Source organism: Callionymus lyra, chromosome 12, assembly GCF_982586985.1.
Source record: "Callionymus lyra chromosome 12, fCalLyr1.hap1.1, whole genome shotgun sequence".
Lineage (NCBI taxonomy): Eukaryota > Metazoa > Chordata > Actinopteri > Syngnathiformes > Callionymidae > Callionymus > Callionymus lyra.
In genome coordinates, this window is record NC_141829.1 from 9,353,669 (window position 1) to 9,472,126 (window position 118,458).

Below are 118,458 nucleotides of genomic sequence, written 5' to 3' on the forward strand. Positions count from 1 at the left end.
TAAAAGGTAAACAGAATTTAATTGATTAGAATGTTAAAAACAAAATGGTTGATCTCTACTAAAGAAGATTAAAAACAAATCAAAGATTGGACTGATCACTTCAGAGTCCTCCTGGAGGATCACCTTGTGGCTCTGGTCCAGGGATCAAATCCAGCTGGAGTGGAAACACTCTGACGCATTTGCTGGCTCATGACATGTAAGTCCTCCTTCCTGCAGGCACCTGAGAAACAGCAAAGCATCGGAAGAGAAATCTACGTGAGAAATATTTAGTGAGATATTTTGTAGTTTGCTGCAGGTTTTAGGAAAGACTTGATCTCAGACCAGGCTTGAACCCTGTTGGTCCAGAGTCCAGTATGAGAATGTTTTGCCAGTGAAAATTACATTTTATTCAGACTAATTATTTTCTTCTATTTCTACTGTTTATATTCTGACTTTTATTGTCACAGAGCAAGTAGACAATGAAGAGTAAAAAAAAATAGTGACTGAAAAGTAAAGAGGAACAAAGATAGAACCTTGAGGGACACCAGTTTTAAGTTTACTGATCAGTGCAAATCCCATAAAAAAATGTTGTTTTTTTTTTCAATTGATACTTTGACATCTCAATTGTGTTTTTATTGTCGCGGAGCAAGTAGAACACGAAGAGGAAAAATTATAGAAGAACTGAAAAGTGAAGAGGCACAAAGATAGAACCCTGAGGGACACCAGTTGCAAGTGTACTGATCAGTTCAAATCCTATAAAAAAAATAAAAAAAAACTTTTGGTTTCCACTGGATACTTTTTGACATCTCAATCGTGGTTGTCACTGTCGCAGAGCAAGTACAACACAAAGAGGAAAAAAATAGTAGAACTGAAAAGTGAAGCACAAAGATAGAACCCTGAGGAACACCAGTTGTTAGTGGACTGATCAGTTCCAGTCCCATTTTTTTGTTACCACTGGATTCTTTTTGACATCTTAATCATAACATTTAAAAATACCTGAATATATATATATATATATTCAGGTATTTTTAAATATATATACATATATATATATATATGTATATATATATATATATATATATATATAAAATGTTGATTTGAAGTATATAAAATGTTGATTTGAAGTAATCTTGCACACAAAAGATGCAGAAGACTCTGGTTCTTCAGGACATCTTTATTTAAACTTCACTAAACTGATTTAGACTTTTAGAGTGGTTGTTCTACACACACACACACACACTTACACACACACACACACACACTTACACACACACACACACACACTTACACACACACACACACACTTACACACACACACACACACTTACACACACACACACACACTTACACACACACAGACACTTACACACACACACACACACTTACACACACACACACAAACGCACACACACTAACACACACACACACTAACACACTCACACACACTTACACACGCACAAACGCGCGCGCACACACACACACACACACACACACACACTCACTCCTCTCTGGGGCTGGAAATAACTCTCTGTGGCGTAAATGGCTTCAGGAATAGCTGCGAGTTGAAGAGGGGTCGACATTGATACCCTGAGAGATTGTTCTGTCTCGAGTGTCATCTCGTTTCCGACGCTTTTGTTTGCGTCACACGACGTGCAGATTCACCGACGACTCCCGCCACGTTGTCCAAAATATGGACCAACGTTTTTTCATCCCTAATGTATTGTCCAGAACTTTTAGTTTCGGATCTACGTGACAAACCCACTTTCCATCAAAGCTGCACTCTAGAACGTCCACCTCATTTTAACCTTTTCTCCCCTGAGAGGTTTATTTTTAAAAAGTACTTCATGAAAAATAGCAGCATTCAAGCTTTATTTTTGTGCAAAAAGAGATGACGATAAACTCTCTTTTTTTTAAATTGTGCTTGCATGTAAAAAATACATAAAACATCAGCTCATAATTATTAGTGCTGGTCTGATGAAGCTTCATGAAGCAGTGTCATTATTTTCAGAGTCCACTAGATGGCGTCTCTGCACTATTTCACTTTGTTTTGAACAACTGTTCTAATGAAATCATTTTTAAACTGATGGCGCCACCTACTGACCTCTGAACAACATGACACTGTTTCATGAAGCTTCATCAGACATATAATAACATGTTAATAAGGTTTGTGACTGTTGAGAGGCTCCATGAAGCAAAAAAGAAAGAAATGGGGGGAAAAAAAGCTGAAATATGGGGAAAATTCGAAGGTAAATGTGAGTAAAAAATGGAAAAAAAGAGATAAAATAGTGTAACTCAGGTGAAAATCAAGCAATAGAATTTTGAAAAAAATATTAAGTATATTTTAATTTGTAAACTATTTATGTACATTCTATCGCATGTGGCCCCCATTTTTTCCACATCTGGCATAAACTGTTTTTCGTTGTTACAAATGTCAAACATCTATTGTCCACTAGGTGTCCCACCAGATTTTGTTTTTGTCCAATCAGACGAGGAGGATCAAAGAGTCGATCTTCAATCCTTCAATATGTGAGCAGGGACTGGCGTGCTAAACAAAAACATTTGCTGTGGTCTTTTAGCTGGAATGTGTCTCATACTTCTTTTTTTTTGTGGCATCTGGGTCCAAATGCAGAGCAGCTGTTGGTCCGAGTTAAACGTATGTCACAGGCGGAGATGAAGAAATGTTTTTTCTGTTTAGAGGGAAGATTATCTTCTAATATTAGAGGAATTAAGAGCTAGTGATGGTCTGATGAAGCTTCATGAAACAGTGTCATTATGTTCAGACTCCACTAGATGGCGTCGCTGCTCCATTTTTCTTTGTTTTGAACAGCTGTTCAACATAATTTTTTAACTGATGGCGCCACCTACTGACCTTTAAACAACATGAAACCGTTTCATGAAGCTTTGTCAACACATCACTACCATTCGATCTTGACGTTTTTCTCATGAAAACTGGTACTAAACTGAGAAATGGTGCCGAGAGACATCAAGAGTTGACATAAAATGATGTTTCGCAGTTTTTTTAGGAAACTCCAAATACTGTACAAACACGAAAGCGAGAGGAAAAGATGTCAGTGAAACACAAACCAGTATGGAATATCTTAAACAGACAGAAGAAAAAGAAACGAGAATCGCAAAAAAGTAGTGATGTGTTGATGAAGCTTTATGAAGCAGTGTCATGTTGTTTAGAGGTCAGTAGGTGGCGCCATCAGTTCAAAAATGATGTTTCATTAGAACAGTTGTTCAAAACTAAAGGAAAATAGTGCAGAGACGCCATCTAGTGGACTCTGAAAATAATGCGATGCTTCATGAAGCTTCATCAAACCATCACTACTAAATAGTAAAGAATACTATGGAGTAAAGAAGACTAAGAATACTCAAAGACATAAAAAGTAAAAAATCTAACTTGGCTAGTTGAGCTTAAACTTAACCAGCACAACCATTAAATCAATGGACGCAGTAGCCACCTGACACCACGGACTGGAACCACGATACTTGTAGACAAGATATATGTTGTGTATTTCTATGAGTGCTTATATATTTGTGTATTTTTAAGGTTATCTGTGTAGAAATGTGGAAATTTGCTACAAACTGAAGAATAATTTTAAAGCATTTTGACTTCTTCCGACTATTTTTCGAACTACAGTGTTTTCTTGTGTTTTCTTTTTCTGTATTTTTGATTGTATTTCTTCCATTTTATATGTACATATTTTTACATATTTAGTACACGTTTGTAACATATGTATATACATAAAGACAGAGATATATGTTGTGTATTGCTAGGGCCATCGGACACCACGGACTGGAACCCGGATACGTATAAAGCCAGCAGCTTGTGCGCTGGTTCTAATTGGTTCCTGCATGTTGTCATTACTATATCAAGAGAACGTCAACAAGAAGAGAAACAAAAAAATACAAGCACATACAAAACTAACCTCAACAGTTTTAACCTCCTATATATACATTTTCGTAATTCGAGCTTCTTCAGGTTTTTTTTTGTTCGAAATATTGCTTCATGGTGAAAATTCTCCGGCTCAAGAGCTCGTGGACTGGAGCGAACATGGTTGATTTACATGTTTGCGTCATGAAAGTCAAACAGAGACCAAACATTTGTGTGTGTGTGTGTGTGTGTGTGTGTGTGCTTGTTATTTTTTTGGTGCTTGTCTGCAGCAGCAGGTTGTTTGGTTGTTGCCGCAGCATCATCAGGTTCTTTCAAGCCGCCCGACAACCGGGCCTCAGCTGTGTCAACAAGAGGAGTCTGGATTAATATGTTTGACTTGTTATGTTTGCTCTCCCCCACCTGCACCGGCGCAGATAAGGCTGGAGGGTTTCTAGGATGAAGAACATCTGCTGCAAGTGAGAGAGAGAAGAAAATATGTTTATTGTGATTGTTTTTGCCTCCGGAAAAAGGCACAAGACTCCTTCATGGGTGCGCTCTGGTTTCCTCCCGTCATGTCAACATATTGACATAGCTTGTGTATTTCTATGTACTTATATATTGTGTATTTTTAAGGTTATCTGTGTAAAAGTATCTGGAAATTTGCAACACACTGAAGAATAATCAAAAGGTATTTTTACTTTTTCCTATTACCTTTTATTACTACAGTGTTTTGTTGTGTTTTCTTTTAATTTGGCTTTATTTTTAACTTGTACATATAGTTAACGTGTTTTATTTTAAATGGAATTTTTTAAACTTGTTTGTACTATATGTGTACACATACAGATATATGTTGTCTATTGCTAGGTCCATCTGACACCACGGACTGGAACCAGGATATTTATAAAGAAAGCAGCTGATGGTTATTTTTGATTGGTTCCTGCATGTTGTCATTAATCTGTCAAGAAAAATATTTAGTATTTTTAAAGATATGTGTAGAAATTGTAGACATTTACAAAAAAAATGAAGAATAATTTAAAAGTTTTTTCACTTTTTGTTAAGTTTTCCTTTGATTTTACACTTTTCATGTAGAATTAATTACATATATTATACATGTTCATAACATATCAAATGTATAAACATATAAACGAGACATACTGTATGTTGTGTATTTTTGTGAGTACTTTTTTTTATATAGTTTTTTTGTTTAAGCTTTCTTTTTCTTTATTTTATCATTTTTTCTTTCACTTTTCATGTAGAATTAATTACATATATTATACATGTTCATAACATATCAAATGTATAAACATATAAACGAGACATACTGTATGTTGTGTATTTTTGTGAGTACTTTTTTATATAGTTTTTTTGTTTAAGCTTTCTTTTTCTTTATTTTATCATTTTTTCTTTCACTTTTTATGTAGAATTAATTACATATTTATGCTCTTTAAATAAAAGTAATTGATTCACTTTTCCTTTTTATTTATTGTTGTTGATATATTCAAAATGACATGTTTTATTTACATTATTATTTTTGTTCTACATTATTATTGTATTTAAAAAATATATATATATATATAAACTTTACTTATTGTTATTGTAATGATTCAATATCATTTCAACATCTACACTGAGAAGCCAACGAGCAAAACTCCGGAGGGAACGTTTTTCCAAAGTCACTCCTGATTATTTCCAGAGCCATACATTTGATTGACATATTCAAACCAACATTCCCATCCTATTTTATCCTGACAGTAAATCAGTGAGGATTTGGATGAACTTCCTTCAAACTTCTCTCCCACGACGACCAGAGTTCAGTGAGTTTTTGGCCGAGTTGACCGAGAGGTTTTCTCCCCCGCAGGAGGTTTTCTTCCTCCAAACATTATCACTATTTAGAAAAACTTCTGCACTATTTCCACGGACAAAGAAATGTTGGATACTTGAGAAGTAGTGATGAAGCTTCATGAAACAGTGTCATGTTGTTTAGAGGTCAGTAGGTGGCGCCATTACTTTAAAAATGATGTGATGTTTCATTAGAACAGTTGTTCAAAACAATGGAAAATAGTGCAGAGACGCCATCTAGTGGACTCTGAAAATAATGACACTGTTTCATGAAGCTTCATCAGACCATCACTAGTAAGAAGCGTTTAAGTAAAAACTATATTTAAAAAGTTCAATTGCAATTAAGGCTTAAATCAATTTATTTATTGATCAAAAAATTAGGAAATTTATCTCTAGAAACAGATTTAAAATTTCTGATTTTAAACTCTAGCTAAAACATAAAAAAACGATTTTTCTGATTACATTTTTTACATTTTATTTTTATCTTAAAAAAAAAACAGATTTATTTTTATTACATTAAATTATAAATGTTATATGTATATCCAAGATCTGTCGTTATAAACTTCAATTGTTCACATAAAGAAAAGAAAAATATTTTTACTAGTTCATTTTCAAGTGTATTTCCTTTATTTTTATTATTACTTTCTTTAAATGAGTACATATTTAAGTTTTTCCCTTTTCTATTATTATGTAATTATATAAAATATTTATTCTAATTTTCTTTTAGTATATATATTTTTAATTATATATATTTTTTCTCATCTTTATACTGTCATCATTCTTTATTGCATATTTTCTTTGAAATTAAAAAATAAATTTCTATTTAGTTTAGCTTGTTGAATTAAATGATTTTTAACCCAATTCTATATTTTAATTATGTTGTATTTTAATGTCATGTATTCCCAAAGTGTTCAGGTTACAAATAGTGATACATTATTAGTTTTAAATAATATAAACTCACATGATGCCAAAATAAAAAGATTAAAAATCAAGTTTGTTGATTTGAAGACTGATTTGACCGGTTTGTAAGAGGGAAAAAAAAGTAGTTTTAAATGAAAACGCAGCAGTAAAAATGTCAAAATGTAATAACCGTTTATTTATTCACCTAGAAAAGTACAAACAGTGGATCTACATCTACAACTTCCAGCTAAATCTCCTGCAACGCTGACTCCGTTATCTCCAGACAGCAGTCGAGGCTGCAGGCGAAGACAGAAAAGAAAATGTAATCAGAGCGAGAGCAAAGCTCAAGTTGTGCGATTTTACTTCCCTTTGGCTCTTTTTTTGTTGTTGCATCCCTGCCGACCCTGATCTTCCTCCAGGAACATCTGTCGGTGTGGATTTGTGGAGAAGCTGCTCGTGAACATCTCTTTTATCTTAAAACCTGTGGCAGGAGAAGCAGAACGATAACCTTGACCGACAAAACACTTGTTCTATCCATCTTTAAATTATGATGCGGTAAGTCAGGGGTCCGGTGTCAGCAGAGAGAACTTCTAGACCACAGGACTGAACCTTTTATGTTGGTTAATGCTTCTTATCCGCTTGTTTATCGACGGACTATACGATTGTCCTGCTTGATCGCTTGAGACCGGACGTTTTTTCTATCTCTGTGTTGCATCTGATATTGATGAGTCTGCAGGGTCGTTGTGTTGCATCTGAGCTTGTGTTTCATGTCAATGATCTGCTTTTATCAGTTTATAAGTGGATTATATCACCGTGAGGCTTTAAAACCAGGGCTGAAGAGGTTTGTTTGGATCAAGGTTCTTTCAGGGTTTTTTTTTTCATTTATATCTTATATTTTACCCCAATTCCAGTATTTTTAACTGTCATTTAACAATATTCAACCGTAATCCAACAATTTTCAACTATAATCAAACAATTTTCAACTATAATCAAACCATTTTCAACTGTAATCAAACCATTTTCAACTGTAATCAAACCATTTTCAACTGTAATCAAACCATTTTCAACTGTAATCAAACCATTTTCAACTATAATCAAACCATTTTCAACTATAATCAAACCATTTTCAACTATAATCAAACAATTTTCAACTATAATCAAACAATTTTCAACTGTAATCAAACCATTTTCAACTATAATCAAACCATTTTCAACTATAATCAAACCATTTTCAACTGTAATCAAACCATTTTCAACTATAATCAAACCATTTTCAACTATAATCAAACCAATTTTCAACTATAATCAAACCATTTTCAACTATAATCAAACAATTTTTAACTATAATCAAACCATTTTCAACTAGAATAAACCATTTTCAACTATAATCAAACAATTTTTAACTATAATCAAACCATTTTCAACTAGAATAAACCATTTTCAACTATAATCAAACCAATTTTCAACTATAATCAAACCATTTTCAACTATAATCAAACAATTTTCAACTATAATCAAACAATTTTCAACTATAATCAAACCATTTTCAACTATAATCAAACAATTTTCAACTGTAATCAAACCATTTTCAAATATAATCAAACAATTTTCAACTATAATCAAACAATTTTCAACTATAATCAAACCATTTTCAACTATAATCAAACCATTTTCAACTATAATAAAACAATTTTCAACTATAATAAAACAATTTTCAACTATAATCAAACAATTTTCAACTATAATCTGTAACACTCTGCGTGGGGGGGAAGGGAGGTTTGGGGCACAGGTGCGGACCCAGGGGTCTCTTAAAGTTATCCCCGGAGGGATAACCACAAAATCGCACAAGCGACTACAGGGGAGGGGGAGAAAACAAAAAGCACAAGGCTACCTTTTAATAACCAAACTTAAAGTGAGAACCAAACCACTGCTGCCAAGCAGCTGAACGAAAGACAAGAAACTTGAACAATTATTTTTTCTAACTCAGAGGGCACTCAGAGTGAACCTCTTACCATCGCATGGAGCAAACAATGAGCAGCACAGAGCACTGGGGTCTCAGGGCAGATATAGCCTCTCACACCTGGGCTCAATCAGCCAATCAGTGCACACACCTGATTGCAGAGAGTGAATCAGTCACCATTCTCACGGAGGCGAAACACTCATCAATAATCAAACCATTTTCAACTGTAATCAAACAATTTCAAAGGTGGATGATCAGAGAAAGGCAGACACACTTTGGCCTATTTCAGTTCAAGGTCATGCGTTTTGGCCGAGGCAATGCCGGAGCCACCTTCCGGCAATTGTTGGAGACCGTATTAGCCGAGCTCAAAGGGAAAATATGCTTTGTTTACATTGATGATATTATAGTTTTCTCCAAGACCAAGGAAGACCACGTGCGCCACTCGGAGGCAGTGTTTGAAAAGCTTCACCAAGTTAACTTTGAATGTTAAGAAGTCCCAGCTCTCCTTTCTAGGTCATGTGGTTTCCAGCCGAGGGGTAGAGGTAGATCCCTCCAAGATATAAGGCCTCTACGAACTTAACATTGCAGAGGTTTCTGGGGTTAGTGGAGTGGTATCTTAAATGATTCCCCAAGTTGGCCGACATAGTGGTCCCTCCGAATAACTTGAAGAAGAAGGACATCTCCTGGGACCAGACGCCGCAATGCCAGGCGGCATTTGAGCTCATTAAGGCCCGCTTGCAAACACCCCATGTTCTAGGTCAGCACCATCCCCACCTAGACTTATAGGTCCACTGTGACGCTAGCCTCGGTTGGCCTTGGGGCATTTGCTAATACAGATCATTTTAAGGGTAGGAGAAAGTGAAAGTGTTCGCATCAAGAGCACTCGAAGGGGCAGATCTAAGGTAAAAAGTGTGCTTGGCAGTTGTGTGGGCCATAGAAAAGTGGCGCCGTTTCCTGGAAGGGGAAAACTTTGACGTCTACACCGATCACAGCGCCTTGGCCTGGGCTTTTAAATGTCCCAAAGCTTCCTCCTGGCTAACTCGATAGACACTGCGGTTGCATGAATTTTCCTTCCGGGTCCATTATCAAAAGGCTTGCAGCAACATGGTGCCTGATTCACTGTACCGAGAGCCGTCCCCTCTCGAAGGCCATGTTGGAGTAACTGTTTCCAGGTCCCACTGGGCCCATATTCCCTCATCCCTGGAGGAGATTGAGAAATGCACACTTCTCACCCAAGTCTCAGACCCTACGCCTGACCGCATTCACTTTATAAGTCAACAAGGAGTCCTGTACAGAGAGGTCCCCTCCAAATATGACAGTTTTAACTACCAGCTAGTGGTTCCTGAGGCGCTCAGGGAGGATGTCCTGAAGTACTGCCACAACAGCCCTTTTGGAGGTCATTTTAAAGACCATTCTTAAACTAATTGACACAGCCTGGTGGCCGGACATTCGGAAGGATGTGTGGTCACGTGTACGAGTCTGCCAAAGCTACTAGGGATCGAACGAGAAGCCAGTCTGACTTTCTTCAACAGACTGAGGTCTCTGCTCCGGGAGAGATGATGGGAGTGGACTTTATGGGCCCCTTCCCTCTCAGCAAGTCGAGAAACCCGGTCCTTATCGTTGTAGTCCAAAATGACATCTTCTCCTGCATTCATGGTGTCTGACCGAGGGCCCCAATTCATCAGCCGGCTGATGTCAAATTTGTGCCAAGCCTGGGGTGTGGGCCAGAAATTGATGACCCCTTACCACCCCAAGACCTGACTGAGAGAGTGAACAGGGCGCTAAAGATTGCCTCGTACGCTGGGGACCATCATCAAGATTGGGATCGATGGCTCCCTGATTTCTGCTTGGCCATTCACACTGCCGTACACGAGGCGACTGGCGTGACCCCTGCTGCTCTGCCTCTGGGCCGAAATCTTAAAGGTCCTCTTGAACGTCTTTTGCACAAAGCTCCTGTTCCCGGCACATCCGCTTATCACACGGTGCAGGCCCACACGCACTTTATGAATGAGGTCAACCGGCATGTGGGTAAGGCCCATGCCAGACGAAACGGCGCAAGGATGTACACTTTGTAGTTGGAGACCTGGGCTGGGCCTGTGAAGGTAGAGAAGAAGCTTCTTATTAATTACCATGTTGGGTGGGTAGCAAACGATAAAAAAGGTGGATAACGTGAATGTTGTTGACATGAAGCCCTTTTATGATCCCTGTAAGACGCTGGCTGGGGTATCCAGTATCTGGTGTTCTGACTCGGCTATTGTGGAATATATTCCTGTGGACACTGAAATTTTCTCAATCGGCTGATCAATCCGCATTCCGTTTCCCTCCCGCAGTCATTCAAACAGATCAATCACGTAGATCTTCAATCATCAATTCCTATATCAGATGGTTGTAGCATTCCAGCATAAGTAGGCTTACAAAATCAATTTTCAACTAGAATCAAACCATTTTCAACTATAATCAAACCATTTTCAACTAGAATCAAACAATTTTCAACTGTAATCAAACCATTTTCAACTGTAATCAAACCATTTTCAACTATAATCAAACAATTTTCAACTATAATCAAACCATTTCCAACTAGAATCAAAGAATTTTCAACTGTAATCAAACAATTTTCAACTATAATCAAACCATTTTCAACTATAATCAAACCATTTTCAACTATAATCAAACCATTTTCAACTATAATCAAACAATTTTCAACTAGAATCAAACCATTTTCAACTAGAATCAAACCATTTTCAACTATAATCAAACAATTTTCAACTAGAATCAAACCATTTTCAACTAGAATCAAACCATTTTCAACTAGAATCAAACCATTTTCAACTAGAATCAAACCATTTTCAACTAGAATCAAACCATTTTCAACTGTAATCAAACAATTTTCAACTGTAATCAAACCATTTTCAACTAGAATCAAACAATTTTCAACTATAATCAAACAATTTTCAACTATAATCAAACCATTTTCAACTAGAATCAAACCATTTTCAACTAGAATCAAACCATTTTCAACTAGAATCAAACAATTTTCAACTAGAATCAAACCATTTTCAACTAGAATCAAACAATTTTCAACTAGAATCAAACCATTTTCAACTATAATCAAACCAATTTTCTACTATAATAAAACAAATGTTAACTGTAATCAAATTAAAAAAAAAACTGTAATCAAACAATTTTCAAATGTTTTAGAGTTCGAATAAAAGAGTCAAAAGTAGCAGGAGGTCCTGGACCAAGTGGAGGTACAGGTCTCTCAGAGGTAATTCTCGGACAAAGTTAAGACAGGATGGAAATGACAAAATAAGTCTGACGGGAAGAGTCTACTCATGGTTAAAGAATTCTATTTTTCCCTTGTGCATTGTCTCATACGTGGAATTCATATTCCAGAGATCGGGAAATGCTGCCGATGATGAATCAACCTTGAATGGAAATAAAGATTCCACTTTAAGCAGCTTCCAGCTCAGCATGAAATAATCAACTCTTACGGTGTAATCGCATCAGTCCATCCTTGGCTCCTGGTCCTGGATCGATAGAATAAGTAGCTGCACTTCCTTCCTCTCCTTGACATCATCATCATCATCTTCTCTCTTCTTCTGTTTACACTTTTTCAGCCTCTTGAAAAAACATGACTATTTTAAAACCTTCCAAAAATTGACAGTAAAGCATCATCGTTGACGTCAAAGATCTACTTTCACCTGCACTTTCTAGTTCTATTGTCGCCGCGCCTCATTTATAATGTAAGCTGCTGTTGCTTCAGGAACTTTTCTTCAGGAAGCATTTTTGTTTAAAGATTCATCAGTTTTTTCTTTTTTTAGTCTTGTGAATGTTGCTTCAATCTTTAATACAGAGTGAGATTAATTAATGTGGTCTGGATTGAAACACAACAAAAATGTTGTCTTCAAAGTTTTTTTTTTTAAATAAGGAAAAGGCAGAAGGAATTAGATCAAACGATTTTAAATTATAAACAATTTCCAACTAAAATCCAACCATTTTCAACTGTAAACAAACAATTTTCAACTAGAATCAAACGATTTTTCAACTAAATTTAAACAATTTCCAAATTAAATCAAACTATTTTCAACTTAAATAAAAACTTTATTCAATTTTCAACTATAAACAATTTTCAACTGTAATCCAACAATTTTCAACCGGAATCAAACTATTTTAGACTAAAATTAAACAATTTTAAACTAAAATTAAACAATTTTCAACTAGAATCAAACTATTTTAGACTAAAATTAAACATTTTTAAACTAAAATTAAACAATTTTCAACTATAATCAAACAATTTTCAACTATAATCAAACGATTTTTCAACTAAAATTAAACAATTTCCAAATGAAATCAAACAATTTTTCTACTGAAATCAAATATTTTCCACTAAAATTAAACAATTTTCAACTAAAATCAAACAATTTTTCTACTGAAATCAAATATTTTCAACTAAAATGAAACAATGTTCAACTATAAACAATTTTAAACTATAATCAAACGATTTTTCAACTAAATTTAAACAATTTCCAAATTAAATCAAACAATTTTCAACTTAAATCAAACAATATTCAATTTTCAACTATAAACAATTTTCAACTGGAATCAAACTATTTTAGACTAAAATTAAACAATTTTAAACTAAAATTAAACAATTTTCAACTATAATCAAACAATTTTCAACTAAAATCAAACAATTTTCAACTAAAATCAAACAATTTTTCTACTGAAATCAAATATTTTCAACTAAAATTAAACAATTTTCAACTAAGATCAAATATTTTCAACTAAAATTGAACAATTTAACTGAAATCAAACATTTCCAACGATATGTTTGGAATTCAATTAAATGTTTTGAAAAATTCCCTTTTAATAAATAGACAAAAACTGAAGCTCCTGATGAAGGACTTTCATTTAGACCCAAATTCTTAGACTCAACACTGTTTAATTCATGATTCCTCTCGTCCTTCGCTCACGATGGTTAAACCTCCCGCGACAGACATGTTGCGTAACAAGCCGTCGGGTCACTCCAGACCCAGTCCTGCTCTGGGCTCAGTCTGACCTCTGCAGAACCACTTCTTCAATTCTGTCGCCGTCCCCCGGGAGCGATGTCTGCTTGGTTTCCTCTCCAGAGGACACGTACACATCCGGATTCTGAGGAGGCGCTCGCGGGTCTGGACCCGTGTCAGGGACTGGAGAGAAAAGACACGTCGTGGTCGTTCTCGAGGTTTTTCATCTTGAATTTCACATGAATTTCCACAGTGTTTGTGAGTCACAGGTGATTGAAACCGTATAGTATTGTAGGACTGTAACTCTGAATATGGTCAGTTTGTAACTATGATTAAACACATTTCAAATGGAATACAACTATTTTCAATTATAATCAAACAATATTTAACCATAAATCAATTCTCAACTGAAATCAAACCATTTTCAACTATAATTAAACAATTTCAACTGAAATCAAACAATTTAACTATAATCAACAATTTCAACTATATCATCCATTTTTCAACTGAAAACAAATCATTTTCAACTAAAATCCAACCATTTTTAACTATAATCAAACAATTTAACTGGAATCCAACATAATAAAAACAATATTCAACTATAATCAAACAATTTTCAATTATAATCAAAGTATTTTCAAATGAAATCAAAACATGTTCAACTATAATTAAGCAATTTTCAACTGTAATCCAACAATTTTCAACTGTAATTCAACAATTTAACTATAATCAAACAATTTTCAACTGTAATCCAACAATTTTCAACTATAATCAAACAATTTTCAACTATAATCCAAAATTTTTCAACTGTAATCCAACAATTTTCAACTGTAATCCAACAAATTAACTATAATCCAACAATTTTCAACTGTAATCCAACAATTTTCAACTGTAATCAAACAATTTAACTATAATCCAACAATTTTAAACTGTAATCCAACCATTTTCAACTATAATCCAACAATTTAACTATAATCCAACAATTTTAAACTGTAATCAAACAATTTAACTATAATCCAACAATTTTAAACTGTAATCCAACCATTTTCAACTATAATCCAACAATTTAACTATAATCCAACAATTTTCAACTACAATCAAACAATTTTCAACTATAATCAAACAATTTCAACTATATCATCCATTTTTCAACTGAAATCAAATAATTTTCAACTAAAATCAAACAATTTTCAACTTCAAGCAAACAATTTTCAACTAAAATCCAACCATTTTTAACTATAATCAAACAATTTAACTGGAATCCAACATAATAAAAACAATATTCAACTATAATCAAACAATTTTCAATTATAATCAAAGTATTTTCAAATGAAATCAAAACATGTTCAACTATAATTAAGCAATTTTCAACTGTAATCCAACAATTTTCAACTGTAATTCAACAATTTAACTATAATCAAACAATTTTCAACTGTAATCCAACAATTTTCAACTATAATCAAACAATTTTCAACTATAATCCAACAATTTTCAACTGTAATCCAACAATTTTCAACTGTAATCCAACAAATTAACTATAATCCAACAATTTTAAACTGTAATCCAACCATTTTCAACTATAATCCAACAATTTAACTATAATCCAACAATTTAACTATAATCCAACCATTTTAAACTGTAATCAAACAATTTAACTATAATCCAACAATTTTAAACTGTAATCCAACCATTTTCAACTATAATCCAACAATTTAACTATAATCCAACAATTTTCAACTACAATCAAACAATTTTCAACTACAATCAAACAATTATCAACTATAATCAAACAATTTATAACTGAAATCAAACGATTTTCAACTATAATCCAACAATTTAACTATAATCCAACAATTTTCAACTATAATCCAACAATTTAACTATAATCCAACAATTTTCAACTTTAATCAAACAATTTTCAACTATAATCAAACAATTTATAACTGAAATCAAACGATTTTCAACTATAATCCAACAATTTAACTATAATCCAACAATTATCAACTATAATCAAACAATTTTCAACTACAATCAAACAATTTATAACTGAAATCAAACCATTTTCAACTATAATCCAACAATTTAACTATAATCCAACAATTTTCAACTACAATCAAACAATTTTCAACTGTAATCCAACAATTTTCAACTATAATCAAACAATTTTCAACTATAATCCAACAATTTTCAACTGTAATCCAACAATTTTCAACTGTAATCCAACAAATTAACTATAATCCAACAATTTTCAACTGTAATCCAACAATTTTCAACTGTAATCAAACAATGTAACTATAATCCAACAATTTTAAACTGTAATCCAACCATTTTCAACTATAATCCAACAATTTAACTATAATCCAACAATTTTAAACTGTAATCAAACAAATTAACTATAATCCAACAATTCTCAACTACAATCAAACAATTTTCAACTACAATCAAACAATTTATAACTGAAATCAAACGATTTTCAACTATAATCCAACAATTTAACTATAATCCAACAATTTTCAACTATAATCAAACAATTTTTAACTACAATCAAACAATTTATAACTGAAATTAAACCATTTTCAACTATAATCCAACAATTTAACTATAATCCAACAATTTTCAACTACAATCAAACAATTTTCAACTACAATCAAACAATTTATAACTGAAATCAAACGATTTTCAACCATAATTAAACAATTTTCAACTGAAACCCAACCATTAACTATAATCAAACAATTTAACTGTAATCCAACATTTTACCCATAATAAAAACAATATTCAAACATAATCAAAACAATATTCAAACATAATCAAAACAATATTCAAACATAATCAAAACAATATTCAATTATAATCAAACTATTTTCAATTATAATCAAACTATTCAACTTTAATCAAACAATTCTCCACTATTATCAAACAATTTTCAACCGAAATCCATCATTAAAAATGGTGGACAGTTGTCGACGGTGGAAGCTTTTCCAGGAAGTTTCCATGGAACCATCACAGGTGCTGCGATGCTAATTCATTCTAACGCCTCCATCGACTCCCATTTCCTTTCAACAGTTGCTCCGAGTTTGTTTTATGAAGCCACTTGGTTTTTCCGTCTCGTGTTTCTCGCTGCACTCCAGCGGCTCTCGATGCAGATAAGCTGCGAGGTCGACGTCTCTTATAGGACGAGACTTGTTTAAAAGGCACATCGGAAATATTCCTGTGTCCTCTCGAGTGTGTATCGCTTCCTCTTCCATGGTTTTATGGGATAAAAAACACGGTGTTAATCTGATTAAACGAAAATATGTCGTGAATCCGACTCATAACTGAGACATTAATACGACTCTTTAAATACAAATATTTGCAGCAATACATGTAAAAACACAAGAATCAAAACATTTTCCTGGAACTGGAGGTAAAACTGTTGGAAAAATGTATTTAGATTCACTATTGAACCAAAAACTAAAAGTAGGAAACTGTCTTAAAAATCATGTGTTTGAAATAGAATCGCTGACTCAAAAAATGAGGAGACAAGAAAAAAGAAAAATGCAATTACAAAAGGAAAAAAATTAGTTGTTTTTAAGGATCCTATTGTAAGTGTATCTGTGTATTAATACCTTATTTTATTTTTAATTTATTATAAATATTTTTGTTTTGTCTGTGTTTTCATTGATATGATTGTATTGTTTGCTCTTTTTTGATAAATAAATAAAAACTTTCTTAAAAGCTTATATTTTGTTTTAGGGATTTACAGATGTTTTTTTTAAATAGATTTGATTTTTTGTGCAAATATTTAAGTGAATTGAAAATTCAAAATGTCCTTTTATATCCTGGTTTCTTTGAGATTATTTATATATATGAGAAATAATTTCTTTTATGTTTTATTTGAATTTAGGAATAGATGTTTGTTGTTTCTGAGTTATTTTGTTGATATTTGCTGTAGTAATTTACAAAAAAAAGGAAAAAAAAAACAATTTTCAACTGTAATCAAACAATTTTCAACTGATAAACAATTTTTATTTGTAATTTGTAAAGTGTTTTGTTTCAATTAAATGTATTATTATTATTATTATTATTTTTGGATGACATTGAGCAAGAATAACAAAACAAAAAGCTCTTTGTTTAATGTCATTATCAGTATTTTGCACTCAGACACTCAGAGAAGTATTAACTTCCTGGTCCATTATTAAAGTGGATCGATGGACGAAAAGATCCATTTGTAACAAAGTAACTGCAGATAAAACTAGTCAACAGTTCTCGCAGTAAAACCACTTATAAACCTCAGAGCTTTAAAGCTTGTTCGCTTGAAGAGGAAGGAACAGCTTCAGTGTTTAACAGCTAAAGAGGTCAAAACTAACCTTCGCTGACCTTTGCAAAATGTCAGGAGAGGGTTTTAATCCGGGGCAGCCACGGGAATTTCCTCAGGGGCCACATGCTATACAGGGGCTGTTTTGAGGGGCCGTCAAGCAAATATACAGGAAGGAAAAATTTAGAAATTAATTGGGAAAATAATTAATCTTATAAAATCAAGATCAACATTTTATTTAATCTGATTTTAATAAAACAATATTTTTCAATTATATATGTTTTTATTTACTTAAATCCTTTTGATGGTCAATGAACAAAGATTCTTAAACAAATATAAATATAGTATTAATAAATAAACAGTCTAATAATTAGTGTGCAACAAGTAATGAAAAAAATGAAAATAAACAAAATAAAATGCCGAGTTTCCACATGATCTTTGACCTCAAAAGGGCCACTGAAACAAAATTTCCAATGGAGTCACTACTGCGTTGACTTAATCCTTGTATAATATCAGGGTCAAAGTGACTCGGAGGCCCGACAACAAATGTGTTTGTGGTATCCCTTGTGTCGTCTCTGGGTCAAGGTGAACGATCTCCGCCACTAGTCAAATAAGTCAAACATTTTGTAATTCATTGGAGTCTCTGGGTTCAAAAAGGGTCTTGAGTTAAGAGGCTTAGAATCTCCTTGTTTGCAGATGATGTGATGCTGTTGATCCAAAAGCCTTCCTGGAAAAATTAACAACCCGGAATCTTACAGGACTTGCGTAGCAACAAAACAGATCACGGACACAAACTGCCATCATTCGTTTCCCCTTGATTGGCCCCTATAGCACATTAGTTGTAACTATGATGATCGGATGAAGCTTCATGAAACAGTGTCATTATTTTCAGAGTCCACTAGATGGCGTCTCTGCACTATTTTCCTTTGTTTTGAACAACTGTTCTAATGAAACATCAATTTTAAACTGATGGAGCCACCTGCTGACCTCTGAACAACATGACACTGTTTCATGAAGCTTCATCAACACATCGCTACTTGTAATAGTGTAAAAAAAACTAGGAAAAAACTCCCAGTAAAAAACAGGATTAAAAACCCCCGATTGTTGTTTTTTGTTTTACACAAATAGTGTCCAGTAGAGTACTGACTTCTTACCTGACGTTGAGCAACAACAAAGGCATTTAATTCTTACTTTCCCTCATCACTTTCATGTTTTAAATCAATTTAAAAATAAATAAATATTTATTTATATGGTCAGTGTTGTGAACATACAAAAAACAATTAAAAATACATTTAAATAAATTGTAAATTAAGACAATATTCTTATAATAATAAATTATTATAATAGAATATTAAAATTATTACACTTTTTTTACTCTAGAATTCCCTGATGTCAAGTACTTTTCTTTTACTTCTGTCAAGTAAAGTAAAAAAAAAAACCCTATTGTTGATTAAGAAATATATATCAGTAACATTTGTGGTCATTCTTGGTCATTAATATTTGATTTACTGCTCCTTTACTAGTATTTTTATTTTTGTATTGTCTTTGATGCGTGTAGAAAAACATGTGTAAACATGTACTTTTTGTTGTTTGCCACATGCTTGTATTAGATATAAGGTACGAAGCTACAGAGCCAAACATATCCTGTTTGAAGATGTGCTTCGATTCAAGAATCTGTGCACAGGAAGTGTGGGAAGGTTCCAACGCAAACTTCACCCAAAAAACACCCAGCGATGTCCATTGACTTGCACATGGGCACTCGGGGGCGGCGGCAGCTCTCCGAGTGGAAGGTGGGCAGTGACGCTTTTGTTTTTGTTTTAAGCATAAAGCAACGGTTGAGATTCTATTTTGCGTAAGTTGACAGTCACCTGAAGTGGGCTCGCAGGTCGTGTTAGTCATCGCTGTTGGTGAGTCACCGGCAGAACAGGAGCTCCAGCGTCACAACGTTTATTTCCAGCCATTCTTTTCCAACTAGACCGTCTGTTGAATCTCCTGCTTGAAATTGAAAAAAAAGGTGGACTAAAGAAATACTTATACACTCAGTTTAAGACTCAAATACAGAAGCACAACTTGCTATTGCTAACTTCTTCTTCAAAAGGACTTCGGATTGTTGGGGTTTAGTTCCGATGAACCGACCCTTCCCCAGTCTCGATACGTGGTGGTTGTAAAGAAGGACAGACACAGGAATGAGTTAAAGAGAAAAGAAGTGAAATATGCAAAAGTCAGAGACGGAACTTACACAATTATGTAATTCATTCAAAGCAGAGTTCTATTGCAAAGACGTGTTAGAGTGCCAACCGCAAAGTTCTAACGATATGGAGGCTCTTTTATAGCAGGGGTGTCAAACTGGTCTAGAAAAGGGCCAGGGTGGTGAAGGTTTTTGTTCCAACCCGTCAAGCACACACGAGTTAACCAATCAGGTGACGGCTTCAACAAGTAACACCTGACCAACAAAAACCTACACCATCCTGGCCCTTTTCTGGACCAGTTTGACACCCCTGTTTTATAGTAGGAATATTCAAGTAAACGCCTCTAGTCATTTGTGCATGTATTATTGGTCAGATACTCTAAACAATTGTAAGTTACCGCAGTTTGATGTCGTCGGGAGATAATCTGTTTTATTAGTCGACTTACGCAGATGTCTGTCCTTGTCCTTGTTGGAACCAGACTCGCTGGCATCATCCATACATTGTTTTGTATCTCTCAGTGCGAGTGTCGACTTGACCGGTCGAATAGCTGAGCAAGCGGATTATAAAGAGAGGCGATGATTATTTAATATGAATGATTATCAGTTAATCAAGTGATTATTTGAAATGTGTGTTAAATCTAGATGATCGATTACAGTAAAGTTGTCGTATCATTACAAGATACAACTCAAAATGTGACATAAGGAGAAATAAGTCGTTAAAGTTTACTTCTTTACTTAGATTAGTTTCAAAATCTATTGAAAGTACCTTTTTTTGCACATTTAGGATGTCCAATGGGAAATTCGTACTTCATTTTGAAGGTACTATCCCAGGTTTCCATGAGGTATATTATTCCGGCCGCACGGAGAGAGAAATCATTTATATAAAATTTTGATTAATACTGTCTGAAAGTTTCTTTTTTAATTCGAAAAATAATTGATTACCCCCACAATTGCAATAGCCTGTGACTCTTAACACATCAAGGTGTTTGTTTAAGTGACATTTAATCAAAAAACATTTTGGTAAACTTGAAATTATTATTATTTTTTTTTTACTCTGGAATTTCCTGATGTCAAGTAATTTTTCCAAGAAAAAAATTCTCGAAGTACTCCCCATTGTTGATTAAGAAGTAAATATCAGTAACGTTTGAGTATTCTTGGCCATTTATATTTGATTTACTGCTCATTTACTAGTATTTTATTTTTGTATTGTCTTTGATTTGTGTGTAGAAAAACACATGTAGTGTTTGTCTTTTCAGATAATGTCGCGAGGTTAAAAAGTATGTTGGTTGTTCGCCCCTGGAATGTGTTGTTTTCAACCTCCGGGGATGAAAAGCTCGAGATCACATTAAAAGAGGTGATTTGTGACAATCGCAGGAAGATTGTTGAGTGCTCCGTGGCTTCCTTGCATAAAGAATTCTGTCTCATTAGCAGACGCGTCTGGCTCCATAAGCACGACGTCGGCCTTCAGTATCTGTACCTAAGTGACTCCCGGGAATGTTGTTCAACATTCCGTGACTCGCGGTGTTGAAAGATTTTTTTTATTCATGGCTTTTTTCCTCAGAGGCTCCGTGTGAAAGGAGCTCGGATACATTATCATGGCAGCTTGTGTTACATTCTTGGGTTTGATTGACATCTCAAGTTATGAGTTTAATAGAAAATACCATGATTTGAAATGGAAGGATCAGGGTCAAGGTGAATCCAAGTCCCGAAAATAAATGTGTTTGCGATATGTTGTCTCTAGGTCACCTTGACAGCAGGGTGGACATCAGTTAGGACATGAGTGAGGACATCAGTGAGTACTTACTTACATCAGTGAGGACATGAGTACGTCAGTGAGGACATCAGTGAGGACATCAGTGAGGACACGGGTGAGGACGTCAGTAAGGACATGGGTGAGGACGTCAGTAAGGACACGGGTGAGGACGTCAGTAAGGACACGGGTGAGGACGTCAGTAAGGACACGGGTGAGGACGTCAGTAAGGACACGGGTGAGGATGTCAGTAAGGACACGGGTGAGGACGTCAGTAAGGACACGGGTGAGGACGTCAGTAAGGACACGGGTGAGGACGTCAGTAAGGACACGAGTGAGGACGTCAGTAAGGACACGAGTGAGGACGTCAGTAAGGACACGGGTGAGGACCTCAGTAAGGACACGGGTGAGGACGTCAGTAAGGACACAAGTGAGGACGTCAGAGAGGACACCAGTGAGGACGTCAGTGAGGACACGAGTGAGGACGTCAGTAAGGACACGAGTGAGGACATCAGTAAGGACACGGGTGAGGATGTCAGTAAGGACACGGGTGAGGACGTCAGTAAGGACACGGGTGAGGACGTCAGTAAGGACACGGGTGAGGATGTCAGTAAGGACACGGGTGAGGACGTCAGTAAGGACACAGGTGAGGACGTCAGTAAGGACACGGGTGAGGACATCAGTAAGGACACGGGTGAGGACGTCAGTAAGGACACGGGTGAGGACGTCAGTAAGGACACGAGTGAGGACGTCAGTAAGGACACGAGTAAGGACGTCAGTAAGGACACGAGTTTGGACATCAGTAAGGACACGAGTGAGGACATCAGTTAGGACACGAGTGATGACATGAGTGAGTACTTACTTACATCAGTGAGGACATGAGTACGTCAGTGAGGACATCAGTGAGGACACGAGTTTGGACGTCAGTAAGGACACGGGTGAGGACGTCAGTAAGGACACGGGTGAGGACATCAGTAAGGACACGGGTGAGGACGTCAGTAAGGACACGAGTGAGGACGTCAGTAAGGACACGGGTGAGGACGTCAGTAAGGACACGAGTAAGGACGTCAGTAAGGACACGAGTGAGGACGTCAGTAAGGACACGGGTGAGGACGTCAGTAAGGACACAGGTGAGGACGTCAGTAAGGAGACGGGTGAGGACGTCAGTAAGGACACAAGTGAGGACGTCAGAGAGGACACCAGTGAGGACGTCAGTGAGGACACGAGTGAGGATGTCAGTAAGGACACGGGTGAGGACGCCAGTAAGGACACGGGTGAGGACGTCAGTAAGGACACGAGTAAGGACGTCAGTAAGGACACGAGTGAGGACGTCAGTAAGGACACGAGTGAGGAGGTCAGAGAGGACACGGGTGAGGACGTCAGTGAGGACACGAGTGAGGACGTCAGTGAGGACATGAGTGAGGACGTCAGTAAGGACACGGGTGAGGACGTCAGTAAGGACACGGGTGAGGACGTCAGTAAGGACACGAGTGAGGACGTCAGTAAGGACACGGGTGAGGACGTCAGTAAGGAGACGGGTGAGGATGTCAGTAAGGACACGGGTAAGGACGTCAGTAAGAACACGAGTTAGGACGTCAGTAAGGACACTGGTAAGGACGTCATTAAGGACACGAGTGAGGACGTCAGTAAGGACACGGGTGAGGACGTCAGTAAGGAGACGGGTGAGGACGTCAGTAAGGACACGAGTGAGGACGTCAGTAAGGACACGGGTGAGGACGTCAGTAAGGACACGAGTGAGGACGTCAGTAAGGACACGAGTGAGGACATGAGTAAAGACAGGTACAGACATCCGAGAGTGGAGCTGTTGCTTGTCTTTCAGGACGCATGCGGGGGTTTGGTGTTTGCTACGATGCTCATTCCTGAGTAAACTCTCGTGGGTGTTTTCAGTTTCCTCTCCAGTTTTTGTACGTTTCATCTTTTCAAGCTTTTCACGACTTGTTTTTGATTCCACACTGAAGAGAGCGACGTTTGCTAAAGCGCCAGAAAACACTACTGATGAATTGTGGTAGATTGTTGAGGTCGTATACATCAAGATGAGTTCACAGAGGCATTTGTATACAAAACGAAAATGTAATGTTTAATAAAAATTTCAATGTAAAAATGATATTTTCAAGGTAGAAAATTCATATTCAAAAGCACAGATTCACTCTTATAGTAATTGTTTTTTAACGTTTCAGCAGCTCCCTTGTCAGAACTACAACATTTTAGTTGAATCAAAAAATATATAATTCAATCTTCTTTTTCCCCCCAATCTCATTATCAATCGACATCAGTTTACATGTAAATGAGATTAATATTTATTTGTAGACAATTTTTAAATGAAATACTGAAATACTTTACTGTACAAATGTGTACTCACTGAACTGAATTTTAGAATTAGCTCATGTTCCTGTTAGGTTTCTTCTTTTATGGTTTTCGTTTTCCTCTGTATTGTTTTTCATGTTGGTGTCAATGTTTTTAGTATTATTTTGTATTATTACAGTCAGTAAGGTTTCCAATCAATAACACACAAAACAAATCAATAAAGTTTTTGAAAATAATAAATATTTTATAGAATATAGTATATAAAAAAGTACATTTAATTCTTTATCAAACTCACCCTTCCTTAAACATGTTATGATAATAAAAATAATAAAAATAAACATACAGCACATATTCTTCTATTGGTCTGTTATATGAATGATTTATTTATGAAATATTGAAAAATTGTTGCCATGTTTGAACAATTCTTGTGACTAAAGGGACTCCTGTTTTTGTCTTATGTGACCTTTTATAGTATATATTTTAATTGTATATTGTTTTTATTAAAGCGCTTTGTGACCCTGGTCTAGAAAGACTCTTTACAAATAACCATTACTTACTTAATAACTTACTTAAATCCACATGGATTCCAAAGATCTCAATTAAAAAAAAAAAAAAAGATCCGTGTTACTCTCTAATCCTGTCGCCTGATGATTAAAGTGTTTGTTTTGCAAAGCAAAAGAGCACATTTGTATTCCAGCGGTCGACGTTCATTTGCGAGCGATGACATTCAATTACCCACTTCCACACACAGCGATCCATCTTCCTTTTCGCTCCCGACTTCCAAACCTCAACAAGCTCATGAATATTCCGCTCTGAAGACTTCCCGTAGTGACCGCTCGCTATATATGTGTGCGGAGCTAATTCCGGCCTCGGGAGCTTCCAGGGGGGCGGAGGGGGGAGCGGCGACAGGTGGTCGCTGGGACTCGGGCGAGGGGTAGAAGTGTAACGTGAAATCGGAAGCGATCCTGGAAGGATCGCCGAACACGTGGAGGGGGTAACGTTTGCTCTATTGTCAAGTGGGTAAATGTTACGGGAATCGTGGGTCCATGGCAACAAAACTTCCTGCGCCCTTGGATTTGACACTAGAGGTTTAGGGATTTGGTCCTCGTCTAATTCTGGACTCCCAGAACTCAAGAGGAGATCACTGGGTGACCCGACACCATTAGCACCTACGTAGGCCGGGGTTTATAGCTTAATCTGTACTTAGTCTACACATCAAGTTTCTTTTCCAAGTTTGGATGGTGTTCCCCTATTCCCGCGGGTCTCCTCCGGGCACTAGGGTTTCCATCAACAGTCCTGGTTGAGTGGTGGTCTGTAGGTTTGTGCCCAGTGATGTATCGGGGTCTTGTACAGACCTCGCCTTTCATGATCGTACTTCACTACTTAAGGATCATATTCTTGGGTCCTCTCCACAGTCCGGTCTAAGGCCATAATAGTCGTCTTGAAGCAAAACAGGCCGCAACTATTTTTGGCTCCTTTAAAGACAACTATCGAGGTTGTGGTCTTCCTCTCTATCTGGTCTGGCTTGGTCTCAACTCTCCCAAGTCTTGGTCCCACCTTGGTAAGGATGGCTTATGGTCTTGGTCTTGGTCTTGCCTAGTCTTGCGTTCTCTCCTTTTCCCCCGGGGTCTTGGCCTATAATAGTTGTCTTGAGAAGGAGTGTGGAGACCAATACAAGACCAAGACGGACCAGATGGAGACCAAGCCCGAGACAGAAACAAAAAACAACAACGTATATTTTAGGCGATTTGACGACCCATGAATGCAAAGCACAGAATGTCAAAATCAACTTGAGATGGTTAAGCTTTGGTCTCGTCTTGGTCTTCTCATCTATGGTCTTCATCTCATTCTGGACTTGACTTGGCATTGACACTTTCCAACCTTGGTCCAGTCTCGATCTCGTTGGCCTATGGTCTTGGTCTTGGTCTTGTCTCAGGCCTTAATAGTCGTGAAGCATAATAGGCCGAGACTATTTTTTGCTCCTTTAAAGAAAACCATTGAAAAGAAAACAGCACATAATTTCATAGAGGTCAGGGTCTTGGTCTCTATCTGGTCTGGCTTGGTCTCAACACTCTTAAGTCTTAGTGTGACCTTGGTATGGATGGCTCATTGTCTTGGTCTTGCCTAGTCTTGCATTCTCTCCTTTCCCCCCGGAAAGGCCTATAATAGTCCTCTTGATTGTGAGTGTGGAGACAAATACACGACCAAGACAGACCGGACAAAAACCCATTATATTTTAGTTGATTTTACGATCCATGATACTAACATCATTTGACAGCACACAATGTCGTCAAAATCAACATCTGATGGTTAATTTCTGGTCTGGACACTCTCCAGTCTTGTCCTGGTCTCAAGGGTCTATGGTCTCAATCTGGACTTGTCTTGGCATTGACACTTTCCAATCTGGGTCCAGTCTTGGTCTTGTTGGCCTATGGTCTTGGTCAAAAGTGGCTTCGACCTGAGAGTGTAGACACTACAGATATCAATTGGTCGGTCTTAGATCTGTTTTTTTCTTGGTCCTGGTCTTCTGTTTCCGCTTGTCCTGCGCAATCTTTAACTGTTTTACTGTTCTTACAGAATCAGATATTTATCCGCCCCTTTATTGACACGCATGTCACATGTGTTGCTATTTTTATTTATTTGTCTCGTCTTGATCTGTTTTGGTCCAAACATTCCACGGTCTTGGTTTCAGTCGAGGTGGTCTCGACTACTACTGGGGATTAAAGACTTGGGGATTTATGCGTCTGAGAAACAAATCAAAAAGATGAACTCTCCACCAACCTGCTGGAAATACCAGATCTATTAGTAGATCCTGTTCTGAGCCAAGAAATACTGCAGTACACGTAAGAAGTAGGATGAAACCCTTTGGAATCGAACAAGGTTGTGGGAAACAGAATCTACGATGGCCCAGTTTTTAAGAGATGATTAAGACCACATGGAATATCACATTAATGGCAGATAAGTCAAGAGAACCTCCCATAAAATGTAGCAACATTTTGAGAAAAAACATCTGTTTTTCGCTGTTGTTTTTCTTCACAAGTAAGTTGTGTAAGCTACGGAAAATAGGAAAAAGAAACATCTTTCAATTAAGGAAGAATAAGTACGTTTCTGGAGGTTGAAAAACAATCTAAACTTAACCAAAAAAAGGAGATGCTATTGACTGACACCACGGACTGGAACCAGGAATCTTTAGCAATGGCATTGATTGCCATTTGGTTCCAGCAGGAAGTCACTGACTTAAGACTCAGAGGGATTAAAAAACGGGGTAAAAACAAACAAAAAAACCACATGTAAAAACAAAACCTAAACCCTCTTCAGATTCTTTCTGAACATTTGATTCACATGAGTTTAATTTTAACTTTCTGCTCCTGCTTTCCAGTTTCCCCTTCGTAAAACACAAGCATGTTTTTAAAGAGCCACTTAACTGAAACAAAACAATCATAGTCAAAAATCCAGATGAATAAGACACTCCTTGCACTCTAACTCTCCACAAACAAACCGATCCCGGTTGTTTTTCCCGAGGACTCTTCCTGGCAAACACATTTATGAGTACATGTCGGAGTAATTGCTTTCATTCGGCTAACGACCTCCCGTCATCTCCACTTCCTCCGCTGTCATGAAGGGTCGAGGATATGGATGATTTGATGGCAACGGGCGCAAACATCGGCGCCTCCTCATCCTGTCGAGAGGCTTTTTTTTTTCTTTCACATGTAGCATCGATGCTTACAAATGCTTTTTTTTTTTTTTTTTTGGAGTGATTGCAAGTCGTCGAACTGTCGGAATCAGTGTGTCGCGGCCCAATACTGTGGATGCAGTGAGGAATGCAATACATCCTGTGGTCGCGATTGTTATCTCCTGCTCGTCCGGAGTGAAATTCTTTCTGACTTCCTGACGCAAACCAGAAAATCAGTTTTTTTCCCCCCGTCGTAGACTTATTGACGATATAGTCAGGAAGTTGACAATCAGTCCTTCGTGAAGTCTGAAGAGAAATGAGGCTCAAACACACAAACATATTACTTCACTTATTGTCTACCGGACCAAGGGAACAAATAACTTGAGTTAAAAAAAATATGGCTTTTTTTCTGTTTTAATGTAAAAATCCTCATATAACCTCAGAAGTAAGTATTGAAAGTCATCAGAGAATGTGACCAAATGTTCTCTCGACGCAGATATAACCATAGATATCACAGGGATGATCGATTATTCAAATGATCAATCTTATAAATGAATCTTAAAATTAAAACTATAATAAAACTGGACCAAGATAAGCCTCAAAACCAACAAACTATCGTTATTAAACAGTATCTTCAGTAACATGAATTTTTAACACTGCGTTTTTGCATGAAAATTGGACTTTTATTTTTTAAATCCATCCCATTTCAAGCACTGTTATTTGTTTTACTGTCTATTTACTTTTAAATGCATGATTACATTAAGTGTAAAGTAAATGTAAAAGAAAATTTAATTTAAAAAAACATAAGGGAAAAAATTCTATGTAAAATTAAATTCAGCCTAAATGAAATTCAGTGTTAAGATACGGGAAACCAGGGAGAAGCAATGGATCCCTGACGTTTCACTGATAAAGGTCACGGGAAGAATGAGTGAAGAATGTGATGTTGCTTCAATGTTTCCGTTTACTTTATACTGTTCGTAATACTGAATATAAGGTATTTCTCGACACAATGCGACATTTTAACATTGAATTTTTACCTTTCAATTTGTGACATTTAATTTTTTTTAAACATTAAATATTAGACAGTATAATTTCATGTGTTGAAAAAGTAAAATAAGGGTTTTTAAATTGAAAGTCAGACTTTTTTGCTGTAAAAATTCTTATGGCACACATTTAATTTCATAATGTCAGCAATGGTTGAAAAGTCGATCACCAGGGTAGTGAAAAAAAAACAAAAAACTGTGATTCATCTTCACTACAAATCAATCTATGGGAACTAAACTGAGATAAAAGTGACACCAAACTATGGCGAGTACTCACGAATGAAAAACGAAGGGAAAACCTGAAAAGAAACATATCAGAATGAAGAATTAAAAATAAGACAGTGGTCAGAACTTGTTTACTGGACTAAAGAGAACAATGAAGGAAGAATAATTAAACGTGTGGAGGTTAAAAAACAATCTAAACATTACCCGAAAAAGGGGATTTGCGATTGACTGACACCTCGGACTGGAACCAGGAATCTTTAGCAATAGCATTGATTGTCAATTATCTGTTAAGTGACAACAAAAAGAGGGTCAGAAATGGAAATGGATTTATTTTTTCCCCTATCGACAACACTTGTTGTTCGTAGCAGCACATCCAGTAGCATCTGCTATGCCGAACTAAACCCCCACAATTACAGGACAACAAAACTATCATCTTAAATCTGGCTCAAAGGTTAAATACTATGATTGGCAATTGCTTATTGTGAATTTATTCATCCAATTAAAGTTTGGGTCAACGTTTACCTGATACAAACACCAACAAAATACCAACAAAAAAAGCATTGTTTTTGCTTTAACGGCTCCGATGTTTTATGCCTAACATGTGCTCAAGGGGTGCAACGTGAAGGTAGCTACGCCGCTCGGCATTCGACTCCAGCATCCAGACTGACCGCGAGGACTGATTACATAAGGTCAATGTATGTAGCAAAGGTGCGAGAACAACAGGAACAGCGCTCGCGTCGTGTCGGCTGAGGCTGATCCGAGTGGACGGTGCCCTGAAGCTCCCTCGCCCCGACTCCTCACCAACCCGGCGGTGAAGCGGCGCTCTCATATTCAGGTCACGTAGGAGGAAGAGCAGCCACCAGCGGCAGAGCAAAAGACAGGAAATGTCTGTTCACATAGAACAAGAGAAAATATTACCCCCCAAACCCCCACCTCATAATCTTCAGCCGTGCCAAGCCAAACAGCTATAAGGTCATCAAAAATTCCGTAGGAGTGTTGAGGGCAGCCGTGCGCGAACGAACCGTCGGAGCAGAGCGATAATTAGACCGAGTGGGCCTGGAATGGAAATGTGTTTCTTTTTTCTGCTCGCCTTTTTGGCGCAATATGAGCATCAACTTGGGTAACTAGGGTTAGGGTAAGGGTTTAAGGTTTAGGGATTAGGGGTTAAGGGTTAGGGTATGGGTTATGGGTTATGGGTTATGGGTTAGGATTAGGGTTAGGGTTAAGGGGTTAAGGGGTTTAGGGGTTAGGGTTAGGGTTAGGGTTAAGGGGTTTAGGGGTTAGGGTTAAGGGGTTAAGGGGTTTAGGGGTTTAAGGGTTAGGGTTAGGGTTAAGGGGTTAAGGGGTTTAGGAGTTAGAGTTAGGGTTAGGGTTAGGGTTAGGGTTAAGGGGTGAAGGGGTTAAGGGGTTTAGGGGTTAGGGTTAAGGGGTTAAGGGGTTTAGGGGTTTAAGGGTTAGGGTTAAGGGGTTTAGGAGTTAGGGTTATGGGGTGAAGGTGTTAAGGGGTTTAGGGGTTAGGGTTAAGGGGTTAAGGGTTTAAGGGGTTTAGGGGTTTAAGGGTTAGGGTTAAGGGGTTTAGGAGTTAGGGTTAGGGTTAAGGGGTGAAGGGGTTAAGGGGTTTAGGGGTTAAGGTTATGGTTTAGGGTTATGGGTTATGGGTTATGGGTTATGGGTTATGGGTTAGGGGTTAGGGTTAGGGTTAGGGTTTGAGTCTCAACATCTTCCAGCTCTTCTTGGGAGTTAAAATGCGTTCCCATGCCCCATAGACTCATCCCAGACATGCCCAGAACACAATTCAAGGAAGGTTTCCAGATGGTATCCTAAAAAAGGAGTAAGGCCAAGACCTTTCTTCGATGTAATATTGCCCCTCATAACTGTTGATACTTCATCTCATGCACCATCTTTCCCATTAAGACACTTGAATGTATTGGGAGGGATCTCGGATCCAACCGTTAGGGTTCCTATCCCTGCAGCTACACATTTGACTGCGAGTCCACTAAAATTCCAAGACCTGAGGCCAACAGCAACACATCGTCTTCAGAAAAGTTAGTTATAAGGCTTATGAAGCTTCATGAAACAGTGTCATGTTGTTTAGAGGTCAGTAGGTGGCGCCATCAGTTTAAAAATGATGTGATGTTTCATTAGACCAGTCAAAATAAAGTAAAATAGTGCAGAGACGCCATCTAGTGGACCCTGAAAACAATGATGCTGCTTAATGAAGCTTCATCAGAACATCACTACCATAAGAGATTCTTAGATTCAATGTTTACCAAACCAAAGACCATCTCTGCCATTGATGCGTCAAGAAATTTGACAAATTCTGAACAGAACCAACGATGTTGGGAAGCCCAGGCAGAGTCCAACGCTATTTCCAGAAATACTGACTGGTCTCACAGGTTTTTCAGATACCCCATACTCACAGCTCACAGGATACCACTCAGAATATGAATCCACAAGTCAAGAACACACATCTAAACTGGTTGAAACCTCTACTATAGAAGTACTTTGAAGAAAAATCTTAATTTTTAATAGTAATGGTTGGAACAAGTCAGAAACTCCTTTGAGACTTTGACAACCTGGTATATAATTTGTCTTGATATTTAACAGTGTAGCATTTCAAGCCACTAGCAAGAAGTAATTATAACCTTCTTCCTGGTCTGTAGCTGGTGTTTGTTTCTAGTGATGGTCTGATGAAGCTTCATGAAGCAGTGTCATTATTTTCAGAGTCCACTAGATGGCGTCTCTGCACTATTTTCCTTTGTTTTGAACAACTGTTTCAATTAAACATTGCATCATTTTAAAATCAATATCCACTTTTTTGAGTAAGTAATATCGCGACTACTAAATTCTACAACACGTTATGTATTTGGTTACCATTGTGTCAAGTAAATGTATTTGGTACATTTTACAGCGTTTTTTTTAAAGGTTGAAGCCTGTGTTATTAAATAGTGACATAGTTGCAACTCAAATGTCAACCTACCAGAAGAAGTCTCTTTGGGTTGTCCTGCCTTATAAATAATAAAATATACGATGCAAAACCCCCAATGATGTAAGAAAAAAGCAGACATCCCTTCCTTGCATCACTTTCTTAATGTATGCGAGTGTAAAGCACACGATAAGAAGTATGTCAGCGGTGCATAATACCACAGTTTTCCATCAAAAATGTATCAAGTTCACTTTAAATATATCATGAGTACCACCATTACAAACCATTAGATCCAGCTATAGAGCACTGGAGCAGATCTTTTAATTAAGATTTAAAAAGATCAAGTTCAAGTCATTGTCGCTTTTATTTTGAAATAGAATCGAATCACCCCAAAATGCCCCATCATGGTAAAGTTATATATAGCAATGTTCTAATGAAGCTTCATGAAGCAGTGTCATTATTTTCCGAGTCCACTAGATGGCGGTCTCTGCACTATTTTCCTTTGTTTTAAACACCTGTTCTAATGAAATATCATTTTTAAACTGATGGCGCCACCTACTGACCTCTAAACAACATGACACTGTTTTATGAAGCTTCATCAGACCATCACTACTTATAATGTGGTACATCCTTTAAACCACTGGGTGTGTACTTATACACTATATACATGGATCAAGTAGTAAAATGAATACAATAATGAATAATGTAGTGACTTTTGTAAGAATTTTATTTGTTTTTAACAGGAAAACATCAATTTAAGATCACTTAGAAAGTATAAGTGCTGTTTGTGCAAGAGTTTTGGGCAGCTAGCTCCTATAGTTGGCGCCGTGTGCCACATTTATATGTACTTATACCCTCACAATCATCTTTTATCAATTTTGTAGACCACAGTATATATTTTTCTTGCAATTCATAACCTTACTTTTCATTTATTCATTAAGTAAATCAGTCCAACAAAATCAGGCTGGCAAAAGAAATCTATTATTGACCATCATGCCATCCAAAATCCCATAATGCTCTGCAACAGTTGAAGCTCCTCCGGTGAGAAGAAACGGGACTACAGACAGACTAGTAGGAATGTGACACATTTATATTCAACAGAAGAACGTTTACATTCAGACAAAAACAACCTGTTTTTATGTTTTTTTCCGGTAACTGTCGTGTCAAAAATACTGGCGATGATGACGACAACTCGTCATTGAAAGGACACACGTGTCTCTAAGGATCACTATGAACATTCAGGGCATTGTCGTACTTTCCACACACACACACACACACACTAGCATGAGACGTGTATAAAAGTTATATTTGACATTGTGAAGGTGACCGGCATGAGGGTCAGTCGTAAACACAGTCTCAATGGTCATGTGGTTCACCTCTGGACTATATATCAGGTTTTTTTGGTGGTTTATCACAGTGTGTTTCAGTTCAGTACAGTGGATCTGCTTATTAAACATGCTCGTCTACTTTATATCAAACTACACTTCATTAAAAATACACTTTTTGACAAGCTTTTGTCGATGCTACAACCTCAAGCCTTTACTTCACCTGCGTATAAATGGTTATGTACGCAGACAAATATTCATCCTTAACCCCTTGTGTCGTCTCTGGGTCAAGGTGACCCGGACGCACGAAGCACAAATATGCTTGAGGTAACATTTGTTTTCGGGCCTCCGGGTCATGCATACATAACCATGTTAACAGGTTAATTAGCTCAATGGATTCGGGTTTAATGGAAATCCATGGAAATGTCAGGCAAGCATGTGACCCTTTTTCCAGTAGTTTCTTCTTATTTTTCCGCCACCATTACTACCTTTTTTTCAAGTTTTATAGTTTATAAAATGTACCTAAAACCTAGGAAAATAAGGGATGGTGGATACAGAACATTACAGGAACAAACTTTGATTGAAAGAAACAAAAAATCAGCAAGTGACCCACATTAAAGCCAAGTAGAATTGTAAGTATAGTAAAGACACTCTTTAAACGTTGTGCGTTGACATTTAACAGTCGCACAACCATGTCAGAAGTCAAACCGAAAAAATAGTCACTACTGTACTGAACTGAAACGTACCACTCGTCATTGTCTCTTTGGATGTCTTGTGCTTTAAAAAAAACAAAAAAACAACAAACTAACCCACTTATTCAAATAAATTGATGATATGGGGAACAAGTCAGAGCATCCATTAAAAGCTGCAGATTTTGTGTCCAATACATTTTTATATTACTTTATGAATTATAAATATGTGGAATTTCTATATCATCCTCATTTCCTTCTAGAAAACTGCTCAATGGGATTTCCTTTTTTAAAATTAGGTCCTTTTTCCTCATGAAGAAAAACATTTAGTAGCAACATCGTCCACCTCATATTCTTAATCTAAAGTTATTAAATCTTTATTTAACCAGATAAAAGACCCATTGAGGTCAAGATTTGTTTCAAAAGGGGGAGCTTTAAAATGTCTTAAAATCGACCCAAAATGGCTTTATTTGAGTTTTGTTTATAATCCAGGGATAGAAAATAGTTCCTTGTGTGACCCATTACACTAAATAAAAGCAACATATGTGAGAATTACAAAAGGAATTTATTTGAAGTTAAAAAAATAACAAAAAATCAAATAAATATACATTTCCAATTGCTTTTCAAATTTAGAATTGTGGTTATTTTTTAAATTTTATTTTTAAAGATCATTCATCAATAGCTGAATTTAACTCTGGCTAAGGAACCTTCAAGTTTCCCCAGTAAAAGGTAGAGTTTGGGTTCTACTTTCTGCCATGAACTCCCCAAACCTGGCTTGTTTCTAGAACCAGCAGCTCTACTCCAAGTCTCTCACAGAACGTATCTATGCAGGTGACTCTCCTTTAACCTTTAACCTCACTTATATTTATCTTTTAATATATTAAGCTTTTTTTTAGGAGCTTTGATTTTATTTCCTATCTTATATTTAATATATTTTCAAAAGCATGAATTTAGGCAACTCTGGTTTTCCTGGGCTTCAGTTGGATGATCAACGGGCTGTTTCTATATATAATCGATACACATTTCCTGACAAACACCGACACAAACGTTAGAAAATACTTCAACAATCGTGACTCTGCATAAAACACATGATCATTTTAATAAATACTATACGGTATCGTTATAATACTTGCACTTAAGTAAACACGTGAGTCTAAATATATTGTGCACCCGGAGAGGAATCCTGTGTTCTGATGCTGCAAGCAAAAAGAAAAATAAAACGAGAAGATATGAAAAGAGTCAGGCAGAGTTTGGCACTACTCGTAAGTTAACAGTGTCACCAGAAGGCTTTTTTGTGCTCGACAGGATTTGTTTCCCAGTCCGCTGACGTCGGCACAGGGTCCTCACCTCAGGAGAGGCTTCGTTCCGCATCTCTGATTATCAGTCTCTGTAAAGATGTAGTCCTGGTTGCCATGGCGATCCAACTCTGATTCAGTTCGTAGAGAGGACGGGCGGGGATGTAGGAGGAGGGTCAGAGGGTTGGGTTGTGGGGTTTGGATCATCAGGCGAACGGGTTTTCTGATTTGAGGTTGCAGGTGTCGGTGTCGTGGTAACCTTTGCCGTTCATGTGTTCCGAGTGCCCGTCGATGCTGTAGCAGCCCTGGACCTCGGTGATGGACGAGGCGGTGTACGAGGCCGAGCGCAGGGCGTCCGAGTGGTTCCCGACGCTGCTGCCGAACTGGATGTTGTACTGGTTCCAGTGTCTCCTGAGCACCGCCTGGACCTGAGCCGAGAAACCAGCGTCATTTTGACACTTCTGCAGAACTGCTTTGTCGAATTACCATAGTGACCGTTATTAAAGATCATGGTTCTTTCAGGTGGGGTTTGAATGTTTCAGATCATATACGTATTATTTGGACTATAAGCCCAGCTAGAATATGAGGCGCATTAAGCGTGGTGGGTTTTTGTAGTATAGTCCATGGAGTAATACCACAGAGCCTCATGAAGTTAAACCACTGAGCCTTGCCTAGTAATAATTTGGGGGCTCAGGAAGTTACACAACGGCGCCTTGGGGGGTAATACTATGGAGGCTTGAGGAGTAATACTTTGGAGCCTTGCAGAGTAATACTTTGAAGCCTCGTCTAGAGGAGTAATACTATGGAGGCTTGAGTAGTAATACTTTGAAGCCTTGCAGGTTAACACCGCAGCGCCTTGGGGAGTAATACTATGGAGCCTTGCAGAGTAATACTTTATAGCCTCGCAGAGTAACACTGTGGCGTCTAGAGGAGTAATACTATTGAGGCTTGAGGAGTAATACTTTGAAGCCTCGTCTAGAGGAGTAATACTATGGAGGCTTGAGTAGTAATACTTTAAAGCCTTGCAGGTTAACACCGCAGCGACTTGGGGAGTAATACTATGGAGCCTTGCAGAGTAATACTTTGAAGCCTCGCAGAGTAACACTGTGGCGTCTAGAGGAGTAATACTATTGAGGCTTGAGGAGTAATACTTTGAAGCCTCGTCTAGAGGAGTAATACTATGGAGGCTTGAGTAGTAATACTTTGAAGCCTTGCAGGTTAACACCGCAGCGCCTTGGGGAGTAATACTATGGAGCCTTGCAGAGTAATACTTTGAAGCCTCGCAGTGTAACACTGCGGCGTCTAGAGGAGTAATACTATTGAGGCTTGAGGAGTAATACTTTGAAGCCTTGCAGAGTAACACCGCAGCCCTTCTGGTAGTTATATTTTGGAGCCTTGCAGAGTGATACCAAGGCACTTTTCAGAGTTATACTTTGAAGCCTCGCAGAGTAACATCACGGCGCCTTGGCTAGTAATACTTTGGAGCCTTGCAGGGTATTACACAGCACCTCATGGAGTAATACTTTGAAGCCTCGCAGAGTTACACCACGGCGTCTCGAGGAGTAATACTTTGGAGCCTTGCAATTTTATAGTTTATAAACATTTTGACTGATTTTCGAGCACCGTGTTCTACATAAAATCGGTTCGAAGTCGGTGAATTCAACTAGAGTTGTTACATAAGGCGCGCCCGAAAAATTAAAGGAATAAAGGCCAAATTAAAGGCCAGATCCAGTCCGCCAAGTCCTTGTATGTGACCCGCGAGAAGGATAGCTCACCATTAAAGGTGATTCGTTGATACTGTGACCTATAATTTCAACAGTCGAAACTGATGTGGAAGGAAATTAATTTGATGGGAGTGTTTGGAGTCGACGGACAAACACAGAGATCATTTGGATACAGCAAGACTCTAGAATGAAAATACAAGATCACAATCAAACATCTGTTAAAGACAGTTTGGTAAATATATAGTTTGCAACCTCAGCTGAGAAAATATTGTGGCTACTTGTATCATTGAGTTCGACATCCCTGATCTAGATAAACAAGGAGCTCAATAGTATCCTGAAGGGTCAAAACAGCTTCTCACCTCTCCGTTGAAAAAGCAGAAGATGGTCGCCACCAGCAGACCCTGAAATAAAAGCAGCATCCATTTATGGTGCATCAGATAACACGTAGACATATTTCAGATTAATTCCTGCTTTCCTTCCTGCTCCTCTTCTCCCGGCCACAACATATACAAGAGGATTGCGAGGAATTTCCTGCCTTTCGGTAGAACGTCTGCTCCGTGACCAAATTAAGTCTGTTTCTTCCTCCCACTCTAAACATGTCCGCCGACTGCCGGATAGATTCAGGGCTGCCTGGAGTCTCAGAATCTCACCTGGTAGTGCATGAGTATGTGCATGATGTAGTCGTAGATTTCCGAGGAGACGCGTCCTTCCGGTTTGTACGGGAGAAGCACGTACTGGATTCCCAGGAGAGGGACCAGGATGAGGGTGGCCCTCACCGCCTTCATGTAGAGGCTGGACTCGGCCTGGTGGGTCACCTTCAGCTTGGTTATCAGGACGCGCACGATGTTGAGCAGGAAGAACAGATTGACCTGAAGAACATTGGGGGTGGAAAAAAATAATATTTTTGAGTTAAAGCTCCAATATGTAATACTATATATTGACTTCTGGCGCCCCCAGTGGTTTAAAGGATGTACGACATAAATAAATATTATTAGTTATGAAGCTTCATGATACAGTGTCATGTTGTTTAGAGGTCAGTAGGTGGCGCCATCAGTTTAAAAATGATGTTTCATTAGAACAGTTGTTCAAACCAAAGGAAAATAGTGCAGAGACGCCATCTAGTGGACTCTGAAAATAATGACACTGCTTCATGAAGCGTCATCAGACAAGGTTTCATTACCGCCGACATGAATAACAATCTTATTATATTTATGTAGGACAGCGAACTAATTTGACTTACTATTGTCACTGTTTTTTCACTAAACGTTTCGAAATATGCTGGTATCTATTGGTTAAGTGTTCGGTCACACTTTATGGTCTTTGGTTGTAAGGTACGCTTTACATGAACAGTGCCCCCTCCTGGTTTTTTCTCGGGGACTCTGGGAAAATGTCCGAGCAATAGCTTATAGCTTAGCCAGCGTGCGACAAAGTCAACAAGCTAGATTTTATAAGTAGTAGTAGTAGTATAGTACCATCATTGTTTAAGGATTTCCAACAGAGCAGAGATGGTTTTTTCCTTTTTATATTCCTTAAAAATACCATTAAATCATATTTATGGAAATTACTGGAACTACCGCCTCCGACTAGATATAAAAATAATTTTCATTCTTTATTATTTTAGCATCAAAACAAGAGATTAATATATAAATATTAGGGGTATTTATGGCAGGAATTTACAATATGATACAATATATTTTGATAAATCGTAATACTGTAGTAGCAATGATATATTTGTAGTATTGTCGAGTACTTGACTCTGGTGTTGTAGTATTTACAGACCACATGACTCTTGACGAAGTCTTATCTGCTTTCATTTGTTTTCAAACCAAAATATGTCCAAACATCATCTTTAAAAGCTGCTGGAATCGACTGTATCCTCTCGTCCTCAGTCATCGCCTGGAATCTGATTTCCTTTTTCCTGTACTGCTGCAATCCAGCGGCTGAAATTAAGTTTCAGCCATTTTTTTTTTACAAACCCTGTGAATATTTTCATGTTAATGGTCAATGAAAATTTAATATTTCCAAAACACTTTGAAATTGAATTCAATTGAAATATAAACAGTTTATGTTAAAAATATTAAATTAATTAAAGTAATTGAACTAATTTTGAATTATTTATGAAGAAAAATCAAAGGTAAGTAAGTAAGTAAGTCATTTTTATTTGTATAGCGCTTTTCCAGACCAGGGTCACAAAGCGCTTAAACAATCAAAACAATACTCAATAAAGTATATACTTTAAAGATCAAGATAACACTGATAACACAACAGGAGTTCCAGAAAATCAAGGAAAAGCCTGATTTATTGATCGAAATTGAAACAGAAGTCTTTTGTTTATAAGCCAAAATAATTAAATGGTTCAATGTTAGCAAAGTTTAGTTGTTTTCAAGTTATATTTGCTAAGAACGGTTCAGTTTGGCAGCAAAAGAAGATTTAAAAAATGGCTGTTTTGACGCCAGGACTCTTCAAATTCCGTTTGCCGATGAACCCGTCGGGAAGAGACGCTACGAGGGGCAGTGATTTCCTGCCTGCTGATATGGTTGATGGCTCTAATCCGACACGGGCCTGGGGAGCGGCCGGCCGGGCGGTTTGGTCGGATCCAGATGTATCGACTCGTCGTCGACAAACACGATAACGAGCTGCAGACGGCGCACATGTGAAGCCACTCGTTGTTGTCTCTGCTAATGAGGAATCGACTCCAGGAACAGATGCGCCGAGGATTCCTTTCACAGCCACGACTCCTCGGAGCCAACGCTTCGAAGTCTGGCCCTTGTTGAAGTCGAAGTCGACTCACTTACGACTCTTTCTTTGGTCCAAAGTAAGTGAAATTTAAATGATAGTTTCATGACAACTCCTTACCAGCAGGGCGGCGCAGATGGGTCCATGGATGATGTAGAGAAGGGAGGTTTTGGCACTGATCCAGCAGCTGAGGATGATATAAAGGCCGTTAAAATGTAAACTTTTGTTGTTTTTTTTAAAGTTAATTGAATCACTCACTTGTCGTTGTAATAGTAGCTTCTTGCAATGGCGTGGATGGAGGCGGGAATCAGAGGAAAACCTGCAAGAACAGAAAATAAATTATATTAATTATATCAATTTAAACCAACATAAAGAACAAAACATACCTAACTTTTTTTTCCTTTTCCAAAATACTATTCAATATTTATTACTTAAAACTTCCCAGATTCTCTGGATACAACATGAAAATGCATAAATTTTGGATTTTTTTTATTTTTTATTAACTTAAAATATATTTACTTTTAAATTCCGAATATAGCCATTTTTATATACGTTTGTTTTTCTTGTGTAAGTTCAATTTTTCATAACAAATCTACAAAATAAATAAAATATATTATATTTTTTCCACCATTCAACTTTCTAACTTAAGGTTTGTATTGTCAAGGATCTGGTGATACGATACAATAAATTGTGATACTGTAGTAACAAGTATATATTTGTAGTATTGTCGAGTACTTGACTCTGGTGTTGTAGTATTTACAGACCACATGACTCTTGATGAAGTCGTAACTGCTTTCATTTGTTTTCAAAACAAAATATGTTCAAACAGCAGCTTTAAAACTTGCTGGAGTCAACCGTATCCTCTCGTCCTCAGTCATCACTGAACTGCAGGATTTCATTGTTCCTTTATCTGCGGAGGACGTAATGACTGCTGCCGTCAAGTGGCCGGAAGTTTAATTGCAACACAAAAATGAACATACACTGAATATTTGCTTGTTAATTGAAATTAAAATAATGTAATTGTTTACAGTTTAAAATAACTACTACGTATAGTAATTATAAAAAAAGGTTTTGTTGAATATACAGTTGTTGAATTCCGGTATGATGGAAAAAATGTTTTTTATCAATATATAAGTGTAGAAAGTGTTAAAGTGTAGCTTTAAAAGATGATGGAGTCGACCGTATCCTCTCGTCCTCAGTCATCGCCGGGATTGCATTGTTCCTTTAGCCGCGAAGGATGTAATGACTGCTGACATCTAGCTGCCGGAAGTTTAATTGCAGCACAAACTTTGCGAATATTTGAACATTAATCGTAAATAAAAAAAAATGTATTATTTTATGTTAAACACTTTACCGAAATATAAATCATAATATAATTATGGTATGAATAAAATATTAAATTTTCGGGGGGCTGTAAAATCAAATCAATATGGTATTGTGAATTTGTTTTTATTGATATTTATTACTAAACCATTTTACTTTAAAAACTACAATATAACATACATTTATGCAATTAATTATCAAAAAAATGCAAGAAAAAAGTAACAAAAAAGTAAATAAAAAATTCTTGGTTAACCTTTAAATAACTGTGACGTTCTTAGTGCGATTTAAACTGAATATCAATCATTCTCAGATCATATCTGCCGCCCGGTCCAGTCCGTGTTACGTACCCCAGCCCAGAAGGTAGTACCACATCAGGTGCTGCTTCTCGGCGAACACGGCCACCACGATGAGCGTGTGCAGGTAAATGCCTTCGCACAACATCCAGAAGTAGTTGCAGCCGAACAGGTAGAGATGGATGAACTGAGAGACCTTACAGCTCGTCTGAGGACGACCATAATAAACAGGATTATTTTGACGCTCCAGACATTACGAGTGGATCCACGACTCACTGGGTTCCTCTGCACCAGCTCGTTGTTGTTGGCGACGGCTGTCAAGAAGATGATGGTGATGATGGAGTTGAGGACGAAGGAGAAGAAGAGGTTCTTGTGCAGGGTGATCCTCTGGCAGCTCAGACTCCTGCTGGAGGAGAAAAAAAAAAAGAGAACCCTCGAAAGGTTAACGAAACCGGAGCCGGCGAGAGGAGGAGCGTCGATCGAAAAACCCACTTGAAGTAGAAGAAGATTCCCAGGGAGACGAAGAGGGAGGTGAGCGACAGTCCGTGTCCGATCAGAGCGAGGTAGAGCAGATTCATGGCCGTCTGCGGAGGAAGAAGACATTATCTTCGGGTCACGCTTCATCATCCACGTCTGCCGGAATCAACGGCAAATTGAATCATCTCCGAGGAACGGCCGGAGAAATATCGGCCCGTGATTAGCGGTGGAAAGAGACGAGCGAGAAGAAGTCAAACGATGGATTGACCCGACTAATGAAATTACTGCTGGTTCTGGAAGAGGAAGAACTTTCCGCTGCGGTGATGTCATCGTGAGATCAGGAACGTTTTAGTTGTGACCTTCTCTGTGCAGATTATATTGAACTCAATACAGATGCATCATTTTTTTATTCATTAAATGAAAATATATTTAGTTAAAAAAAGCATTTATTGTTTTATTAGATTTTTTTTTATGTAGAATGATAAATAATTTTAAAATAATAACAACAACAATAATAATAATAATAAATAATGAAAAAATTGGGGCGTTTTCAATATAAGCATTTGTTTTATAAAATATTTTTTGGTACATTTGGATATTTTCATCAAAAAAAAAAAATTATAATTGACATTTAAAAAAGAGGACTTTAATGTGTATGTTTTTGTTCTATAAAATATTTATTGATTTATTTGGATGATCTTTTGGCTAAAATATATATTTATATAAATATATATTTATATATATATAAATATATATTTATATATATATATAAATATATATATATATAAATATATATTTATATATATATATATATATAAACCTGTATATAAATATATCAAAATACAAAAAATGTTGGAACGTTTAAGAAAAAAAGAAAATTAAATATAAAATATTTATTTGTTTATTTGGATGATTATTTGACTTTAATAAAGTTTATTTTTTGATTTTAGTTTAAATTTATCAAAATTTGGATAATTTTAGAAATCTCCTAATTTTTATTTTTTTTTATGAAAAAAAAGGATTTTGATTTAAACAAAAAAAGATATTTGGTAACATAACATTTTCATCAAAAAAAATAAATTATAATTGACATTTAAAAAAGAGGACTTTAATGTGTATGTTTTTGTTCTATAAAATATTTATTGATTTATTTGGATGATCTTTTGGCTAAAATATATATTTATATATATATAAATATATATTTATATATATATAAATATATATATATAAATATATATTTTTATATATATATATATATATAAACCTGTATATAAATATATCAAAATAAAAAAAATGTTGGAACGTTTAAGAAAAAAAGAAAATTAAATATAAAATATTTATTTGTTTATTTGGATGATTATTTGACTTTAATAAAGTTTATTTTTTGATTTTAGTTTAAATTTATCAAAATTTGGTTAATTTTAGAAATCTCCTAATTTTTTTTTTTTTTTATGAAAAAAAAGGATTTTGATTTAAACAAAAAAAGATATTTGGACTTATTTACAACATATTGGTTTATTTGGATGAATTATTAAATAGAGAAAATATATATAAAAAAATCAAAATGAAAAGAGAGTTAAGGACATGTTTAAATATAAATGTATTTGAATATAAAAATATCGATTGGTTTATTTGGATGATCTTTTGATACTAATTAAAAGAAAAGTTGGTATTTTATTTAAACTAAATAAGACAGACCGGAAATGTCAACATTAAATAAAAAGTTGGGCCATCTTTCAATATACGTTTTTGTTATAATAAAATATTTTGAGCTCTAACAATAAATTAACAAAATGTCGAGAGGAACTTAAAAAAAAAAGAAGGTATATTTAAGATGTATGTTATTGCATATAAATAATGACAAACATATAAAGAAGCTGTTAGTTATTCTGTAGCAAATACCTCATTAAACAAGTATCCAGAGTTAGCATGGCTGTCACTTTTAATTTTAATTTTATTAATAAATGTGATGTAACATAAATTGAATGAATACAAAAACAAAGACTCGTAGTGTTGGCGGTGAGAACCAAAGGTAGCATCATGAGAACTTGATAGAGTTTGTGTCTCACCACTCTGCTCTCCGTGGTGTGTTCGTTGCATCGGGTGTAGTTGGTCCAGATCCGGTTGCTCTCGGGGTGAAGGAACCAGTGGCCGCTGTCCGTGCAAATCTTTATCGCCATCTCTGTGAGAAATAAACCTCTGTGTGAACCACACGTGATGGAAACTTCTCGCTTCGTCCATTTCCGACGAATCTCTTCATCTGCCTCTCACTTGTAGAGTTGAAGGTGATACTACTTATCCGCTAATCTGTGGTGGCGGCCATCTCGGAAACACAGTCAATCTTGTCGCTTATTATTGAATTATTATCTTAAGCAGGAAAACTGGTGCAAAAGTTGAAAATTTTAATCTTTTTATTGAAATGTTCTTTTTTTAAAAAACATTGAAATATTTTTGTTGAATAATTCCATTTAATAGTTTAATTTAAAAATATTTTCATAAATATATTTTTTCTTTTTACACGTTCATCTTATTTTTTAAATAAGAAAAAATACAGTTTCAAAATTAAATATATATCTTTTTGAATTGTAGCCTTTCAAATTATATGTAGAATGTTGGTATAATACTGCAGACATATTCATATCTAATTTAAATATTTTTAATTTTTAAATTAATACATTATATATATATTTTTAATATTGAGCTTTATTTTGGAAGTCTAACGTCGTCAAAATTAATATAAAATGTAAAATATCACAAATACAGAAAAGTTTAATTTAAATTTATTTTTGAAATAAGTCAAAATATGTGTACAACATTTTTTTTAAATTTAAAAAAAATGTTTACTATTTAAATTTAGTTATTAAAATATCCAAAATTGTACCTTTTACAGTACAAACTATTTAATGCAATTGATGAAAATACTTAGAAAAACCAATAACATTTCAATGAAAGAAAATGCCAAAATTGAAATGCCTCTGATATACTTTTATAGATAAAAAAAAAATGTAAATTTTAGAAAAAAATTAGTCTTTCCGACCCAACCAATGAATAAATATGTTTTTAATGATGTAAAAGACTTTTACGCCTCCAGTGGACACTCCATGAACTGCAGCTTCGGCTTCACAAATCTAGACTTCTCACCTGAAGGGTCAAAGTCCTCAAAGTAGTCCGGACAGTGTTGCTCAGACGTCACTCCGGCTTTGGCGTCGTCCCAACACAACCAGCCGTCCCATGTTCGATTACACACCGCTTCTGAAGAACACAACGGTTGATTCGTTAAGACAAGAAGTATTTATTAAAAACTATCATTATTCACCATTTCTAGACTGAGAGTTGTCCTTCATGATCTTCTGGTAACACTCGAACTGAGCCGACACGATCTTGTTCCGGGTCATTCCCATGTCGTGGTAGACGTTTGTCGGATGCTGCTCCTGAGTTTCGTTCACGACAAGACTCGCGCTCACAAAAGCCTGAAAATATACGACAAATAAGACAATATTTTTTTGGGTCATTTGAACTTAGGGTTGATGAAGCTTCATGAAGCAGTGTTGTGTTGTTTAGATTTCAGTAGGTGGCGCCATCAGTTTTAAAAATGATGGGATGTTTCATTAGCTACGTTTAAAAAAAAAAAAAGGAATATAGGGCAGAGACGCCATCTAGTGGACTTTGACAATAATGACACTGCTTCATGAAGCTTCATCAGACCATCACCAGTTCAACTCTTGAGAAATGATGAAGTGATGGAAAAAAGAAAGCGTTGTAGTTGTAGAGAGGGAGGAGAAAGGAACGAAAATGAAAAAAGAATGTGCAAAGACTCAGTATTAAGATTTTCAATATTCAGTGATGAAAACTAAGAATATATTTTATTTTGTTAATATTTGTATCCTTTTTCGTTTGTATCCTTTGATCTATGATTTTTATACTTGCACTTAGTTATCTTGTTTACACTTTATTCTTGTTTTAATGAAACTTGCTGTACCTTCTCATGTATTCTGTGAACTGGAAACTCCAATTTCCCACAAGATTTCCAGAGGGATTCATAGTCTATCTATCCACCCATCCATCCATCCATCCATCCATCCATCCATCCATCCATCCACCCATCCATCCATCCATCTATCCACCCATCTAGAATATCTTAATTATCAATGGCCATTAAAAAAAATTATAATAATGAGTTTTAAAAATATATTATATATATATATATATATATATATATAATATTTTACTAGTTTGTATTAAGAAAATGCATGTTATACTATGAATTTGCGTTGGAATTAGGGGGTTTCAAAAAGTATTGATACAGTTTTTTGAGAGAAAGAGTCAGAAAAAAGCTTGAAAGAAAAATAGGAACTTTTTTTAGAGTGATAAGGAAAAAGGGAGTGAAAGATCAAAGGAGTGATACATTAAAGAAGGTCAGAACGAGTGTAAAGAAGAAGGCAACAGAGAAAAGAGTGAATAAAAGTGCGACAGAAGAACTGAGCGAAAGAAGTGTGAGAGAGAAAGGAAGTAAGAACGAGGGATGAACGTGTAAAGGAGAGGCAACAGAAGAAGAAGGGTCAAAGAAAAAAGAAAGTAAGTTTCACACAGGATGTTTCAGAGTCAAAACGGAAAACCAAAAGAAAAGGATGGAAAGAAGAAGTGCGGAGGAAGGTAGGAAGCGAGTACCTTGGTCAGACAACACAACAGCAGCGTCACTTTGCTGCGTCTGAAGCGAGTCATGGCGGAAGATTCTTCAGCTGCAGACCTGCAACACAAACGTGTCAAAAATATTAAATTAATCAGGTTGTATTTCAGATAAATGTGTTTCAAATCATTATATTGACATTTTTTAATAAGTCATCTTTTAAAAAAAACAAGTAAACAAACGTGTCGTGGGGGGAAAAAGGAGGTTTCCCTGACAAAAGGTTACGTAATCACAGCTGACACTGATATTCCCGGAGCCGATTATCTGGAATTTTTACCTCTGGAACGAGGCCACATGTTGTTCCGATGACTCAGACGCGAGGGTGAAGATGTTCAGGGTTTTTTTTTTGGGGTGAAAAGTAAATGTTTGGCCTCAGAACGACCCGATCCGGTCGAAAACTCGCTTCTGAAAAGTTCAGATCCTTCACGACGTTCTGTCCGACGTTCTGTTTTTTTGGGAAGCGACTAGTTTGACATTAGGACCTGGTGTCATTTTATTTTGAAATAAAATCCCATTGTTTGTATAAGAAGCTCTTTTAGGTTCATCCAGGAGTCCTGGGTTGATGAAAGCACAAGTGTTGGCTCTAACATTAGGGGACATTACACACATTTGGATCAACTTATACACTATATTATCTGTATAAAACAATGATGTCAGAGCCCCTCTTTAAATTTCGCTCACCATGTATAATCTGTTGGTTGAGTCAAGTATTCAGGCTCATATTCTTGCTGATGTACCACCAGCACCTTTATATCTGAGCACTACACCACCACCTGGAGGCCTGTGTTGTGTCTCAAATCGCATACTAGCGTACTAAAAGTTAGTATTTTTAGTACGTTAGTGTGTCTCAATTCTTAGTATGCGAAATTTAGTGCGCCATGCATACTAAATTGGCATACTAACACGCCCAAAAAAATTGGAATGGTTCGATGGACACTAACCATACTAAACAGCCGCCATTTTAGTGACGTTTTAAACGGAAGTTACGTCATATATAAATGCATATATATGCATATACTTAAATGTGTATTTTCAGCAGCAGTAGGAGGATAAACACGTCTTCGCTGCTGATACCAGCTTAAATATCTCGCGATTATTTAGATTCTCATATTTTTTCTTTATTTCTTTTTCCAAAGTTGCAATACGTGCTGCCAGCAGGTGTCGGTGATTGCGTTCAAACAGCTGGTTGAAACATCGTTAAATAGTAGTAGAAGAAGAAGCTGTCATGTGATTTCCGGTTAGTGTGTAGCTTCAGGGTTTGATTTGAGACATACTATCTGCGGAGAATTTGCGTACTAGTTAGTATGCATACTAAACTGATGCATACTAACTTCTAGCATACTAAGATTAGTATGCGATTTGAGACACAGCACTGGTGTGTGACTTACGGCCGCCATCTTAGTGACGTAGATGAAGCTAAACTGAAGCTACGTCACTGACTACGCGTCTTCGGAGCAGATACCGACGTAAATGTCTCGAGAAAACACAAATTTTACCACAAAAAAAACCCACAACAACAGTAATAACACAATGAAACACAACTTAATAACTTGTTTCAATTGGTGAAAAGAGTTGTCAAGTGTCAGTGATAGTGTTTCAACAGCTGGTTTCAATCAGTGTTAAAAAGTAGTAGAAGAAGAAGCTGTCGAGTCATTTCCTGTAAGTGTGTAGCAGCAGAGTTTGAGACAGTACTACCCTGTCGAAATTTGTCCATTTAACATGTACTGTGAAGTAGTGCACTCGGATAAGTGTGCGACTTGAGAAACAGCATTGGACACAAATCCTGAAACGACAGTGTTTGTCGAGCACTAAAAAAAGTCACCATGACCCAGAGACAACACAAGATTTGTTTAGGAATGAATATGTTTTTTAAATATTATATTGTGATATCATATCAATATTCAACAGCACTGTAATGATACAAATATCAGAATCAGAAATCCTTTATTTGTCCCGCGAGGGGAAATACAGTTTAAACAACAGCAAGCCCAATACCTCAAATAAAAAAAATAAAAGACACCCAGAAATAGAATAATAAAATGAAAAGAAAGATCTAAATAGAATAGAATAAAAATCTGCCCTATATTATATACACTATCACATTTACAAAACTAAAAAGAAGAAAATAACAAGAAGAAAAGGTGCTGTTAAATATTTATCTTGCTGAGTTCTGAGTTATTGTGGTTTTTTTTTTATAAATAATAATTACTGTTATTTTGGCTTTCAAAACTATTAAGTTATTAGTCATACTTCTTTTATGGTTCATTTTTTTTAAAGTGAGTATAAAATATAAATAAATCGGTATTTTCGTGTAGTAATTAAACTTATGGCCACTACATGGCAGCAGTCATTGCGTCCTCACCCGCTTAAGGAACAAGAAATGCCCCGAGATCCCGGCGATGACTGAGGACGAGAGGATACAGTGACTCCAGCAGCTTTTTAAAGCTGATGTTTGGACATATTTCAGTTTGAAAACAAATGAAAGCAGTTACGACTTCGTCAAGAGTCATGTGGTCTGTAAATACTACAACACCAGAGTCAAGTACTGGACAATACTACAGTTATATACTTGTTACTACAGTATCACAATATATTGTATCATTGTGCCTGTATCGTTATACTTATCGTATCATCAGATTCTTGCCAAAAAACACACCTAGACTTAAAAATGAGAAAAGTCACAGTTGTATTTATTCAGTGATTTTGTTCACGTATGAAGGTCTTTATATTTAGTATAAATTGTGCACGTGAGTTAAAGGAGCAGCTGACATCTTCCGGTCACATCACCATAACGTTTTACAATCCAACATAAACCCCTCCCCCTTCGTCCCTCAAGGTGGCGCTGTGCCAGAAGCACCACTCACGGCGCCGCGAGCTAATATAACCTGATCTGTTCAAGAACTAACACTGACCGTCTTTTCTACACTTTTCACAGGAGATTCTGAGTCTCTTAAGACTCACTTTAATTTCATTTAATTTTAAAGTCCAAATGAAAAAAAAGCAAGGTAAAAAGAAAAGTTAGGAATAAAAAAGACCAAATTGGTTAAAGAAAATAAAGTATATAAAAAGTTGGGTAAAAAAAAGAAACGACAAAATAAAAAAGATGAAAATTGGATAAAAGTTAAGGGAAAATGACTCCCTTATCCATCTTTTACTCTTTTTCTTTACCCAAACTTTTTAATACTTTTTTGGATATGATTCCATACCTAAACTCATATTAATAACAGATTTTCAGTGAAGTCGCATGTGACATATGAAAAGACAATGAGCTTTTTTTCTGTCAAGTTTACTCAAAAAATAAACAAAGTTAACTATTAATAATGAGTAAAACTCAAACTCTATATTGAACCAACAGTGGCAGAACTAACACTCCACGGCTCCTGCTGACTCAGCGTTACGTTGAGACATACTTTTCATGCACTTAACGTTGTATTTTTAAACATTTGTGATAAAAAAAATTTTGGTTTAGTTTTTAGCAACAGTGACTCACTCTTGCCAAACATAAAAAGACTCACTGGTGTGGAAGCGGGTGACGATTAGTCTGTTCGCAACAAATGCTAAACGGGAAGATGCTAATAGCATTATGGCTAGCAGAGTTTTGTTTCAGTTTACATTGCGGTGAACACAATTTTCACATTATTCTAATACATATTAGACAAGTATTTTGTTAACATGAATTAAGTTAAATATTATTTTAGTAAATGCTATGACTATTATAGTAAGTAAGTAAGTAAGTAATTTGTATTTATATAGCGCTTTATCAGACCAGGGTCACAAAGCGCTTAAACAGTCAAAACAATATCCAATAAAATATATACTTTAAAGGTCAATATAACACTGAGAACAACACAGGAGTTCCAGAAAATCAAGGAAAAGCCTGAACGAATAAAAACGTCTTAAGGTGTTTTGAATGTTTTGAAGTTGGTATAAAGTTGCTGTGAATTCTGGGCGAACAAGAGGTTACGAGAGCTGAGTCCATTATGACGTAATAGCGGCTTCACTCCTCCTCCAGCCAGCTGTAATAACGCCTCACTTTGTTTATAGAACGAGTCCCTCGGAGGTGGAAACATCCGGGATTGGTCAGCACTAGATTAGTTGGATTTGGTAGAATGCCAATCTGTAAGTAGTTTAAGTGGCATAATAAGTTACTGTTTGACTTATATAAGCCTTATTTGTTGCTTATCATTGGTATTAAATCACTTCAATGTATCATCAGGTTATACACGAGCGATACAAAAATGTGTTTTTCCCTAAAAAACCTACGAGCCTCATGACAAATAAAACATCCCTCACACGTTTGTGTTTCCAATCCGACAGCGAAGGAGTTCAAGCGGTGGGCGTCCAACTCTTCATCGGCAGCACTCGACTCAAGTGGTTCGTCATGTTCGCTTGTTTGGGACGTTTTGTCCTCCCCGTGTTAACAATAGTACAATAAACATGGAGAACACATGTGTGTGTGTTCGAGACCTTCTTTTATGGACCAGAACCAGACCCCGGGCCTCGTTCAGTCTCCCTGCAGAGAAGACACTGTAAACATCCTCCTGCGCTCACAGGGAATCTGATGGATTATTATCGTCAAAAAGTCGCCCGAAGGCGATTCGCAGAAGCAGCGAGAGGAAGGAGGGATCGGACGGATGGATAGAAGAAGGGATGGACGTTGATAGGGTATGTTTGGAAAAGTTGGAAGAATGGACGGATGAATAGAAGATAAGAAATGATCCTGACCGTTGATTGGCCCTTTAGATGTAAATGCATCGATGATGGTGGTCCAAGAGACCCTTTGACCTTTGACCTCAGAACCCATCCAGTCCAACATCAGGGAGCAGTTTTTGTTTAGTTTGGACGTCCAGACTCAAATAAACACTGTGTTGTCTCACGTGCCAGCGACTCCTTGAGCAGGTTCTTCAGGGAATACAACTATTTCCCGAGTCAACTTTGAGAAATAGATTTTATTTTTCCCTGAGACTCCATGTTATATTAACAATTTGAGATTTCTTAAATAAAGTTACCGAGTTATTAAGCTAATAAGCTAAGATTTTTAAAGAAGATACAACAAATAAACAGATTTTTGACAATTTCTTTTTGTTTTAAATACATTAAGTTCTCAAAAAAAATGTCATAGTAAAACATGGTAAGAATTAATAAACCCAAATAATTTACATATATATTAAAAACTAATACATTATTTTATATCACTAGCTCCCTTTACATTAAAAATAGATACATAAGATAAGATATACATTTCATTGTTAGTCAAACAACAAAATAGTATCAAAATAAATAATAAATATAAAAAAAGTACAACACAATAAAATTAATACATTTTTAAATTCCTTAAAAAAAAGAACATACAAAAATAAACCTGTTTCAATTTTTTTTTTTAATATTGTAAATTCAATATATTTTTTTGCTCTATAGAAACAAACAATCATAAAATAACAAAAAATATTATTTAAAAAAAATGTAAAAAAACGTTGATGATTAATTAATGATATATCTAAATATAAATGTCATCGGTCAAACCACAAAAAAATAAGATTTATGACAATTTAAAATGAATACATTTTTAAATACCTTAAAAAAAACGAAAAAAACTTGTTTGTTCTTCTTTCTTCAATCTTATTTAAAGATGGTAACTTTAATTTCTATTTTTTGTTCTATAAAAACAAACAAAATAAAAAAATGTAGGTAGTAAATCACAGTAATTATTAGTAAAGCTTACTAATTCTTTAAAAATAAATTATAATAATTAATAAATTACTTTATATCACCAACTTAAAATAATTAAATAAAATAATCTATATAGAAAAGTCAAACCACCAAAAATAATAACATTTAAAATAATAAGAATTTACAACACAATATAATGCAGTTTTTTTTTTAAAGTAGTGTGAGTTTGTGTATTTCTTATAAAATAAATAAATCTACAAATAGTCCTAATAATAGTCTTACACACTTTATTGAGGGAAAAAAAAATTCAAAATATAAGTGCAACTAAAACTTCAAATCTTAGTATCTTATAATCCACGTAAATTTGTTAAAAGATATGTTTAAAAAAGGTCAAACTACCAAATAAACGATCGAGAAATGAGATGATAAATAAAGGTATGAAAGCTAAATCAGTTTTCCTGATGTGCAGAAACTCTCTGGTCTGACAAACCTCATCAATCTGGTTGTGTAACCTCACGTGTGCAGCAGATGTTCGCTGTGAGAAACACATGAAGGAGCCGTCGGACATTTTTCTATGGGAAAACCAAGAAACTGCTCGGATGAAGAACGTGGGAACGTGTCGTGGAACTGGAAAGGGCAGCGGAGAGAAAAGAGAGGCATGAACCCTCCACAGCTGAGGGCAGCTCCAGATGTAAACATCAGTGCACAGATGTGAGGGTCGGCCGGAGAAGAGCCGAGTCAGCGAGTCCAGAGAAAGACGTCGAGAGAGAGAGAAAGGAATCGAAATGATCTTGTCAGAGGTTCAGAACTTACTGAAGCCGACAGAGACGCAGCTGTGAACCTTCAAGGAATTCATTAGGGAAAGAAAAAACTGGGAAATCTTCCAAAAATTATCAGCAATCAGAGGCAACGTTTTGTTGTTTAGGGAGTGAAGGTTATTAATGACATGTTTATGTGGCGTAGGGTTGATATTGATACACTTAAATACTGACAAAAATGTTGTTTTTTTTCCCATCATACTGGTAGCGTTTTTTTATTTTTGTGTTGCTATTACACTTCCGCAGTCTTACGTCCCCTCCATAGCTAAAGGAACAATGTAATCCTGCAAGTTCAGAAATGACTGAGGACGAGAGGATACAGTTGAATCCAGCAGTTTTTAAAGCTGGTGTTTGGTTTGAAAACAAATGAAAGCAGTTACGACTTTGTCTTGACTTGAGTCATGTGGTCTGTAAATTCTGCAACACCAGAGTCAAGTATTCGACAATACTACAAATGTATCCTTGTTACTACAGTATCACAATAAGGGCTGTAGCTTTACTCTCACAATATGATTTGATGTATTCAGTATTGATGTTCTGATGAAGCTTCATGAAACAGTGTCATTATCGTCAGAGTCCACTAGATGGCGTCTCTGCATTATTTTCCTTTGTTTTGAACAACTGTTCTAATGAAACATAATTTTTAAACTGATGGCGCCACCTACTGACCTCTAAACAACATGACACTGTTTCATGAAGCTTTATCAGGCCACCACTAATATTTACCTCATTATAGAATTGTATACGATGAATTTTGATAAACTCGCATGATTTTCTGTACGGTTTTAGTTGGACACAGCTGAGGATTTTCCCCCAACAACCAAAAGCTGCTATAGACGACTGTATCCTCTCGTCCTTAGTCACTGCCATATCCCTTTAGCTGCGGAGAACGTAAAGACTGCTGCCATCTAGAGGCTAAAAGTTTAATTGAGGATGGTGCACGCTCTACTGCGACACCCCGCTATCTTGTATGTCAAATCTAAATATTATTTTGTGTTGTTTTGTTTTGTTTCGTGTGTCAAGTGAGCTGAATATATCGTGAGATACGAGTAACGCAACAGCCCTTATTGCGATACTGTAGTAACAAGGATGTATTTGTTGTATTGTCCAGTACTTTTACAGACCACATGACTTTTGATGAAGTCGTAACTTTTAAACCAAAATATGTCCAAACACCAGGTTTAAAAACTTCTGGATTCAACTGTATCCTCTCGTCCTCAGTCATTGCTGCACTTGCAGAATTACATTGTTGTCAAGTGTCCTTTTTTGGACTAACAAATGTAATCTAATCTAATTACTAACACCAAAATGAAGAAAGGCTGTGAATATTTAAATGTTAATTGCCAAAAAAACAACAAAAAAATAATCACATTTTTTTATACTACACACATTTGTTTAATAAACCATTAAAGAACTAAAATGAAAAATATATGGTTTCAAAGCCAAAAAAACCCCAAACAAGAACAAAAAAACGAACTGTTGAATTTCAATACAGTAACGTGAAAGACATCGATATATCAGTATTTTGATTCTTTTTTCCACACCTCTAATCGTACTATATCGTACCAAAGCACCTGTATCGTGATACGTATCGTGTTGACCTCTCATGTAGTGACACGTAACATAATAAAAATAAATAAAGAAGGTTACAATTAGATAAAGAAAGAGCATTTAAGACCTTCACAGTGTGTTAAGTGACTCTATTGCCACATACACTGAATAAAATGCAACTAAAACGTCACCGAAACTCTCTAAAGTTGAAGAACTGCTCAAAGGTTCAAGGGCAACAAGGTGTCAGACTATTGTCTACAGATCCAGTTCAAGCTTTGAAGAGGAAAATAGTCAGAATTCCCGGACGAAAATACTCCCGTCGTAAATAAACTACCACCAACTACAACCAAAATACTAAACATTCATTCACGTTGCTGAACTGGACGCAGTGTAATCGAGCGCTACATGACGACGAAGGGGTTCGGACTGTGGTACCAGAGCGATGCGGCGACTCAGAAACTTTTGTTTGGAGTGTTTGCTGTAGCAATTAGGAAGATGAATCAGAGCGGAAAGCCGGAAGGGAATATTTCGGGGCCAGAGACAGATTTTAAACGGATGTTTACACTCTCCATGAGACTCCAATTATCAGATGAAAAAAAAAACGTTCCCTCCCGCCGTCTCCGATTGGTCCTCGGATGTTGCATAAGAAACACCTTCAATCGTCATCATGAGTATTGATTAGGAATTGGTCCGTTATTCTTTGTGGGTTTTTGTTATCGTTTGAATTGTTGAAATTGTCGGTTTTGTTTCTGCGTCCACACCTAAATCCTTCAGGGTTGTCGTCATGACGACCTACGTCAACATTAACCGCCTTAAAATATTTCTTTAATGTGTTCAACTTCTTGCACTTCTTTTGGGTGTGTTTTTAACAGTTTTGTCTCGTCTGGTTTCCGACTACAAACGTCATTTTGATTCCTCGCACTGTGTGACCCATAATCGCTTCAGTAAGAATTTGTCAACTAGTAAACTTAGGTTTGTATCACTTTTGATTTCGTTTTTTTGTCTGTTTGTTCACCTGAAAACATTTCTTTTGATAAACGTTTGCAGTGTCATTATTGTCAGAGTCCACTAGATGGCGTCTCTGTACTATTTACCACTGTTTTGAACAACTGTTCTAATGAAACAGCACATAATTTTTAAACTGATGGCGCCACCTACTGACCTCTAAACAACATGTCACTGTTTCATGAAGCTTCATCAACACATCACTAGTTTAAATGTCTTTTTGCACGGTATAAGAAAATTCATTGAAACGACCACAAGTTTGTCAATTCTGCCAAAATTTGTTTGCAAATCAATGTGAATGCTAAGCTACTTACCAATACCTTCACAAATGACGACGTCCTGCTAATAAAGCTAAGTGTATTAGCATTCTACCAAAATCAAACTAATCTAGTGCTGATCAATCCCGGAAGTCTCAACCTACAAAAGACTTGTTGTATAAACAAAGCGGGGCGTGATTACAGTTAGCTGTAGGAGGAGTGAAGCCATTATTACGTCATCATGAACTCTCGTAACCTCTCGTTCGCCCAGATTTCAGAGCAACTTTATTGAGTAATACGTTCAAAACATGGTCATGATGAGGGACTTACTGCATCTTGGAGACGAAGACTTCAACATTTGAAACATGCGAGTCAGGGGAACACACCTGGTTAAGGCGAGGACCTGAAACCAATTGTGGTTTAGCAGGACACGGTCGGGTAAAGTAGCCAAAGGTCACCTACAAAGAGCACGACGTTGCTTAACCCTGCATTAATAATCATATATATCACGACATGTATCACGAGTCCTTCTACACATCCAGGACTTTGAGTCACTAACAAAGAAAACCAGATTCGAGGTACAACATGCAGTGACCAACAAGTGTTTCCTAGCACACAACCCGAGAGTGTTTCCCCGCCTGACCCGGTCGCGACCAAAAATATCCCTGGAGCGCGCTCAAGTTCGTGTCGAAATGACAAGAAGGAAGCGTCGGAATATACTCCATGCGTTCGCTCCGGGCCCTGAACTTGACCTCCACCGGTGCTATTCACGTCAGAGACAACCCAGATCCAGTTTCTGGGCTTACAACAACAACACCGGAGCTCGGAGTGAAAGTGGAAGAACGTATTTTATAATTTGACATCGGGTCATTGAGTGGCGTCAAGAGGATAATGGCAATGTCATGTTTTCTTAAAGCCAGCTCTGGGATTCTTTTCATTCTTGAAAACTTGAAGATCTGAAGCGGCGTCTGGCGGCGCTCGGGGGACTCAGTGGAGTAAACTCTGATAATAGTTGGCGTTTCACACTAGAGTAGCTTCAATAATTGGACTTCAGACACAAACAGAGACGATTCTGCTCCGAGCAGCAGGAGAGACGTTTGGACGCCTCACAGATACTTCCGGACCAGGACCAGATTGTTGTGAGGAATATTTTTTTAAAGCAAACTATTAGCTGCATTTTTTTTTATTTGTTGTTTACTAAAAAGTTCACACTTTAATATGTTTGAACTGTGAATTCTTCTTTTGACATTTTTGACCGTTTTATGAATTATTTTCTTCACTTTTCTTTTTTCTAGAACCCTTTTTCTGAAGTGTACGCATTAAAATTGTTTGTCTTTAACGAAGGAATTTTTGGTTTCTGTTTGCAATGCACCATGGGATGGTGAACAACTTTAAAAGTTGGAACAAATTAAGTTTCACAGAAATTATTTGGGGACAAATGTACCATTTTTGAAACCACAGAGTTTTTTTTTCTGATAAAAAATTATGATTGAGTCAAATTGTTATTGTACTTTGGTAAACAATTTACCCTTTTTATACAAGATAAGATAGATAGTATTGGAATGATGAACCCTCACATGGGGATTTTTTTCAAACATCAAAAATTTGATTTATTACGATAGGAGTTTCAATGGCAATTTTATTTTGGTAAAGCAAAAAAAAAAAAGGTTTCTTTAACAAACAATGATATTTGTCCTTTAGTGTATGTATATAAAATGAATTATCTTTTCAGAAAATGTTTGTTTTCTGTTTCAAAAATGGACCGTGGGATAGTGAAGATTTTTTAAAATCTTAACTGTGAATGTTGTTTTTTTGTCATGGCCATTTGTTTAGTCAAGTGAATTTGTACCGTTTTATGAACTTTATCTCCTCCAAAAAAACCCGAACATTTTTCTCTCAGGAATAGGTAAACATATTTAACATTTTGCGCTTTTTTTTATAAGAGATTATTTTAGTTTTTAGTATTTGAATGCCAAACCCTGGAGAATTTTCTCTGAACATTAATAACTAGATTAATAGACTAGACTTGATTTATGTTTTTTGTCCTTTAGTGTTTATATTTAAATAACTATTTCACCAGGGAATAAAACCATCACTGTTGTTTTTGTTATTTGTTTGGTCAAGTGAGTGTGTACCATTTTTGTCTTCTGCAAAAAAAACATTTTTCTCTAATGAAAATATTGTTTTAGGCCTTTTGGTGTACGTATCTTTTTTTGTTGTAATTCAACAACAGGCCGTGGGATGGTGAAGACTTTTTCAATAAATAAAATATCAAGGCCATTTTTTCGGTTAACTGAGGTATGTGTAACCCTTGTCCTTTTTTAAATACTACATTTTTTTGCATTTTTCTTTCGTTATGTATTGTTGATTCTACATCAGATGCTATCATAGGTAGAAGTCGCTTTTGTTTTATTTTGAAGGCCTTTCCTTCCTTTTGTTTCCTATTGATTATCTGTTCATAGTTAAAACTCAACATCTCAACAAACGCATACGAGTCATTACCGATCTAGACACCATTCTTGATGCTTTGCCGCCCAGTCAACCAAGCTCAGTTGATGTTCCTGTTTATTTGGCTAAAGAAGAATGCTAGAGGCTGCCAACGCCACATGAATGCAACAGTGTTCTCTAGAACAGATACCAACAACAATCAGCTTCTTATCTAAGATACTTTTTGGCTCTTTTTTAACATGGTTATTAAGCATTTATTCTACTATAACCTTTATTTAAACCATGAACGTCAACATCCATTTTCCATGTTTTTCTTTTTCTCTAGTGAAAGACCAAACATTTCATTTATTATCCATTCGTGCACAAACATTCTCTTTCCTCCAACCATGTGAGGTTATTCAAGGTCAATGGATGCGCTTCATTTCCTCTGCTGCCATAAATCAACAGGACGGATCTATGGTTTGTTTGGAGAACAAACACGGAAGAACCCATAGATCTTTTTTCCTCCACTGTTCAAGCGACAAGAAAGAGATACTTTCCCTCTCGTCATCTCCTCTATAATCAATGAGCGGCAAACATGACATCACTTCCCTCCAGAACCCGATCCAGCACCAGAGGCGAGATCTTCGCCGTCGTGGAACCAGAGAAGTTTGAGGTGAGACGACGAGAAGTGACACCATCGAGACAAGAACCTGCTGCAGGTTGAATTCCAGACAAATACTTCATAGCTTCTGACAGATTTGTTTGCAGTGTCAGGTATTTGTTGGTGTGTATTTATTAACCACACATTTCTTGACATGGAACATATGAGCCCCCTAAAAAAGTTAAACACCACCCAACAATTTAACAGGATTTTGAAAGATCATATAATTTACAATCAAATTAAATGTATATATTTTTTGTCATCACGTTTTTAAAAGGTTATGTTTAATAACGTCAGATTTTTCAAATAATTTTTTGGTTAATATTCATGAATTAATAGTATTTCTTTGAGCATGTGTAAAATGTGAAACTATTTGAAAATACAAAAGTGGGAACATTAATATATATAGTAATAAATAAATAAATAAAATTAAGCAAAAAACAACAAGTTAGAAAAATACATTTTAACCTTTTTCTTTCACTAAACTAACCCCTTATTCAACCACTTACAAAGAATGGATGACTTATTTGTTTTAAACTTTTTCAAACGAAAAAACGTGTAAATTATTTGCACATACAAAATAACAAAACAGCAATTAAACAAAATAGCAGAAAAAATAAAGATAACAAAACCCTGTTCGAAAAAGGAGTAGGGACCAGCAAAATAAAGAATTGTTCTCTGTGTACATTTAATTTATATGCTTTAATTAAAAAGTTAGGAGAAAATCTTTTTAGTTTATTGAGGCTTTCATAAGAAAATTTGCAAAATTCGACGTGTTTGTCTATCTAGACAAAACTCATGATGCTTTGCCGCCCAGTCAAACAAGCTCCATCTTCAGTCCTTTTTCACAACTTTGGACGTATCATTTAAATGAACTATCGCAGCAACCAATTATCCATCGCTAAAAAGAGCAAGTGTGTGGAAATGCATCATGGGAGTTCATTGGTTTCTTGCTACTTAAGTAAGAAGGGTGTTGTAATTACTGACTTCCATTAAGTTTTACAGTTGTGTTGAAGTCTATCATGTTCTTGAAAGCAGCTTGTAATAATATATATAAAAAAAAAAAACGCAAAAAAAACACGCGAAAGTCGAACTATCGTAACGTGATGGCAAATAATGACAGTAACTTCTGCCTTATTCTCTATGGACGTTACCTAATGTCGCCTGCTCTGTTTGTGGGGGCGCTAACCCCTCAAATGACGGAGAAGTGAAGAAGAAGAACAGCAGGATGCCACAATGAACGAATACAATTGGTGACAATCTTGTGCTTTCTACTTCGAAACAACTTAATTTACCATTGAAATACTTGATATTATACAAATCTGGACCACATTTGTCAGCTCTACTCTGACAAAAGAACGTCTCGTAGCAGGTAAAAGTACATCCCCATGTTGAAAACACTGACGCTGGCCTCGAGTCGACAACATCTGATGCTACTTTTGAAGGTTTTCGAGTAAAACCAGGGAAGGATTCTGAACTTCGTCTCATCTGCTTTTTGTCATCCTCAGTTTTTGAAGAGCAAAAAAAACCCCCAAACATCTCAACTGTTTTCGTTCACCGCCAAGAGCGACAAAATAACAACATGAATCACACTGACGTCACAACAGGAGTAAATACATGTTTCTAGGCGTCACTTTTTTTGTACACGAGGGTGTGTCTTGAATAGCGCAATACTGCACTTACACTTAATGTTTTGAGTGCAAAAGTTTGTCCCGATATTGCGAAAATGTAGGACGCTAAACCGAAGCTACGTCACTGACGACGTGTCTTCGGAGCAGATACTGACGTAAATGTCTCAAGAAAACACTTATTTTAGCACAAAACAACACATCAACAGCAATAACACAATGAAACACAATCAGTGTTAAACAATTTCAATATCAATTAAGTTTTTTTTTTTTAAGTTTTACCTTAAAAAGTAGTAGAAGAAGAAGCTGTCGAGTCATTACTAGTAAGTGTGTAGCAGCAGTTTTTGATTTGAGACAGTACTACACTGTCGAAAATTTGCTGGGCAAGTAAGTGCACTGTCTTACAGTGTACTGTAGTGCACTTGTAGAAGTGCACGATTTGAGACACACTATAGGTGTTCACAGAAGTCGTCCACCAAAGCGACGTTGCTAAAACAAAAGGCTTCTGCGATGCTACTGCTATCAGCAGAAGTAAAGACGTCTTTTTCAATGAAGAAAAGTTTCAGTTTCGATGATTTCATTTCAAGGGGGCGCGAAAAAACAACACCCCCACAAAAAACTACAACAGTGACAACACCTCACTTCACGTCAAGATTTTGACTAACAATGGATACACAAAAATCTCTGTTTGATGTTTTGCGGAAAACCCTTAATATGGTTACAACACATAACGTGAGCTGTGTCTCAAATCGAATACTTGCGTACTTAAACGTAGTATTCTTAGAGCATAAGTGTGTCTCAATTTTTAGTATGCGAAATGTAGTGCTCCATGCACACTAAATTGTCACTAAAACGCCCTCAAAACTGATGGATCGATGGACACTTTCTACCCTAAACGGCTCCATCTTAGTGACGTTGTAAACGGAAGTTACGTATTTATTACTTAAATGGTTTCACTCAATTTCCTGTTGGTGTGTAGCAGCAGTGTTTGATTTGAGACATACTCTCTGTGGAGAATTAGTTACTAGTTAGTACGTACACTATCCTGATGCATACTAACCAGTGCACTAAGAGAAGTATGCGAGTTGAGACACAGCATAGGTTTCGATCACAGACTGGACGTTCTATCATTGACGTCACAAGTATGATCAACGCCGGTCGGCCATCTTGGATTTCGTTGCAGCCAGTGTCCGAGTCGAGTTTGATCGTGAACGGGCCATAAAACCATTGAGCTAATGGCTACGACTGCAAATACACACCCTTGTGATATTACCATTATTTTGGTAATTTAGAAAAAAACTGATGAAATTGAATGAAAAGGGAAAAGTTACAACCTATGAACTTTCTGTTTCACTAGGGAAGGTAGTTTTTAAGAATGTGTTTTCAATGAGTTTTTGTTGTATTGTCTCGGTGTGTACGTGACTTTCACGCTCTCTGCAGCCTCAAGTGGACACCTGATGAAATGCAATTGATTTCCTTTGAAAATAAATCAAAGAACGTCAGAATGTCATTCGTTTTACGACTAGGGGTGTGAGAAATGATCGTGTTACACCAAAATATATAAATAACTATAATTAAAAAATATATCATAATAAAAATGAGTTGCTTTCTTTAGCTATCAAATCAAATGTTGTTTGTTTTTTTTTAATCATAGTTATTTTATGTTCAATATTTAAAAAAAAAAGTTTGTATGAATAAAAACAAAAATGTTTAAAATATAATAATTTTTGTGTTTTATTTGTGTGCAATCCTGGTGGTGACTGAGGACGAGAGGATACAGTGGACTTTGTGTCTGATGGACATATTTTGGTACGAAAACAAATGAAAGCATTTACGACTTCGTCAAGAGTCATGTGGTCTGTAAATTCTGCAACACCAGAGTCAAGTACTCGACAATACTACAAATATATTATATATATATATAATATATATACTCGTTACTACAGTATCACGATATATCGTATCGTGATACTATATTCTTGCCAACACGCACCCCTAGGTTACACAAACGAGTAGCAAAACAAATCTTTAAACAAAATCGTCCAACAACAACATCAACAACAACACATTAAGATGTTCCTGCCACATCTTCTCTTGACAGTTCAAGGTCAGCCCTTCAAAATAAAAGGCTTTTTCACCGACTAATCTATGAGGAAGAGTGAAGTGTGGCGGACTGCTGACAGCTGGATTACATCTGACGTGTTGACAGATTAAGTGACCTCTCGTCAAGTGAAGTTTCCTCCCATCATCTTCACCATCATCTCCATCATCTCCAAACCCCAACAAACTTCCAGCAGGTCCACAAATAAAAATAAAAAAAAATCTGTCGCTTACGTAACCAATGCAGATGATCCAGAGACCACCGCCTCCATAATCACACTTCCCTCCAGCAGATCCTTAATTTCATCTGGATTATCAGAGTTCTCAATTAGAAATATTCTTTAAATAAAAAAATCTGTGTTTTTTTTCTGCTGGAATATCAAAGGGCCGCACGTGTTTCAAATCCATATTTCAAGCACATGCACGTCAACTGATGCTGGCACGCGCGGGTTTTCACGGATTGAGGACGAGAATCCGGTAATCTGTAATCCAGACAAATTGAAAGAAGCAGAAGAAGAAGAAGAAGAAGAAGAAGAAAAAGCAAGGGATACCCGAGCACATCATTGTCAACACGGGATTACATCTGCTCGACTGTTGTTATTGTCATCATCTGTGTTTACCTTCGGGATTATAATCCGGAGAAAAACGAACCGAGACGAAACCAGACAGACGTCGTTGTCCGCAGCTCTCTGGGGGTTCCGTGCGATCGGCTCTCGAGGCTGAAGTGGACTCGCTGGATCCTCGGTTCCGACTGACTGTGGCGGAGAGACGCTGTCAGGTTGCAGTCGTAAGGGGCGAACCCACTACTTCCGATGACGTCACCACGCAGCGCCTTTTTTTTTTTTTGCATTCATAAAACTGACGTCAGCGACGTTTTAATTTAAACCGATACAACATTTTAATTTGTAATAAAAAAAAATCATATACTTTAAAACTGTGTATTTTAAGATATTTAAACATTTTTTTTACCGCCAATTTCGCTTCTTTTTTTTAAACTTAATAAATAGTTTAAAAAAAACATTTATTATTATCCATCTTTTATCTCTGTTTTATAAACTGGATGTATATTAAAAAAATTAAAAACATTTTTTTTTATTTGGTGTCTAAACTATGGCTTGTACAGGTTTATTTATTTATTTTTTACTAATTTTATTTTAATACGATTTATTCTTTTTTTTGTTACTGTCAAATAACACACAATATATTTTAATTTCTTATCTATTTTAACTTTTTTACTTTACTTTACTTTTTTAATTTATAAAACACATTAATGTCTGTGATTGGAAATCTGCCTTATATTTTAAAATATTTAAAAAAATATCTTTAATCTGAAATTTGTTGTTTTTTTTTAACTTAATTTTTAGTTGTTAAAACATGATTGCATACAGTATTTGTTATCCATATTTCCTGTCTGTTTCATTTATATTTTATTATTTTTACTTTTATTATTGCCTACGTTTTTATTTGGTGTCTAAAATATGTTTTTTAAGGAGTTTAATGTATGTTTATATTTACTATTTTTTACTTTTAAATGAGTTATTTCTTATTTGGTTTTTACTGTCAAATAAGACTATACATATTTGTACATTTTATTTTATTTTACTCTTTTGAATTGTTTAAACACATTGTTTCTGTGATTGCAAATCGATTTTATATTTCGAGATATTCAAATAATGTTTTATCTATTTATCTATTTATTATCATCCATATTTCCTTTGTTTTATAATAACTAATAATTGTTAGTTTTTTTTATTAGATTTATAACTCTTATTTGGCCAACAATGTCTTGACAAAAGTTTCTATAGCGTTTATTTAATTTAATGTATTTATTTACTACTTTTTTATTATTATTATTTATTTATTAATATTTTATTATGTTTTTTCTAATGAGACATTTTATTAACTCACTAAATTGATCTTTTCTTATATTGTTGTTATTTTTGCTTCTGTTTTTAATGTAATGTGCCATTTTAATTATTTTATTTCTTGTGTATTCCGGTGTGAATTAATTAAACTGTGCAGTTTTTAGCGATAAAATAAACAAATATCATTAAGCATGTTTTTATTCTCATACTTGAACATTTTTTCTCGTAGTTTGCTGAATTTACCTCATTATTACACCATAAATAAATCATAGTATAACCATTTAAAAATATATATGCACAGTATTATTTTGTTTAATTTAATAAGGTTTTATATTTAAAATATTCAATGTTATGTTGTTATAGTATGTAACCTTATTAAGAAAAAACAAAAAGAAAACACATTTTGAAGTAGGCAACAGATTTTATTAAATAAAATTCAAATCAAACACCAAGCGTGTCCAAACTTTGGTAACGCAGCACTGCCCCCTCTCGGTCATATGCCGACACTGCAACACGACCTGCACAGGTTTATCCACTGAAGTGATTATTAATCCAACAAGAATGATTTGTTATTAGTTGTGATCATGAGTGCGTGTTGTTCCATTTCTCCTTGAGAGCCCGATACATCTCTCGGCTGCTGTAAATCCCAGAGTCAGAGCAGTTTAATCTGTTTGGCTTTTAACATTGATTAACCAGGAAAAAGCACGAAGAATAATAAACACACAGATATAAACGATCATCTCACTGCAATGATTGTGTATTAAAATAAAACACAATGATTATATGTTTTCACACAAAAACGTAGCGCTGGAGTGTGACGGTGAGCTAAACTGAAGAGTTTATTGTCAAATAAAACAAAGAAGCGTTGAACTAGATTATGATAAAAAAAAATTAAAAAGTCCCACATAAATACTCCGGATGTTTTTAGGCCGAGTTGAACGACAGGTTGTACATGTTTTTCTTCCTTATTCGGATCATGTTCATTCCGGAGTCTGCAGAAAACACAGCAAACGGTTATTATATAAAAATACAACACAACATAAGATATTAAATGAAAATAATATTTTGATATTGATAGATTTCAACTAGTTTTATTGATCTACATTAAAATGTTCAGTATAGTTCAAACTTTTTCCTCTCATATTTAATACTGAGCACTATTCATTTTTTAATTTTATAAAGAGGAAGACATAACTTTTTGGTCAAAAAAATGTCTGAAAACATTCTACAAATAGAGTGAAAAAATAAGTAAATAAACACAAAATAATGCTGAAAAAAGTCTAGCGTATAAAAAGAAAATTCACAAAAAAGAAATAAACAAAAAACAACAATATTTATGCAGTAGTTCATTGTTAAAAAAACAAAACAAAAAAAAAACGTATAAAATAAGGTTGACTTGTTTGTATAGTATAAAACTTCACTCCCTAAAACGCTAAGATAAAAAAAAAAATCAGTAACTATTCAAACAATTAAAATAATTCACAATTCAAGATTTACAAAATTAAATGAATATCAATCAAAAAAATACAAAGAAAAGAACGTAGAAAAAAGGTCTTAATGTCAAATGAATAGTCCGAAAATAAATCCGCTATAAAAGAATTTCAACATAAAATAAAGAACAAATCTAAATGCAAAGTTCTTAAAATAATATTTAGGTAAAATGACAAGAATACAAAAAAAAAGTTTTAAATTGAAAAATACAGTGAAAACAAACGAAAAGCTATGTTTATATTTAAAAAAACAAAACAAAAAAGTACTAAAAAATGTTTAAAGAAAGTACATGAGGCAAACTCTGCTGAAGTCGATCCCACTCACTTCTTTTGATGCACTTGCGGATGCAGTATCTGCGGTGAGTGAAGTTGTTTTTGTTCCCTCCACAGCCACTGTACAGGAACATCTGGCAGCGCTTGGTTTTGGGGTTGAAGGCGAACCTCTTCAGCGAGCCGTCGCAGGGACCTCGCTCCACGGGACTCATGCAGAACTCGGCCGTCTCTCCGTCTGAACACGTTTTTCAAATGATTATCAAAGAAAATAAGAGTGACGTCAGTTTTCGGTCGTACCGTAGCGTTGAGGATGTCGCGTGTGATTCGACTGCACCAGAGGCTGAACCATCCCAACATCTTCGGGGAAACAAAGAACAAAGTCAACAATTTTCTCTAAATTTTCTGTTGCCTACAAGTGTGAATAAGAAACCAAGTGTATTGATAGTATTGATAGTATTGATAGTATTGATAGTATTGATAGTATTGATAGTATTGATAGTATTGATAGTATTGATAGTATTGATAGTATTGATAGTATTGATAGTCTCACCTGGTACTTTTGCGGGTTTATCTGGATCAAAAAGAGAAAAATAAATCACAATTAGTCAGTGAAATGATGTCATGAGTTTTGGGTTAATGAGGCTTTGTGATACAGTGTCATGATTTTGAGAGATCAGGAGAGGAATACAGTGCAAAAATACCCAAAAGCTTCTATACTTCAGGCTTTAGCAAGAACTAGTACTACACATGATAGGGTTGATGAAGTTTCATGAAACAGATGATGAGGTTTCATAATACACTACGTTTTTATTTGGTGTCTAAAACATGTTTTTTAAGGAGTTTAATGTATGTTTATATTGAATATTTTTAACTTTAAATTAGTTATTTCTTATTTGATTTTATTTGTAAATCTTTTTTTTTTTTTACTATTCTGAATTGATTAAACACATTGTTTCTGTGATTGCAAATCGATTTTATATTTCAAGATATTCAAATAATGTTTTATCTATTTATTATCATCCATATTTCCTTTGTTTTATAATTAATAATAATTAGTTTTTAAAAATTAGATTAATAACTCTTATTTGTTCAACAATGTCTTGACAATAGTTTCTATAGCGTTTATTTAATTTTATTTATTTATTTACTACTTTTTTATTATTATTATTTATTTATTAATATTTTATTGTGTTTTTTTCTTGATAGTATTGATAGTCTCACCTGGTACTTTTGTGGGTTTATCTGGATCAAAAAGAGAAAAATAAATCACAATTAGTCAGTGAAATGATGTCATGAGTTTTGGGTTGATGAGGCTTCGTTATACAGTGTCATGATTTTGAGAGATCAGTAGAGGAATAAAGTGCAAAATGGGGTTGATAGGGTTGATGAAGTTTCATGAAACAGATGATGAGGTTTCATGATACACTTAATTAATTTTGGGAAGTGAGGAGTTGAAGACTATACCAGGTACTATAATACCCAAAAGCATTTTACCTCTAAGATTTACAGTAGCAGGTATTATTATTACTAATGTTGGGTTGATGAAGTTTCATGAAACAGCTGATGAGGTTTCATGACACAGTTAAGTGATATCAGTATATATACATGTGTATATATACAGTGCTATAATACCCAAAGGCGTTTATACTTTCAGGCTTTAGCAAGAACAAGTACGACTAACAATGGGTAAATGAAGTTTCATGAAACAGATGACACAGTTTCATGATACAGTGATGTCATTTTAAGAGTGCGAAAAAGCTTTTTATTTTCAGGCTTTAGCAGGAATACTCACTACGAATAGTGTCAATGGAGTATCGTGAAACAACTGATTAGGTTTCATGATACACTTAAATGATTTTGAGAGGTCAATAGTGGCATACATTGCTTGATACCCAATAGATTTTTACTTCTAAGATTAAGCAGGTACTAGTATTACTAATGATGGGTTGATGAAGTTTCATGAAACAGCTGATTAAGTTTTTGTGATACAGTGTCAGGATTTTGAGGGATCAGGAGAGGAAGAAAGTGCAAAAAGACCCAAAGTCTTTAATACTTTCAGGCTTTAGAAAGAACCATTATGACTAATGATTGGTTGATGAAATTTCATGAAACAGCTGATGAGGTTTGGTGATACAGTCTGGTATTTTTGAGAGGTCAGGAGTGAAGGAAAGTGCAAAAATACCCAAAGGCCTTTTATACTTTCAGGCATTAGCAAGTACGGGTACCACAAATGATAGGGTTGATGAAGTTTCATGAAACAGATGACAGTTTCATGATACAGTGTTGTCGTTTTAAGACGTCACTAGTTTCAAAGAGTGCAAAAAAACCAAACACTTTTGAGCTTTTAGGCTTTAGAAGGGAAAAGTACTATTAATAATGGGTTAACAGGGTTTCATGAAACAGCTGATGAGGTTTCATGATACAGTTTTGTTATTTTTAGAGGTCATAAGTGCCGAAAACCGGAAAACCTTTACCTTCCAGGCTCAAGCAGGAACTAACATCACTCATAATGGGTTTAAGACGCTTCATGAAAGAGCTGACGAGGTATCACGATACAGTGTTGAAATTTTGAGAGGTCAGGAGTGACAGAATGTCAAAAGATCTTTTTTACTTTCAGGTACCACTGAGGATGGGTTTGATGAAGCTTCATGAAACAGTCGATGACGCTTCATGATAAAGTGTCACTTTTTTTTTAGGAATAACTAGTATTTATTATGATGGGTTAAAGAAGCTTCATGAAACAGCTGATGAGGTATCATGATACAGTGTTGTAATTTTGACAGGTCAGGGGCGACTGAATGTCAAAAACCCAACATCTTTTTTACTTTCAGGTTTGATGAAGCTTCATGAAACAGTCGATGAGGCTTCATGATAAAGTGTTACATTATTTGAGGTAGAACTAGTAATACTAATGGTGGGTTGATGAAGCTTCATGAAACAGCTGATGAAGCTTCATGAAACAGTCGATGAGGCTTCATGATAAAGTGTTACATTATTTGAGGTAGAACTAGTAATACTAATGGTGGGTTGATGAAGCTTCATGAAACATCTGATGAAGCTTCATGAAACAGTCGACGAGTCTTCATGATAAAGTGTAATTTTTTTGTTGTTGGAATAACTAGTATTTATTTTGATGGGTTAATGAAGCTTCGTGAAACAACTGATGAGGTTTCATGATACAGTGTTGTAATTTTGACGGATCAGCGGTGACAGAATGTCGAAAACCAAACATCTTTTTCATTTTCAGGTTTTATGAAGCTTCATGAAACAGTCGATGAGGCTTCATGATAAAGTGTTACATTATTTGATGTAAAACTAGTATTACTAATGGTACGTTGATGAAGTTTCATGAAACAACTGCCAAGTACCAACTGAGACATGCCATCACAACAGCAAAGAGACAGTATCGAGAGAAGTTGGACAGCTTCTACTCCAATGCTGACTCTGGGCGGATGTGGAGGGGCTTGCAGCACATCACAGACTACAAGACCAGCACCAGCATCATCAGTTCTACGGACAACCTGCCAGACGACCTCAACGCTTTCTACACACGCTTTGAGGCCACAATCAACAACACCGGAACAAACACACACACCTGGACTGCCGTACCCCCCTCACCACCACCAAAAGTCTCTTCAGGACAGGTACACAAAGAACTGAAGAAAATCAACCCCCACAAGGCAGCAGGACCAGACAACATCCCTGGCCGTGCACTCAAAGCATGTGCCAACGAGCTGGCTGATGTCTTCACCTCCATATTCAACCTCTCCCTAAGCCAGAGCACCGTTCCCACCTGCTTCAAAACTACAACAATCGTCCCCCTCCCTAAGAAGAGCCCACCCACCTGCCTGAATGACTACAGACCAGTAGCGCTCACTCCAATCATCATGAAGTGTTTCGAGAGAGTGGTGCTGGCTCACATTCAGAGCAGCATCCCAGACTCACTGGACCCCCTGCAGTATGCTTATCGACCCAACAGGTCCACCACCGACGCCATCTCAGCTGTCCTCCACCATTCCCTTTCCCACCTGGAAAACAAAGAGTCCTATATCAGGATACTCTTTGTGGACTACAGCTCCGCCTTCAACACAGTGATCCCTTACAAACTGACCCACAAGATGTCCACACTTGGCATCCACCCTACCCTCTGCGACTGGCTCCTTGACTTCCTGACTGGCAGACCCCAGACTGTCAGGATTGGCAAGAGAACATCAACCAGCATCATCACAAACGTTGGCACTCCACAAGGATGTGTCCTCAGCCCCATCCTCTACACCCTGTTCACACATGACTGTGTCGCCTCCCACAAAGACAACACCGTCCTAAAGTTTGCTGACGACACCGCAGTGATAGGATGCATCACCGCGGCGAACGAAGCGGCCTACAGGACAGAGGTGGACAGTCTGGTTTCCTGGTGTGAGGACAACAACCTCACCCTCAACACAGACAAGACAAAGGAGATGATAGTGGACATGAGGAAGGAGAGGAGACCTCACCAACCACTGTTTATCCGGGATCTTGAAGTGGAGCGGGTGAGCAGCTTTAAGTACCTCGGGGTCCACATCACTGAGGACTTAACGTGGGCCACCAACACAACACAGCTGGTCAAGAAGGCACAGCAACGGCTGTACTTTCTGAGGAGGCTGAGGAAGTTTGGCATGTCGACAAAGATCCTCAGAAACTTCTACAGCTGTGTCGTGGAGAGCAGTCTGACCAACTGCATCACTGCGTGGTACGGCAGCTCTACGGCCATGGACCGCAAACGTCTGCAGAGAGTGGTTAAGACAGCGGAGAGGATCACCAGGTCTCCACTGCCCTCTCTGCACAGCATCTACCACCACAGAGTCCACAGGAGAGCTGCCACCATCATCAAGGACAGTTCCCACCCACAACATGGACTGTTTACACTCCTGCCCTCGGGACGCAGGTACAGGAGTGCAAAATGCAGGACCACACGCCTGAGAAACTCTTTCTACCCCACTGCAATAAGAATCATGAACAGCTGAACACTGCACTGTTGTCACTTTAAATCCATCTCATGTACAGTTCCCCTCCCTTTCTTATATTATTATTATCTTTTTTTATTTTTAGTTTTTTTATTGTTATTTCATCTTGACTTTTTTGCTATGTATATTTATATTTATTTTTATTTTTTTGTTACGCCGATATTTGTGGAGGGACGGCAAAGAAAGAATTTCATTGCATAGGGAAACGTGTTTCTCAATGTATATGACAATAAACACTTTGAATTTGAATTTGAATTTGAGGTATCATGATACAGTGTTGTAATATGAAGGATCAGCGGTGACAGAATGTCAAAAACCAAACATCTTTTTTACTTTCAGGTTTTATTAAGCTTCATGAAACAGTCAATGAGGCTTCATGATAAAGTGTTACATTATTTGAGGTCAAACTAGTATTACTAATGGTGGGTTGATGAAGCTTCATGAAACAACTGATGAGGTTTCATGATACAGGGTAGTGATCTTTTGTAGAGCTCACTAGGTGGCCCTCACTACCATCTATTGGCCCCTGAAAATAAGGACGCCGTGTCATGAAGCTTCATCAGTTGTTTCACGAAGCTTCATCAGTTGTTTCACAAAGCCCCATCTTTCCACCTCCAGACGTTCCCGTCGTCCACTCACCGGCGCTCTGACACCGGGCCTGACACTCCGTCATGCTCTTGAAGTTGTTGGCGTTTCCCAAACATCCACCGTAGTAGAACTCGGCGCATGTCCGGGCCGCGTTGTCGTAGAAGTAACGTGTCATCAAACCGCGACAGGGACCCGGCGCCTCGGGGAGATGGCAGGGATTCTTGTCGGCTGAAAAAAAAATTAAATAAATGAGATTTATGAAAAGAAACATTTGTACTTAAAACAACATTAAGACCAGCTTTTAATTAAGTTTAAGACAATATTAATTCAATAAAAGTCCCTTTGCAGAGCGAACGTTGGATGATTTATTCCAAATCAATCCGGGCGCCCGGACTGAGGAGGTGATTTGTGGTCTGAGGGGTGTGTGTCAGCTCTTTTGGGCTCTGAATCACTCGGGCGCAGGTTTGGCCGCAGTCCACGAGCAGGAGTCGATATTTCAACCTGGTGCGTCGATACCGAGTCAGGCCCACGTGAGGAAGTGGGTTTTAAAAGCGTGATAAGAATGAAGCATATTGAAGATAATGAAGGGAGAGCAGTTGATGAATTTAGTCTTTCTATCGAGTCTGAAGATTTGTGTTTTAACGGGATTGTTTTCACGCTTCCATCAACGTTAAAACGTAAACAAACAAAATAAACGAGAGGTGTAGTTCACACGGTGGACACTAGAGGGAGGCAGACCTAAGGGATCAAACCGTTTGTTTAAATATCAATAATCAACTATATTTACTCAATACAATTACAATACAAACGTATTTTAAACTACAAATTTAAAAAAATAAAATCACAACTTTCCCGTTTGAAATTTCTTTTTTTTTTTTAAAATACATTTTTATTTATTTACCACTTGTATTTATTCAGCAACATCTTGAATACAATTATAAATAAAGACTATTATTGTATATTTTTTAAAGCCCAACTATCTAGTTAATATACTTTTAATTGTTACTTCAAAAAGTAATTGAGAAGAAATTATGAAGGTGACATTTGTAAATATTTTACTTCTTCTTTTTCTTAAATCCTTTAACAAATTATAAATTACATTTTTTCATCAAGTATATTTATTTGAAAAATTACATTAAAAAAAACAACGAGAATAAATTAAATTTCATGTCTAAAAAATAAATAAAATTCACATTCGTTTTTGTTCGTCAATTGTATTTATTCAGCAAAATCTTAAATACAATTGTAAAAATACCTATGGGGAAATATGTATAAAAATACTTATTTTTAAAGCTCAACTACATACATTAACATACTAAAATGTCAGAAGTTTAAATAATAATAAAAAAGAAAAGTTTTTACAAGACAAACTTTTTTACAAAAAATATATAAAAATGAGAACAATTTTAATGTTTCAAAATTTTTCACGTACATTTATTTATTCATCAATTATATTTATTCTGCAAAATTTTAAATAAAATCGTGGAAAAAATACTACAAATGATAAAATATTAATTATTATATTCATTTTAAAGCTTGATTACCGAGTTAAAATACAAAAATGTGGTGTAAATGTAAATAAAAACAATAATAAAAGGGGCTTCAAAAAGTAATTGAGAGACATTTGTAAATAAATAACTTTATTTAATTATTCTATAAAATAATTTAAACATATATTATGCTATTACTTAAGATGTGTTGCCTTTATATTGTTTTTTAACTTAAATGTTTGAATATATATTTTATCTAATGAATAAAAGACGAGTCTCCTGATCACATAAGAGCAGATTAAGTAGCGTCACCGCTTGTAATACAAATTTTGGCCGATAGAGGGAAACAAACTACAGAAAGTAGCTTCTCTTGATTTTTGCTTCTCTTGCAAAAATAAACCTGTTAATGTTTTATTATGTTTTTTTTCTTCATCTGAGTTAATCTAATGAATCATTATTTCATGAGTCTGGTCTCCTCAGAGCGAGAGGATTAAAGAGAGAGAGAAGAAGAAACAGATGTTTTTCTTCGGCGATGAGAGAAAAGTACTTCTGACTCCCACGTAGGGTCGCGACCTTTGCGGCAGATTCTTGTGCCGCCACAAAGGTCGAGTCGAGCGACGACTGAATAATTCACAGTGTTTTCGTGGCTCACGTGTTTTAGGGAAAATGTCGCACATGAAGGTTTGATATTTGAAAAGACACATTTTTTCCTTCTGGAACAAGAATATGATGATTTTACTTCTATTTCCATCACTTGTTCTTTCTGTGGTTCGTCATCCACGACTCCTTCATCTCGACTATGATTCATCTGAATATTTACCTTTTTCATGTTCATATCACCATGAATTCTCTCCATCAATTACCGTCCATTCATGTTCAACTTTATCTCTCTAGTTATGTCTTTGATCATCCTTCTGTATTTCTGTTATGAAAGCAACCATCCATCCATCCATCCATCCATCTGTCTGTCAATACATCCACAAATTCATCCATCCATCCGTCCGCCCGCCCGTCCGTCCGTCCATCCATCCATCCATCCATCCATCCGTCCGTCCGTCCGTCCGTCCATCCATCCATCCATCCATCCATCCATCCATCCATCCATCCATCCATCCATCCATCCATCCATCCATCCATCCATCCATCCATCCATCAACACATGAATTAAATCCATCATTATTCATCCATCTATCTGTCGGTCAATACATCCACAAATTCATCCATCCATCCGTCCGTCCGCCCATCCGTCCATCCGTCCATCCATCCATCCATCCATCCATCCATCCATCCATCCATCCATCCATCAATCCATCCATCAATACATCAATTCAATCCATCCATTAAGGAACCCATCCACTCATTAATTAATCAATTGAATTATCCATCAATCCAGCCAACCAATTATCTAGTGATATGTTGATGAAGCCTCATGAAACAGCTGATGAGGTATCATTATACAATGTCTTCATTTTGAAAAGCCACTAGATGTCACTCTCAGTTTGGAAAAATAACATCAGGTTAATCGAGTCAATCACAGCCAAAGATGATAAATCAGAGAGTGACATCTAGTGGTCTTTGAAAATGAAGCCGCTGTATTCATTCAAACCTTAAAGAAAAAACCATGTATCTTGTTTCTTGATCCAACACTTAAAAGTTTGTGCAGTAAATGAGTTTCTCCGTGAACATTGTTTTATCCTCTAATTTGTTCCCTGAAGGTGTTTCTGTTTCATCTTTTAATTTGGTCGTCGGATCATCCTCAGATTAAGAAGTGGAAGAAATGTTAATTAATATTCAGCGAGTGGGAATTAAAAAACCTTTAACGGGGTTTTTAGTTCAGTGATGGACGACAGTTTAAAGTCCAGAACACTTTTCTTCATGGTTTTTTTTATTCGCACTTCAGACTTTAATATTTGAAGCGATGCTTAGATGGTCCGTCGAAGTCTGAAGATGAAAATGAATGGAGAATGGATGTCAAAAACCCAAGTAATAAAGTATTTAATGAAAACATCTTAAATATTTAGAAAACTGCACCTTTTGTGAAAAATCAAAGATCCTTTTTTTCTATTATCATGAATCTTTGAAGACGTTTAAAAGAGAATATATTAAATGATTCTTTCTTCAATCTTCAGAATCGTATTTCTAGTGATGTGTTGATGAAGCTTCATGAAGCAGTGTCATGTTGTTCAGAGGAAAGTAGGTGGCGCCATCATTTTAAAAATGATGTTTCATTAGAACAGTTGTTCAAAACAATGGAAAATAGTGCAGAGACGCCATCTAGTGGACTCTGAAGATAATCACACTGCTTCATGAAGCTTAATCAGACCATCACTACTTATTTCATCAACTTTAATATAAGTTATATAATATAAAAACTAAAGTTGTTGACTACGGTCATCAGATCTTTTCTAAATCTTATCAATAAGTTTAAAAGTTCCAAAAAAAACTACAGGAGGAAGTTATTTTGGCTCAAATATTCAATAGTCATAAAGTACAAAAGTCCATTTAATGTGTCATCAGCGGTCGAAAAGCTTTTTTAATGCCAGCTGTTAACGTTTAATGAAGAAAGAAGCAGGAGACGGACGACCATCAAAAATCAAGGAGAACATTAACAGCAGTGAGTCACGAGTTCAAGCTCTTGTCGGTCGTTGACGTTTCATTAAAAACAAGTTTCCCACAGTTTCGCTGTTTTTTAAAGAAAGGGCTTCAAAGTCAGAGTTTTTCCATTTTCCGCTTCTAATTTCTCACAAGGGCCGTTATTAACAATTGATTTCACATCTATGGGGTCTTTGTAAGTCATTATTAATAATACAGGGTTCACTCGTAAGAAGGCTCGGTTCTTCCGTTTAGCAGACGCCTCCAGCACAGATTCAAATGCATAAAACCAAACTCGGGTTGGAAGTGGAGACATTCATTAAATAAGGCTTTTTATAAATTGCGAATATAAAGAGGTAATTATGAGTTATTATACATTTATTATATAAATATGATTTGTGGTATCCCTTGTGCTGTCTCTTGGTCAACACATTTGTTTTCAACACAAGGGTTAACAGAATAAATGCAAACACCAAGAAAAAGTCACTTTTTTAATTTTGTTATTGTTACCTTTGAGACTCAAGAACGCTGTGTTACATTAGTTTGTTGAGATGATTTTTAATTATGTTTGTTTTATTCTTCTATTTTTGGGATTGAATCCCTAATAACTGTTCCTACGCTATTGTTCGCTACTCGTTCCTGTCAATCAGATGCAGATTATATTTGTTTTAAGCTAACACTCTAAAAACTTCTCTTATATTTCTTTTACCTCTACAACTCTTTCTTTTATTCCTCTTTTTCTACCCTGTTTTCCCCCATTCATTTCAATGGGGAAAATCTTCAACTCATGTTTCAACTCCTTCCACTCCGACCTACTAATTTTACTGCTAATTCCCCTTCTTCTACTTTTACTACTAATTCCACTACTACTTTTTTCTACTACTTTAATTTTTACAACTTATTCCACTACTACTTTTACTTTTACATATTATTCCACTACTACTTCTACTTTTACTAATAATTCCACTTTTTCTACTAATTCCTCTACTAATTCCACCACTACTTCTACTACTAATACTACTACTACTTCTATGTTTACTGTTAATTCCACTTCTTCTACTTTTACTACTAATTCCACTGATACTTTTAATGTTCTACTACATCTATTTTTACAACTTATTTCACTACTTCTTCTACTTTTACTACTAATTCCACTTTTTCTACTTTTACTACTAATTCCACTACTACTTCCACAACTACTTATACTACTAATACTACTACTATTTATATTTTTACTACTAATTCCACTTTTTCTACTTTTACTACTAATTCCACTACTACTTCCACAACTACTTCTACCTTTACTATTTATATTTTTACTACTAATTCCACTTTTTCTACTTTTACTACTAATTCCACTACTACTTCCACAACTACTTCTACTACTACTATTTATATTTTTACTACTAATTCCACTTTTTCTACTTTTACTACTAATTCCACTACTACTTCCACATCTACTTCTACTACTAATACTACTACTATTTATATTTGTACTACTAATTCCACATGTTCTACTTTTACTACTAATTCCACCACTACTTGTAATTGTACTAGATTCAATTCTATTATGGGGTGTTTACAGATTCAGCAGAGTCAGCATTCACAGTGCATTTTCCTTCGAGAAAAGCAATTTTTCTAGTTGTATTCTTTTTATTTTACCACAAAACATGTTGCTAACACATTTGCTGATCTTGCACTGTGGAAGGGACCTTCATTCAAGCAATAATCATTTGTGTTCTTACATGCTTGTTTTAATAAACGCGTTTCACATTAAATATATATGTCTCTTCCTTATAAACTGTATTGAATGAAGTCATAATGATTTTCGTTTATATTCGACTCACCTGTCACAACACACATCTCCTCACAAGCTTCCACGGTTGCGAAGTTGTTGGCGTTCCCGCCGCAGCCTCCGAATTCAAAGAGCTCACATTGTCCCGAGTCCAGGTTGAAGAAGAATCTGTCCTTGATGGCTTTGCAAGGCCCCGGATCGTCTTTCATGGCGCAGAGCTCATTGAAGATGAGAGGCTCTTCTCTTTTTTCATCTGAACAAAGAAGAAGAGAGACTGTCATATTTGTTCTTATTGAAGCGGCACAAAATAAAAAAGAACTTTGGTTGATGTGCGAGACAATTTGGGTCATTGTTGTTGTGAGAGATCTGCTGTCGTCTCAATTTGAAGTTGTCAGGCTCGCTGCTGAATTATTGTGAGCCGTGTGACTTGACGGGGTTCAGGGGAATAAAAAAAACATTTCTCTCTGTTGTGCGGATCGGAGGCAACATTGGAATGGTTTTAGTAAAAAGTGAAGTATTTCAGGAACAGATCTCCTAGACGGACGAATCCAGAACCACTCAGGAGACGGCGGCAAAACCTTTTCAATTTTCAAACTAAGAGTGCCACCTAGTGGCCTTTCAAATTGAAGACACTGTGTCATGATACTGTGTCAACTGTTTCACTAGGCTTCAAAAACCCATCACCAAATGTTTCTTAAGAATTCCAGTTGCTTGTAAATCCATTATCCTCTGGATGCTACTACTAGCATAGCGCTAACTAAGGTATTCGTCATCAACAGCCCAATTGAAAAAACATTTTTTTTGTTGTTGGAGGCAATTTGAACCATATCAACCTGAAGCACATTATCTTTGGTAGTGATGAAGCTTCATGAAACAGTGTCATTATTGTCGGAGTCGGCTAGATGGCAGTGTTTCCACCATTTTCCCTTTGTTTTGAACATTTCTAAACTGAAAGCGCCACCTACTGACCTCTGAACAACCTGACACTGCTTCATGAAGCTTCACCAGCACATCACTACTTCTGGGGTACTAGCAGTATATGATTTTACCCACACAGGGGAAAGAAAACCTTAGACTGGGCGTATACTAGCGACTGGTTGACGAGGCCTCATGAAACAGCTGATGAGGTATCGTGATACAGTGTCACTTTCTGCTCTATAATCTTTGGATCTGATCCACGACAAAAGCTGGCGTCGTTTTCCAACTGAGAGTGCCATCTAGTGGGCCTTTTAAAATGAAGACACTGTATCATGATACCTCAGCTGTTTCATGAAGCCTCATCAACACATCACTAGTAATAAGCTATCCCTGGCCCCTTATTTTGGCCTCCTCGACCATCCGTTGTGATTCTGCCTGCCTACTGACCACGACTAAAACCAGGAAGTCCGTTCCAGAAGACCAGTGCATAGATGGGAATAATTTCAAAGAAGCTACTATACGAGAAGGTAAACCTGTATCAGGACAAATAGGCTCAGTATAACCTTGGTGTAAAGATGATGACGTGATCATCATCTGCCCTGACCTGGAGGTCTGGTCTCAACAAGGTCTGGGGATGCAAGAGCCCTACCATGGCCAGGGAAACATCTGACTGTAGTCATCAAGAGGACCAGAATTTCAAGGTTTGTTTCTCCATCAATAACACCACGAGTATGTGGAAATCCATGAAGCAAATTACAGACTTTAAACTGAGAGCATTGATCGTGGATTTTGGAAGTCGTCTCTAGCCACAGGCGTCAGGGCAAAGACCTCATTTGGTGCAACACCACGTCCTGGCTCGATAGGAAGTCTCACGTGGAGGTCTTTGTTTCTGTCAACTGTCTACGTGTCAAGAAAAGGGTTTCAAACATTCCTAGTGAATGGAATTCCTTGGAGAGGAAAGTCTGTTCAGTCAAACACATTCTCTTCATCCTATAATCTTTTCACTGTAATGATCAAAGCTCACTAATCTTCGTCTTCACGAGCCAAAGGGACGTCACTGGAATGTGGTCGGATGCTTCGTGCCAGCACACACAGCCACGCTCACGACTCTGAAATGTTAAGAATAATAACGTCTACCACACACGGGCTTTTCACTTAATTAGCCGTAACATTACGACCCCCCGGCTCGTATCAAATGAAGCCAACTTCTGTCCACGGGGGGTCATTTGGTGGCAAAGACTTATTGAGGTCTACCACATGTGAACTTTTGTCACAGATTCCTTTAAAAGCCGTCTGCTGGACTGGGCTGCTCAGGTCATCCAATCTTCCACCTCGACGGCCCATTACCTTCATCCTTGTTCTTTGTTTTGAGCCGCTGACAGTTTGAGGTTTCATATATCATCATCATATATATTGATCAATAAAGTTCTACCTTACCTTATATATCTCATTCGACTACTATCATATATATTATCAGTTTTATCTTGCCCTTCAAAGTATATACTTTATTGAATAGTGTTTTGATTGTTTAAGCGCTTTGTGACCCTGGTCTGGAAAAGCGCTATATAAATAAAAATTACTTACTTACTTACTTACTTATTAAACTAAATCAAAGTACATGTTCTACATCAATGGCAAATAAATGTATTTTTGTTTCACAAATAGAATTAAATTACTGGTTAATCTATAAAATTGTGTTGATATTGCACAACAGCATCCATGAGAAACTGATGCTGAACTACAGAGAGTGACAGATCTTCAACCGATTCCTGGAACCAGATGGTTATTCTGAACACCAACACAATCTCAGTACCGGTTCCTTGTCCTATTTTTAACTTTCATTAAAATCCTCTGTTTTTTAAAAGCTACAATTATAAATGTTAACAAAACGGTAACCTTCTTGGTGTTAAAGGTTTTCTTAACAACAACAAACTCACACCTGCTAGACTAGAATACAGACGAACAAACAGTCACAACTCAAACATATGCTCACTGTTACAATTTTTCAGATCCAAAGAATTTTGTTTGTGAAAAACATAAATTTCACCCCTCTAAATGTAGGGTTGACTTCAAGAAATACAACAAATCTTTTATTTTCAAGCTTAAGCAGTAACTAGTACCAGTACTGATGGGTTGATAAAGTTTCATGAAACAGCTGATGAGGTTTCACGATACAGTGTCACTATTTCTTACAGCTAACTAGGTTGTTTAAAAATGATGCGCCCCCTAGTGGCCTTTGTAAACACTCATGAAACAACACCCTGTGTTTCATGAAGCCTCATAAACCCACCACTACTTCCTACTACAGTTTACTATACAAAGATACTTTCCTTCTATATTCTCGTGTTGAGCGACCTCACAAGTCTAAGCGTGTTAAAATAATGACTCATTCTACTAAAGGAATATTTCCTCGTCCTCCGTCGACCATATGGGGAAGGGTTTTGTTTTCCACCACCTGCCATAAATAAAAAGATCACTATAGCACCTGGTTTGAAGCCTTCACTTAGGGGTAATCGTTGAACATTTCCTGGAAAAACGAATCCATCGGTTTACGAAAACAGACCCCGGCAGGTGGCGACCAGCAGGAAGAGACAGCGAGAGAAGAGAGGAAAAGCAAATCTCCCAGCATGCCGCTGCGGCAATCGTTCTCTGAGAATATATTCATGGGATTGTATCCCGACCGTCTGCAACCCACAACCTGAGGAACAATGGTGCATCATCTGAGCTCAGGTCTTAATGGGGTGGAAATCAATCCGGGTTCATAGACTTTCGCTTTTCAACCCCTTTTTTTTGCAAAATTTTTATCTCCGGCTGCGAGCTGGATTCCGAGCTGCCGGCTTCCCTGCTGTGCCTGGGTGGTCGGGTGTCTGCTATGACCGCTGGCATCGGTTACGAGGTGGCCTGCTGAGAAGAAAGGAATGTCCGCCTAAAAGGATTTGAGGACGACTGGAGCTTGAGCGGCAACTTTCTGAAACCTCGCGTTCGTTCGGCATTTTTTAAATTCCAGCGCTCTCACTGGAACCTCTTTAGCCGGTGGTTGATCGTGTGGACGCAACACTCGGAGCGAGGCGTTAATGGTTTAAAGGTGAGATCGGGCCAACCGTCTCGGGCGTGATGTCACTGGAAAGACACCTGCTGGGTGACGTACGTTGAAAGGCTGTTAAAAATTCGACACATACTCACTTATTGCCTTTTATCTTTTGCTACGGCAGCCTTCAAAGAGAATCGAAAATAAGCGGGGAAACGATTAATTTTACCTCCTGGCTCCGTTATTTCTAACTTAATCCCAACATTACTTCAAGACGCTTGGTTTCTGTAGCAGCTTTTCCTCAAATTAAAAATGACGTTTTTAAAATAGTTCCTTCTTTATAGTGAAATTGTGTGTGACTAAGTGCTTGAGGGGTTTTCCGCATTATATCTTAAGTATCAACGAATAAGAAATCATTAAAGTAATATTTTAATTTACATTAGATTAGATTGGACTTTATTTATCCCTTTAGAGAAAATTAGATTTCCAGTTCACAGCAGACAATAGAAGGTACAGCAAGTTTCATAGAAGAAAAACAAAAAAAAAAGTGCAAATATAAAGAACAAAGTGCAAAAAGATAACAACGTGCAAATATAAAGTGCATAGATCATAGGAAATAACACAATGACCTCCATTATACAACATTTGAGGCGTTATTTAGATTTTGCCCTCTAAGCTAGTCACAGTAGAAGACTGTTCACACTGAGTCTGGTTTTATTTGAGGTTTCTGCCTGGTGTCTCTTCTCTTAAAGGGTAACTCATGTCAAAACCCAATTCTTGTTTCAAACGTTGACGTCTTCCTCTCCAAGCTGACTATATTTTGAACTTATTACTTTAGAAAGTTCGTCTGAAATCTGGGCGAACGAGAGGTTATGAGAGCGGAGTTCATTATGATGTAATAATGGTCTTCACTCCTCCTCCAGCCCGCTGCGATTACACCCTGCCTTGTTTACACAACGAGTCCCTTGGAGGTGGAGGCTTCCGGGATTGATGATGCGCGGTGGCAAAGGATTTCATCCTCGTAAATATGTGTTTTTTCAGTGGGCGGGGCTTAAATGATCAATTTAATTGGAATTCAAGGTCAGTATAGAAGAACTATATAACTTAATAAGATCTGTTTATTTTCATCTCACTCCCTGAACTAAAGGTCGTAAGGACAACAGTTTCTTTTATGACCCAGAGTTTCCTCAACGTGTCATCGAAACAGTTTTGTCTCGTATCGCGGCGAGTGTTTAACACCAGACTGTCTGTCAGACAGAGCGAGAGTTCTCATCGCCGCGGAAACCAATCCGTCTGTCCTCTTCAGAACTCATCACTCTGTGTATCTATACTGACGAACTAGACTGAGACGCCATGACGAGTCGTTCCAGTGTCAACCGTGTGGCTCGACTCCTGGCTGGAAGATTGTCACAACAGAAGGTTCGGTTTTTATTTATAACACAATAATCTTATCATAATTTATAGTTTCAATTTCATTAAAAGCAGATTTGAATTAACTTGCGATTTAGTCAAAATGAACCATAACTGATATATATATTTTAAAGTAAAAAGGTATTCTGTATAAAATTGAATGATATTGACAAAAAAACTTAAAATATTTATATAAAAAATATTTTCTGTTTACAATAATTTACAATGATATTTTATGCAATGAAAAGATCAGGAAAAATAATAGCAAAATATTATATATATACAAATATTATTTAAAAAACATTGTTTTTAGTGTTAATCAGTGAATTAAAAAGAATCACAAATTAATAAATGACATTGATATCAAGGACTTTTTTTTTCTTTTTTACTTTGAGATTCTAAATTAAAAACAGAATGAGGGACAATAAATCATAAAAAGATGCAACAAAAGAAAGCCAAATAAATAATTAAAAAAAACTAAAAAATGTATTTAAAAAACTGAATTTTTTTAAATTATAATAATAATAATAATAATGATTATTATTATTATTATAATAATCACTAAAATTGTTAAGATTGGGGTAACAATGTTAGTCTTTTGCTGTTTTGGAGACTGAAGATTGTAAATGTGGAATAAAAAAACAACTAAAAATCAGCAAAACTTTATGCTTAAAAAATAGTTCTCAGATCTATTTTTCTTCCCGTGCCAGACTAAGATATTTCCCTTTAAAACGTGTTAAAAAGTTGTATTCACTATGAATAAAGTGTAAATGTTCTGCACGTAACTGATCAGCAGCAGAAAATCGATCCTCGCGTCCATGAAAGGCTGCAACTGTCATGACGACTTCTCCCTGTTATTGTGCTGAAGGTGAATAAATAAAGTTGGGTTCAACGGCGAAGCCTCTGGACTCGAGCCGACCAATCAGAGCAGCCTTTGAAATGTGTTCTGTGCAGAACGGAGGGGATTTTTAGACATCAATTTTTCATTGGGAAAAAGAAGAAAAAACAACAACTCTGGGGGAGGACAAGCTTCCCTGGCCAAGACCAGGCACTCACACACACACACACACACACACACACACACACACACACACACACACACACTCCTGGATAAAGATCAGCGTTACTCAACAATAGCTTAGTGCCGAACACCTGATTGAGGCAGGTTGAATCAGTTTGAGGTCCAGTCCGGGCTTGTTCAAAGATTGATGTCTTTCAGTGAAAGGCTCTTACACCCAAACTGCGCCGCGAACAAAAGAAAGACTTGAGAAGCAACCGTTCGGACAGAATCGAACCGAAGACAACGAAAGCCGGGAGTCATTTTTTGTTGGTGTTTATGGTGAAATTTCATCACGAGACATTTTTGAGATTCTGGTGAGAAGATTGATCTGGAATCAGCAAATTAGACAGATTAACATGGAAGAGTGCAAATAATGTCATTAACAATAAGAAAAAAGAAAAAAGTTGTGTTCAAATTGTTTATCACAGTTGCAACACACACAAAAAAACCCAATATCAAGTAGAGATTTCAAACCGGTGACCTTGAGTCGACCTGTAGGTTCTCCAACAAACTCAAGGGTGAAAATGAAAGTGAATTTATCGTAAATACGATGCGATGCGATGTGAAGGGAAAGTTTTAAATAAAAAAACAGAATAAAGGAAAAGAAATAAGAAAAAATTCAACAAAAGAAAACCCCAAAAAAAAATCAAAAATCTATGTAAATGCAGAAGAAGGAAAAATCAAAACCTTGGAAAGATTTTATAATGAAGGTGAATTATGTGTAAAAACAATGGTCTGTGAATTTGTGTATTTTTTTCCGTACTTACTTTATGGCTACAGGATGGTTTGCTCGAAATTGAAGTAGATTATTGTTCATATCCTGAGCTATAGAGATGCCAGTGATTAAGATAAGAAAAGCAACTGAGATTAACAATGTCAGCAATTATACAGAGACTTTCAATAACTGTTAAACTGAGATTGAAAGAAAGGTTGATGGGTTTTTGATACTTCCTATCAAAGTTTGGTAAATATTCAATTTCTAACTAAAATAAAAAGATGTTATTGAGTTCATTGGACCTTGAAAAAGGCATTAGTAAAGATAGAAATTCAGTCGGGTCGCCCAAAGTTACCTCTAATAATAAAAGCTTAAGCTTTTTACTGCGCCCTTTTTGACAGTTCAAAATAAAAAACAATTGTCAATTAGTGTAATTCATTAATTACAATCTCAATTGGTGATTAAATTAAATTAAACGTAACGGTTGAGTTTAAAACATAGCAAAAAGTTGAATTGAAACAATACATTATTTTAAGGAGACACTTTTAAAAAATAATGCATCTTTTTTTGATCTGTCATATCATCTGTTTCTAAAAGAAAATAAATTAAAGCAACTTTACTCTTTTAATTGGATAAAAATATTAATAAATTAATGATTAGAAATAATGATGACTTAATTTTCTAAAATATTGATAAAATAAAATGTAAAAAAGTTCCTTTATAGTATTTTTGTGTATGTGTTGTTTTAAAAAAATATATATATTCTAATAAAACTGAGATGAAGTGGCCCATGAAACATTATTTTATTGATATTTCAAATAGATTAGCAAGAGCCGTTTCGCAAGATTAATCTTGACTCAGTCGACCTATTGAAAACGCCCACAGCGTCTTCTTTTGTTACGGTCCAATGATTCACGACACAAAGGTGATTCGGGATTTCCAACAAACCCGTGGCGTGATTGAACCAAGAGCTCCACTGAATGTAAATAAGCAATCTACCGTTTTTTATCGCGGCCGATCCCAGAGGCCGCCGGACAAAGAGGCGAGGCTGAGTCACGAGTCCTTCTGAGGTTTTTACGGCTCGACGTGGATGAAGAGATAATTACGGGCTCGTGCAGAGGTCGACCTCGTCTGCGGCGTCCGAGTCCAGAGATGTTTGTTTTCCTTAAAGGAGGTCAATCGTAGGCGAGAGAGACGGAGCCAAAAGCCGCAGAATGTTCTCCACAGACGTTCCTCCGACGTCTCTTGCAAAAGATGCTGTTGATCACGAGAGGCTCGTCATCATGACGGCTCGTACGGAACAAATACGTCGCGGGTGACGCAGCGACCGTTAAAAAACATCGTAAATAGTTTGTCTCTTAAACATCGACGCTCCTCACGCTCCCGCCCTAAAACTTTTCCATTTTGACGAGTTGATCTTATGAATGTAACCATAAATTTCACCTGGTTTTAATTCACAATTAACTAAATTCACTTATTCATTTCCTGGCTTTTATTTGACGTTATTACTTTTTTTTCAGATGAATATTTCTACTTCTTGTTTCAGATTTTAAACTTCAGAATATTAGTGATGGTCTGTATGAAGCTTCATGAAACAGTGTCATGTTAAGAGGTCAGTAGGTGGCGCCATCAGTTTATAAATGATGTTTCATTAGAACAGTTGTTCAAAACAAAGGAAAATAGTGCAGAGATCGCCATCTAGTGGACTCCGAAGATAATGACACTGTTTCATGAAGCTTCACATCACTAGGTTGATGTGGTTCAAATTGAGATAAATTTTTGTTAACTTAGTCTTTGTGATTTCATCAAGACTTGATGACCATCCATGGAATTTCTCAAATTGGCATTTTTCCATTTTTAAAATGACTTGTTTTCTTTGTGTTTTGGAAAATACTACAAACTTAACATGTTTAACCGAATGATTAAAAAGGGAAATGAAAAAGTATATTTACTGTTGTTTTATCATCCTTTTAAGTTATTTCTTTTGTATATACACGACAATTCAATCATGTTTAACCTGGTCAAGAGTTGGAATGAGTCATATCCTCCTTAAAAAAAAACTAAAAAAAAACTAAAAAAAACTTGGCCATTCCAAAGTATCCCAGTATAAATTAAAGTAAAACATAAAAAATGAAATAAACAAATAAATTGAACGAAATCTCACACAAGCACAGGCTAGTTTAGCATAAAAAACAGTGTTCAAGTAAAAATAAAATAACATTTTCACGTTACAAAAGAAAAGGTTATGATGAATCTCCATCTTAGGGACACTGTAGATATATATATTTTAATAAGGAGAAACACAATGTATTGCCTTTAATTGAGTCCACTATAATCATAAAACCTTACGAAGGAGGAAAAAATATATATATTTCTGGTAAAGTTTTACATAGAAAAAATAGATTTTTACCTTAAAATTCCAAACTAAAGAAAAAGAAGGAGTTACAGCGAAATAAATATTTCAAACAATTAATTAAACAAATCTATTAAAACGTGGAAAATGAAAAATCATCCAACAACAATTTAAAGACTAAAAATGTTCTGATGTTGAGGGACATACATCTTAATTTGAGCGGTTTAATCAGTTTTGACTTGTGATGTGTTGATGAAGCTTCATGAAGCAGTTTTGTTGCATTCAGAGGTCAGTAGGTGGCGCCATCAGTTTTAAAATGATGTAATATTTGACTAGAACAGTTGTTCAAAACAAAGGAAAATAGTGCAGAGACGCCATCTAGTGGAAAATAATGACACTGCTTCATGAAGCTTCATCAGACCACCAGTAATTTTGAGTCTCCATGATGTTTTATTTTTATTTTTATCGGAATTAAAGGTTTAAAAAAAAAAGATGGGATTGTCAAGCGATCGGTGACGAGGACATGATTTGACAAACCGCTGATAGACAGATATTATCTGAACAACAAAAGGCGGACGAGCCAACAGCCATTAAAGCGAAAGCATCAATAAACTAAAGGACGACCTCATTTTCCTCAGCGATATCACGACGCCGTCCAACTGGAGTAGCTCTTCCTGCCGGGCTGATCAAAGCACTTTTCGTTCGCCGATGATAGAAAAAAACTCGACACATTTATGCCTCGGGGCGAAAAATCTGTTGCCGTTTTCAGCCAACAATACGAAGCCGGTGAGACAGAAGAGGCTAATCAATTACACCGGGGAGATTTAGGTTGTTTTTGCAACAGGTTCGTACACGAAGATTGGCACCTTCGCCGCCCACGACCTCAGGACTCGAGAACTCTCGCCTCAAAGTCCTTCGTAGATCCTTTAATATATTTAAAGCGGCAGTAAAAGTGTGTTCGGGATTAGTTTGGCTGCAGGGGAACCGTGTTAATTATCTAAAAGCCTCGTGCATTTTTAATCGGAAGCTGTTGGTATCGCAGGTGGTGGGAGGAGAGAAACTATTGAACCACTAAATTGTCAAACCTGGAATCTGTGAACGCCAAACCATAATTACTTTTTTAATATTTTATAATACCTGTGGAGATTGTTCAGCTGTGATTTTCACCGTCAAGATAAGTCCAGTGTTGGGTTTTTTTTTTTAGTCTGAAGTAAACAAAGAGAGCCTGGAAATCCTTTCGAGGAATCCGAGGCCACCTAATCCGTGCCGTGACATTTGAAACAACCAACGGGTTCGGTATAATCCGGGTTGAAGCCAATTAGAGTTTGACTTTTATCTTCGCCGTCAAACGTAAGCGAAGGTGAGAAACCCCGACAAACATGTTGGTCTTTTGTTAAAATCAAATGCAGGAAAATAAAAAGTTTATAGACATCGTAAAAGGCAGAGCCTTCCGGCTATTGAGAACTTTCACTGAGAATTCTGGGAATCTGAGCCCAGAGACCAAAAGTATTGTGTAATTTTTGTCTCCTGGAAAAGGAAATTAGTGCCAATTCAGCAAAGGACTTGCACGAAAAGCTATGGGCGCCATTATCCGAAAGTGATAGTTAACCCAAAAAATTCACTAATTTTCTACTTACCCTCATGTCGACCAATGGTTGGGTTTATTATCAGAGTAATCCGTTCCCTTTTATAGTTATGGACAAAAATGTTTGTTCATTTTAATGTAGCGACTGGAGCAGAGTTGTCTTCATCTTCGTCCAAGTATACTTAATAAAAAGTCTACTTTCTAAACAGGAAGCACTCGTGATATATACCCGGAGTACTTCCTGTTTGTGTAGGATGTTGGCCAAGCAGCTAGCCTTGTAGATAGCCGAGCAAGTTTAAGTTTTCCCGATATTTATCTGTTTTTAACTCTTGTGTTATCTCAGGGTCAAGGTGACCCGAAGGCCCGAAAACAAATGTCTTTGTTGTATCCCTTGGGTCAAGGTGAACGACCTCCACCACTATATTTATGGAAGGCAGGGAGGTTGTTTTTTATTTAGCGACTTCATCTTTGTCCGAAAAGACAAATTTGAAACTTGGGTTATCTCCGGGTCAAGGTGACCCGAAGGCCCGAAAACAAGCGACGTAAATATGAACATACATTTTTGTCTAAAACTCTAAAAAGGAACAGATTAATCTGAAAATAATCCCAACCCTTAGACGACATAATGCTGAGTAGATACATCCTGATGTTCTTTGGATCATTCAGGCAGGAAGTGAGAGACAAAAGACAAGTCGATCTGGTGAATTTACAAAATAAAACAAATATTTGCACACGTTAAATCGCTTCAAATTCATTCAACGCCATCATTACTTCATGACTAATGCACATGAAAATCAACACATTCCTCTGTGATGACGGTCTCACTTCACTTCTTCACAACTTTTCATTAGTTTAATCCTGCATTTTCGTAACGTCGAATCAGCTGTTTTTTTATTAGCAGCTGGCTCATCCAACAGAATCTTTTACCACTTCCTACTAAGCGGGCGGACCTTGAATCTAATAAAGTTGCCCTTTGGTTCATTTATCTAACTTTAGGGAGGCTGGTCCGATCAAGATGAAACATCACCTCTGAGACCGTGTTGTGTCAATAAAGTTGGTTAATGTACTTTCATTAACGCAAAAAATAAATCATACTGTGAACAAAAAAACACTTTTGGTGTTCCTTATGCTTCATTGTGTTGTTGCCTGAACAACGCAGTTACCTTTCAATCCCCCTCAAATTTACGAACTTCGAGAAGTACCTTCTGATTTTCTTACTTACTAATTGGTGTTTTTTGATCAGACAAACCTTTATTTATTTAGCCCAGTCGCTGATCTGAGAGACATTTTCTTTAGCATCCAATTAAATACAAAAACACGAATAAAAAGTGCAGTGGTAGGATTGAGGGATAGAAGGTTGTTAAAGTCTAAAAAGGTTGGTTCAGTTTTGTCAGTTTTAAAAGATACATCTCAATGCTAGATCAAATATGTATTCCACATTCTGGAAGAATAGGAAAAACCAAAGAAAAGGTCAACCCGCTGTTGGTATTTCGAATCCAGGACCTTTAATAAAAGTAGGTCACAGAGACCAAAACCTTGCAAAAATGTAAAACACTTCACTTTAAATCACAAAATGGACTGGTAGGCAAAGAAAAAAGTGTTGAATGGCTTAGGGGTTAATTCTTCGACTTATTTTATTTGTATGTAAAGTGCGCAGGGCCTCGGATAGAACCCTGATGAACCCCAGCTGACCCCAGCGGACTTTAGCCCACACATAGCAATATCTTTGAATTCTTGAAAATAATTACAGTATATTCTAAAATGACTGTTAAACCGGTGTTTTACTTTTAATATTTAAACTAGTGACGGTTTGATGACGCTTCATGAAACAGTATCATTATCTTCAGAGTCCACTAGATGGCGGTCTCTGCACTATTTTACTTTGCTTTGAACAACTTTTATACTTCAACATCACATCATTTTTACTGATGGCGCCACCTACTGACCTCTTAACAACATGACACTGCTTCAGCAGACCATCACTAATTTAAACCCACTATTAACCAGTAAGTTAGAACCAAGAACCACCTGTGTTATTAATGTTATGTGTAGTAATAGTAACCTATTAATAATGATCAATATATCAAATATTTATTACTTTATGTTAACTTCGACTTATGTTTTGATTTAAATCCATGTTCTTATCATAGAGTAGAACAAACTGTTTTACTATAATCAATAAAAAATACCTAAAAAAAATGTTTCTTGTTCATAGTAGGTTTATCGTTGTGTAAATACGTCTACCGTGTTTATTATAAGTCGTTGAATTTGACATTCGCAGGAAAGTTAATAATTAATTCCCGCTCGACAGTTTAATTACTTTACTGGCGTTGATCTTATCGAATCATAAACATTTATTACGATTTATGACCCTAAGTGGAATTAAATGGAACGGCGTATCATCGTTCAAATTGTGCGCGACCGTGACAGCCCATACAGAAACCCCATTGTTTCGACTGGGACAATAATGCCAAAAAGCTGCTCACGGGCCACTGCCCGAGCACAAGACCAGCATTGAAAACCCAGCGTGAGGGGACCAGGACCCGTCCAGGACTATAAGCAGCAGCGTGATCGTTGGCATTTGCCCTCGCGGCTCGTTTGTCTGCAGCTCAGGACCAGGACACCCGCCAAACGCGAGAATGGTTTCTGTGCCACTCGCCTCTGCTCAATGAGGTTAGACCAGACTGGCCCCCGAGGCCCCTCCAATGGTGAATCACATTTATACAAACGAGGACGAATTTAAACAAATTAATTCTCGCCTCAAGGTTGTATTTTTAGAACTGACGATGCTTTTGCTTTGCCTACGGTTAACCTTTTTTTTTTTCCTGCTCCGCTCTACCATTTAAAAAGAGTTCAAAGCCCATTGACTTTGGTGGAGTTTTACAAATACTGATGCACGTCCAGACTGTAGATCTGTGGAGAGTCAAACGACCCACCTGACGTGATGGAGGTCACTCGTGCTGTGAGGCTGACTTGCTTAATAAAAGAAGAGAACATTTATTTTTTAATTTTGGGTCCACACTTTTTATCAAGTTGTTGGTCATTTCTCAGTAATTGTAATGAATTACAGATGGACATAGATGGTGATTTATTACTCAAATACGCTACGATAATTGCTAATAGAGTTTTGTATTTATCTCAGTGTATTTACTAGACATAACCCATCACTGCTTTACCTCTTATTCCTTATAAATTGATGCTACGTTTTAGTACAAATAACTTCTATAATAGAAGGGGGTCCAGGAGCTCTGGTATCATGTGCAGATTAACACACGTATTAAATTAACTTTAAAACACTCAAACTAACACCTTATAACACAGATGGATGGATGGATGGATGGATGGATGGATGGATGGATGGATGGATGTATGGATGCATGGATGGATGGATGGATGGATGGATGGATGGATGGATGGGTGGGTGGGTGGATGGATGGATGGATGGATGGATGGATGGATGGATGGATGGATGGATGGATGGATGATGGATGGATGGATGGATGGATGGATGGATGGATAAATGAATGATAATGGATAATAGATAATAGAGAATGGATGGATGGATGGATGGATGGATGGATGGATGGATGGATGGATGGATGGATGGACGGATGGACAGATAAATGGATGGATGGATGGATGGATGGATGGATGGATGGATGGATAAATGAATGATAATGGATAATAGATAATAGAGGATGGATGGATGGATGGATGGATGGATGGATGGATGGATGGATGGATGGATGGATGGATGGATGGATGGATGGATGGATGGATGGATGGACAGATAAATGGATGGATGGATCGATGATGGATGGATGGATGGATGGATGGATGAATAGATAAATGGATAGATGAATGGATGGATAATGGATGGATGGATGGATGGATGTACGGATAATAGATGGATGGATGGATTTCTATATTGTAACATCTCCATATATATCCCATAATTCCCACATGACTCTGACTCCCACACGTGCAAACGTTCCACTTAAATATCAGGTTTGATGTTTTCCCGTCTATGAGCTGCAGGTGTTATTTTACCGTAATATTGACGCATTTCCTGGAAATCTACCAGCGTCTGACAATAATCAATTTGGAAGTTTCCCGAAGGCAGATGTGATTACAGCGAGTATCGACGGCGAAATGTAGACGCGGCAGCAATTCTGCCGTCAGCAGTCATCGTTGACCCGGGGACTCGCCAGTCGATGCACCTTGTTTGGGGAGATTAATTTGAGAAAGAGGAAGAAAATTAAAGTAGAAAATGATATATTTGGGATTTGACTTGTGTACGATCAATCATAGGTTTAATGTTTATTGAGGACAAATATTTGTGCTTGTCCCGAAAAAACAAACAAACATGAGACTTTTGTGGACACACAGTCCAAAATACATGGTTGTACCATCGACCTGCCTTGGATTATCAAATCCATCACCAGAGAACATAAAAAAAATGGTATAAAAAACAATGTTTTGCAACATCTATTGCATCTATTTATATTGTTGACAAAGTTTCAAGAGGCAAAGGTGAATTTTACTGGATGTTTTTTAAACAAAATGTTCAGAACTCTAAGAATGAATGCAGTTGAAATTATAAAAATTCTTTCTGTGTGTCCCGATCACATTTACTATTAAGTTTTGTATTTTGAACTCAGCTAATTGAAAATGTTGTCACGTTGACAACATTGGCATAATTAAATGATCAATTGAAAAATAGAACATGTTTCAAATGTTAAGGTGCGCTCAGTCATGACCATGTTTTGAAATTATTACTTTGAAAAGTTCTCGTCTGAAATCTGGGCGAACGAGAGGTTACCAGAGTTCATTATGACCTAATAATGGCTTCACTCCTCCTCCAGCCAGCTGTAGCCCTTCCCCGATTTGTTTATACAACGAGTCCCTTGGAGGTGGAGAGTTCCGGTAAAATGACGCGCTTCACCTCCACCACAAACACGTTTGGTTTCGGGCCCCCGGGTCACCTTGACCCAGAGACAACACAAGGGATCCCAAAAACACCTTTTGTTTTCGGGCCTCCGGGTCGCCTTGACCAGAAGACAACATAAGGGATACCACAAACACGTTTGTTTTCGGGCCCCCGGGTCACCTTGACCCAGAGACAACACCAAGGATCCTACAAACACAATTGTTTTCGGGGCTCTGGGTCACCTTGACCCAGAGACAACACAAGGGATACCACAAACACATTTGCTATCTAGCCTCTTGGTCACCTTGACCCAGAGACAACACAAGGGATCCACAAACACAATTGTTTTCGGGCCCCCGGGTCACCTTGACCCAGAGACAACACAAAGGATCCCACAAACACAATTGTTTTCGGGCCCCCGGGTCACCTTGACCCAGAGACAACACAAGGGATCCCACAAACTCAATTGTTTTCGGGCCTCCAGGTCACCTTGACCCAGAGACAACACAAGGGATACAACAAACACATTTGTTTTCGGGCCTCCAGGGTTAAATCCATTTTTCCAATAGAGTTAAATCAACTACAACAATTTTAACACTATTGACAAAAAAAGTATTTTATTATATTTGTGTCGTTTCCTTCAACTCACTGAAAGTTAAACATGGTCGATAAGATGAGCAACTCATGGCATTAAAAAAAGTGATCTGCCCTCTGTTGGATACAAATGTTTCTACACATTGATTCATTATATCGGGGTCACGGAGGGGTCGCAGCCTCTCCCAGGTACCATTGTACTAAGATTTAAAAATAATTCCGGGTTTTTCCTTCAGCCTTAAATGATATCTTGGAAAATCCCTTTTTTAGCTTCTGACTGGATCTGAGGCCGTGATTTCAACTGGTTGAGCAAACATCACGGGACAGAAGCGTCACATTAAGAAACAAGTTATTTCGGTTCCTTTTCCCGTGTCACAAGCCCGGACTCGTCCGTCATTCCTCCCATCGCGGTTCACACAAGTGATGGAGCAGCAAGTTTTTCCTGTAGGATGAAGTTACATTGTTGTTTTTTTTTTGCTTCCATGGCAACAGCTTCACCCTTCATTTGACCTTGGAACTCGTTCTTCTCTATTAAATGTTCTGCTGCCCTTTAGATAGCGGCGAGGAAACATATCGCTTCCAAACGTCAATATCTTTACGACCCACGACTTCCGGAGCGGAGTTAGAGCAGCGACTCCGACAGGAAACGCCTGCTCAGTTATCAGAGCGTGAGTCAGAGCGACTCAAGTATCTGATAGAAAGTCTACCAAACCGTGGCCTTTTTTCAATGCAGCTCAATGTGGACTTTACACCACATTAGTATAAGTGGATAAGTGGCCAAATTAAAAAGTGAAAAAAGTAGTTGATGAACCTGTTTTACTTGAAGATGGTCAGAACACTTGAAGACAACTAACAATTATGTTTCAATGAGTCTGTCATTAGTGACGGTTTGGGTTTTTGATACTTTTGTTTGTCTGTTCGGTGAGAAGCAGTCCCTTAACATTTGTATCCTAAATATGTTTCCTTTATTTAGAAAAACATGTTATTGAACTAAACATAAATAATTACATTTCATACATTGACATTCTGAATAAAAAAGCAAGAGAATTACGTGAAAAAGATAGGTAGGTAGGTAGGTAGGTAGAGGTAGTTAAGTAGGTAGGGAGGTAGATAGGTAGTGGTAGGTAGGTAGGTAGAGGTAGGTAGGTAGTTAGGGAGGTAGATAGGTAGAGGTAGGTAGGTAGGTAGTTAGGGAGGTAGATAGGTAGAGGTAGGTAGGTAGGTAGAGGTAGAGGTAGAGGTAGAGGTAGGTAGGTAGGTAGGTAGAGGTAGTTAAGTAGGTAGGGAGGTAGATAGGTAGAGGTAGGTAGGTAGGTAGGTAGGTAGAGGTAGAGGTAGAGGTAGGTAGGTAGGTAGGTAGGTAGGTAGGTAGGTAGGTAGAGGTAGGTAGGTAGGTAGGTAGAGGTAGTTAAGTAGGTAGGGAGGTAGATAGGTAGAGGTAGGTAGGTAGGTAGGGAGGTAGGTAGGTAGAGGTAGAGGTAGGTAGGTAGGTAGGTAGAGGTAGAGGTAGAGGTAGAGGTAGAGGTAGTTAAGTAGGTAGGTATGTAGGTAGAGGTAGAGGTAGTAAAGTAGGTAGGTAGGTAGGGGTAGGCAGGTAGGTAGTTAAGTAGGTAGGTAGAGGTAGGTAGGTAGTTAAGTAGGTAGATAGAGGTAGGTAGGTAGTTAAGTAGGTAGGTAGAGGTAGGTAGGTAGTTAAGTAGGTAGATAGAGGTAGGTAGGTAGATAGTTAAGTAGGTAGGTAGAGGTAGGTAGGTAGATAGTTAAGTAGGTAGGTAGGTAGGTAGGTAGGTAGATAGTTAAGTAGGTAGGTAGAGGTAGGTAGGTAGTTAAGTAGGTAGATAGAGGTAGGTAGGTAGATAGTTAAGTAGGTAGGTAGAGGTAGGTAGGTAGTTAAGTAGGTAGATAGAGGTAGGTAGGTAGATAGTTAAGTAGGTAGGTAGGTAGGTAGGTAGGCAGGTGGGAGCATGGGTGGTTAGGTAGGTAGGTAGGAAGGTAGATAGGTAGGTACGTAAGTAGGTACGGAGGTAGAGGTAGAAGTAGGTAGGTTAGTTTTGTAAATGTACATAATTTTGGATTCATTTTTATTGAAAATTGTTGTGTTCGTTGATGGGTGCAACCATTTTTTTGCATTTTATTTCCTCTCCTATTGATGCCAAAATTGTCTTTTTACTCTTCTTTTTTCGGTTTGTTATACTACTTACGTCACAAACTGTAGTTGTTTTTCTTATTGTGAAATATTTGTGTATTTGTATTTTTTGTTGCCCAGCTTTATACCATAAGTACTTATTAACTTAACTTATTAACTTCCACACTTGTCTTAGAAAACAAAATGCATTGTTTTGCTCTTCAAACATTTAAAATTTAAGCGTAAACAAAAAAGTTCATCCTCTAAAAAATTTTCAGCAAAGATGTCATAAAACACGACTGAATAGATATACGATGGTCAGTCTCAAGTGCGTCACGCCATCATGTGTTTTCAGTCGGTTACGTTACGTAACGTAACGATTCGTAATGAGGTCACGACTCCCACACAGCGATGACAAATCCAGGTGTGTGCTCTCTCACATGTTACATATTAACTACACACCTCTTATTTTGAACGCACACAACACAACAACACAGCTGAAGTGTGCACGAGGGACAATAAAGAACGTTGTGGGAGCGTCGTAATGAGACGGTGATGTTAGAGATAACCTGTCAATCAACTTTATGGACGTTAAAAAGAAAGATAAAGAAATACAGAAATGTTTTGTTTCAAAAAGGTCCAAAACCACTTGTTTGTTTTTTGTTTTTTTGTTTAGTCACAAGATCAAAGATGTTTAGCTTCTACAAAAAAGTCCTTTGTCTGTTATAGTTGATCTAATGCGTTGATTTAAGCGTGTCTTAAATAGATGTGTGACTCTATTGTATCATCAGTGTGTGTTTGTACAAAACTCTATTTTCATTGAAATATTGACATTAGATAATGATCTTAAGCTCCGCCCACTGAAAACACTTTGTTTTTCTGGAGCTGAAATCTTGTTGAGCATAACTACACCCACTCTGCTGTGATTGGTTCGTCACTGCCCGTCATCGATCCCGTTAGTGTCCACCTGCAAGGGGCCAACATACTGTACTCTGTTTTATTATTAATGGCAGATTTTTTTATTGTGTTGGAATTCTCGCTGCGGACTCAAGAGTGATCAATAAAGTTTATCCATCTATATATCTAGTCTCTCCTCATGACCACGTTTTGAACCTATTACTTTATAAAATTTTACCCCTAGCAAATCTGGGCGAACAAGAGGTTACAAGAGTCCATTGTGAAGTAATAATGGCTTCACTCCACCCAAATCTGGGCAAACAAGAGGTTACAAGAGTCCATTATGACGTAATAATGGCTTCATTCCACCCAAATCTGGGCGAACAAGAGGTTACAAGAGTCCATTATGACGTAATAATGGCTTCATTCCACCCAAATCTGGGCGAACAAGAGGTTACAAGAGTCCATTATGACGTAAAAATAGCTTCACTCCTCCTCAAATCTGGGCGAACAAGAGGTTACAAGAGTCCATTATGACGTAATAATGGGTTCACTCCTCCCCAAATCTGGGCGAACAAGAGGTTACAAGAGTCCATTATGACGTAAAAATAGCTTCACTCCTCCTCAAATCTGGGCGAACAAGAGGTTACAAGAGTCCATTATGACGTAATAATGGCTTCACTCCTCCGCAAATCTGGGCGAACAAGAGGTTACAAGAGTCCATTATGACGTAATAATGGCTTCACTCCTCCCCAAATCTGGGCGAACAAGAGGTTACAAGAGTCCATTATGACGTAATAATGGGTTCACTCCTCCCCAAATCTGGGCGAACAAGAGGTTACAAGAGTCCATTATGACGTAATAATGGCTTCACTCCTCCCCAAATCTGGGCGAACAAGAGGTTACAAGAGTCCATTATGACGTAAAAATAGCTTCACTCCTCCTCAAATCTGGGCGAACAAGAGGTTACAAGAGTCCATTATGACGTAATAATAGCTTCACTCCTCCCCAAATCTGGGCGAACAAGAGGTTACGAGAGTCCATTATGACGTAATAATATCTTCACTCCTCCCCAAATCTGGGCGAACGAGAGGTTACGAGAGTCCATTATGACGTGATAATGTGTTTACTCCACCCCAAATCTGGGCGAACAAGAGGTTACAAGAGTCCATTGTGAAGTAATAATGGCTTCACTCCTCCCCAAATCTGGGCGAACAAGAGGTTACAAGAGTCCATTGTGAAGTAATAATGGCTTCACTCCTCCCCAAATCTGGGCGAACAAGAGGTTACTAGAGTCCATTATGACTTAATAATGGCTTCACTCCTCCTCAAATCTGGGTGAACAAGAGGTTACTAGAGTCCATTATGACGTAAAAATAGCTTCACTCCTCCTCAAATCTGGGCGAACAAGAGGTTACAAGAGTCCATTATGACGTAATAATAGCTTCACTCCTCCCCAAATCTGGGCGAACAAGAGGTTACGAGAGTCCATTATGACGTAATAATATCTTCACTCCTCCCCAAATCTGGGCGAACGAGAGGTTACGAGAGTCCATTATGAAGTAATAATGGCTTCACTCCTCCCCAAATCTGGGCGAACAAGAGGTTACAAGAGTCCATTGTGAAGTAATAATGGCTTCACTCCTCCCCAAGTCTGGGCGAACAAGAGGTTACAAGAGTCCATTGTGAAGTAATAATGGCTTCACTCCTCCCCAAATCTGGGCGAACAAGAGGTTACAAGAGTCCATTATGACGTAATAATAGCTTCACTCCTCCCCAAATCTGGGCGAACAAGAGGTTACTAGAGTCCATTATGACGTAATAATAGCTTCACTCCTCCCCAAATCTGGGCGAACAAGAGGTTACAAGAGTCCATTATGAAGTAATAATGGCTTCACTCCTCCCCAAATCTGGGCGAACAAGAGGTTACAAGAGTCCATTGTGAAGTAATAATGGCTTCACTCCTCCCCAAGTCTGGGCGAACAAGAGGTTACAAGAGTCCATTGTGAAGTAATAATGGCTTCACTCCTCCCCAAATCTGGGCGAACAAGAGGTTACAAGAGTCCATTATGACGTAATAATAGCTTCACTCCTCCCCAAATCTGGGCGAACAAGAGGTTACTAGAGTCCATTATGACGTAATAATAGCTTCACTCCTCCCCAAATCTGGGCGAACAAGAGGTTACAAGAGTCCATTATGAAGTAATAATGGCTTCACTCCTCCCCAAATCTGGGCGAACAAGAGGTTACAAGAGTCCATTATGACGTAATAATAGCTTCACTCCTCCTCCAATAGAGTTTTGTACAAATAGAAACTGATGATACAATAGAGTCCAATGTCTTGAACCTTCCTACAGTTAGTTTGACATCAACTATAAATGACCTCCATCTTTATTGATAATAAATAATAATAAATGAGTCGCTGAACTAACCGCCATAACTTGGTGATTAAAATGGATATTATTTTTATTATTTAATAGGTTTTTTTATTAAAACAATCTTAATCACGTTTGAAAAGCAAATACTTGTGCAAAACAAGCATGTTTTCCAAGAAACAAGGCTTTTTGGAAAAACAAAAAATCCACCAGGAGGGAACATGGAGGACAGTGTCATCGTGACTCGTGAATATATTTAGACTGAATCTGTTTAATGAGAAAACATTTTTTTGCGTGTGAGTCAGAGGCTACATTTGTGCTTGTTTCTGTAAAGTATTTTCCAGATATAATGAGGAAACTGCTGGAGCTTTTTCAGGTTATATTTATAATATTATTTATACTTTTAAATGGAGTTATTCTTGTCTTGCTATGCTACTTCCTGTTAGCGACCATTAGCATATTTTGCTATGCAAACTCCTGACTTCTTTCAACCTATATTTTATTTGTTGTTTTGTTTATTTTTTAATAATATTTATACTTTTAAATTAAGTTATTATTGTCTTCCTATGCTACTTCCTGTTAGCGACCATTAGCATATTTTGCTATGCAAACTCCTGACTACTTTCAACCTTTATTTTATTTGATGTTTTGTTTATTTTTTAATAATATTTATACTTTTAAATTAAGTTATTATTGTCTTCCTATGCTACTTCCTGTTAGCGACCATTAGCATATTTTGCTATGCAAACTCCTGACTTCTTTCAACCTATATTTTATTTGTTGTTTTGTTTATTTTTTAATAATATTTATACTTTTAAATTGAGTTATTCTTGTCTTGCAATGCTACTTCCTGTTAGCATATGTTATAATATTTTGCTATGCAAACTCCTGACTTCTTTCAAACTATATTTTATTTGATGTTCTGTTTATTTTTTAATAATATTTATACTTTTAAATTTAGTTATTCTTGTCTTGCTATGCTACTTCCTGTTAGCATATGTTAGCATATTTTGCTATGCAAACTCCTGACTTCTTTCAACCTATATTTTATTTGTTGTTTTGTTTATTTTTTAATAATATTTATACTTTTAAATTGAGTTATTCTTGTCTTGTAATGCTACTTCCTGTTAGCATATGTTATAATATTTTGCTATGCAAACTCCTGACTTCCTTCAACCTTTATTTTATTTGATGTTTTGTTTATTTTTTAATAATATTTATACTTTTAAATTGAGTTATTCTTGTCTTGCTATGCTACTTCCTGTTAGCATATGTTAGCATATTTTGCTATGCAAACTCCTGACTTCCTTCAACCTTTATTTTATTTGATGTTTTGTTTATTTTTTTAATAATATTTATACTTTTATATTGAGTTATTCTTGTCTTGCTATGCTACTTCCTGTTAGCATATGTTAGCATATTTTGCTATGCAAACTCCTGACTTCTTTCAAGCTATATTTTATTTGATGTTCTGTTATTTTTTTAATAATATCTAACTTTTAAATTGAGCTATTCTTGTCTTGCTATGCTACTTCCTGTTAGCATATGTTACCATATTTTGCTATGCAAACTCCTGACTACTTTCAACCTTTATTTTATTTGATGTTTTTTTATTTTTTAATAATATTTAAACTTTTAAATTAAGTTATTATTGTCTTGCAATGCTACTTCCTGTTAGCATACGTTATCATATTTTGCTATGCAAACTCCTGACTTCTTTCAAACTATATTTTATTTGATGTTTTGTTTATTTTTAAATAATATTTATACTTTAAAATGGAGTTATTCTTGTCTTGCTATGCTACTTCCAGTTAGCATATGTTACCATATTTTGCTATGCAAACTCCTGACTACTTTCAACCTTTATTTTATTTGATGTTCTGTTTATTTTTTAATAATATTTATACTTTTAAATTAAGTTATTATTGTCTTGCTATGTTACTTCCTGTTAGCGTCCGTTAGCAGATTTTGCTATGCAAACTCCTGACTTCTTTCAAGCTACATTGTATTTGATGTTTTGTTTATTTTTTAATAATATTTATACTTTTAAATTAAGTTATTATTGTCTTGCTATGTTACTTCCTGTTAGCGTCCGTTAGAAGATTTTGCTATGCAAACTCCTGACTTCTTTCAAGCTACATTGTATTTGATGTTTTGTTTATTTTTAAATAATATTTATACTTTTAAATTAAGTTATTATTGTCTTGCTATGTTACTTCCTGTTAGCGTCCGTTAGCATATTTTGCTATGCAAACTCCTGACTTCTTTCAAGCTAAATTGTATTTGATGTTTTGTTTATTTTTAAATAATATTTATACTTTTAAATTCAGTTATTCTTGTCTTGCTATGCTACTTCCTGTTAGTGGCTATTAGCATATTTTGCTATGCAAAACTCCTGACTTCTTTCAAGCTATATTTTAATTTGATGTTTTGTTTATTGTTTAGGTTAAATCAATGTAGACTTTCCGTGTCAGTTTCAATAAAGTTTATTTTTAAAGCAGCACCAACGTGGACAATAAGTCACGCTGACCATCTTTGATGTCTTAACTCAACCGCACACACACACACACACACACACACACACACACACACACACACACACACACACACACACACACACACACACACACACACACACACACACACACACACACACACACAAACGTTCACTTCTTTAAAAAAGGCGTTTTGAAGCTCCATGTGTCGAAGAGAAAAAGGCTTTTCTTTTTCCGACCGGGGTTGAGTCACGGTGACATCGTGGCTAATTAGACGCCGTGTGGTGCAGTCGCTCCGTGTTTCCGAAAACACGCCGTCAATTACGTGTCGCGGCTACAGAGGATTTTTCCTTGACATCCGCAGGGAAACTTGAACAATGTTTTTCTTCTCCGTCGCCTTTTAGGTTCCAAACTTTGAATAGAAGACGCTTTCATCATGCGTTTTGTTTAAAAATATATTTAAAAAACAGGAAGTTTTTCCGTTAAGAGTGCTGAGACATCTGCCAAGCAGCTCATTTAAGCCTAAAGTTATTGGCGATGTGTCGATGAAGCTTCATGAAACAGTGTCATTGTCGTTGTTTAGAGCTCAGTAGGTGGCGCCATCAGTTTAAAAATGATGTGATGTTTCATTAGAACAGTTGATCAAAACAAAGGAAAATAGTGCAGAGACCGCCATCTAGTGGACTCTGACAATAATGACACTGCTTCATGAAGCTTCATCAGATCATCAGTAGTTTTTAATCTGGCACTTAAAGCCGATCATATGGTTGGTTTCCAATGTTTTTCCAGTGGTTATCCTGGACCAGACCTGCGTTCAAGTCCCTTAGATAACAAGTGTCTGTGGCAACCGTACAACAATGTGGGATTAACCTTATCACACTAACATTATTTTGTTGTCGGATTGTGTCCTTTGATCTTAAAAGTTATGGTGTCTGGATGAAACGCGTCGCTAAGTATTTTCCCTGAATAGAATTCTTCAAGATATTCCTGGATCCAGATGGTAACGTGAACGATTGTTTTACAAAAACAAAATTACATTTACATTCAAAAATTGACATAATTATAAAATAGTTTTTTTTTACAATATTGGCAAAGATTTGAGTTCACACAACTATAATACATTTTTATTTAGAATTTATGATCAAATAGTTGTTTGATCAAGAAGATGTTTTTTTGTTGTTGTTTTTTTAAACCAGCGCATTTGTAATGACGCTTCTTTTTATGATGACTATAACAATGTGAATAGCTAATGTAAGACATAATGTTCAAATATAATACTTAATTGTTTTTATTGTTGTAATGTGTGCTTTGTTATTTAAAAAAATTATGGTTTCTGGGGTTTATTTTTTTTCCCCAAAAATGACTTTAAATGCAACAGGCTGCTATGAAAAATTCCCTATGTATAGAATCCTTCAATACAATTCTGGATCCAGATGGTAATGAGAAAGATAGTTTTACAAAGAAAAATGTTTTCTTAACCTTTTTTTAAAAAAATTACACAATGATTCTAGACTATACATGAAGAACCGGAACAATCTCAATGTACTAAATATGTTTATTGTGATATTTTATCACTTTACTGCCAAATATTTGAGTTCACAAAACAACTGATCATTTTAATTTGGAAATCATGATAAAATAAGTTATAATGTTTTAAAAAATGGCGCATTTAAAAAAATAAATGTTATTTTTATTATGACTATTTAAAATGTAATATTCATATCCAACAAGAAAAAAATGAAAACCCAAGAGTAACAAATAATTAACAATTTAAATAAAGCAAAAAAGAAGATTTCTCCTCAATAAAACTAAATACGGACTTACAGTTAAAACAACATGACTTGTTAAAAATAAAAATAACATTTATATTCATGTTGAATAAAATTGACTAAACAAAAAAAGGAAAAAGAGTTAATTAATTTAAAATATGCACTTATTAAAAATAGATTCATGAGGAAACATTATTGAATAAAGGTTGAACATTAAAAGGAAAATACTGAGATACTTAAAAGAAAAAGCAGAACCAAAAAGAATTGCAAGGAGCGAGTGACTCTACAAGTAAGAAAAAGACAGTTTTTTCAGTTGTTATTTGTCGCCAAACGCTGGCTTCTCCTTCACGCTCCCTGAAGGTGGAATATAATTGGACGACTCTTAATAGACTCAGATTTACTGGTTGATTGCTCTGGTCTGGGCTGGCAGCAGAGTCGTCGACCGGGTCAGCACCAGGTCGTCTGCGCAGTAATGACAGTTTCCAAACACTCGCGAACGAAGACGGAAATAACATTGTGGGAGAAAAAAAAAAGGTTGAATTGGAATCAAAATTGAAGACGGTGAAAAAGATGACGCAAGTCCAGACGAATATAGTTGAGAGAAAGCTTGCAGTTGAACAACCAGAGGATAGAATAGAATTGAATATTAACAATATATTCTTGATTTCATGCATTATCTATATTAAAACTATTATTATAACTATTCAAAGTTTAATAAAATGAACTCTTTTAAATATGATATACTTTTTTTTCCGAAAATAATAATGAATAATATGACTAAAATAATTAAGATATGCTTTATATATATATAAAAAATTCATGAAAAGTATTTAAAAATGTTGTAGGCTATTGTTCTTTCGCCACAAGGCAAAAAAGACCGAATTATATTTGATGAATGATTTAAAAATTGTCATAATTTCAATTGGTTGCCTCAAGCTAGAAACGAACCTGCAACCGTTTCGCCTCAGAGCGAACAATAATACAGTTCTCACGGGGGCTTGATTTCTCCACCACATCAGCAAATTAAATTGAGCATTTGCAATTCAAAGGAAGAGAATCTTTTGAGACCAAATATATATCGCCCGTAATTTTTACTTTTATTCTGCTTTCATCCCAAATAATTTGCTTGAGAAAATGCAATTTTTCTTTGCCTTAAAAAAAACCCCAGGAAAGCTTCTGTGCAATAATGTTGTTCTTGGCAAAACATTTCACCCACTCTGACCTCTAGTGTTTCCTACTCCGGCTATAATGGCACTAGACGAGGACCCTTTTGGAAGGACAAACATGTCCATGTATCTTTTCATCACTGCCCTTAAAATGTTTTTTGAAATCACATACTTTCTTGGTTTGTTTCTTATAATAATATATTTAATCGACAAGCGACAAACGGCATGTTTGGGCTGTTAAACAAAACATAATCTTTGAATTCACAATTAATACATATAAGTGTAAATATTTGGGGAATAAAGTGAAGATAATAACAAAAGGTTTTTAAAAGCTTCATATTAAATTAAATACAATTTTATTTATAGTGTCAAATCATACCTAGTATGAGTCATACTGAGTTATCTCAAGACATTTTACAGATTAAGTAAGACTAAATCGGAGAAAAGAAAAACATACACTCAACAATGAGTGAATTACAGCATGACAGTGGCCAGGAAAAACTTCCATTTAGACGGCAGAAACCTCCAGTAGAACAAGACTCAATGTTGAACACAACTTGATTATTAAAAAAAAAAAAAGAATCAGAAAACATTCTATCGCCTGTTTATACACAACTGTTGGAATTTGTTGGAGGCATAATCGAATATATAAATGAAATAATATGAATTAAATGAAAAGAGATCCAAACTTATAAAATAAAATGGTACGAATGAGTGATGACTGATATGCTTCAGAGAAAAACCAAAAAGTAAGATAACATAAATGGCAAGCGTAAGGAGGAAATGGAAACATTTTTATCATTTGAGAGCATCACACATGAATATGTAGTGGTGGAAAATAACAAAATAGATGCAAGTATTTTATTTATAAACTAATTACGGCCATTTATTTAGCAAAGCATAACGAGCAACTTTACACATTTGCAGACGTATAACTAAACCAAATAATGACGGATAAAAAGTTCTAAAAAGACCGACCCCTCCTGGTAAAACTATCATTTCTTTACTAACTTAATATCATTTTAAAAAACGTGTTTGTTTCCCTAATAAATAGTACAATAATAAGGTTTGAATGAAGCTTAAAGTTCAGCTGAAATAACGGATTTATAATGAAGAGAAAAATCTACAAACTGCACCTTTAAATAATTTACTGTATTTTTTCTCCACACTTCATTTCCAACTTATTTTGTGATCTTTTAAACTTGACTTTTTTATACTTTTTAAACTCTATTGAGAGACTCAACAAACTTTCAAAACTCTCCAACAAATCCTCATCATTATGTGTCCGGACTGACTTTCTTTCTTTCCAGGTGGACTTCGAACCCTCACCATATCCAGACTCTAACGACGTCTTCTGAGGACACAAACAAAAACAAACCCAGATCCATCTGAAAACAGTCGTGCGTGAAGCTCCGTCTGCGCGCACGGATTTTACGCGTCACTTGCTGCTCAGAAAATACTCTCTCGGTTCATCTAAAAAAAAAAAAAACTGCTTGAAAAGTGAAAGAAACGCCAAATATTGACCTTTAAAAAAAAGTTGAACACGCGTCAAAACTGTGTAGAAAAGTGTTCCGTGAACGCAGCACAGGGATCGATAGTGATCGATAGTGATCGATAAACAGCGTCTTACCTCCTCCGTGTCTCCTGCAGGAAACGCTCAAAAACGAGAGAGAAAACGCGCACAGAATCCACCACTTGTCGACTGGAGACATGTTGATCCAAAGTGAGGGAAAAAGTTCTTGCTCCACTTCAGAGATATTCGTCCCGGGCGCGTGTGCGTGTGCGCGCGTCTCCGTGCGAGTGAACTTCCGTCCGATAAAGAAGTGCACTTTATCTACTTTAGAAGCACACACGCATTTCCGGGATGTGTCACTAATATTACTTGAAGAGGGGTTTTCTTTTTTTCTTTATATTTCACATTTTATTTATTATTCTGATAAATAATACACGTTTAACTTGAGCTTGAATTAATCATTTAAATAAATATATCCAAGTTATATACAACGTTTGAACTTCATAGAGTATCAGAAAATATCAATTAAAATAACTTCTCAAAATTAAAAATTTAAAGACTTAATATTTTAAATAAAAACAGTCATTACTTTCCATGTTTTGTAAAGTAGTTTAGTGAACATGAGAATTTGAGACATGTATTAGAAACCCAATTATTTGAAACGTTACATTTAATAATAATTAATAATGTGGCGAAAAAAAATAGTTTGGACATGCTTTACATTTTAAGAAAATATTGTCTTGTATTATCAAACATAACAATAATATTGCAAAGTATTTAAGCTGCATAGCAGAACAAGGTGAAAAGGTTAATGTTCTTTCGCGTCCAGCTTAATAGAAGCTAAATCATGTTTGTTAAATGATTCCATAATGTTTGTAGTTTCAAGATTCTAGTGCAGCTTCCAGGATGAGCAACACGGGAGCTTGATTTCTCCACCAAAGCAGGTATCGAGCGTTTCTCAGTGTAACGCTTTAAAATGTAACAGTTCACAATGTAACAATATTCACTGTGACGTTTTACACTAAACAGCTTTACACCGTGACGCTTCTTAACGTAATACTTCACTATATAAAACTTCATAATGTAACACTGAACTGTGTAACGCTTCAAACTGTAAGTAATACTTTATATATTAAGAAACTATTATCCAGAAACGTATTAAGTATTACACAGTGTTCAACCTGCAAAGCAGCACAATGTGAAAAAGCTAATGTTCTTTCGTCTCTAGCTTAAAAAAAATAAAGTTAAGATAATAACAAAAGGTTTTTAAAAGCTTCATTATTTAATTTAATTAAATTTTAGTAAAGTTAGCGAGACATTTTATAGTTTACGTAAGACTATATCGGAAAAAAGAAAAACAGAGAATCAACAATAAGTGAATCACAGAGTGACAGTGGCCAGGAAAAACTTCCATTTAGACGGCAGAAACCTCAAGCAGAACCAGACTCAATATTGAACACAACTTGATTATTAAAAAGAAAAAAAAGAATCAGAAAACATTCTATCGCTTGTTTAAACACAACATAGGAATTGTTGGTGTCATTATCAAATATATAAATTAAATAATGTGAATGAAATGAAAAGAGATCCAAACATATAAAATAAAATGGTACGAACCGGTGATGAAAAAACATGCTTACATGAAACTAAACTGATATGCTTCAGAGAAAAACCAAAAAGTAAGATAACAGAAATGGCAAGCGTAAGGAGGAAATGGAAACATTTTTATCATTTCACAATTTGAAAAGGCCAATGTTCTTACGCCTCTAGCTTAAAAAAACAAAATAATGTTTGCTAACTGATTCAAATGATTATAATATCAAACGCCACACTGAAGTCATGGAGTTGGCCTCAGGCTAGAAACCAACCTGCAGCTGTTTGGCTGTGAGGCATAGAAATGATCAGTACACACTGTACACTCTAGGAGGAGAAACCTTCCCTTTGTTTGATAAAATGTATTTTTGTTGTCTTTCTGTTGTCTGTTGAGTCTACCTGAGCTTCCAGGAGGACTAACACAGGAGTTTGATTTCTCCACCACAGCAGCAAATTTAAGCTTCAGCAATTCAAAGAAGTTCAAGGAGTATCTATGTAACGCTTGGCTATGTAATGCTGCAATGTGTAACACTTCAACATGTAATGCTTCACTATGTAATGCTTCACTTCGTGACACTTCAACATGTAATGCTTGACTATGTAACGCTTCACTATGTAATGCTTGACTATGTAACGCTTCACTTTGTAACACTTCAACATGTAATGCTTCACTATGTAACGCTTCACAATGTAATGCTTGACTATGTAACGCTTGACTATGTAACACTTCACTATGTAACGCTTCACTTTGTAACACTTCAACATGTAATGCTTCACTATGTAATGCTTCACTTCGTGACACTTCAACATGTAATGCTTCACTATGTAACACTTCACTATGTAACACTTCACTATGTAACACTTCACTATGTAACACTTCACTATGTAACGCTTCACTTTGTAACACTTCACTATGTAACACTTCACTATGTAACACTTCACTATGTAACACTTCACTATGTAACACTTCACTATGTAACACTTAACTATGTAATGCTTCACTTTGTAACACTTCAACATGTAATGATTCACTATGTAACACTTCACTATGTAATGCTGCACTGTGTAACACTTCAACATTTAATGCTTCACTATGTAACGCTTCACTTTGTAACACTTCAACATGTAATGCTGCACTATGTAACACTTCACTATGTAATGCTGCACTGTGTAACACTTCAACATTTAATGCTTCACTATGTAACGCTTTACTATGTAACGCTTGACTATGTAACGCTTCACTATGTAACGCTTTACTATGTAATGCTTCACTATGTAACGCTGCACTTTTTAACACTTCAACATGTAACGCTGCACTATGTAACGCTTCACTATGTAACACTTCAACATGTAACGCTTCACTATGTAACGCTTCACTTTGTAACACTTCAACATGTAATGCTTCACTATGTAATGCTTCACTATGTAACGCTGCACTTTTTAACACTTCAACATGTAACGCTGCACTATGTAACGCTTGACTATGTAACACTTCAACATGTAACGCTTCACTATGTAACGCTTCACTTTGTAACACTTCAACATGTAATGCTTCACTATGTAACGCTTGACTATGTAACACTTGACTATGTAATGCTTGACTATGTAACGCTTCACTTTGTAACGCTTCACTTTGTAACACTTCAACATGTAATGCTGCACTATGTAACACTTCACTTTGTAACGCTTGACTATGTAACGCTTCACTATGTAACGATTCACTATGTAATGCTTCACTATGTAACGCTGCACTGTGTAACACTTCAACATGTAACGCTGCACTATGTAACACTTGACTATGTAACGCTTGACTATGTAATGCTTGACTATCTAACGCTTCACTATGTAACGCTTCACTATGTAACGCTTCACTTTGTAACACTTCAACATGTAATGCTGCACTATGTAACACTTCACTATGTAACACTTCACTATGTAACGCTTCACTTTGTAACACTTCAACATGTAATGCTTCACTATGTAATGCTTCACTATGTAACGCCTCACTATGTAACGCTTCACTTTGTAACACTTCAACATGTAATGCTGCACTATGTAACGCCTCACTATGTAACGCTTCACTATGTAATGCCTCACAATGTAACACTTCACTATGTCAAGCGTTGCATAGTGACTATGTAACGCTTCACTATGTAACGATTCACTATGTAATGCTTCACTATGTAACGCTGCACTGTGTAACACTTCAACATGTAATGCTTCACTATGTAACGCTGCACTGTGTAACACTTCAACATGTAATGCTTCACTATGTAACACTTCAACATGGAATGCTTCACTATGTAACGCTTCACTTTGTGACACTTCAACATGTAATGCTTCACTATGTAACGCCTCACTATGTAACGCTTCACTATGTAATGCCTCACAATGTAACACTTCACTATGTCAAGCGTTGCATAGTGACTATGTAACGCTTCACTATGTAACGATTCACTATGTAATGCTTCACTATGTAACGCTGCACTGTGTAACGCTTCAACATGTAATGCTTCACTATGTAACGCTTCAACATGTAATGCTTCACTATGTAACGCTGCACTGTGTAACACTTCAACATGTAATGCTTCACTATGTAACGCTGCACTGTGTAACACTTCAACATGTAATGCTTCACTATGTAACGCTTCACTATGTAACGCTTCACTATGTAACGATTCACTATGTAATGCTTCACTATGTAACGCTGCACTGTGTAACACTTCAACATGTAATGCTTCACTATGTAACACTTCAACATGGAATGCTTCACTATGTAACGCTTCACTTTGTAACACTTCAACATGTAACGCTGCACTATGTAACACTTGACTATGTAACGCTTGACTATGTAACGCTTGACTATGTAATGCTTGACTATGTAACGCTTGACTATGTAACGCTTGACTATGTAACGCTTGACTATGTAACGCTTGACTATGTAATGCTTGACTATGTAACGCTTCACTTTGTAACACTTCACTATGTAACGCTTCACTATGTAACACTTCACTATGTAACACTTCACTATGTAACGCTTCACTTTGTAACACTTCAACATGTAATGCTGCACTATGTAACACTTCACTATGTAACACTTCACTATGTAACGCTTCACTTTGTAACACTTCAACATGTAATGCTTCACTATGTAATGCTTCACTATGTAACGCCTCACTATGTAACGCTTCACTTTGTAACACTTCAACATGTAATGCTGCACTATGTAACGCTTCACTTTGTGACACTTCAACATGTAATGCTTCACTATGTAACGCCTCACTATGTAACGCTTCACTATGTAATGCCTCACAATGTAACACTTCACTATGTCAAGCGTTGCATAGTGACTATGTAACGCTTCACTATGTAATGATTCACTATGTAATGCTTCACTATGTAACGCTGCACTGTGTAACACTTCAACATGTAATGCTTCACTATGTAACGCTGCACTGTGTAACACTTCAACATGTAATGCTTCACTATGTAACGCTTCACTATGTAACGCTTCACTATGTAACGATTCACTATGTAATGCTTCACTATGTAACGCTGCACTGTGTAACACTTCAACATGTAATGCTTCACTATGTAACGCTGCACTGTGTAACACGTCAACATGTAATGCTTCACTATGTAACACTTCACTATGTAACGCTTCACTTTGTAACACTTCAACATGTAACGCTGCACTATTTAACACTTCACTATGTAACGCTTCACTTTGTAACGCTTCACTATGTAACGCTTCACTTTGTAACACTTCAACATGTAATGCTTCACTATGTAACACTTCACTATGTAACACTTCACTATGTAACACTTCACTATGTAACGCTTAACTTTGTAACACTTCAACATGTAATGCTTCACTATGTAACACTTCACTATGTAACACTTCACTATGTAACGCTTAACTTTGTAACACTTCAACATGTAATGCTTCACTATGTAACACTTCACTATGTAACACTTCACTATGTAACACTTCACTATGTAACGCTTCACTTTGTAACACTTCAACATGTAATGCTTCACTATGTAACACTTCACTATGTAACACTTCACTATGTAACACTTCACTATGTAACGCTTAACTTTGTAACACTTCAACATGTAATGCTTCACTATGTAACACTTCACTATGTAACACTTCACTATGTAATGCTTCACTATGTAACGCCTCACTATGTAACGCTTAACTTTGTAACACTTTAACATGTAATGCTTCACTATGTAATGCTTCACTATGTAACACTTCACTATGTAACACTTCACTATGTAATGCTTCACTATGTAACGCCTCACTATGTAACGCTTAACTTTGTAACACTTTAACATGTAATGCTTCACTATGTAATGCTTCACTATGTAACGATTCACTATGTAACACTTTAACATGTAATGCTTCACTATGTAACGCTTCACTATGTAACGCTGCACTATGTAACGCTGCACTATGTAACGCTTCACTGTGTAACACTTCAACATGTTATGCTTCACAATGTAACGCTTGACTATGTAACGCTTCAACATGTAATGCTTCACAATGCAACGCTTGACTATGTAACGCTTCAACATGTAATGCTTCACAATGTAACGCTTCACTAAGCAACGCTTGACTATGTAATGCTTCACTATGTAACGCCTCACTATGTAACGCTTCACTATGTCAAGCGTTGCATAGTGACTATGTAACGCTTCACTATGTAACGATTCACTATGTAACACTTTAACATGTAATGCTTCACTATGTAATGCTTCACTATGTAACGCCTCACTATGTAACGCTGCACTAGGTAACGCTTGACTATGTAGCGCTTCACTATGTAACGCTGCACTATGTAACGCTTGACTATGTAGCGCTTCACTATGTAACGCTGCACTATGTAACGCTTCACTGTGTAACACTTCAACATGTTATGCTTCACTATATAATGCTTCACTATGCAACGCTTGACTATGTAACGCTTCAACATGTAATGCTTCACAATGTAACGCTTCACTAAGCAACGCTTGACTATGTAATGCTGCACTATGTAACGCTTGACTATGTAACGCTGCACTATGTAACGCTTGACTATGTAATGCTGCACTATGTAACGCTTGACTATGTAATGCTGCACTATGTAACGCTTGACTATGTAGCGCTTCACTATGCAACGCTGCACTATGTAACGCTTCACTATGTAACGCTGCACTATGTAACGCTTCACTATGTAACGCTGCACTATGTAACGCTTCACTATGTAATGCTTGACTATGTAACGCTTCACTGTGTAACACTTCAACATGTTATGCTTCACTATATAATACTTCACTATGTAACGCTTCACTATGTAATGCTTCACTATGTAAAACTTCACTATGTAACACTTCACTATGTAACGCTTCACTATGTAATGCTGCACTGTGTAACACTTCAACATGTAATGTTTCACTATGTAACGCTTCACTATGTAACCCTTGACTTTGTAACCCTTGACTATGTAACACTTCACCATGTAACACTTCAGCGTGTAACGCTTCACTATATAGTGCCTCACTATGTAATACATCACCATGAAACACTTCACCGTGTTACGCCTCACAATGTAACACTATACAATGTACAACAAGAGGGAGCTGTCACGTCTGCAGTTAATACATCCTCTGCATCCATAATTCTGGGCAGCTGTAGTAGAAGAACTTACATCTCAACACATTTATATTCGTGACTTCTGAGTTGTTCTTGGTGTTATCTTGATCTTTTAAGTATATATTTTATTGGTTATTGTTTTAATTGTTTAAGCGCTTTGTGACCCTGGTCTGGAAAAGCCCTCTGCAAGTATAAATTACTTACTTACTTACTTACAATGCAGTGCTTCTCAATATAATGCCTCACTATGTAACGCTTCACAATGTAATGCTATCTATGTAATGCTTCCGAAATTAAAACTTCACAATATGGGGTTTAAGAATGTAGCACCTGACGCAAATATTAAGAATGAAAAAGTGTTCAACCTGCATAGCAGCACAGTTTAAAAAGGCTGATGGTCTTTCGCCTCTAGCTTTACAATCTCACTTTTTACACTTCATGATTGAACGCTTCTCATCGTTGCAAACAATACGAACAATGATGATTCACAATTACTGATATAAAACATGATGATTGAGTCAATGTTATTTTTTTATAACTGCAGATAACAGTGCGATGACTCCGCATGTAAAGGTAATGATTGGTCAACTCAACCAAAACTCTGCCAGCAAACGTACTTGAAGCATCGTGTTTCTGTTTCACTGCCCATCCCTCCAGTGACCTCTCGGTCAACGCACACTATCACCAGTGACTCACTTCCTGCTCCAAACACACACTCAGACGGTAATAGCAGCTGAGTCAAAGTCAAAAAATGGAATTGAGATGGATTTTAGTCGACTTAAAGTTCATACAGAAGTCAGGAAAAAGTGAAAGTGTGGATTCCTATGAGCTTTAAAGTTAATTCCTGCTCATGAGCAAACACTGAGGTGTCGTTGAACTGTCGTCACAAACACTAAAAACAGCCATTTAGCCAAAAGGTTCGTGACAGCGCTCCCTGACGGCCTCTGAGGTGCGTTTATAAGCTCGAGCAAATATGAATTTAAAGAAAGGTCGTTAACGTCACAGAGATAAAGGCTTTCATGTAATTATCAGATAATGATGATTCACAAGAGTGTGATACCAGAACAAATATTGAGTCACGTTTCTTTGTTCCTCAGGAAATTAATTCTGAAGAATTTCTCTTTGATGAGAAACTAATGGAATGACACATGTTCTATTTTTACATACATTTAACATGTAATTCTTCATAGTAGATGGAACTTTTCTATTGATCCCCGTATCAATACTTTGAGTGACGAGAGTTTAAAATATAATAAAAAATAATATTGATTTCATGTCTGTCACTTGTTTTTGAAAATCAACTACGATCATAATGAGGATCATGTCCTTTAAGTCTGAGACCATTTTTCTCAGTTTAGAAAAGATGATGCTTGGGAGAACAATAGCATGAAGCTATGGTGGCCCAGAAGTGCAAAACAACTTTACAAACCTTGAAACTAATTTAAAAAGTCTGAAAACAAATGAACAAACCCTTGAAACAAGTCAGGATGATAAAAAAAAAACTATTTCCTTTTCAGAGTTTGCAGCATTCAGGAAATTGTAAAACTTTTCTGAATTTAGTAATTTGTTTCAAGAATTTATCATTTTGTTTGAGAATTTGTAAGGTTGGTTTCAGAAAGTTGTCATTTCGAAAGAAATGCTAGTTTGTAATAGAAATTTTTAAGTTTGTTTCAGGAAATGTACAGTATATTGTGTTTCAGAGTTTGTATTATATTTTAGCAAGTTTTTTGTTTTTTTTCTCAGAATAATAAAATGTTTTTCAGGAAATTGTCATTTTGTTTCAGTTTCAGAGTTTAAAAATGTGCTTTTGGAATTAAAATTGAGAAAGAAAATAGCCAATTTTCTATAGAATATTGTGATTTTTGTTTCAGGGAATTTAAATATTGTTTTAGAGATTGTAGCACTGGTTTCAGTAAGTTGTTTTTTTCTTTCAGAATTTTTTTATGTGTTTCAGGAAGACGTCATTTTGTTTTTGAGTTCAAAAATATGTTTTAAGAATTATCATTTTTAATTAAAATGTAATAATTCGTTTTAGAAAATAGTAATTTTGTTTCATGAAAATCAAAATTGTGTTTCAGAGTTTTTTACATTGGTTTCAGTAAGTTGTATTTTTTTCCCTCTGAATTATAAAATATGTTTTGTCATTTTGTTTAAAAGTATATTTAGAATACAAATTTGCCAATCGTATTTAAGAAAATTTTAATTGTGTTTTCGTCACATGTACACCAGATAAAAATTGAATAAAAAAAACAAAGAAGAATATGTGATCTTTATTATGTTAATTACTTTTTTTGGAAAAATGTTAAGCAAATGAAACAAACCAGTGATAGATTCTTAAGATTTAAGTGTGTGTGCGCGTGTGTGTGTGTGTGCGTTTGTGTGTACTCAGTCAACAAGAATGTGGTGTCGCTCTGCTCCATCACCGAGTCAGAACTTCCCTGGAAACCTCCTCCTCAGGTTCACGAGGACCAAAATAAAAAAAGTAACGGTCAAAAGATCACTTGGAATTTCCTGTTCGCGCACTTTCCCACAAATTCCTTATTAATGACGCGAAACCAAAAGCTAATCTTTCGAAGTTATTAAAAGTTAAGCCTGAGATTTCATCATAAGCCTCCCTCGAATTAACAATTATTTTCAGTCATTATTAGTCATTTCAAATAGAAAACTTTTCTAAAATATCTAAATATGTTTTGACGTGTCAGCATTTTTAAATCATATCTTAAAACGTTGATTTTCTTTGAAAAAGTTGCATCTGTTGAACACGTTGCTGACCTTTCCTGCACCAGTTTCCTGCTCGCATCCTCTGAAGAGTCGTAACTTTCCTTCAGCTTATCTGCACATTTTCAATTCATGCTTCATAAACACAACTGCTCGCGGTGACATCAGCAACATCTGTCGTTCGCATCAGACGCTGCATTTTTCCCTCCAGTCGCTGAGAAATGAATGTTTTCAAAGCCATGAGCGGCTTCTGTGCAACAGTTAGAAGAATCTGGATGTTTTTATTTGGTAGTTGTGTAACATTCTTTATTAAAGGTAAATAATACGTCCAGGTTTTTATCAGTGTTTACTTAGTTGGGATTGGAAAAACACAACAAATAATGTGTAACGCTTTGTAATACAAAATCAAATAGTTAAACATCAATGACAAATAAAGAAAATAATATAAATAAAGTTTGATTATTTATATTCTGATCAGTGAAATATAACAAAACAAATCAAAATTGTTGGATTTCAGTTGAAAAATGTTTGATTATAGTTGAAGTGTTTGATTATAGTTGAAAATTGTTTGATTACAGTAGAAAATTGTTTAATTTTAGTTGAAAATTGTTAGACTTTAGTTGAAAATTGTTTGATTTTAGTTGAAAATTGTTTGATTATAGTTGAAAATTGTTTGATTTTAGTTGAAAATTGTTTGATTATAGTTGAAAATTGTTTGATTACAGTTGAAAATTGTTTGAATAAAGTTGAGAATTGTTTGATTCCAGTTGAAAATTGTTTGATTATAGTTGAAAATTGTTTGATTACAGTTGAAAATTGTTTGATTAAAGTTGAAAATTGTTTGATTTTAGTTGAAAATTGTTTGATTATAGTTGAAAATTGTTTGATTTTAGTTGAAAATTGTTTGATTTTAGTTGAAAATTGTTTGATTATAGTTGAAAATTGTTTGATTTTAGTTGAAAATTGTTTGATTACAGTAGAAAATTGTTTGATTATAGTTGAAAATTGTTTGATTTTAGTTGAAGTGTTTGATTATAGTTTAAAATTGTTTGATTACAGTTGAAAATTGTTTGATTTTAGTTGAAGTGTTTGATTATAGTTGAAAATTGTTTGATTACAGTTGAAAATTGTTTGATTATAGTTGAAAATTGTTTGATTATAGTTGAAAATTGTTTGATTTTAGTTGAAAATTGTTTGATTATAGTTGAAAATTGTTTGATTTTAGTTGAAAAGTGTTTGATTATAGTTGAAAATTGTTTGATTTTAGTTGAAAATTGTTTGATTATAGTTGAAAATTGTTTGATTTTAGTTGAAAATTGTTTGATTTTAGTTGAAAAGTGTTTGATTATAGTTGAAAATTGTTTGATTACAGTTGAAAATTGTTTGATTACAGTTGAAAATTGTTTGATTTTAGTTGAAAAGTGTTTGATTATAGTTGAAAATTGTTTGATTTTAGTTGAAAATTGTTTGATTATAGTTGAAAATTGTTTGATTACAGTTGAAAATTGTTTGATTAAAGTTGAAAATTGTTTGATTTTAGTTGAAAATTGTTTGATTTTAGTTGAAAATTGTTAGACTTTAGTTGAAAAGTGTTTGATTATAGTTGAAAATTGTTTGATTACAGTTGAAAATTGTTTGATTAAAGTTGAAAATTGTTTGATTTTAGTTGAAAATTGTTTGATTATAGTTGAAAATTGTTTGATTTTAGTTGAAAATTGTTTGATTTTAGTTGAAAATTGTTTGATTATAGTTGAAAATTGTTTGATTTTAGTTGAAAATTGTTTGATTACAGTAGAAAATTGTTTGATTATAGTTGA

At 36.1% G+C, this 118,458-nt stretch overlaps 2 protein-coding genes across 4 annotated transcripts; both read right to left on the reverse strand.

Moving 5' to 3' along the window:
• Positions 1-35,370: 35,370 nt before the first annotated feature.
• LOC148068187 (calcitonin gene-related peptide type 1 receptor) lies at positions 35,371-63,419 on the reverse strand. Of its 2 annotated transcripts, none has more exons than XM_087803523.1 (13): positions 63,278-63,419; positions 46,519-46,597; positions 45,167-45,320; positions 44,992-45,102; positions 43,920-44,032; positions 41,866-41,957; positions 41,650-41,776; positions 41,428-41,581; positions 40,016-40,076; positions 39,878-39,944; positions 37,672-37,890; positions 37,381-37,422; positions 35,371-35,725 (listed from the first exon to the last, which is right to left on the reverse strand). In XM_087803523.1, exons 2-13 carry the CDS (start codon positions 46,570-46,572, stop codon positions 35,504-35,506), a joined length of 1,416 nt encoding a protein of 471 aa, XP_087659649.1. In that variant the 5' UTR covers positions 46,573-46,597; positions 63,278-63,419; the 3' UTR covers positions 35,371-35,503. The 2 variants fall into 2 exon arrangements, with proteins under 2 accessions (XP_087659649.1, XP_087659648.1); XM_087803522.1 differs by having other exon boundaries at positions 41,650-41,779.
• Positions 63,420-64,923: 1,504 nt separating this feature from the next.
• Positions 64,924-106,973, reverse strand: tfpia (tissue factor pathway inhibitor a). 2 transcript variants are annotated; one of them, XM_087803529.1, is made up of 8 exons: positions 106,807-106,972; positions 77,809-78,009; positions 71,931-72,107; positions 67,507-67,527; positions 66,836-66,856; positions 66,583-66,642; positions 66,338-66,520; positions 64,924-65,514 (listed from the first exon to the last, which is right to left on the reverse strand). In XM_087803529.1, exons 1-8 carry the CDS (start codon positions 106,886-106,888, stop codon positions 65,447-65,449), a joined length of 813 nt encoding a protein of 270 aa, XP_087659655.1. In that variant the 5' UTR covers positions 106,889-106,972; the 3' UTR covers positions 64,924-65,446. The 2 variants fall into 2 exon arrangements, with proteins under 2 accessions (XP_087659655.1, XP_087659656.1); XM_087803530.1 differs by lacking the exon at positions 67,507-67,527 and having other exon boundaries at positions 106,807-106,973.
• Between the last annotated feature and the right edge of the window lie 11,485 nt (positions 106,974-118,458).

Bases quoted from the DNA above. Each gene is read 5' to 3' on its own strand.
- LOC148068187 (XM_087803522.1), bottom strand. From the start codon at position 46,572: ATGACTCGCTTCAGACGCAGCAAAGTGACGCTGCTGTTGTGTTGTCTG. The intron at 45,321-46,518 runs GTACTCGCTTCC...GTATATTTTCAG, and splicing joins TGTTGTGTTGTCTGACCAAG to GCTTTTGTGAGCGCGAGTCT. The intron at 45,103-45,166 runs GTGAATAATGAT...TGTGTTCTTCAG, and splicing joins CAACTCTCAGTCTAGAAATG to AAGCGGTGTGTAATCGAACA.
- tfpia (XM_087803529.1), bottom strand. From the start codon at position 106,888: ATGTCTCCAGTCGACAAGTGGTGGATTCTGTGCGCGTTTTCTCTCTCG. The intron at 66,521-66,582 runs GTACGACCGAAA...AAACGTGTTCAG, and splicing joins GCGACATCCTCAACGCTACG to ACGGAGAGACGGCCGAGTTC. The intron at 65,515-66,337 runs GTGAGTGGGATC...TGTTTTCTGCAG, and splicing joins CCGCAAGTGCATCAAAAGAA to ACTCCGGAATGAACATGATC.